Here is a 144179-nt window from a genome sequence, read left to right on the forward strand (position 1 = left end):
CAAAATACCAGAACAGAAAATGTGAAAAAATGCAAATCACAAATATTAAAGTCTTGTTTGCATCATGAGCATTGAAAATAACAAAGCAGACAATGACGTAATTCTGTATGGCACATATGGGGCAGTAGTGATGGATTTCAACTCAAAAAGGGTGGAAGGCTCATCACCAGTACTAAAATTTAGAAATGTGGCCTGAGAAAAAGGCTGGAAGGGAGATAGAAAATATAAGTAAACTAATCAATAAACAGGGAGAATGCAATTTACTAGAAGGTGGGCATCAAATACATAAACTCAAGACCTTAAGTCCCAGTTCCTCAGTAAAGAAGATGTTAACAAAACTGTGAAGATTACTTGCTGTATTTTCAAGAGCCAATTGGGAAAACAAAGCAAGACATTGTGGTTAAGTATTAAACAGGAGGTAAAATTAAGACATCAGTAGCAGGAGAAAGGGATGAGGAATTATCTGATTTGAGGCCGTATGCTCAGTTGTAAGTCCACGGTAGCGAAGGAATGGTTGTTGTAATGGAATAACCTCAGTGACTGAATCAGGATTGCTAAATTGTGAGTTACAGGGCAGTGATTTTGGTGTGGGTTACCATGCAACAAAATGAGGCCATGCTGGAAAATAGAATAGGTGGGATGGTAGAGCTGCAGTATCATTTTGTCAGAAGGCCATCTCTGAGTGCTTGTAGGATATGCGACAACTGAAAATGGCATACCAAGGTCTAGAGCAATAGAAAAAAATAATTACAAGAACAACCAAACTGTGGACTGTTATCAGAAAACCGAAAATACAATTATAAACCTCCAGGATTTGAGTAAAAGATTTGCCTAATAGAAAATTATAATTGCGACTTAGAACTCAGAAAGACCTCATGAGTTACAATCCAATAAAGACAAGTATGATACACACACAATAACGTGAATAGAAGTGGTGCAGGGAGTTGTTCCTTTTCATAGGTGTCATTTCAAAGAAAGATGGTAATTCTTAACTGCAGAGTAGGCACACATCAAATAATTAGCAGTTGGCACACAGTCAGTAGTAGTAGGGACAGTTGATGTAGGTTACAGAAGAGTGTGCCTGTCGTGTAGCATTGTCAGGAATGTATTGACTGTGTTGCACCGGGGTATCAATTTCAGTTAGGATTTACTTTGGTGATAACACTGCTTTTGTACAGCACATCCATTACATTCCACCTCATGTCAAGTGGTTGTGTTAGTGAATTTGATCCCCAGGGCACATTGGGAACCTTCCTACAAATTCTACTTCAATGGTGGTTAAGTCTTGTTTTCACTTTTTGGCTAGTTTGGCAAATGTAAGTGAAGCCACACAGACATTTGATTTTGTACATAGATTATGGGAATTGCAGATAGAAAAGTGATGTGCACACTAGAATATATAAGACAGAGCTAGGGGAACACTACAATTCTCTCATGTAAATTGGCCCAACATCAGAGATAAGCCAAAGATTTTTAGAACAGTGGTTTTGATTGACTTAACTGGCATGAGCAAGGATCAAATTATATTTTAGGTTGTGTCTTTTAAGGAAGGTGAACATTAGTAAATTCCAATTGTGTCTCCCAACAAATAGAATGTGTCAATACTTCATGACATATTTGGGCACAAATTTGGAGAGAGGGTTAAAGATTTTGTAAAAAGTTAGGTTTTGAATGAGGGAAGTGAAAACCCTTCTTGAGACAGAACCATAATCCCTCTCAGGGTAGACCACAAAAGTCACTAAATTAGCCTGTGCTTAACACTATGGTAGCTTGGCACAGAAGTAGTCAAGTTTAACGTAGAGACACTGTTGAAGTATTTATACAACACACAAACAGTAATAAAGAGAAAACGTAACACAATAAAAATACCACACCAACTTAGAAAAATAGAGTATGTCTTAATAAATTAAATGGACTAGTACAACAAAAATCCAATCAGTAGAACCAGATATATGCAATTTCACATTTTTAGGTTGATATTGCATCTAAAAGTAAAAAGTGTCACTCACGGTTGTCTGGTTGTATTAGACCGGGGGAAAGTCACATGCTTAGGTCAACCAAGATAGAGCATGGGTCAGATACCCAGAAGAGGTTAGCCTGCTGAAAAAGTTACCTTTTTAAAGTCTGGCATGAAGAGTCTAGTTTGCCGTGAATAAGGCCACGAGGAGCAAGGAAAACATTGTAGATGATTGTCACTGTGGCGTGAAGGGCAGGCTTGGTGCCACGGACGGTTGTCGTTGTAGTGGTAAGGTCAAGTCCAGCATGGTCATTGCTGAAGATTCGTGTTGACTGTCACCACGGGCTATTGTTTCTGTAGCATGACTTGCACATCTTGCATTGCCAGTCATAGCTGGTGGCCACTGCAGCATGTGCAGGCCCTGTTGGCTCACAACTAGCATAAATCTTCGCAATTTCAGGGGAGTGCACTTTCATGCCAGCATAGGGTTCAGGATCTGGAGTGGAACCTCTTGGGGAACAGGAATACACTGTGGCAGAGAATAGCAGGGCTCCAGAATGTCCAGTTGCAGGTCAAGACAGGTCCAGTTGTAGCAGGTCAGCTGGACAGTTCCAGGGATGCTTCTGGACCTTGTTGTGTCTCTGTAGCTCAGAACAGGAAGACAGCCAAATGACCATTTGGAATCTCTCAGGTTATCCTGTGGTGAAAGGAGCAGTCACTCTTTCTTCACATAGGACAGGGCAGGCCTCAAGTAGTAGGACAGTCCCTTGAGGAACATGGCAGGATCAAGCAGCATGGCAGTCATCTACGGCACAAGACAGTCCTTCTGTAGCTTGCTGGTCCAGGAGTGTCCTGTAGAATTGGTCTGAGGGTCCAGTATTTATACTTGATGCCATGCTTTGAAGTGAGGGAAACTTCTAGGCTACCCCCGATGTCTGGTTGTATAACATTTCTTCCTTTCCCTGTGCAGACTTCAAGTAGTAGAGGTGACAAAAGGCTGGTATCAAGCTCCATTGTCAGAGTGCTTGAGGGAGCCCTTTAAAATATAAGTGGGACAGGGCACAGCTCAACCCCTACTATCCTGGCAGGATGGCCCATCCTCCCAACATCTAGTCTCTTTATGTCTCACTGTCTGGGAGACATACACAAATGCCTATTGCCAGCTATTCATAGTCATTTGACCCAGGACACAGATTGCAGACACCAAACGGAGAGGAAAGAAACTGCAGACTTTCTAAAAGTGTCATTTTGAGAATTGTGACTTAAAATCTGACTTTGCTATCAAAAGGAATATTAAATTATGATTCTTTTGCAACAGAACATGACATTTATACGCATTCCCAAGCTACAGTTACCACTTATTAAATGTAATAAGGTAACCTAAAGAGGTAGGCCTCACAATAGTAAAAAACACATTTTGGAGTTTTTCACTACCATTACATGCAAACCTAAAACACTTTAGTCGTACCTTTTAAATACAATGCATCCTGCCCTATGTGTTGTTCAGGGCTTACCCATGGGGTGACATACATGTATTAGACAGGGAGGCTTAGGCCTGCTAAAATATTTTTTTTGCCAGATTGAATTGACAGTTTTAAACTGCACACAAGCTGCAATGGTAGGCCCCAGACTTGTTTTATAGGGTTACTTTCATGAGTGAACCTAAAGGTGTTGCAGACCTATTAGTGCCATATAAGTTACAGGCCCTAGGTACATTTAATAAAACTTTAATATTCAGAAAACACAAAGGAAAAAAATATATGTCATACATACATATTTGTAGGCTCAAATTTGACAAGAGAATATCAAGCATAGCTTAAACCTTCATAGCTGGATACTCCACCAGTAACTGATCGAGGGTTCTTGAGAAAGATTAACCAAATGTCATCCAGCTAATTACAGACAATATAGCATATGAACACCAATGCATTATATCTATAGAAACATATGATCTAAATTTGAAATGAAAGGAAAAAGGAGAACAAATGAGCCGGATATTAACAAAAAAGTACACAACATGAGGGGAGTGACATAATAAGGGAGGACTGATACAAAGAGACAAATGGCCATCAGAATAATAAGAGCAAAGTAAAAGATAAATGAATGTCAGAAAGTCAGAAAAGAAGGGAATAGCTATGGAAAGGGGAAGAGGAAGAGGGAAAGAAAACGAGGACCAAAATTAGGTTTAAAATGAGTGCACCCATTGTGGGCATTAGAAACATATTTTAAGAAAATGGCCATTATATCTTAGACATAATGCTGTCAAGGGTGTGCCATAGTGACTGTGAAGGAATAGTACCAATCAGATGTAAATGTTTAAATGAGGCTGTGTTCCTAAATATTGGACAAGATTTATCTGAAATCAAAGTTGCCTTATATTGAAACCATAACTAAATTATCAATCCTTGAAGTTGTTGTTGTACTGTAATTCTACTTTTGAGAGATAAGCCATTGACTTTGGTATCTATGCACATTTTCAGCTCTGACCCTGCAACCCTCTGGACTGAACTCGGCGCCTGAGACCATTTAGTTCTCAGTTGCATTGCTATGAATGTTGGCTGACTGTAGGTTGCTGGTAGCACCATTTGCTTGACCCAAACCTTTTTGAACTGGCACAGGGGCACCCTAATCTTTCAGTTTTTCATATTAAAAGGGGAGCCTGCTAATTATGAGTGGTGTTTTTGGTGTTACTTCAATATTATGAACATTTAAAATGTAGTCTAGTCTTGCATCCAGTAGCATTGACAAATAAGGGTAGAGTTCAGAATTACAACAGCCAATTGATACGTTGCAGCAGCTTATCAGGCCTATCAATTGAGACTAGGAATCAGAGCAGAGTGTATATTCAAGTGCTCAAAAATATTTTCAGAGGACACCCTGACCCATGGCTGAAATAGACCATACAGTTAAGTTATAGTACCTCTGTACATGAACATTGTATTTGTGCTTGGGTTTGTATGCCAACTCCAAAATAGCTAGTGCCTTCTAAATGCTTGAAGAGTCACTAATTTTAAGTGCCATACATGCCTAAATGAAAAAAACATTGCATTTCTTCAGTGTAATTAATTGTTTCATAAAGTAACTGACAGGCCTCACACAAATGCAATGGAGTACTGGTGCACATTGTTCCAAAAGCAGAGTCTTGGCATCAGCTTTAAGATTAGGTACTGGCATGCCCAATGGTCTTTTTGACTATATGTCTATGAAGACAGGCATTGAACTCACCATTAATGATGGCCTTATGCCTCTGTACTAACAATCATGTGTGGCATAATGTCCAACATAGTTTCATTAGATACTGAGACCTCTACATCTGAAGCCCACATATGAGTATTGAACACTCATTTACTAGGGGAAACCCACAGGGACTAGTGGATCATTTACTCCGCCTTTAATCATCAAAATATATATTCCAACAATTAGTTGTCAGTGTTAATATATAATAATATTATGCCAAATACATCTATCACAAATGAAAGACACTCACTTGCATGAAAGTCCAACCAATGAAAATGAGCATTATCCCCCCGAAAATGCATCCCAGGCTAAAGTCCCTACTAGTACAGAAAAGGTTTTAGGGTTTCTGTTGGAGCCGGGCATCATAAAAATGTATCTGGAGCATAACCAAATGTAAAGCCAGAACTCAGCCAAAATAATGTTGGATGTGCGCTAATTGTAACTTGTACAATGTGATCACTATGGCCCTCGTTTCAACCCTAGTGGTCGGGGATCACCAGGGGAAATGTGACGGTAGTACAGCCAACAGGCTGGCGGTACTACTCACCATATTTTGACCGTGGTGAAAATACCAGTAATACCACCGGGACCAGCGGTATACCTCCATGGCGGTCCTGGCGGTCATAATCTGCCAGGGCAGTGCTGCAAGCAGCGCTGCCCTGGGGATTTCGACTCCCTTTACAGGCTGGCGGTAAGGGTATTTGGGGTGCCCCAGGGGGCCCCTGCACTGCCCATGCGCTTGGCATGGGCAGTGCAGGGGCCCCCAGGCTCAACCCTATTGCGCAAACCACTGCCTGAATTCAGTGCAGTGGATTGCGCGTCAGGTGCTGCTGCACCCGCCGCACCGCCACATTGTCGCTGGCTCCATTTGGAGCTGGCTGCAATGTTATGGCCCAGCGAGGATATTCAAACGGGGCCGGCGGGTTCCAGGCCGCAGAGGTGGCCGACCAGCGGTTCAATATTGGCGGGTGAAAAGAGGCCCTCTATGTGTATTCTGATCTTCAATTTATAGTTTCTTGACACAATGGTTCTCAATTATGTATTGGTGTCTAAGTAAGTGTTCATTGTTGAGCAACATTTTGCTTAGAAAGTTGTAAAATGTGGAAGTAACCTTCAAGAATTAAAGAAAGATTTCTCATACCATGTGTTCTGCAAACGTTTGTTTCAACAACGTCTCACGCTCCTGCACATAAATACGTTATTTAATGAGTTGAGAAAGGACATGCAAAACTGGTAGTCTACAGAAACATGTACTTAAAAGAAGTAACTTTATTACATGAAATGTACATCCTCAACCTTGAGGTCCAGTGGTTACTGGTTACATGAATGAATTAATGAATCTTTATAGCCTGATTAATTGAAATCATTACAACATATTAAAATAATAAAAGTGAAAAATATAAAATAAACAGCAAAAAATACCCTTCCGATGCCAAAACTGATGCCTAATCATAGCACCTTCTATGTTTGTACAGTGAAATACTATAAAGCCCAGAAAGTTGTCCCAACCTAGGGTCCCCAAATGTTAAACACAAGCTGTTACACAGATACAATAATACATAATACAACCTTCTGCGAGCACCAACTAATTTTTCGCCTGTTGAGCCAGACCCGTTTCCAACATTCCCCAGGACCAGCGCAACAGAGTACGCACTAGCCAGGGAACTGCTGTGTATAAGGAGCCTCTCTCATCTAATCATCCAAGGCCATTAAGTGACAGGGAGGGATGACTTGGGAGGCAGGAGTCATCTTGTCAAAGCTGTTTCTTTGAGGGCACCCCTCCCTCCACAGGTACCATTGCTAGTTTGGCTCTTTGCCTGATGTAAGGCTAAACCCAGCTTATGAAAGAATTTTCCAAAACGGGCTTGTTCCATGTGGACCACTGCGGTAAAAATAAGGCATAGGGCATAATTACATGTTCTCACCCCATGTTTCAAGAACAGAGGTTTTAACAGGAGGCGCCGTTCAGACGCCAGGCAAGGGCAGCAGCATACATGATCTACCGATTCAGTGCGGTATTTACACAAAATGCTTTCATGCATGTGCCCTTGTGCAGTTTTCCACTTCCATCGATATTCCAAGGCAGGTAAGGTTGAGAGGCGCATCTGAAAAATTTTCTGGAACACTCGTTCTCCCAGAGGGGCTTTTAGATAGAGCTGGCCTTTGGTGGTTGCATACGATTCATGTAAGCCATCAGCTCCACGGATATCCCTAACTATTAAAATATCTTTGGCTCTTGAAGCTTGCACGCCAAGCTCTTTCAGTTTTTTCTTCGGTGCCGCTTTCGTGATGTCACGGTCTGAAGAGTAGGAAGGGGCCAGATTGAACTGTTCCTCAGCCTTTGTTAGATCAATGGCCAAATTACTTGTTTTATTTTTGAAAATTGCTTTCAAAGCCTCCCTGAGGCTACAATCCTCCTCCTTTCTGACACTTCAATAAAACATTATCATATCCATTTTGCACAACAAGTCCATGCATATTATATCTAGTTCCATGCATATCCCTCCATGCCTTGTTGATCTGGGGATTTTAAGGATCCTTTTGTAGGCTCTCATCTGGGAATTCTCTAGAGTGACTGTCAATTTGCCTGGAAATGCCAAATGGCCGTAAGTAATTGAGGGTAGCAGTTTTGCTCTTATCACCCTCCCTAAGGGCTCGAATTTGGGTGCCTTAAGCCGTTGCTGGAGTTTTGCTAATACGTGGGAGATTTTTACTGCTTTAGAGGTCAATGTCGCTGCCTGGTGTATTGTTCTCCCCGTGTTTGATAGCCAAACACCCAAGTAAGGATATTTATCTTCCAGCTCTATGCTTAGAGGATCGAGTTTCCATCTTCTGTACAAGTTTTTTGACTGCCTGCTGAAAACCAAGACTTTGTTTCTTTCTGCATTTGCTTTTAAAGCATTTCTTTCATTGTAGTCATGCAGTATATTAAGGTCCCTTATTAGCCCCATCTGGGTTTGGGCAAGAAAAACCATGTTGTCCGCATATTGTGTTATGGGGAGCACAAATTGCCCCAGCCTCGGAGGTAACGTATTTCCTCTGAGCATCTCAGCACCCAGGTCAGCTGTGTTTAGATTGAAGAGAGTGGGCACTATGACGCAGCCCTGTTTTAGGCAAAAATCTTTCAAGTCACCCATGATTTTGTGATTTTTATTCTCACCCAGGTGTCCAAGTATAGGGCCATTACTGAGGTTAGCAATTTCCTTGGAATCCCCCAGGATGCTAATTTCTTCCACAGGATGTGCCGCACCATCCCATCGAATACCGCACTATAGTCAATAAAGCATGCAAAAAGCGATGGAGACGTTGGTTTTAGTGCTTGTTGTCCAAGATATGAAAGTGCCAGGACATTCTCCAACGTTGAGGAACTGGGACTAAAACCAGTTTGATAAGGTGGAATTGTACCATTTGCTGAGATCCATTCTTCCAACTCTTGTAATAAAACCCTTGGGTGCGGTTTACCATCTACGTCCAGTAAGGCTATCAGCCTATAATTTTCAGGGCAAGTAATGTCCCCTTTTTTATAGATAGGTTGAAGTATTGAACCCTTCTAAGCCGCCGGAACCACCGAAAAATATAAACAGTCATTAAATAGAGCGGTTAGGGGTAGGTCCCAGTAAGCTTGATCGTCTCTAAAGATGCTTCCTAGCAGGCCATTGGGTCCAGGAGCCCCATCCCGCCTTATTTTGCCAAGGATAGTTTGCACATTTTTAATGGTGATGGGACCCATTGTGTCATCTAATACATCCAGTTCATAGAGACCAGCGCTGTGTGCTTGATCCCCTACATATTTTCTGTCTACCTACAGATTTCCCACATGTCTTTCCCAGTCACTGGCTGAGATCCCGTTAGTGCTTGTTTCGGAGTCATAGAGCAATGTGCTGATGAAATCCCAAAATACTCTACTTTTGGTAGATGGAAGTAATGTTATTAGATGTTTCCAACTTTAATCTTCAACATCCAAATGCTTTTTTATAACCTTTCCGTGCCATCTTCCTTACTGAATCTGAGGCTGGAGTTTTAAGCCTCTTGTGGCACCTTTTTGCCTGCCGATATCTCTTTTTATGCTGGGACCATTCATTGGGTACTAGCTACTTAACCACCCTGTTCTGTTTACACCCAGTTGCACCGGGCTGCACTCTGTTGCAACAGTGAGCTTGAAGTTTTTTTAAGCACCAGCCCCCATTGATCTATTAATTGTCCAACCCCCTGATGAAAAGTTTATTGGACCGTTTGCCTTCTTCCATGCCTCATATTTTATTTTGCAGGCAGCAGACCATTTAATGCGTTTTAAAGTGGGGTCTTCTGCGAGTTGACAACCACTTGCTCTATACAGGTCATGTCTCGTAGCCCCTAGATTGACTTTTATCGGCACTGGGTTATGGTCACTTTCAGGTCTGTAAATTACCTTCTGGATTAGGCGTCGGCTCATGAGTGTTGGACTTAGAAAGATGTAGTCTATTGTGGATATGTCTCTAAAAGTAGGAATACAGGTGCCCACTGCTATAGTACTAAGATCAGTTGTTTTTATGTGATATTCATTAAAAAAAGATTCTAAGGCCAGTCTTACAGGGTCTCGAGAAAGACCCCCTTCCTTACCAAGTTGACGAGTATTAAAGTCCCCTGCCAAAACATACTCATGCCCTGGATGATCATAAACAAACTCTTTCAATAGGGCCAGTGTAGTTTTGGCCATCATCAATTTCTTACCTTGGTGGGATTAATGTATATGTTTATCACTGTAACCGGAGTGTTTTTTTGACATAAGGCTAAGCCGTGTATGTTACTAGTAGATTTCTCCCACATTACTAGTTCATTGGCCAGAAATAGCTTAACATATGTAACAAGGCCTCCGATACGTCCACCAAACAATTATTTTTTTGTATAGGCAGGGGACTGAAATGTTATGAAGCCCTCTATAGCCAGAGGTTCTGCCGACCATGTTTCTTGAAACCACATAATATCTGCCTCATTTGCAAAGGTCTTAAAGTCAACACTGGATAGTAATGAGGCCAGGCCAGCCACGTTCCAGCTAATTGTTTTAATTGGATTAAATTCAAGTTTACTGGAAGTGCATTCAGAACTAAATGCACTTCTTCATATTGGTAGACAGTGCTGCATCCTTGCCCCCTCACAATATCATGACACTCATTTAGCCCATCAGATTGGGCCCTACCTATATTCTTAGGCCCATCCTGCTTGGGTTCACCAGTTTCCTTTTTCAGATGTATCGTTTTGTTCCCCTAAGAATAGTGAATTCATAACCAAGGTTCCTCTCAATACATTGAGATTTTCTCTCGCCAGAGGCAAAGCTTGATTTCCAGCGGATAAGGCTTGTGTGTGCCAATCTCAGACTTTCTTTCTAATTCTTAAACCCCAATTTACTAAAAGGCCTTCATATTCAAAAATTCGGTCAATATTACTTTGTGCAGACCATGTGGTCAATGTTGATTCAATCTCATTAATCCACGCGTGAGTGCTAAAATATACCTCTAATAAATCTTCTGACATTAGGTTTGCAAATGCCAATATATGATGTAATAATCGTAGGATATTTGATCTATTGAGAATATCCCATGACCCCTGAGTAGCATATAATGGGGTAAAAATTATTGTCGCCAGAACCGTGTTTTCTTGATGGATTACAGGCTTTATATTTAATACCCTAGTATATTCATAATCTGATTCTTGACATGTTTGACATCTGTTCTCACTGCTCCAGACCCCCACCTGGCCTGGCCTTAAGCTTCCTGTTGATTGAGACCCCCTTTCAACTGCCCCCATAGAGAAATGGCATATTATTTAACTCTCTATCTAGATTTCCTTCAGTGATGCTGCTCCCACCCTTCGTGCCCAATGAGTAAGGCTCAGGGGTTTAGCTAGGCACCTGTGCTATTTCCGTACTCCTTGTAGATTCTTTTCCCATCACAGGCAGCACCCCTCCAGCTACAGAAGGCCCCTTTGTTAGCCCTGGGACTGAACTTTTAACAGACCTAGCACCTACTGTAGATGGCACTTGACTAAAACCTATGTTTGAGACACCCAACCCAGAGTTGATAGGTGAGGGATTATAAATTTCTTTGTTAGTCAAAACAGCCTTATTGTCATTAGTTTGGAGTTTCGGCTCGATATTAGGTGAAAACTCTTCCCCTGCAGAGCGGGCGCTCAGTGTGGAGGTAACTACTGATCTCTGCATAAGAATGGGGTAAGGTGTCAATGTATTTGCGGGGTTGCTAGTTTCGTTGAGTGTTCTCTTAGTGTGATTCCAGGTAAAGTTTTTTTTGTGGATTTACATGTTTTTTTCAATCTCTTCTTCTGTCTTCTTGACAACAATGGCTGTTGACCATACCCCATGCTCGACTTGTGCAGCTTGTTCAACTCTGTCTTCACAATTTTCGCTTCTAGTCTACTTTTCCCCACAGTAATTGTGGGGGAAAGTTGCAGCACCGTCAGGGGAGGCTCATTTTGAGACTCTTTCGGGACTATCTCCGAAATTAGCTCTTCTAAGCTATTGTTTTCCACAGTGGTAGAGGGGTAAGGTGGAAGCACCATGAGAGGCAAAGCTTTTTGCAGTTGGTCTGCAACTTTCTCCAGATTTGGCAGCTCAAGACTTTTTTTTCCTCACAATAATTACGGGAGATAGCGGGGGGCCGTCAAGGGGAGGTCAATTCTTACATCATGCTCCATACTAGCCAACCCCTCAGGCTTGTATGTGGGGGATTCCCTTTACATGTGTCCTGCTTCTTGCCTCCAAGTAACATACAGTTAGTTGTTTTTTCCTTTTCTGTAGCCCTGTGAATCTACAAAATTAGATTAAACTGGTTAACAGCTCTGGCAGTATTGAGAGTGTATCCAGAATTGCTTCCGTGTGACTCCCATCCTCTCCCTTCCCCGTTGGACAGCACTGGTCCCACCCTTCTAACTTCCCCATCAATGCATTCAGTTTATTATCTATCAGGAGCACATTCTGAGCAATCACATGGATTAGATCTAGTTGAATCTCCATTTTATGGGATTGCCATGTCAACGCCTTGACTGCTGCCAGCAAAGAGTTATTGATGGTGGTTATAATGCAGTCAGTGCTGCCCCCTGCCTCTCGATCCACATTGGGTGCATGATTTCCTTTTATTTTTTCCCCAGGATTTCTTCCGTAATCCTCATCACGTGCTTGTTCGTTGGAGCAAGGGACTTGCAAGCACCACCCTTCCTGAGTCAATGAACTGTGTGAGACCTGCGGGACCCACTCATTGCCCCGTTCACGGGGAGATGCTGTACAAGCAAGTGTCTGTGGTTCTTGAGCCAACCGGGCCGCCGATTGGGGTGGTGCTATATGATGAGTCTCAACAGGTGATTACCATCAGCTATCCCTTGCATGGACATCCAACCCACTGCAAAGCATTCCTGTCATCAGTGATAGGCTCTTTACTTTAGCTTGATGTGTTTGTGGGGTGTTGATATTATTGCCAATGATAGTACCAGGGATATCATACTGCTGATTCTTGTTATGAGTGGCCGTACTGCCTCCTATTGCAGTATCCGCCAACTCTATCAGTTTCCCAATGAGTGAGGCATCCAGGCTGCTGTCTGTGCCTACAATGCCACAGGGCTCATTTTGTACTTGTTCTGGTTGCATTGTCTTACTTCCTGGAACAATCCATAAACCTGGTGTCCCCTTGTGGGAGGTGGATACCTCTGTTTTCCCCGCAATACCTGGGTCATTCCTAGTTCTTCTAAAATAGTTATGTATGTATGATTGATTGACAATTCGAGCCTTTTGCTTCAGGCTTTGGTTTTGAGCATTTCTGGTGCTCCAGGTCAGATCATTGTTGTGCTCCTTGCGGCTGGCCAGATCTGTGGGAGCTACAAGCTCTATGGGATTCGCCGGTACTGGAGACTCCTTCTCCCGCGACATCAGGCCTCTTGGGCATGGACCAGTCGGGCTAGGGGGGTTGTTATGGCACCAGAGATTTTTTGTTGTTGCTTTTTTTCCATATTAAGATTATTACTCGGGCCTAGAACCTTAAGGGGACGTCTTTCCCTGAGTGATTTTCTCTGCTGCTTTGGTTTACTATGATCCTTGTATCTAAGGAAAATTCTATCTGCCAGTTTCCAATTATCACCAAAAGGCCTATGGACCCTCTGTTCTTTCGGGCCCTTGGATTTGACCTCCTTTGACAGTTTTGCCAGCTTCATCTGCAGCATTTGATCTCTTTATACTGATTATGCTGTTTTATGGCTCCGTTTTGTCCTCTGATGTCCTAGCAGGATAGACGCAAGCCAGAATCAGACTAATGCTGCTGAAGGGACGCTTGTTGCTGATGCCTAAGAAAGAGGTAGATGTAATAGAGGTGTAATTGCTTAGCACCACACCACCTCCAGACCTTACGACTGAGCCTGGACCTGATCTAATGTTGACTTAAAGCTCCTGAGGCTAGTCACTAATAGGATGCTGGTGCTGATTATTTTGAACCGTGTAGGAATTCTGGGTGTGATATACAATGCAGTGTGGAGTACTGTTTCTGGCAGTTGCCAACTGAAGTTCAGATGCCACAGGCAAAGAAGTGCTAGGTGCCACCACACCTCCTTGCGCTTTCTGTTGTTCCACCTTGTTTATCGCTGTTTCCTCAGGCCAAGTAGGGGCACAAGCACGCTTACTTCTTTCTTTCCTTTTCCCTTCTCAAGTCTTCAGATACTCTAACTCTCTTGGCTTGAGGAGTTAGGACTATATCTGTGTCCAGTGAGAGTGCAGGCAAGTGATCAGAACCACCAATGGGCAGAGAGTGAGCGCCGCCATACCCCCTACTTCTTGCTGTCGCTATTGCGGTATTTGTTGCCTTCCACCACCTTACTTTATTAGTGCTTCCTCAGTCCAAGGGGGGGCACGAGCATGCTTATTTCACCCTTCCCATGCTCCTGAATACTCTTAGTGCCTTGTTTATCAGGAAGCTGTGGCTGTAGCTGTATACTGGCAAGCACACCTGGGGTACATGAGCGTGCCTGCACCTACTCCCGCCCCAGGACCAGACTCCAGTCTGCCCCTGTCGCTACCACAGCTACTACCTGGACTTGCTTGTTGCCTTCACGGTTTCCATGCAGGTTTGTGGAGATGAAGGTGTGTGGGTTACTATCGCCCCCTCCAAAATTATTGTTGAGGTCGTCGTTGGCTTTCTCCATTGCCGGACCAGGACCAAGTCACCTGTTGACGGAATGTGCTAGCACCCCTGAGTATCCTGGACCAAGGATGGTGAAGGGGGGGGGCACAAGGGGCACTGGAGATCGAAGAGGCCCAAGGCCCAATGCCCAGGTGGCTGTCCGGGCTGAGGGCTGCTGATCACAGACCACTATCCACAAGTCCAGAGAAGGGACCGAGTGCACCCCCCCTGAGGGCCTATGGGCTTTGGTCGAGGTTGTGCCTTGACAGCAGCAGCAGTAATGAGTAAGCAGCAGTGCGCAGCAGCAAGGAAGTTCCGGGCTGCACCAGTCTTCTTCACCAGGCACCTGAGACCTGGCTCCCGACGCCTGACCACCAGCACAAGTGGGAATCCACGGACCAGCACCCGGATTAAAGCAGCAGACACAAATGCGAATTCTGGAACCAGCCCACTCAGTCCCGGCTCTCGAGCAGTAACGCTCCCCCAGTGCCCGGGTGTCAGCCGGGTAGGAGCCGGGTTTATGGTACGGGCCGGGGACTGGGGACCGGGGGCTGGGGGGCGGGTGTATCCGTGTGTAGCCACGGGACATAGCACTTGGCGGCCGCCGGCTACGCGCGTAGTGAGCAAAGTCCCACTTCCAGGTCAGCAGAATGAATGGGCTCCCCGCAGCTGCTCCCAGACCGTTAGAGACCCACCGTCCTTCCTATGGCTGAGTGTTCGCAGCGGCCGTCACTCCCCGGAGATCCCGGAATCCGCACGGTCCTTCCTGGGAGAAGTTGCATGGGTCCTCGGAGCGCCGTGGGTTTCCTTCAGGCGAGCAGTGGCAGATGTGGAGGCCCAGAACTCTCGGCCGCTCCTCTGTGCTGGTCTGGCTGAGGAGGTCTGCGAGCTTCGGGAGGAGGAGGATACTGCACGCACGCACGATTCAATGATGAGATATGTCAGGCCTGGTTAAATGTCTTTATGTCCATTGAACAGCAAAACAGGAATCCATTGTACATTACTCTAAGCCATTATACACCTTCAAAGACACTACTGCTAGTTCTGCAGTCTTATCGAAAGGTTACAGAGGTCCATCACAGGATAGAAGGATTTTTCAGTAGGAATGCTTCAATTATTTCAGCCTTGGTTAAAGAAGTCGAACATTGACATGTGGTTGTTCTCAAAACCAATTGGAAAGAATAGAACGTCATAGTCAGGGCTAGACACCTCATTAGGGGGAAACACTTTTTTTCCCTACCAGAGTTCCACACTTGTCCTATTCTGTATGCTTCTGTGAAAAACCACTGCTTCACAAAGGTAAACTTAAGGTTGTGTAAGTTTATGATTTTGTGCAATTCACAAAACAATTTTAGGAGTAGCATCTTCACGACTGTCTATCTTTTTATGTGCAGTCTTTGCCACGCATGCGGAGATTCCGCAGTCGTAAAGCTCTTTGTGAATTAAAAAAATCAACAACTTACACAAAAGTGTAAGTTTGACTTTGTGAATCAGGCCATACTAGTTTAAAATCGACAGCAAACTGACTTTTCCCTTGCATCAAAACATAGCAGCATCCTGATGTTCCTTTCTGTTCACAGTTTCCATAAGATCTTTTTAGTCCATGACCTGTTTAGAAAATCAGACCAAGATCGCTGCAGTTGTTGTATCCTAGGTAGACTTCTCTACCTGCTGAATATCTGCAACTCATCCAGAAAGTAGCACCAACCGAGCTACTGGAGTATCGTTGCCTGGATATGAGGTTCACACACCAGCACACCGTTAGGCCCTTATAACAGGTCACCTGGAGAATCATTTGCAGGTTCGGGGTCTTGGCTGTAGACAGTTTATTGTGAGAACACTTTCCCCGGTTTTACTGAGTGTATTTATGTACCCTTCAAACACCCTGTGTGTCCTGGCAGTGTGTTGGGGTGATGACTAGCTTTGTCCCAGCCCACCAAGTCACAGATTCCCTGTGCCAGGAAAGAGCCTGCCCTGCCTCCTGACAACCTGCTCACCTCACGATCCACCCCCTGTGACCAACATTTTGCCCTTCCACTACAATTAACCATCTGTTCAGAGAAAGTGGTAAATACAAGCAGAAGATTTCTCATCATCGGGCCTGTTTAGGGATTCTAATGTGCAAATTGACTTGTTTATACTGAATCATGGTGTTTTACTTTCCATGCCCAACAACTCATGATGTAAGAGTTTTTGGTGCAAATATCCTAACTGGAACGGGTAATAACGTGCATGTTATTTCACCCTCCAAACTTCAGCCATTTTGTATTGGGAGCCACTTTTCGCTCCCAATCGAATTCTGAATTCAACAAGTGTTTCGGTCAGTAGCTTTGTGACTGTTTTATTCCATAGAACTCTTTTTATTACTAAAACATCTTACATTGTGATTCCCACCGGAGATCACTTTTTCAGCCAGTATAATCCATAGAAATATCTTTATGATCTGCCAAGCCATGGCTGTCAGATACACCGTTGTGCGTCCTTCATTGGGACTGTACACCTTTACATCAGGCATATCTAAGGTAAAATAAGAATTACCTGACCCATACCAGGACTTCAGCTTAAGCACTTACCTAGTTAATGTTTCAAATGTGTGTTCATTGCATGCAAATCTATCTTATGTGAAAATCCTGAAAATATGAAAGGGGTCCGAACCTTATGGACCTTCATTGGACATCTCTTGTCTGAATGTTTTTCTCATTTTTACTGTTCTCTCTTCATCCTGAGAACCCAGCCAACAGGAAGAGACGTGCAACAGTATAGATGGGTACTCTAGCAAACAATTACAATACAGATACAGTATAAACATGTGGGACAGGGAAACCAAAAGCAACCCCGGCAAAAATGCTCAGACGATTCTCGCTCACTTCATCTCCTTGTGCTATATCTCAATGATGGCTTACTCTCTACCTTCTCCCCTCCTCTGTCTCCTGAAGCATCCCCGTGCCACCTGCAATTACCTTGCGGAGGTGGAGAAAGTGACAGAGCCTCCAGGAGCTTTCCCAGACTTTCAAAGACGGCCTCCAGGGGCCCCAGCCCACCAAGGAAACCCTCACCATTTTCAATCTCATTACAAATGCTGTTAGGTTTTCCGCTACTCCTGTCCACAGCCTATGAACTATATGCAGAACAATAGTACCCTAAACTAATTCCGGAAACAATGGCTGATTCTATTTTGTGAATAGGAGCAACACAACAAAAACCCAGTCTCGTTGGATCACTGTTTTAGGAGGAGGATATCAATTTTGCAGTTATTTTTTCTTTGTGTATTATGCTTTCAGTTTAAAATGTTTTGCATTCTGTGCAAAGAAAATGAGACATCGAAAGGTTGCTGCATGACCGAATTACTTGGAAAGGTTGAAAGGCGTGAACAATAGAGAGGCATTTTATTCATTGCCAAAGCTAAGCCAAGATGTAATGTAAACAACATAACTGGCAGGCTCTTTGGTGCCTATGATTAGACATGTCCCTTGGTGTTTCATTATCCTGCTTCCCATGAGCGTGTCTGGTTCCAGTCAGATCCATTGGCATGGTATAGTAAAAAAGAAGTTCACGTTAGAAAATCACTTTGCATTGCGAGAACGAGACTAGCTGCCAGACTGTACACTTAAGTAGATTCCCCTTCAGCCAATTCCTAAAAGATTCTTTATTAGGTTGCTCAACTACACTAGCTTTCTTAAACAGCATAGTTGTTTATTTTATTTTACGCTGTTGAAAACTTTCTTAAACTCACCAAATAACAATAAGAAACATTAATGTCTTCTCTGAGTATTCCTCAAGAGTGAGAAGACATCGTTTTAGAAGACAATCTTGTAAACTGTGGTTCAAGAGGAACAGGTAATGTTTGTATATTCCTTCTGCATTTTCTAAAACATACTATACTGAATTTATTCAGTTTCATTCCCTACCCCAAGCCCTCTCAGACTCTAAACTACTCTCTGTAGCATCTCTCATCCAGGCCCAAAGAAATATCATCACATCACCTTCATCCTGCTGGAAGTCTGTTGACTCCCACACCATCTTCAAAACCAGCTGCTTCATTTCCAAAGCCATCATGACCAGCACCCATATTTATCTTGCAGACAAGCTCACCATCTCTGGAGATTCAGGAAAATATTCAAGACAAGTGGCAAGCCACAGAAAGGATGTACATGAATATGCATATATGTATGTGTATATAAATTGTATTTCTATTGCACAAATTTAGCCAAAAGATGTACATGGTCAAAGATAAGCATAATGTCAGTGAGTAATAAGATAGAAAGCTGGGTTGTGTATGAATAATGTGTTGTGATGTAGGGTTCTTTGAAGAGGTTAGTCCTCAAATCTTTCCTAAGTTGGAATAGCACTGGGAAGGTTGTGATGGATATAGGGATGGTGTTTCCAGATCCTGCATGCATAAATGGAAAAGGGTGCTGACCTGTTTTTTTTTATTTTATACACTTGTTAGTCTTCAGTGTGATCATGTCGTTGCTGTGGGTGTGCTGTATAGAACAACTTACCTAGTAGAATTAGGGTATTGCATATTACAAGTATTCTACTAAAGCGTGTAAATCAATGTTCATCACATACATCTCTCATCTAGCATCATTCTCTTTGACCTTTGAGTAGTGTTTGATAATGGGGACAAAACTACCTTACCACCCATTCTCATTAACCTTGGTATTACCAGTAGAGAGTCTGTTTTATTCTCTTTTAAGCTTTCTGATCCTTCTTGTTGAATGTCCCGGTGCTTTTATTTAGCCATCATATCTTGATCAGTAAAGATTTCACAAGGTTTAGCCCTGGGTACCCTTTTACTTTCCCATTACACCACTGTCCATGATAAGATCATGTGTATCTATGTTTCTTCTTGTACATATAGGATGTCCTTCCAAGCTACACCTATACTTCCTTGTGGGGCATAAAAATTAAAGACATTTATACTGGGTCTTGTTGACAAGAACTCGGATCATGCTGACCAGCTATCTGTCACAGTGCTTTCCTCATTTAAAGTAGCTCTCAAAGATAAACTCATATTTGAAGAACCACGTTAAAGGCTAATCACATTCCCCCTTTAAAATATAGGCAGCTGTAAACATGCAAATAATATAAATGGCAAATGTTTTTTTTTACATTTTTTCATTCTTATTTCATACCATCCTTCACACCTATCACTTTCCCAAAATGTTACCCACACAACATAGAAACCATTTATTTCAAGATAATAATACCTCTAAAACATAAATACGTTACACAATGTAAGGAATACTCACATGAAAAACAGCCCTTTCAGGTGTAAGTGACCACTCCTCCCCTCCCTCCTAGAACAGATGGCTCGTCAGCAAATGCAGACTACACCCCAGCTCCCTTTGTGTCACTGTCTAGTGTGAGGTGCAACCAGCCCAACTGTCAAACTGACCCAGACAGGGAATCCACAGACAGGCAGAGTCTCAGAAATGGTATAAGCAAGAAAATGCTCACTTTCTAGAAGTGGCATTTTTAAACACACAATCTTAAAATCAACTTTACTAAAAGATGTATTTTTTAAATTGTGAGCTCAGAGACCCCAAACTCCACATGTCCATCCGCTCCCAAAGGGAATCTACACTTTAATCAGGTTAAACAGTAGCCCCCATGTTAACCTGTGAGAGGGCCAGGCCTTGCAACAGTGAAAAACAAAATTAGCAATATTTCAATGTCAGGATATATAAAACACATTACTATATGTCCTACCTTAACCATACACTGCACCCTGACCCTGGGGCTACCTAGGGCCTACCTTAGGGGTGCCTTACAAGAAAGAAAAGGGAACGGTTAGGCCTGGCAAGTGGGTACACTTGCCAAGTCGAATCTACAGTTAAAAATGCACACACAGACACTGCAGTGGCAGGTCTGAGACATGATTACAGATCTACTTATGTGGGTGGCACAAGCAGTGTAGCAGGCCCACTAGGAGCATTTGATTTACAGGCCCAGGGCACCTCTAGTGCACTGTACTAGGGACTAAATAATAAATCAAATATGCCAATCATGGATAAACCAATTACATACATTTTTGTAAAGGAGCACTTGCACTTTAGCACTGGTTAGCAGTGGTAAAGTGCCCAGAGTAACAAAAACAGCAACATCAGAGTCCAGAACGCATCAGCAACGTGGGAAACAGAGACAAAAGGTTAAGGGAGACCACGTCATGGATGAAAAGTCTAACAACGGCCATGGTGAATGCATGGAAACCCATGTCAAATATTTCTTGGAGCTCACTGAGCATGGGAGAATATGCTAGCCATGGGTAGCCATCTTCCATGGGGTACTCACCCATTTTATGATGGACACTGGTTGATAGCACAGTTGGCTATATTTGTTTCAACAAAACTGAAGTGGCAACACAATGTGAGCAATGAAAGGGAGAAGGGGAGGGGAAGGATATTTAAAATCTAAAATGTACCATAATGTAAGATTCAGATTCAGATTCAGATTTGTTTATTGCGCTATTACTTAATATCCTTACAAAAGAATAAAAACCTTATTATATTATAATTAAAAAACACTGTGGCGGAAGTGGCCTGGTCAACATAATTGTTCATTCAATTAAAACAGGGGTAGTGATCCTTTCCAATTAAAACCAAATATTATACAAATAAAATCATTAGTTAGGGGGCACTCAATGTGAGAGTTCTGTTCCTGAGCTCTCCCCTGGTGAAATTTGGGGGCTCATCAATGCAATTGCCACTTTCATAAACCCGGAGAAGCGGGCTGCTACTTGCAACAATTCTCCTCTCAGGCAGCACCCTAAGGCTTCTTGGCAAGTCCAGATGGATTACACTTTGCATTTCAGGGCATGCTTGGGATGTATTCAGGATGTATTTTCACTTGTTGTGATGTGCCGCCACATTTCCCCCATACAATGTGATCTTGCTTGTATACTTGCTTGCTCCAGTGGGGGAAGGGGCACAAGCATGCACCACTATTTTGAATGAGCCTTCTACCCTTGTCCTATGGGTAGTCTAGGTTCCTTAAGGATTTTTTTTAGCATCAGGAATTTCTCTTTCAAAACCACTCCGGGGTGGTGTGATGGAGCAGGGTGCAGGGGAGGAGGGAGCAGGGAGGGTGCAGGGTGGGGCACTCAGGACACAAGCCACACCCTAACCTAGTAGGGCTGCTTCCGTGAACCTAGTGCTCAGCTATATGCAGGCCCTGCGTCTCTGACCCGCTATAATCTCCAAGTCTGCTTTGCTCCCTGCAATATAAATGTGCAATACTGTAGTATGCGGTGAGCCTTCTCTGCTTCTGCTCTTCCCTCTGCCAACCAGAGCCCAGAGCCCCACTCACCAGCTTCCGGTGTGGAGCAGATCAGGTGCCTCTGCCCCAGAGGCCCACTGGCACGGTGGCCTCCCCCACTACTGCTGCTACATGTGCTGCTTTCCTGGATCCTGTCTTCTGCGTCTTTTTGCAGCCAAGTCCTTGCTCCTTGTGGCACCAATGCCCCGCTGCTCCACTGCTCCTCTTAACGCTCTGCCCTGCCCAGCACAACATCTCTATGTTTCAAAGTTACTGGTGTAATAACCGTCATAATGTAAGAAATATCTGCAGTGGAAGGATACAAGTCAACCAGCAGATCACTGTGAGATTAAAATTATTTTTGGCGAGACAAATAGGGTAGTAAGCTATTGTGCTAAGAGGAGACAACTGATATTGACTACTATGTAATCCAACCATGAGAATGATTCAAAGCCCACTCTCAGTGTACTGGAAACAACAGGTATCACTAAGCGATAGCTACAGCTGTCTGTTGCCAAGACCTAAAAATTTATCAACCTGTCATCATCTGCAGTATGGTATTGTGATGTTATATAAATAACCATCAAATTCATCCCCATATTTATGATAAGTCTGTAATTCCGGAAGACAAATTGCCATCACTATGTTATAAGGACTCAGGTATGCTGCAAGGTGATAAGGAGGACAGACTGCCTTCATATTACTGTGGAAATGATACTCACATCAACACCAACATGAAAACCCTTGAGATAGGGTTTTTCAAGACTCCCAAGTTCTTGTGGTATTGAGCAGCCATTATGGGTGTGGTCAGATGCAGCCTGCTATTTAAACCACACCAAGGCACTGGAAGCTCCTTGTAGTTCAGGTACTCCCCTGTTGTGAGAATCTCCACTTGACTCCGGTCTTCAGCTCCTGGAAGAGTTCATGTGTCTTCTGCTCTAGCCCACCTCAACGCCTGTGTTTCCCCTCCCTAAAAAAAAGAACAAAAAGCCTAAAACAACTGCAATGTCTGTAGCCAAAGGTGGTAACACACAAGTTTGTGCTTGCATTGTACTTTAAAAAAACAATTATCAAAACTCACCTTGAAAGCAATGCACTTGGACTGAACCAGTAATTCTGCAAAGCAAGAAAGAAAACAACAGTTACAATGAGTTGGGCATTACACCTACTACTAATGTAGCTATTGAACATTGCAGAGAACATTGTCAAATAGTAGAGAACAAAGACACTAATACAAAATTAATAACGTGCATGCATAGTAACCTGCTGATTCATCATATATTGAAATGCATGTCACAATAACATTGTATTGCAGTATGAACTAATGTGATAACAAGGTGTTTCTAATCTCAATGTTATAATGTGCTCATGCTATATTGTAACCAGATATGCGAGTAACAAATTGGTTGATGTGCAGCCCGTTGTGCAATTCATTGTTTTTTTTTATTTAACAATTTGTGCCAATCACAATAGGTGTCTCTTAAAACATTGGAATGGGAAATTGCTGTGCAGCCACTTATCATCCAGGGAACATGTACAAGGTACTAATATTCTGAGCTCTCATATCAATGATATGAGTTGCACTAGGATTTTAGTTATACTACCATGGTTTAGTACATACAGGATGTCCATTCTGATGAAACATCACAGGTACCAATGTTTAGTCCCCACTTACCAATGTGGACACCTCCTAACAGGTCTTAGTAAGTGTAGCAAGTGTGCCATATGAAATGTCAGACTGAGATCACAGCCTCACAATAAGTTGACACTCATTGGAAACCTCAGGAATAGTAGGCATGTCCTCAACTTGCCAGACTCTATGTTGCAGAGAGAGATGGATCAAGGGGCATTTGAATGGACAGAGGGCAAAGACCAGGCAACTTACCAACAGGATATTGGGAGTATGGATCTGTAGGGGGCAAGAGACAATCAGCAGGGTATTAAGAGCAGTATAGTGGTACACATATGACACAGTCAATGTGCATCATCACATGGTCCTGTACAAAAGGGATGACATAAGTGGGTAATATGTTCCTATACACAATACAATGTGCACACCTATGTACCAATGTTAAGGACTCTACATCTAGGTGTTCCTAGGAGACATTTAACTTTTTGCACTTACCACATTGTCACAGCATTTTTCACATCATACACTTACCTTGCAGAGGAATGTAAATGAGTGCATTCAGTACCCACCCCCTTGTGGCTGTTGTGCTGCCCTCAAATGCCTATTTAACTCATGGTAGGCCACTGCCAATATGTGGGCCACTAGGGAGGTCAAGATCCAACCAGCACCCCTTCCTCCTTGGGAGGACATCCCCAGCTGGGCTGTAGAGGTCCTATGGGCCCAGAGTCTCAGGTCCTCCCACCGCTTTCTACAGTGGGTGCTCCGCCGGCTGTGGACCCCCAGGGTCCACACTTTCTTGGTGATGGCATGCAGGTCCTCTTTTTCTGATGGGCGGGGACCTGCATGGATGACACAGACAAGAGGAGAAAGTCATGGACACATACACCTTCCCAAAACAAGTATGGTGAACAATCAAGTTAGTAAAAGTGGCCAAGTATACCCTCTTCACACTTCAAACTCTTTTTTAAGTCACCTTCTGCAGTCAACTCATGTGTGAAGTAGATTCAGGCATACAGCCTGCAAACCCCGTACCAGGTTTTGCCTAGAAACATATGACACAACCACAAGTATGTCCTTAAAATGGTACATCTTTACAACTATTTATCACACCAATATTGATGTAAATGCTGTAATGTACATATGTGGATCAAGGTACATACATCACACACTACCTACTATGTATCAGGTTTAACAGTCTTTTTATGCACATGTGCACATAACTGTCTACTCATACATGATAGCTCAATCCTGCACATTTCATCTACATCATCATACTCTCTACCTTCCACGCATTGGTATTGCATTGGACTCACCTGCTCCTGTGGTGCACCATAGAGCTCTTCATAATGGGGTTGGACCTCCTCTACAAGCTTGTCCAACTCTTCTGGAGAGAAGGCTGTGGCCCTATCACCTGCAGGGCATGGCCTGATTGCTCCCAGAGGCAGTACACAGCAGCTCAGGTCATGGAGGTCGACCACACCCACAGATACCACAAAGACTGACACTCCTACATGCAGCACATCCGCCATACCTGCAGTCACCACCCCAACAGACAGTCACCCACCCACCATGGCATCCCCAGCACCTCCACCCCCTCATCCCAAGACACATAAACACCCTCACTCACCCACCCAACAGACACCCAGCATCCACAAGCATACCTCACACAAACATGCACCCAAGACATCCACACCAACTCCTCTTACAACCACTCCCTATTCCTCCACACCCAAACCCTTTTGCTCTGACCATCCTCATGCGTCAAAAAAGCCTTCCTTAAGGAATTTTCCCCTTTCCCTACTCCTCTCCCCCATGAGGCCCGTAAATGTTCTTCTTTCCTCCCCAAGTCCGTCCCTTCCACCTCCAAGGCCTCTCCTGATCCCCTGCAAGTATTCATGCCCCTTCCCCTGCCAAGAAGGCTACCCCTCCCAAAAAAAGCCAAGCCTCCTCTATGCCTAAACCTAAACCCCCCAAGCCACATCCCAAAGTCTCCCCTCCAAAACCTAAGCTCATACCCTCCCCTCCGACACCCTCCTGATAACGCCTGAGGTGCTTGCCTGCCCCCTTGATGCCCCTATCTGTGGAGGTTCCATGGCATGTGTCTGTTTGAAACATTTTGTTGTCATGCTATTGAGTGGTGTTGGTGTTGACATGTGTTGGTTGCTATGCTGTATGGCTTGGTGTGCTTTGACAGTGTGTGTGTACGTGTTTACTGCATGGTATGATAGATATGAGGTACTGTGTGTAATGTGTATTTCTATTGGTAAGTTTTATGGTTGTGTGATTGTGTGCGTTCGTTGCCTGTTGGTTGTAGGTTGTGTTGTATGTGCGATGTGTCCCTGGATAGTGTCTATTGTGAAAGCTTGCCAAAGTATTGACAATGGTGTTGTTGTGGTGGTGTTGTGATGTGTTGTGGTGTTGTGTGTTATTGTGTGTGACTGGGCTTGTGCTGTGATGCAGTGTGCAAGTGTGTGTTTTTGATGTGTGTGTGTCTATGTGTGTTGGCCATAGTTTGTGTATTGTGTATGTGCGTGTGTGTGTGACTGTATGTGATTGTGCGTATCAGTGTGTAGTAGCGTTTGGTTGTCGCCCTCGCACCCCTTTCCCAGTAGTATATTGTGTGAGTATACATACATTGACAATATATAACAGGTAAGTGTTTGTACCTATGGTTGCTGTTGTCATCATCGGCGAAGTTTCCGTAATCTTTGTACGAGCAGGAGCAGCAGGATGACATCTAGTTCAGGTTCCAGGGCGGCTCTGGACAAGTAAGGCTTCCTGAAGGTGAGAGTCGCCTTCTATGCAGTTTGTTCCTGGCTGGGTATCTGTGATGGTGTGACCGCAGCAGAGCCTTGGCGGTGTGCTGCCTCGTAATCTGTCCGTTGAGAACAGGGTATCTACCGGCCTGCCGGTGCCTTCCGTCATCCTTTGCAGTCTGACCGGAGTGGAGGTAAGCGGTACGACTGCCCACATGGAGGTCCTGTAGGGGCCAAATTCGTAATGAGGCCCATAATCTTTGATTGTATTAATTTCCAAGCAAATATATGTTTAAATTCCTAAAATAAAATTATTATACCTCTTTCATATCACAAACAAACACTGGGGGTCATCCCAACCTTGGCGGTAAAAGGCGCTTACCGCCGTGCAGAAGACCGCAAGAACACCGCCGCGGCAAACCGCCACGGTTATTCTGACCCACAACAGGCAAACCGCCAAAATACAGACATCCACAAAAGTCCGCCACACCAAAGGGCAGCGAGAAACTGGCGATGACCAAGCCTCCACCGTCACGCCAACAGAAATACACCCATGCCATCACGACTCACGAATCCATGCGGCGGTCTTTCAACGCGGTATTCTATTGGCGGTACACACCGCTGCGCTCAAAATACACACACTTCTAAAAAACACCGCCACATTGGACAATTACAAATACACACACCTGATACACATACACACACCACTCCCACACACCCATTAAAATATAAAACACACACCCACATCACCCACAAACCTCCACTCCAACAGAATCGTGAACACGCACCGAGAAAAGAGATCCGAGCACCCAGACGCCCATTTTACGGTCACCCAGCAATATTACCACGCACTTCACACAACACAACAATACACATCACCACACAATCCACCCCACACATCACCCACACCACCCCATGGCACCGCAAAGACAACCCAGGTTTTCTGAGGATGAACTCAGGGTCATGGTGGAGGAAATTGTACGGGTAGAGCCACAGCTCTTCGGGACACAGGTGCAGCACACCACCATTGCCAGGAAGATGGAGCTATGGAGCAGAATAGTCGATAGGTTCAACGCTGTGGGACAGCACCCAAGAAATAGGGACGACATCAGGAAGAGGTGGAACGACCTACGGGGGAAGGTGCGTTCAATGGTATCCAGGCACAACATCGCGGTGCAGCGGACTCGCGGCGGACCCCCACCTCCTCCACCAGAATTTACAACATGGGAGGAGCAGGTCTTGGCGATCCTGCATCCTGAGGGCCTCGCAGGAGTATCTGGAGGAATGGACTCTGGTATGTCTCATCTTCACTACTTCATCCCCCCCACCCCACCAGCATGCCAACTCATACCCCCACCCTCACCCCCATCACACCTACTCCTTGCAAATGTCTCACCATCACAACCCACCCATCCCAACCCCAAACCCAGCATGCGACCACAAAGCATGGACACCCATCACCAAAGCATGCCCACTGCACATACCCATCCCCCCCCCAAACCACCGTCACTAAAGCCCCCGCACGGGAATGTCAGCACTGGGGTACACGGGCACCCACCCATTGCACGCTATGGCACACACAGATGCAATAACCATACTTTTATACCCCTGCAGGACCCGAACGCCACGTCACCGCGCAGGAGGGTCCACAAATGTCCACTCCACCCCCAGAAGAGGCCCACAGTGATGACAGCACCTCTGTCGACCTGGATCTAGATGACCAGCCGGGCCCATCGGGGACCTTGGGACAGTCGGTTCCCGTCACCCAGTCACAGGCCTCCACAGACCTTCCCCCCTCTGGAAACACCAGCACAGCACCCACCCAGCGGGCCCATACCTCTGTCCCCAGGACTCGTCAATCAGCGGTGTGTCCACCACTACAGGGCACCAAGGCTAACCCAGCACCCCAACAACAACAGGGACCTGGGGGCAGTGGTAGTGGGCACACGGTCCAGGGGACAGAGGCCCAGGTAAACAGGGGAACTGGGAGGGCTGCTGTGCGACAGGGGGGGACAGGCCCAGGGAACCCACTCTCCACGAAGCCCTCTCCTCCATCATGGGAGCCTACCATCATTCCCAGGAGACGATGGCGACGGTACTGGCCAGGTTTCAGGAGATCCAGCTCCTGCAGTAGGAACAGTATTTGGGCTTCAGGGAGGAACTACGAACCATCAGTTCCACCCTGGGCACCATCGTAGGGGCTCTGAATCAGGTAGTCACCACATTGCGGGACACTGTGGCACCACAAAGGGCCCCTCACACTAGCATGGACCAAGAACTGCCTACCACCTCTGCCGGCGCTAGTGGACAGGAGGCCCCGCCACAGGACCAACAGGCCACCAGCACCCCACCCCCTGCAGAAGGAGAACCACCCCGCAAGCGGGCCCTGAAATCCAGGAAGAAGACAGAGTAAGATGCCAAGACCCCCGCCAGGAAAGGATACCTCCCTGATTGTCATCCCACTATCCCACATTGTCACCCTGTCCATCCTTAAACTGCCCCTGCTCCACTTTCCACAGGCATCTGGACAATGCACCTGTGATATAAGTAGTCTGGACTCTGCCATGGACATTCCTCCACCATCACCCCTCACCGATTTGCAAAAACCCACCAATATAGAGCACTGTAATAAACACAGTTATTGCACAAAACAATCAGGAGTCTGGCTGTGATTTTGAACAAATGTATTAGACATGACCGTGCCAAAATGCTCATTTACATTGTGATGACAAAATACCACTGTCACACAGCTGTAGTCCATGGGGAAACAAAGCAGATGTCACACAGTGGGGCCCACAGCTCTGAAATCGGAAGGGAAAGTCACAACTCAGTTACCATACACTGGGGGAAAAGGTCAGACAGTAGAGAGGTAGTAGTCTTTAAGTAAATGTAATATGCCGGTGTGGATTCTTACCTGTTTGTCATTGAAAATACTGCTGTATCACTGTGTTCCTGTTCTCTATGTCGTCCTCTTCGGCTTCCTCGTCTTCACTCTCCACAGGCTCCACAGCTGCCACAACACCACCATCTGGACCATCCTCCTGCAGAAAAGGCACCTGGCGTCGCAAAGCCAGGTTGTGAAGCATACAGCAGGCCACGATGATCTGGCACACCTTCTTTGGTGAGTAGAATAGGGATCCACCTGTCATATGGAGGCACCTGAACCTGGCCTTCAGGAGGCCAAAGGTTCGCTCGATCACCCTCCTAGTCCGCCCATGTGCCTCATTGTACCGTTCCTCTGCCCTTGTCCTGGGATTCCTCACTGGGGTCAGTAGCCATGACAGGTTGGTGTAACCAGAGTCCCCAATTAGCCACACACGGTGCCTCTGGAGTTGACCCATCACGTAAGGGATGCTGCTATTCCGCATGATGTACGCGTCATGCACTGACCCAGGGAACTTGGCATTAACATGGGAGATGTACTGGTCAGCCAAACACACCATCTGTACATTCATCGAATGATAACTCTTCCTGTTCCTGTACACCTGTTCACTCCTGCTGGGGGGGACCAAAGCAACATGTGTCCCATCAATGGCACCTATGATGTTGGGGATATGTCCAAGGGCATAGAAATCACCCTTCACTGTAGGCAAATCCCCCACCTCAGGGAAAACGATGTAGCTCTGCATGTGTTTCAGCAGGGCAGACAATACTCTGGACAACACCTTGGAAAACATAGGCTGGGACATCCCTGATGCTATGGCCACAGTTGTTTGAAATGACCCACTTGCCAAGAAATGGAGTACTGACAGAACCTGCACTTGAGGGGGGATTCCTGTGGGTTGGCGAATTGGTGACATCAGGTCTGCCTCCAGCTGGGCACACAGTTCCTGAATAGTGGCTCGGTCAAGCCTGTATGTCATTATGACATGTCTTTCCTCCATTGTCGACAGGTCCACCAGTGGTCTGTACACCGGAGGATGCCTCCATTTCCTCGCATGTCCTAGCGGACGGTGCCTATGAAGGACAACAGCGAGCACAGAGTCAATCAACACACAGGTACGTAACCACAGCTTGCACAGAACACAATTCCAAATGCATTGAATGGCTTGTATGAGTGTTGATGCAAGGCCTATGTATGTGTGACGCAGTAGAAAGTAAGCCATGTGGGCCCTTGAAATGGCGGCTGCCTGACCTGTGAAGTGCGACAATGGGATGTGAGGTAAATGCGCTTTTGTGGCACACCGTGGCGGTAGGCGGTCGAAGACCGCGGCGCAAAGCAGCATTGGTTAACATTGAACCCTATGGGTCTCAGGAGCCAATGACGATGTGCGCCGGCGGTCGCGGTACGCACTGCCGCGGTACGCACCGCCGCGGGCGTTACCGCCATTTTCTATCTGCTTAATCACTCAATACCTGATCTTCGACAGGAGAGGACCCACACTGCAAGTGCTGCTGTGACCTCTGTCTGGAAGAGACAATGGCTCATGCGACTGGGGAAAGGGCCCCTGCCTTCACTGCTCAGGAATTGGAGAAACTTGTGGATGGGGTCCTCCCCCAGTATGCGCTACTCTCTGGTCCTCCAGACCAACAGGTAAGTACACTGGGACCATGCTTTGTGGGCAATGCCTGTGTTGAGTGGGGTGGATGAAAGATGGTGGGGAGGGGAGCGATTGAGGCATGCATCAAACGACGGATGAGAGCATGTGCCACATGGCAAGGGTGGGGATGGTGGGCCACTCACATCGAGCATGCAGAAGGTGATGAATTTTTTTCTCCCCCTGTACATGTCACATAGGTCAGCGCCCACCATAAGATCGATATTTGGCGTGCCATCGCCAAGGACGTACAGACCCTGGGGGTCCACCACAGACGGGGCACCCACTGCCGGAAGAGATGGGAGGACATCCGCCGCTGGAGAAGGAAGACGGCGGAGGCTCAGCTGGGAATGGCCTCCCAACGTGGGAGGGGTGCCAGTCGGACTTTGACCCCCCTGATGTCCCGGATCCTGTTGGTGGCCTACCCCGATTTGGATGGGCGCGTGAGGACATCACAGCAGACACAAGGGGGTGAATACACTCTAATCCTGGTGACTTTGCGCGCAGTGGAGGTGTCTGGGTGGCGGACGAGGTCTGTGGGTATCCCTAGGCCAGGGCGATTTCTGTAGGCTAGGCCCCTCCGTAAGGCATGGCCCTGTGCCCCCGCCCCCCACCTCTGTAGGGTGCCAAGTACAGCTATTCATGGCCCTGTGTCATCAATGTGTGCAGCTGTCGCCCATAGGCTTGTAGGCCATGTCCCACGGATTGAGTAGTCGACCCCAAGTGCGCGGAGTAGGGCAGGGGGCTTCTGTGTCTGTCCTGTCTGCCAACGGTGTCGCCAATGCATGCACTCAACATGTCTTTATTTCCCCCCCCCTTTTTTGTGGTCTTCCTGTTCATGTGTGCATTAGCATCATCAGGCGGAGGAGAAGTGGCATCGGAGCACGAGGGAGCTGCATCCCACATGGCCATGGAGGGCCATGCAACGGACTCGGAATTCACCAGTGGGACGGAGGGCGAGGGGAGCTCCACAGCGGGGACTCGTGCAGATATCAGTGACAGCGACTCGTCCTCTGAAGGGAGCTCCCTTGTGGTGGCGGTAACATCTGTGCCCCCCGCAACAACAGGTACAGCCGCCACCCTGCGCACCAGCACCGCCCTCCCAGCAGCCCCTCAGCGTTTGCCCCGTGCCCGCTCACCCAGGAAGGTGGGCATCTCCTTCGCCCCAAGCACCTCAGGCCCTGCCCCAGTCACCCCTGCTGCCCTCAGTGAGTAGGTCATTGACCTCCTGAGGACGCTCACTGTTGGGCAGTCTACCATTTTGAATGCCATCCAGGGTGTCGAAAGAGAGGTGCACCAGAGTAATGCGTACCTGGAGGGCATTCATTCTGGTCAGGCTGCCCTTCAGCGATCGTTCAACACTCTGGCCTCAGCACTGATGGCAGCCATTGTCCCTGTCTCTAGCCTCCCCCCTCCAACTTCCTCCACCCATACCCTATCACCTGTACCTCTGCCTATCCCAGACACACCATCAGACCAGCCTGCACACACCTCAACACCCAAGGGAAGCTCAGCCAGACATAAGCACCACACATCACACAGGCATTCACACAAGCAACATCCACATACAGACATAACAACACCCACTGCCTCCACTGTGTCCCCCTCCTCCTCGTCTCCCTCCTCCCTCCCTGTCACGTCTCCACTCACACCTGCATGCACAACATCTTCAGCCACTACCTCCATCACCAGCACACACACCAGAACCCCCGCACACGTGCAGTCACCACCCCCACTACCATTTACACGTCCCCTGTGTCAACTCCCAGTGTGTCTGTCACCCCCTCTTCCAAGATACACAAACGCAGGCAGCCACCCACCCAACAGCCATCCACCTCACGACAGCCTCCAGCCCAAGCACCTGCACCCAAAGACACCAGACTAAAAACTCCTACAACCACAACCTCTTCCTCCACTCCCATACCCACTACACCTACCCATCCCACTGTTCCTAAAATGCTTTTCCTGTCCAAACTTAACCTATTTCCAACAACTCCCCCACCCCGTCCATGTCATAGGACTCCAGTCAGCACCTCAGCCACCACAAAACCGGGACCTGTCATGACAGTCTGCCATGGGCTGTGGAGTCCCCCACCCTCAAGGGCAGCCAGTTCAGTACGGAGCCAAAGCACGGCCAGCCCACCCCTGGAGAAACATCCGAAGATAGGCAGTGGCCGGCGCGAGAGGGTTAAAACACCAGGGACTAAAACCCCTACCATGGCTCCGGCAGGAAGTGTTGAGCCAGCTGGCACACCACCCAAAGTGGTGAAGGGCCACAGGCGATCAGGGAAGGCTGGGAAGGGCAGCACGCCCGACAAGACGGCCAGCAGCCCAGCTCGCCAGCCCCATCGCAGGTGGGCAGGAGGACACCAACAGGCCCAGTACTGCAGCCCAGGAGGGCCCGTCAGCCTCATCCCAGGTGGGCAGGAGGACACCTACAGGCCCGGTACTGCAGCCCAGAAGGGCCCCGCCAGCCACACGACAGATGGGACAGGAAGGCCCCGCCAGCCACAGCTCAGGTGGCAAATGACCTCCACGCCATGGCCGGAGCCGCTGAACTAGGCCCTTCATCTCAAGCACCACTGAACTGGGCACCGCTGTCTCAAGCACCGCTGAACTGGGCACCGCCGTCTCAAGTACCGCTGAACTGAGCACCGCCGTCTGAAGCACCGCTGAACTGAGCACCGCCGTCTGAAGCACCGCTGAACTGGGCACCGGCGTCTCAAGCACCGCTGAACTGGGCACCGCCGTCTCAAGCACTGCTGAACTGGGCCCTTCATCTCAAGTACCGCTGAACTGGGCACCGCCGTCTCAAGCACCGCTGAACTGGTCACTGCTGTCTCAAGCACCGCTGAACTGGGCACCGGCGTCTCAAGCACCGCTGAACTGGGCACCGGCGTCTCAAGCACCGCTGAACTGGGCCCTTCATCTCAAGCACCGCTGAACTGGGCACCGCCGTCTCAAGCACCGCTGAATTGGGCACCGCCGTCTCAAGCACCGCTGAACTGGGCACCGCCGTCTCAAGCACCGCTGAACTGGGCACCGCCGTCTCAAGCACCGCTGAACTGGGCCCTTCATCTCAAGCACCGCTGAACTGGGCCCTTCATCTCAAGTACCACTGAACTGGGCACCGCCGTCTCAAGCACCGCTGAACTCGGCCCTTCATCTCAAGTACCGCTGAACTGGGCACCGCCGTCTCAAGCACCGCTGAACTGGGCACCGCCGTCTCAAGCACCACTGAACTGGGCAACGCCGCCTCAAGCACCGCTGAACTGGGCCCTTCATCTCAAGTACCACTGAACTGGGCACCGCCGTCTCAAGCACCGCTGAACTGGGCCCTTCATCTCAAGTACCGCTGAACTGGGTACCGCTGTCTCAAGCACCGCTGAACTGGGCACCGGCGTCTCAAGCACCGCTGAACTGGGCACCGGCGTCTCAAGCACCGCTGAACTGGGCCCTTCATCTCAAGCACCGCTGAACTGGGCACCGCCGTCTCAAGCACCGCTGAATTGGGCACCGCCGTCTCAAGCACCGCTGAACTGGGCACCGCCGTCTCAAGCACCGCTGAACTGGGCACCGCCGTCTCAAGCACCGCTGAACTGGGCCCTTCATCTCAAGCACCGCTGAACTGGGCCCTTCATCTCAAGTACCGCTGAACTGGGCACCGCCGTCTCAAGCACCACTGAACTGGGCACCGCCGTCTCAAGCACCGCTGAACTGGGCCCTTCATCTCAAGCACCGCTGAACTGGGCACCGCCGTCTCAAGCACCGCTGAACTGGGCACCGCCGTCTCAAGCACCGCTGAACTGGGCACCGCCATCTCAATCACCGCTGAACTGGGCCCTTCATCTCAAGCACCGCTGAACTGGGCCCTTCATCTCAAGTACCGCTGAACTGGGCACTGCCGTCTCAAGCATCGCGGAACTGGGCCCTTCATCTCAAGTACCGCTGAACTGGGCACCGCCGTCTCAAGCACCGCTGAACTGGGCCCTTCATCTCAAGTACCGCTGGCCCATTAGCGGCAGGGGCAGGCCCGCATCTGTGTCGGGCAGGGCTGCACGAAGCACTCTGGGCACCAGTCCCCCTCCAGAACCAGTGGAGACTGTTATCCACTTGAGAGACTGTGGCTTTGCACTCCCCAGGATGTAACAGTGGGCAACCCACCCACTGTTGAGACTTGTGAGACTGTGGCTTTGCACTCCCCAGGATGATACAGTGGGCAACCCACCCACTGTAGAGACTTGTGAGATTGTGGCTTTGCACTCCCCAGGATGTAACAGTGGGCAACCCACCCACTGTTGAGACTTGTGAGACTGTGGCTTTGCACTCCCCAGGATGATACAGTGGGCAACCCACCCACTGTAGAGACTTGTGAGACTGTGGCTTTGCACTCCCCAGGATGTAACAGTGGGCAACCCACCCACTGTAGAGACTTGTGAGACTGTGGCTTTGCACTCCCCAGGATGTAACAGTGGGCAAGCCACCCACTGTAGAGACTTGTGAGACTGTGGCTTTGCACTCCCCAGGATGGAACAGTGGGCAACCCACCCACTGTAGAGACTTGTGAGACTGTGGCTTTGCACTCCCCAGGATGGAACATCTGGCTGAGGTGCACCCCCTTCCCTTCCCCCTGAGGTGCCTGTGTTTTGCCCATGTGATTTGGGCCCAGTGGTCCACGGACAATGCCTGCTGCAATGATCGGACTTGTACATTTATGTATATAAAAGTATTTGATGTGTTATATATTTTTAAGCCAGTAATACAATATTTTCAAATGTTTAGAATCATTTCCTTTTGTCTTTGCATTCTTCCAGGGGGTTTGAGGGGGGGGGGGGTAACTGTGATGTATTGCTATGCATTGATGTGTGTGTTGTAGTGGGTGAGGGTGGGGGTGGGTGTGTGGCGTATGTGTGTCCCCGTATTTTTTTCCGTCCCCCCTCCCCTGTGTCGTAGGTGCAGTACTCACCGTTGTCTTCTGCGCCGGCGTTCGTGCTCCTAGTAGAGGAGCAGGAAGACTATCGCTGGGAGGATGTGGAGTTCGGGTTCCATGCTGTCCCTCGTGGGGTGTATGGAGGTGAGCGTTTTCCGTTCGAAATGACTGTTCCCGCCGTGTTTTTATCGGCAGGTCTACCGCCCCGGAAAAGGTGGCGGATTGGTAGGTTGTGATAGGGTGGGCGGTACATTGACTCCCGCCTGTCTGTTGGCAGTGACCGCCGCGCTGTTTGTTTGTCCCGCAGTGGCGGGCGATGTGTTGATGTGGCGGTGTTTGTTGGCGGTTCCCGCCAGGGTCGGAATTCCATTTTTTTTACCGCCAGCCATTTTGCGGTTTGGCCGCAGCTTTAACACCGACCGCCAGGGTTGGAATGACCACCACTGTATGCTTTGCAGACAGTGCGCATTTCGCAGGTGCTGTATGCTACAGTATTGGCCTTGGTTCCTAGCACTGTTCCTTCTGGGCATCCCAGTGGGAACAAGTATTACAATGTTCCTGTTGGTCAGCCCAGCGGGAACATTGTAATACTCTCGGGGGCAACGTCACCACCATAAAGTTTAATCTGCCATGGTTTTTAAACCTGGAGGGACTGCTCTCTGCTCCAGCACTATTTACACCAATGCACTGCAGTGCATACCTCTTGGTGCACTTACATATGCAAGTAAGGGCACTGAGGGGTATGACCCACAGTGGATGCCCATTGATGACTTTACATAGGTATTGTTAGACATGACAGCCTTAGGGTGGTCACCCCTAAGTTTTTGCCAGCCTCCATCTACTTTTTGGACACTGTTTTTGCTGGTTTTAGGACTCTGCACACTTTACCACTGCTAACCAGTGCTAAAGTGCATTTGCTCTCTCTCTTTAAACATGATAACATTGGATCATACCCAATTAGATTATTTAATTTACTTGTAAGTCCCTGGTAAAGTGCACTATAGGTGCCCAGGGCCTGTAGATTCAATGCTACTAGTGGGCCTGCAGCACTGATTGAGCCACCCTCCTAAGTAGCCCCTTAACCATGTCTCAGTCCTGCCATTGCAAGGACTGTGTGTGCAGTTTCATTGCCAATGGAACTTGGCATTTAAAAGTACTTGCCAAGCCTGAAATTCCCCTTTATCTACATATAAGTCACCCTTAAGGTAGGCCCTAGGTAACACAGAGGGCAGGGTGCTGTGTAGACAAACGACAGGACATGTACCTGTGTAGTTTACATGTCTTGGTAGTGTAAAGCTCCTAAATTTGTTTTTGCACTACTGTGAGGCCTGCTCCTTTCATAGGCTAACATTAAAGCTACGCTCATATACTGTTTGAGTGGTAGCTGCTGATCTGAAAGGAGTAGGAAGGTCATATTTAGTATGGCCAGAATGGTAATACAAACTCCTGATGACTGGTGAAGTTGGATTTAATATTACTATTTTAGAAATGCCACTTTTAGAAAGTGAGCATTTCTCTGCACTTAAATCCTTCTGTGCCTTACAATCCACGTCTGGGTAGGTTCAGTTAACAGCTCCCTTGTGCATTCACTCAAACTAACTCCAAACACAGGATGCTCAGCCTCACTTGCATACATCTGCATTTTGAATGGGTCTTCCTGAGCTGGGAGGGTGGAGGGCCTGACATTAACATGTCAAAGGACAGTAGCCTGCCCTCACACAAAGGACTGCCACACCCCCTACTGGGACCCTGGCACACAGGATTGAACTGAAAGGGGACCTTGTGCACTTCTAAGCCACTCTTTGAAGTCTCCCCCACTTCAAAAGCACATTTGGGTATTTAAGCAGGGCCTCTGCCCCTACGAATGGAACACTTCCTGGAGAAGAGAACCTGAACCAGAACCTTGAACCTGCCAAGAAGAACTGTCTGGCTGACCAAAAGGACTGACCTGACTGCTTTCTGTGAAAGACTTCTGCCTTGCTGTTGCCCTGCTGCCTTGCTGCTCTATGCCTGTGCTGAGAAGTGCTCTCCAAGGGCTTGAATAGAACTTGCCTCCTGTTCCCTGAAGTCTCAGGAGGAAAAATACTTCATTCCTGCAAGAAGAACTCCCTGTGCAGCGAGAATCAATGCACAGCTTGCAAGAAACGATGCACAGCCTGCATCGCAGTGAGAAAATCACCGCATGCCAAGCCGGAATGAAGCAGCCTGATTTCCTGAAGAGGAGAACGACGCAGCGCCAGGGCTGCGACCGGAAATTTGCCGCACGGCCCACTGGATTGACGCAAAGCCGATCCTGAACGACGCAGCCCAACTTCCTGAGAGGAATTGACGCAACGCCTGCCGTGCGGCAGAAATTTCCACGCATCGCCCACCGGATCGTCGCAGCCCCTGTGACTTCGTCCTGCACGGCCAGAATGTCAACGCATCATCCCTGGGGTGTCCGAAAACCCTGCAACCCAAAGAAGATCCGAGTCTACGCGCCGAAATTCAATGCAAAGCCTGCCCTGCTTGAAAACTCAATGACGCATCGTCTGTGTGCACCGGAAAAATCGACGCACACCTCCCTGTTTCCATGCATCTCCTCCTCTGTGGTCTCTTGCGGAGAATGTGAATGCAAACCAGGTACTTTGTGCTTGCAAGAGACACTTGTTGCTTTTTAAAAGACTAAAGACACTTTATATCATTTTTACAGTGATATCTCAATGTATACTTATTGCATCTTGATTGTTTTGACCTGCTCCTTACCAGATAAATATTATATATTTATCGAAACACTGTGTGGTGTATTTCTGTGGTGTTCTACTGTGTTATTGCATGATTTAGTGCACAAATACTTTACACATTGCCTTTTAAGTTACGCCTGACTGCTCAGTGCAAACCTATCAGAGGGTGGGCACAGGATAATTTGGATTGTGTGTGACTTACCCTGACTAGAGTGAGGGTCCCTGTGAGACAGGGGGTAACCTAACTGCCAACCAAAGACCCCATTTCTAACAGGTTTGTAGAACCGCCAAGCGTTATGCACTGCAGTGGAGTAGATACCCCTCAGTGCCATAATATACTTATGAAAGGACATTGAGTTTTATGCAAGTCACTGCAAAGTATAACCCTCAGCGCTATTACATAAGCATGTAAGGGTGCTGAGTGGTATGGACTGGAGTGGATAGCCCTTGGTGCCCATACAAACTTATGTAAGGGCACCAAGGGGTTACGCACTGCAGATTGCGTTGCCCACTCTCCCCCTTCACAGAATTCCATGGAATCTCTTTGAATTATAATGTAATTCCATAAAGTTTCATGGAATAAAACTCCTCTAATTCCACCCAACCCTAAATCTGACACCTTCAGTGTCCAAAAGATTCTCCAGTTTGGTATATATTGGATTGGGAATTGTCAATCAACACATTTATGTTTAAGTGGGAATAGTAAGTTGGACCTCTTTAGTCCGCAAATCTTTCCTGAAGGTAGTTTATGTTACAGTTGTAATAGTAAATCTGACCTCTTAGTGGCCAAAGAAATTCCCAAAAATGGATTGTATTGGAGTGATGTTTGGTAATGTGTGTTTGTTTGTAATATGAAAGAGGTGTAATAATTTTATTTTAGGGATTTAAACTTATATTTTTGCTTGGAAATCAATACAAAGAAAGATTAAATAATTAAATACCTTTAAGGCCTCATTACGAGTGTGGTGGTCTTCAGACCGCCATACTGGTGGTGCCGGTCAGGACAGCTACACTCGTGGTTGCGGCGGTCCAATTGCCACATTAAAACCTTGGTGGTCAGGCCACTGGGGAACCCCCGGCATCGCCGGGATCCATGATCTCGGCAGCCTGCCAGTGGTGGAGAACATAATCCGCCATGGGAGCACTTCATACAGCGCTGCCCTGCGGATTACCACCTTGTTCTCCACCAGTCTTTTCATGGCGGTAACACTGCCATGAAAAGGCTGGTGGACAATAGGTGCAGGGGGCCCCAGGGGAGCCCTGCACTGCCTATGCACTTGGCATAGGCAGTGCAGGTGCACCCCTGCCCAGCACCGTCGCAATGTCCACTGTCTGATTTACAGACAGTGAATATTGCGAGTGTGCCGGGACACCATCTGGGCTACAGCCAGATTATGAGCCAGAGACAATTCTGTAGCCTGTTTCCCACTTGGCCAGCAGGTGGAGAGTGAGGTTTCCTTCCACCGACCTAGTGTGAAAATGTTAATAACTCCGGCAGGGTGGAACCAAGGTGGTGGCCACCATGTCGGGAGTTTGGTGGACGGGCTTTCCCAAAATGAGGCCCTTCATATGAATATTTTCACATTTTATTTAATGGAATTAGGCTTTATTTGTTAAAACATGTTTTTTGTGGTTGCAAAAATATATAGGGTATATTTATAACTTTTTTGATCTATAGTTTACATATACATTATTAACACAATTAACATAAACATTTTGAAATATAAATTTATTTTTTCTTCTTACATTTGCTTCAGAGAAAAACATGAAGATTACTAACATATCTTTTACATTTTTCTGTTAACTGATTTAGTTTTTGTTCAATATGTTTAAGATTTGTATATATTGTTTAAACAGTTACATTTATATATAATACATAAATACTAGTTTCATCATAATATAAATATTAATAATAGTACATTTTATTTTACATATGTGTTTGTTTTATCTTTCACAATCTTCTAATATTTTCACATATTTTCATATTCATTTATATTGTATTGTTTGTACACTTTTATAATTTTTTATATTCATTTTCTCTGTAATTAGTTTTTTTCTATTTTCACTTGGCATGCATTTTTTCCTAATAACTCTATTTTGTATTAATTTCATATTATTGTTCAGCATTTCTGGATCGAGTCAGTCATGGTTGCCTTTTGCTTGTCAACTTTTGCTTGCTATTTTAACGTAGGGTCCAATTACGAGTTTACCGATTGGACCGCCAGACCACCAAGGCGGCGGTCCCAAAAAGACCACTGCAACAGCAGTCCCCAGACCACCGTATTATAATGTACACAGCCAGAACTGCCACCCTCTGAGCCAAAGTGCTGACCGTCAGTGGCACAGCAGTCTGCTATCTTAGCGGTCCATACTTTGGCACCGTCAATGCCGATTCCGATCCCTGTGCGGCGCTTAGCCAACGGCAGTCAGCCACCATGGTACAAGTTCAGCAAAGCAACAGACAAGTGCCATTGGATGAATTCAAAAAGTACACAGCTAACAATCATGGGCCAAGTGGTCACACCTGAAAATCATACTATAAAACACAACCCTTTATGGACCATGATCGTTTGCATCTCCACTGCAACCAAGATTTGATTTTAGCCAGAGAGATAAGGCACCACTTTTTTTGCTGTTCCTCAAAACCCTTTCAAACACTGTTCTCCATTTACTTTCCATATCACTTTTCTTTTGTCAGTAACTCCCTGCCACCCACTTTAATTTCCCACCATGCAACATTCCAAAAATCCCCATTTCTCAGAGGATGAGTTGAGAGTCATGGTGGGAGAAATCATAGGATTAGAGGCACAATTGTTTGGAGCCCAAGTCCAGTACACTCCTCTCAGTAGGGAAATGGAACTGTGGCAAAGGATCATGGACAGAGTGAATGCTGTAGGCACCACCCTGCTCTCAAAGGAAGACATTAGGAAGAAGTGGAACGACCTAAGGGGCAAGGTGCATTCCCTGACCTCCAGGCAACAGATTGAGGCCAACAAGACTGGTGGTTGCCCTCCCAGGGCCCCATTACAAATCTTTCCCTGGGAGGAGAAGGTCTTAGCCATCCCGCATCCTGAGAGCTTGACAGGAATGCCTGGGGGAGTGGAGTCTGGTAAATAACAGCACAAAAACTGTCACTAAACTGCAATGTCCTGAATGCTCACAGTTCAGCTTTTACCACTGTGTCATTTGTTGACTTTACCAACATTCAATACCAATGACTATCTGAGATGTAAAACTGTCAATGTGTATTGTTGGACCTAACATCACAGCTACCAATGCAATAAGTTGGAAAGGTGCATGTAAGTGTTCAATGTCAAAAAATCTTCCTAGTACTGGTGGTATAGCTCTACAAGTAAATGTATGCTCCAACCTAAATGCAGTCTGGCTACCGTTATGCAATACCCAACATTTGTCGAGTGTTGGAAAGTAGAGGAAATGACCTGACTGCAACTTCCAGGAGGCCCTGTTTCTGTGACTCAAACCACCAGCCCACTGTTAACTTGCCCAAATACACCTGTTTGTTTTCCCTCAAATGAACTTTAATCACCTGGGAGAATACCATTTGTCTTTTGTGTGCAGTAGAGGGAGTGACCTTAATGCAGCTCCCAGGAGGCCCTGTTTCTGTGACTCCAACCACCAGCACAGTGTTTACTTGCCCACATACAACTGTTTGTCATCTCTCAAATTCTCTCCACTCACCTGTGAGTACACCATTTGTCAAGTGTTGGGAAGTAGAGGGAGTGATGTGACTACAACTCCCAGGAGGCCCTGTTTCTGTGACTCCAACCACCAGTCTAGTGTTCACTTGCCCAAATACACCTTTTTGTTTTCTCTCAAATGAAGTTTACTCACCTGCAAGTATACCATTTGTCTAGTGTATGAAGTAGAGGAAATGAGCTGACTGCAACTCTCAGGAGGCCCTGTTTCTGTGACTCTAACTACCAGTCCAGTGTTCACTTGCCCAAATATACCTATTTGTCATCTCTCAAATGAAGTTTACTCACCTGGGAGTATACCATTTGTCTGGACCATTTGTATGGACTGTGAGAAGTAGAGGGAGTGACCTGGCTGCAACTCCCAGGAGGCCTGTTTCTGTGACTCCAACCACCAGCCTAGTGTTCACTTGCCCAAATACACCTGTTTGTGATCTCTCAAATGAAGTTTACTCACCTGGAAGTGAGCAATGACCAGGTCATGCTCAACTCAGAGTCATGTCTGTCTGTCTAGCTCCATCTTAACCTGATATCCCAAGATTAAACTATTGAACACCAGGTATTCCTAAGGCCTTAAGCTACATCAGCAGATTGGTAGCGGCAGCAAACACATTGACACAGCACTGCACACATGATCACTGCATTTACAAGTTGTGTGTTAGCCTGTATCTCACTCAACTGGGCCTCCAAATGGTTAAAGGCACATGTTGCCTCTCCACTGTGTTGGCTTCACTGTTGGTGAGATGTAATTTTCATTCTCTCATCCAAAGTTCAACTGATCAGCACATCTAATGAGCTCCTTGAGTCTAATAGTTTAGGCAAGCTTCACACGTGTCATGTCAAATACTCCAAAAGCCATGATAACATGGCACAATAGGCCAACCTACCACTTAAGAATGTCCAATGTCTCTACTTACTGTAACACTAATCCTTTGGAAGTATATACTGCACTTTAATCAATAATAATGTACTCTATTTCTCAACAAGTCAAGCAGTCACTGCCCCTGGACAGACCTTGACCACTGACCAGACTCCCACTCTACCCCTGCACGAAGTCCTCAGAGATGACAGCACTCCTGGACTTGTGGACGAGGAGGACGGTTTTGGTACACTTGGGCAACACTCAGAGAGCAACAGTGCGTATCACTTTGCCTACAACAACACCTCCCAGCCCTGTTGTGTCAACATCACAGGCAACAACACGCCCCCCCAACCAGTGTACCTAGAACAATTTCAACCATCGTGTTCCCCCCAGTCCTGGATCCTGAGGTGCAACCCAACATTCCTGACAGTGAGGGTCCAGGACCCAGTTGGAGAGGGCACCCTTAGCTGAGGGCACAGGCATGTGGGCTTAGGGTGCGTTTAAGGGATGCTGTGGGCTGGCAGAGTGAGACCACTGGGGCCGCTATTGACCAGGATATCATTGGACATGCCTTGGGGGGTCTATCAGGAGTCCCAAGGCATGATGGGCCAGGTGTTAATTGAACTCCAGGAAACTAAGCAGCTGCAAAGGGACATGATCCAAAAATTGGATGATCACAATTCCAACATGGGAACCCTAACAGGAGTGCTGAGGGACATCCACACAACCCTGAACATGGCTTTTCCATCACCATCCACCTCTTCCTGTGGGCCAACTACCTCAAGTCCAAGTACATCTGTGGCAGCCACAGGAAGGGAGGTCCTGCCAGAGGCACAGTCACCCTCAGTCACCCCTGCAACAGCTGATCCCTACACCCTCGCAAGTGGGGACGTCCATGTAAGAATCCAGGTGGTAAGGATGGCAAGACACCCACCATTGCCAGCAAGAAACATCTTCCTTAATGTCTCCCTTTGTGTGTCATACATACAGTCTGTGGACTGATCCTGAACCATTTTCCGGTTCCAATGGGAGGAGTGCTCTGGACCTTGGACTTCCAGTGGTGTGGCATCTAATCCAATTGTTTCATTCACCATGACTGACCCCTTCTCTTTACATTTTTGTTTCTTTCTATCCCAAAATTACTTTTTCTATTAGCATTGTAACAAATTCACCTGTCACAAACTTATGGTCTGCTGTCTTAAATTTCACATTTAGCTATTTAGCTATGAACCATACAATGAAGGTACAAGCTACTTGTGCAAGCAGGGGTATGTTGCATGTACACAGTGTTCATTTCAGGATTACAAACCAACACATACATACAAGTGCCTTGTTTCAGAAGATATGTCATTACATTGTTTAGCACATAGGCTGTCAAGATGGCAGAAACATAGAAATTCAGACATGACCATATCACACTGCGTAGGGCACCAAATATACTGGTACAGACCCCCCAGCACATTGTAGGAATGGCGATATCAGACATTGTCCCGCTAAATAGGCAAAGGTGGATATGATTGATGTCATCAGCTTGAGCCATATCCACTAGTGCTCAAAAGGAAGCCCACCTTATAGAATGCAACACCCAGATAGATGGTTGTACAACAGTTCCTGATCACAGGGTCTCTATAATCTAGTGCTACTGCATCTGGTGGTATGACTCAATCAAATGTCAGTGGTGTGCCACAGGCACTTTGGTCTACAATGATGAAACACATTAACAGCTACAAACAGTTTAGACAAAAAAGAGTGTTTAGTCAATGTGAAGGGAAACTGACATGAATTTGGCCTACAACATTTTTACTGACAACATGATGACATACATGATGTATCATGGCCACCACACAACAACGAAAAAGTCCCACTGAGTCTTCTGCACTTCCATCCTCTCACTTTGTAAGCTGTTTTGACACAGGTCTTCCACAACCAAAGTCTGTAAAATACATTCCCAGGAACAATCCATGTCCTCATTTTATGTCCCAACAGCATGATATAAATGCCACTGTCACAACTCTGAAGTGCCCAAATAAAGATCTCATGGTAAATGAACCTGAACAAAGAACAAAACAAGGAGTAAAGTTATGAAGTCATACAGTTGACACATGTCACATAGCCAACGTTTGGAGAACAAAGTCAACTAGAAAATTTCACACAAATAAAGCACACAAATAAAACACACAAATAAAGCAACATCATCAAAATGTGAATGTGTCAAAAGCTTCCTCATCAAACACCCTTTGGCAGATTTCACCAGAGCTTCATCTCCCTAACTACTTCCAAAAATATATACCACACATTATAAAAACTACAGTTCATTGTACAGTCAAAGTCCTGGCATCTCAACACATACTTAAACTCATGAGAAGAAGCTGTAGATGAGATCTTGTCGCAAATCAGCTCCTTGCTCTTCACCACTATCATCTTCACTTAGCATGTCAGGATTTCCTGACCTCTGGGATATAAGGGATATTCCTCCATTTGGTGATGTTACGGAGCAAGCATGCAGCATGTAACTGTGATTTGACACACCTTCCCGGGTGAGTAGAGAAGGGCTCCCCTAGTCTTGTCCAGACAGTGAAATCTGGCCTTCAGGAGCCCAGAAGCCTGCTCCACTGCCTGCTGTGTTCTTCCATGGACCTCATTGAAGCAGACTTCCCCGGCATAGCTGGATTCTCCAGCAGTGTCAACAACCAAGGATGGTTTTGATATGCTGAGTCTCCTGTTTTGGAATGAGACATAAGTGCCACACCTCACATTGCACATACAAAATCAGGGCAGATGTGACTTACCAACTAGCCATGCCCTCTCTGGATGTGGTTGTGACATCAGCTGGGCGATGGTGCTGTTCTGTATTGCAAAGGAATCATGAGCTGAACATGGGATCTGAGCGCAGATGTTCGAGATGTGGAGATCTGACAAAAAGACAACTTGTTTCCTGTTGCGATAGACTTGTTCACTGGCCTGCGGTGCTCACCAAGCCAATATGTGTGCCATCAATGTCTCCCACATGTGGGAGGCAACCAAAACCATAGAAGTCAGCTATCGCATTGGCTAAATCCTCAAATCATTGCTGATAGCCCGTCTCTTAACACACCACTGAACATAGGTTGGGACATACCACCAGATATTGCTACTGATTATTGGAAGGACCCTGTAGCCAGGAAGTGTAATACTGCCATGGGTTTCACAATTAGTGGTATACATGGTGGATTTGTGTTTTCAGGCATCAGATCTGGCTCCAACTGATGACATAAATCCACAATAGTTTGCCTATTCAGGTCAACTGTTTGATGAGGTGATATTCTTTCATGGTTTGAAAGCTTGGCAATGGATGGCACACTGGACCTTGTCACCGCCTCCCTCTCCCAGTGTACCCATTTGTGAAATTAAATGAGTTGGAGCATTAGTCACTGTGTTCACACCGAGATACATGATGAATAGGTCATGTGACAAAGCATTACTGACTGGAAAAACATTGCACCCATTAAAGATCAAAACTGTCTACTACTCAAGGCCCAAATTTGACCCCATGGCTATCTATAAATGTGTTTCAACGTGGATTTGGTCATTATCTGCTCCTCACATACATCACCAAAAATACCATAATAGGCGGTGGACAGTGCACTGCCATAATATACATTCTGGGACCAGCAACACAATACATTGGTGATGTGTAGGAAAACCTGTAGAACAAGACTGCTGTACACTGTTTGAGATGATCAGACACATATATTGATATTGTGATCCATTTAACAGGGACAAAAACTGTAGCTCAACCACCAAAATGGTGAATGCCTGACCTAGCTCACTGGACACTAGTAACTGCCTGCAGTGGAAGTTGACGACGCAGTGGGCAGTTTCAACCAGAGTGAATGCAGCCATAGGCTAGCGTTGGTAACCGTGAAGGCCGCGGCCCAATGGCTGTGACCGTTGGAGGTGATGACCATGTATGTGGTGTGCATGTAGCCGGGTTTTGCTAAATCACTCACTTGACTTGTGACACTGTGCCATCAACACATACACCACTTTAGCTGCTGTGTGCCTCCTCTGGGAGCAATGATGGCAGATCAAGCAGGTGAAAGGGCCCCTGCCTTTTCTCTTGAGGAGCTGGAGAGACTCAATGAAGTCAGAATAGTCTCCCAGTTAGAGATCACGTCCGGGTTTTCCCCTTGCACTTTTGATAAACTAACTTTCCATGTCTCATAATTTTTAATGGATAATTTCTACCATCTTATTAACAGCCAATGATTCCCCAGATCCTGTGCTCTGAGATTTTTTGTATTGTCCACGTACTGGTTGTTGTTTGATATTGTCGTGATCTGCGGATGATGATAACTCTTGCATCTAACCTCTGTGAAACCTCTGTATGTGGTGAAATATCGAAGTGTGTTGAAGGTATAGTCCAGGCTTGACTCTGATTTCCTTGATTTATATGTCACGGCCATTGGTGAGTCCTCTGGAAATCTGCAATTGAGGGCCCTCAACCCTAGAGCCTCCATGACTCGTGCAAGGATGTGATCACATTTGTTGATGGTTATACATTGCGATACCTGCAGAGGAATTCCCAGCCTCTGATATTGGACTCCTTCTCCAGTGCTTCTCTGATGATGGTTAGCCATGTTTAGATTAAAATCTCCAATGATGATCGATAGAGTATCATCATATGAAGTTCTTAATGCTAGTAATGTGTTTTCTGTGGCATTGATTAGATTTTGTTCTGGGAAGTGTTGGGATTGATGTAAATGCCTATTACTATGATAGTGGTTAATCTTAATCATATTGGCCCATCATTTATGATAATTGCTAACATATGGACAGAATTACAAACCTAGTTGACTTACATCAAAAGATTCTCACTTACTTGCCAGGTTTCCTGGAAGCAGACGATACCAAAGTTTCACAGGAATGATTGAAGATTTGGATCTTAAGCCAGTTTGCTAGTCCAAGCTATATTATAAGAAATTAACTTTATGGTACTTGGCGTACAGTCAGATAGGCTTTGGCTGATCTGAGGTTTTCCTGGTATTGCTGATTAAAGCACCATCCTTGTGCATTCCATCTGTGTCAGGATTCATGTTGATCAGCTTCTAGCCTGTGAGCCTCCTTGATTTGAGGGTTTACAACCTTGCAGTATCTTTTATTTGGTTGGCCCGAGGCGATGACTATAATGAACACCCTTGGCCTCCTGGCAAAAAACAATGTTGCGCCCCTAGAGGGGTACAGTATTGACCTTTTATCATCAGCCCAATTATTTGTTGTGAAGATATGTCTCCCCATTTCACTGCCCATTTGTGGAATAAACAAATACAGGTATTTCTTTGTATTGATTTACTTCAGACTTGAACAATAATGACTGCATGATCTCCTGGTTATCGAAACAGACTTCTGTGCTCTCATTTAATGTGCTATTTTCTGGGGCTAAGAAAGCTACATATTCTAGGTCTCTGCTCTTTAAATGCTTTAAACTAAGTTGCATATCTTCACTATCTTGCCCCTGTTGAGAACACCCCAGAGTCTCTGCAATCTGTACATTGGACAGAAGATAAGACATTGTTCTCTCTTATCCTGTAAGGTAGATAAATGACTGGATAAATTCTGTTGACCGCTTGATCCATGCACCATGGACATAATCATGGCATCAGTAAAGTTTTTTAGTTCCGCCTCCTTACACCCTGGGTTACTGATTCTTATAGGGTCACCCTGCACATTACAGGGTGAAATTCCACAGGGCCACATGGGCCGTACTGCCTGAGGCGGGGCTTCAACAATGGTTGTGGCTCTCGATTCACCAAGTGCTCTTGTCGGAGGCTTCCAAGGGAAAGGCACCGAAATGATATAGTCTTTGACTTCCTGTCAATAGACACCCCCTGATGAACTCCACTTTAGGCCCAACCCTCTGAATCCGGTTGTCTGTGATGCCTGATCTGAAACCCAGTAATTTTCACAGAGGGGGGATTCCATTATTAGGTTATCTTGCTTGCCCTTGGGGTTTGTCTTCCAATAACACTGTAGCTGATAGCTAAGTCATAGGTGTATTTTTAGTGGCTAATTGGGTAAGGTCTTGCTGTCCTTTTGGCCATTGCTTTGGTTGATGCTCCGTCGAGGTGCTCTGTCACTGTCGTGCCTATGGAAGGGGAAATCCTTATTTCCCTGTCTTGCAGCTTGTTTATTGTCCATGTTTTCAGGTGTTTTTTGTTCTTTCTTGAAAAAGACATTTATAAAGGGTCCTCTTATCAAGTTGTCATCCAAGGTTGAGCTTTCCATTGATGCAAACAATGCCTGTTCAGGGCTTTCCTTATCATATGATGCTTCGTCTGTCTCTTTTCCTTGTTGTTTGTTGTTTACTACGGTCCCTTGCTGCCCGTGTGAAAGAAAGAAAGGAAGAAAGATGGGAAGTTTATATTGGACTCAACTGGTATGCTGCTAAATAGCAGCAGTCAGAAAAGCAAAACACTCCAAAGAAATTTACAACAGCCTTCGCAGGAGATGGAATCTAATAAAGATGGAATGTACCCTGTGGTCACATCAGGAGCGTCCTGCTACCAGGCTCTAAACATAAAGGCTAACTAAGTAATTATAAATTAAAAACAAAAACACTGCCAAGGAGGAATCCAGCTGGATTATATAGGCTGCCTCACTGTCCCACGCTATATGCTGTAGTGAGTGGATTCCAACTGTGAATGACACTACAATAGACCAATGGGTGAAGAGAGGTGCCTGAAAGCCCTTTTGCGTAAGTTTATTATATATGTTTTAGTAAAATAAAAAACACTTTGCTAATTCCAGACCTAAAAAGGGGAAATACCCTTGAGCAAACTAAGGTATGCACTTCTGAAAATTTGTATGGCAGTGTACTGAGCTACAGGAACTTGCAGCGGTCACAGGAAGACAGCAAGCAGTTCACATTACTTAGAGATTCAGCCAAGTGCCCCCTTGATAATTGCAGCCAAGGGCCTTGTGTGCAGATTGATCCAGTGATAGCAAGTTAAGCCCTAACAATTCTGTCATAATTAAGTGATGTACAAACGTGTCACTTAGGTCATTTCGTGGTGCAAGGAGGAAGGTGAGGGGGGAAGTAAGGAAACACTTTTCACAGAGCAAAGAAAGCACAAAACACAAAGGAGCAAGAGTGAAACAGGGGGCAGGTCCTCAAAGGAATGAAAATGTTCAAAACAGAAACAAAACATTCCAAAACCTACTTGGAAAGTTTTGTTTTCAGCACTGTTTTGAAATATGGCAGGTTTTGCATGATTTGAAGATGAGGGCCCTATGCGTTCAACAATTCAATGCCCTGTTCTGTCATACCTCGTTTGTCTGTATTTTGCCTTTTCAATTGCCAACAATGCTTTACAAACCATGGCAATGGCATTGACAATACTTGGGCAATGTGGTTTATGACATGACAATGATGATTTTTTATATCAAGAAAATTTTAATTCTGGGATGGCAATGGTTTCTTCCACATCTCCACTTTACTGTGACAATTGATAAACTGTCATAGCGATATGTTGTTTTTTTATACTACTACAATCAGAACACTAGGGGGCTTATTTACAAACTCCTGTGCACCGCGGGAACATCACTTTTAGTGATGGTCCGGTGGCACACATTGCAGGGCCATATCTACAAGGTCACGTAAAGCCACCCTGCATGACTTTTCATAGCCTTGTTGATATGGACGGAGGCAATGCAGCGTAGGCACTGTGTTGCCTCATCCTGCTACAGGGAGGCATGTCATGGGCATTAAAATGGGTGTTCCTAGGTAACACCCACGGCATTTGGCACATTCCCAGATTTACAAGATTTCATAAACCTGGGAATGCGTCAAAAGACTTTGCCTCCCCAAGGGAGATGTAAGAGAGTTGCAAAAAGGAAAAATACCTTTATTTCTCCTCGTTTTTCCTTTTTCCATGTGTGCTGCATTTTGCATCACACATAGAAAGAGGAAAACAACTCTTGTGATTGGATGTGTGCAGGAAGGTGCCATTTCGTACACAAAAAGAATCATCCCGGCAATGCAGACACACTTGCACCATGATGCAAGGGTACCTGTGTTGGTGCACAGCAGCCCGTTGTGTGCCAGAGCAGGGGAAAAGGACAAGAATGTGCCTATCTCTTAGATCCAGCGCATTCCTGCCCTTTTCTTTTGGTGCAGGGCAGTGCAGCAGGAATCCTTGCAGCACTGCCCTGCACCAAAACCTCTTAAATGAGACCTCAGGTTTTATGTCACAATGTCGAGCACAAAAACATTGAGATAATAATACTGATGATCAATATAGTATTAAGGAATGTATATAGAGGTAATCATAGTTATCATTTTTAAGTCACAGCATATGTACATGCAGTTAGGAATAATAGATACTGTACGACACTCGGTAATTAGTTGTGGAGGATGTGAGTCCTGTGCAAGCAACATGTTTAAAAGTGCCTCTTTACTGAGAACCAAGAGCTTGACTCTCTCAGAGTAGCAAAGTATAACTGTCCAAGGCCTACTCAGGGTAGGTGGGGTGGACTAGTAATCTCCATTCGCTGACAGGCAACATCAACACTTGATACATTACTGTCCAGTCTCTGTTTTTTCTTTAAAAATTGAAAAGTACACACATTAATTAATACTATATATTACATTTACAAATATAAACATTAGGTAGATGAAAATAACTTCAGTGACATTTTCAAAATCCCTGTGAGCTCTGACCCTCATAATCACAATACCCCCCCCCCCAAGTATACCAGTTGCCACATCACAATCTAAGGGGTGTCATAATATGTAAAACAGGCTTATTGGCTTTGTCATGGGATAGCCACATCAGTATATAAAGCCAACCTATTGTCTTTGTCAAGGATTCGCCACACTGAAATATAACTATAAGGTAAGATTATAACAGGTCACCACATTAATAAAACAGTAACCACATGTCAGGATTGATGATAAGAATCCAATGGAATCCATTCATATTTACAAATGCATTCATTATCAATAACACATGGCATTGTTCAGATTTCGCACCAGAGAGCAGGAGAAATATGTAACAAAACTATTGAAAGGCATTATGAGGCACTCCTAGGCCAGGAAACAGGCATATGTAAACAGCAGCTTGTCCTTGGTGCTGCTTCTTGCACACCATCTGTTTGTTTGTTTTTAATTTTAGTTGAGGGGACAGTAAGGGAAGCTAAAAGGCACTGCAGCCCCATCTGCTTCTTGGGAAGGAGCCAACATCCTTTGTATGTCCAGCAGGCAGGAGCAGAACATTTTGTGCCTCCTGCCATGGGGATGGAGGTTTGGAGGAGGACATTTATATACTTTTGGGTCCCTGAGATGGGGGCCTCGGACCCGATTCCAAACACCGCAATAGCCCTCTTCTTTCTACACATCAAGGCCCGTATTTATACTTTTTTAGTGCCGCATTTGCGTCGTTTTTTGACGCAAAAACGGCGCAAACTTGCAAAATACCATTGTATTTTGAAGGTTTGCGCCGCTTTGCATCAAAAAGCGGCGCAAATGCAGCGCTAAAAAAAGTATAAATACGGGCCCAAGTGTTTGGGCTATGGGTGCCCCATGGGCATTTAACATTGGAAGAGGGAGCTCAATGCACCCCCGCCCCCGGGATTTAAAAATATTAACTCTGCACCAAACCCGGACCCTTGCTCACCCCAAGGGTATATTGACAAATTCACTGCTGAGCGCCCAATACTGTTTCCCTTCTGTTTCATTTTTTTAGCCAGTTTTGCAGATCTTGGGCTTGTTTAAGTTAGGATGGAGAAATCTAGCCATAGGAGCATTTTTAGCAGGCCTCATGGTATGTAAGCGATGCAGTTTGCGAGGAGGTGGATTACTGGAGCCTTGCTCCAAGTTTACCCTCTCCTGAGCTCTAGTGGGTCCTCTCTTGCTGGTGGGTGTACATATCATGAAATCCTCTCTAATACCAGCCAGCTAAGCTCCCTCCTGACTAAGCACCCAAGCAACAGAGCCTCCAGGCTGCCTTGCAGAGGACTTGGGGCCAGATGTAGCAAAGGGTTTTTCCCATTCTGTGTCAATGGGAAAATGTGTTCATACATATGGCCCTTGGTGTGGCAGTGGTATCCTGATTTTCTCCCAACCAGCCCAGTGTCTCTACCTAGCTGAGCTGCAGCTGCCTTGTCATAAAAGCCAGATACTGGCAGTAAACACACTCAGAAGAATTTCTATGAAGTTACTGTGAGAGTGTCTCAGGTAGTGAGACTCACCACAGTAAAGGTCCAAACAGCAGGTGATCAAAAGTGAGTAATCCTGGTGGACTAAATGGGCGGAACCCGTTTGCAACTGTTACCTATACACTTACTTTCACAAAATATTGGTATTTGATATTCTGTTTATGATATTTTTGTAGGTCAGTATAAAAACTTAGGCCCTCATTATGACATTGGCAGTAAATCCCACTTACAGCCATGATGACTGCCGCCAACATACCGCTACCCCGGTGGATATCCGTTCACCATATTATGACACACACACACCAATCCATCACAATTCATCCACACACACAATTCTGCCACACCAAAGGTCAGTGATAAACTGGCAGTATCAAAACCCACACCGTTACTCCAACAGAACTATGCCCACAACATTATGACACACGAATCACCACTGCAGACATTCAACAGCAGTAAAACATTGGCGGTACATACCGCCGCACTCAAAGTACACATACTCAAATAAAACAACACCACATTGGACAATTCAAACTACACACACCTGACACCCATACACACATCACACCCACACCACTTTAAAACACACACACACATTACACTCAACCCTTTATGACTACAAATAATTTGTCAGCAGAAAGAGACAGCAAGAGCACTCACACAACCAGAGCCACATACCACCATCCTCTATACACCATCCATATACCTTACATCACACACCCCAACACATCACCCTACACACCCTCACCCACACCACTCACACTACACTCATGGCACCACAATGACACCCCAGATTCTCTGAGGAGGAGCTAAGGGTCATGGTGGAGGAAATCATCTGGGTAGAGACACAGCTATTTGGATCACAGGTGCAGCAGATATCCATTCCTAGGAAGATGGAGCTATGGTGGAGAATCATGGACAGGGTCAACGCCATGGGACAGAACCCCAGAACAAGGGATGACATCAAAAATAGTTGGAACGACCTACGGGGGAAGGTGCGTTCCATTGCAGCAAGTCACTGACTCGCTGTACAAAGGACTGGCGGTGGAACCCCACATCCTCCCCCACCACAAACAACATGGGAGGAGCAAGTCTTGGCAATACTGCATCCTGAAGGCCAGGCAGGAGTAGGAGGAGGACTGGACTCTGGTAAGTCAAATCTCTATTACTATCACCTCCTGACCTGCATGCCATCACATACTCCACCCTTACCCTCATTCCCATCACTCCACCACCTCCCACACACTCCACCATCACAACACCCCACTCATCCCAATGCCAAGCCCAGCAATGCCATAACTATGCATGGACACCACTCACAGACCTGCATGAACACCTATCACTACAGAATGCACACTCGAGACATTCAGCTACCCCACCAAATAACAGCACACACAAGGCAAAGCTGCCAGGGCAATAACAAACATAGAGGGCAACCCACCCATGCACAATATGTCACACACAGAAACAATAACACTGCATTTACATCCCCACAGGTATCCCAGCCAATGTCACTGGAGAAGAGGTGCCAGCAACATCCAGTCCCCCCACAGAAGAGGCCCACAGTGATAACAGCAGCTCCGCTCGTCTGGATCTGAATGACCAACCTGGCCCATCAGGGATCTCCGGACAGTCGGTTACCCAGGCACAGTCTCACACCACCACAGAGCCTCCCCCCTCAGGAAACACCACCACAGCACACACCCAGTGAGCCCATACCTCTGTTCCCAGGACACGTCAATCAGTAGTGTGTCCACCACTACAGGGACCACAGGGCACCCCACAAACCCATGACGATCAGGGACCTGGGGTCAGTGGCAGTGGGAACACGGTTCAGGGGACAGAGGCACAGGACAACAGGGAAGCTGGGAGGACTGCTGTGTGCCAGGGGGAGGACAGGCCCAGGGAACCAACTCTCCAGGAGGCACTCACTGAGATCCTGGAAGCATACCAACATTCCCAGGATACGCTGGGCCAGATCATGGACAAGATGCAGGAGACTATGCGGCTGCAGGAGGGACAGTACCTGGGGAACAGGGAGGACTTGAAGGGCATTAACACCACCGTGGTCCCCATTGCAGGGGTGCTGGCAGACATGGCCAACAGTATGGGGGAGGCAGTGGCACACCAGCAGGCCACTGACACTAGCCAGACTATTGAACAGCCCTCCACCTCCACTGCAGCTACTGGACAGGAGGCCCAGCCACAGGATGAACAGGCCACAAGCACCCCTCCCTCTGCAGAAGGAGAACCACCCGCAAACGTTCCCTGCGATCCAGGCAGAAGCCAGAGCCTATTGCCAAGACCCCGCCAGGAAATAAGACTCTCCTGAATGTCACCCTTGTGTCCCACTCTGTCACCCTGTCCACCTTGAACTGCCGTTGCTCCCCTTCCTATGCCTCCTTGGACAATGCACCTCTGCAACAAATAGACTGGACTTTAACCTGGACTTTCCTCCATCATCACGCCAGCCCATTGCACTTCCCCCTTTTCGTCAGAGCACTGCAATAAACACACTTAGAAAAAATACAAATATGGAGTATGCCAAATGATTTCTAAATGCATTAGTTTAACAAGGTTCTTAAATTTCAATTCAACTGTACAGTAATGATTACATTGGAAAGTCATGTAGTTGCCTGCAGTGAACACACCAGGAGCAATAGTGGGGCACCAACATCTGCAAAAAGAGATGGAAATGGCAATAGGATATCAGAGCCTGCCAGTGAAAATGTCACACATCAAACTGTCAATGAATTGTGAAATAACACTGTCTTACCTGTGTTTCACTGGAAGTATTGACGAATGACAGCACTTCTGTTGTCCTCATCCTCATCTTCGCTGTCCACAGGGTCCACTGCTGCCACACAGCCATCTCCATCCTCCTCTTCCGGCAGAAAAGGCACATGGCATCTCAAGGCAAGGTTGTGCAACATACAGCATGCCACGATGATCTGGCAGACCTTCTTGGGTGAGTAGCACATGGCTCCACCTGTTAGATGGAGGCACCGAACCCTGGCCTTCAGGAGGCCGAATGTAGGTTCAATAATCCTTCTTGTTCGCCCATGTGCCTCATTGTATTGTTCCTCTGCCCTTGTCCTGGGATTCCTCACAGAGGTCAGTAGCCATGAGAGGTTGGGGTAACCAGAGTCACCTGCAAATATCGTGTGGACAACTGGTAGCCACACTCTAACCCTTATGTCCCCCACCATACCCAAACACCAACATCCACAGGGTGGGAATCAGAATCACCTATTAGCCACACCTGTGCCTCTGGAGTTGGGCCATCACATTTGGGATGCTGCTATTCCTCAGGATAAAAGCATCATGCACCGAGCCTGGATAATTAGCATTAACATGGGAGATGTACTAGTCCGCCAAACACACCATCTGCACATTCATAGAGTGATAACTTTTTCGATTTCTGAAGACCTGTTCATTTCGCCGGGGGGGCCAAATGCTATATGTGTCCCATCAATCGCACCAATGATGTTGGGGATATGTCCCATTGCATAGACGTCAGCCTTCACTGTGGTCAAATCCTCCACCTAGGAGAAAACAATGTAGCTGCACATGTGTTTAATCAGGGCAGACAACACACTGGTCAGCACTATTGAGAACATTGGCTGTGACATTTCTCCTGCCAAGCCCACTGTCACTTGGACAGAACCTTTTGCCAGAAAATGGAGCACAGATAGCACTTGCACAAGAGGGGGGATCCCAGTGTGATGACGGATAGCTGATATCAAGTCAGGCTCCAATTGAGCACACAGCTCTGTGATTGTGGCCCTGTCCAGTCTATAGGTCAGTTTAATGTGCCTGTTTTCCATTGTTGCCAAGTCCACCAGGGGTCTGTACAAGGGGGGATGTCTCCATCTCCTAATCATCTGCAGCGGTTGCAATCTATGGGGTAAAATAGTGAGCAGCTGGTCATTATCTGTACAAAGTAACCCCTTCAGTTCAATGCATATTGTGATTGTTTAGGTGAAGTTTGTCCAGATTGTGAAAATGTGAACTGTGATGCAGTTAGGATCCATGGCCTTCTCCCCCTAGAAATGGCGCCTGCCTGTCCAGTATGGAGGCACAGGTGGAAATGAGGTAATTCTGCTAATGTTGTGCGCCGTTGCGGGAGGCAATTGGGAACCGCCGTGCAAATCCTCATTAGTTATAATTGGGCCCTACGGGGTACTGTGGCCAATAGTGATCTACACCAGCGGTGATGGTACGCACCGCAGCGGATGTGACCACCATTTTCTATATGTTCACCTTGGCGGAGTTGGAGCGATTAGTGGATGGGGTCCTACCCCAGTACCGACTGCTATATGGGCCTCCAGACCAACAGGTGAGTACACTGCGAGCACGATGCATGGGGCATGATTGCATGGAGCGCTGTGTTTACCTACCTATTTTCCAAATGATGCCCCTGCAGTGTTCTCTCCGTGTTGTTGCAGGAGTGAAGTGGCGCCTTTGACTTTGTAATGTGGCCCTGTGGCCCACGGACATTGAGGACTGGGCAGCGTCCCTAAATTTGTAAATCTGTATATATTTTTTTATTTGGATGCACGTATTGCTACTATTTTATCTTATTACACTCCTTTTAATCTATAGTAGTTGTCCTTGCATTATTCCTTAGGGGTACAGCGTGTATATGTTAGGTAACTGCTGCTCTATGTGTTTACGGTGTATGGTGTTGAAGTGGTGGTGTTGCAGGTGTGTGTCACTCTCTTTTTCCTCCACCCCTCCCCTGTGTGCTAGACGGCTATTCTCACCGTGGTCGTCTTCGCCGCCGTTGGTGTTCGTAGTGGAGCGCACGTAGAAGAGCATTGGGAAGATATGCAGCTCAGACTCCATGGCGGCGTGGTTCTTCCCAGAGTCTCCACAGGTGAGTTGTTTCCCTTCTGTGCAGTGTTTCCGCCAGGCTTTTGATGTCGTTGGTACCACCCTGGAAAAGGTGGCAGATTGGAGTGTCTTAGTACAGTGGGCGGAACATTGTCTTCCGCCTGGCTGTAGGTGGTCACCGCTGTGGTGCCTGTTGCTTCCGCCCTGGTGGTCGGTGTGTTAAAGTGGCTGTCTGTCTGAGTTGTTTCCGCCATGGTTATAATTTTGCAAAAATTACCGCCAGCCTGTTGGCGGTATTACCGCCACTTTATCACCAACCGCCAGGGCTGCTCGCACTGGTTTTTAGCACTGGGATCTTGTTCCACACTGAGAAATCAGTGAGAATGGCAGCATGCAGCTTGCCGGATGACGCTGCTCAAGTAGATTTTCAACCGGTGTGGCAGATTTCTCAATGCGAATGGGCGAGACCTGCCATGACCATCCGCATTGAAGGACCTCGCTGGGAGGCATTCTAGCACCTGAAAGTTGCCCTTGGGGACACTAATTCTTGCTCGCATGAGTCAACTTAATGTTGGAGAACAGTGCACAGGGAAAAAACTTTGCCATGTTGTGGTGGATAGAGTTTTGCCAGAACTTACCACTCCAAGCGAATTGTGAAGTGGGAATAACTCTGCCATCTGTGCTGGTGGAGGGAACTTTTTCACCTACCTCTAGTTTTAATCAGCGGCCTTTTCTGAAAAGACAGAGGACTAGATGTATCAAAGGATTTTGCAAAATCGCCTTTCACAATGTATGAAAACCATTCGCAGTGCAATTTTAGGTAATTGCAAAAATAGAGATTCCTTGAAATTGCGAGCAGATATTGCAAATCGCACACTGTTATTCGCAAATACCGAATCGCAATTCAATGTATCAAGCTTTCGCAAATACCAATTAGTGGCAAAATGGGTTTTTGCATGTGCAAATTACCACAAATTGAAATCAGGTAGTAAACAGGTGCAACCTATACAAAGAGGCCCGGAATGTATCAGCTCTTTTCAACAATGGCTGCACTTTACATCATGGGGAGGAGGTTGAGGATCCTGGCAGGTTTGAGGAGAGGGAGGAGGAGACAGGAGCGCATGTTTAAAGTGCACATTACCCTATTAAATACAGGCAGAGGAGGAGATTTTCGACAAGTACAGGTTGAACTGAGGTTGAACGCTGCCATAATACTTGACTTGATAGCTGATTTACAACCCCTACTGCAGTGGCACACACACAGAGCCAATGCCATACCAACGCATGTGCAGGTATTATGCTCCCTGCACCTCTTATCCTCAGGAAGCTATCAAGGAGTCATAGCAGCAGCTGGAGGTGTATCACAAAGTGCGCTTTCACCCTTCTTTAAAGCATTCCTAAATGCAATGTTAACCAAAATCCATCTGCACATAAAACTCCCCAATACCCACAGGATTTGCAGAAAACCAAATTTGATTTCCACCAGGAAGCCCAATTGCCACATGTCATTGGCTGCATTGATGGGACACATGTATCCATCTGTCCACCAACTGCCACAGAGTATGTTAATCAGAATAGGAAGAGGACACATTCCATGAACATACAGATCATATGCAATGCCTCCAACTTAATAACGGATCTTGTGGCCAGAAACCCAGGTAGCACACATGATTCCTACATCTTTAGGCACAGTGGAATACACACAAGACTTCTTGCTGGGGAGTTTGGCGAAGGATAACTACTTGGTAATGTAACAGTTAACAATGTCTCAAAACGTCTATGTGATGTCACAGATAACAATAACTCATTTTACTCTCCTGTCATTCTAGGAGACAGTGCATGTGAAGTGCGGTCCTTCACCTTAACACCCTATCTCAAGCCTGCCTCGCCAAGTGAAAGGAGATACAATGCAGCACACAGAAGGACACGTAGCACAATGGAAAGGACCTTCGGCCTGCTGAAGAGTTAGCAGGATGCCTGAAGAAGAGTGGGGGCGCACTGCAATACAGTCAAGAAAACACCTGCAAAATCGTGGCAGCAACGATGAGAGGCATACCAGTGGAACTAACGGAGCCAGAGTCTGATGAGGATGACGATCCCTTGCCACCCCTTCACCCAGCAGACAGAACCAGTGCAGCAAAGGGCAGACAAAAACGTTCTGAGATTACACACAACTATTTCTGATGTAAGTAATGACAACACACATCTACTTTCATTTATTGCTGTAGGAAGCACATTCATTGCCTTGACTTCAGGTAATATATGTGTGAATAGGACACAGGTATACAGAATACATAATCAGATCCCAGTTACAGTGTGGCACTATTGACATCATAGTATCAATGCACTGCTTATGATATGCAAGTCCCCTATACTACTCCACATTACTTTTTATGTCCAAGCACTCCACTTGAATGCTCAGTGGTCTCAGTGGCACCTCTTGTTGCAGATTCAGAGACAGTACTGTGTCTGGAACTGCGACACCTAGAATCTATAACAGGGGCTGTGACACTGCTGAGGCTAGAGAGTTCCTCACTATACCCACCACCCAGTTTGCTGTTTGTAGCCCTCCAGGCTGCTGCATTGTCTCCAATACACTGGTGAATTGCATCATTCCTTGTGCAATCTCCCGACTGTAATGTGCCATCTCCACTTGCATGCCCACAGCACGTTGTGACACCAAAGTAGTTGTGGTAGTGAGATGATTGACAGATCTGCTGAACCCATCAATTGGTGATGGCCCCTACGGTGGGTGACATGCTCCTGCTGCATTACAGTACAGAGTTCCCTAATGGCATTTGTCATCTCCCTTACGTGTTCTGCTGTAGCTTGCTGTCCCTTACGCAGCTTGCTCATGTTGTGATTGAGAGACTCCAACTGCTTCTGCATTGATGCCACGTTGTGATCTATAGACTCCAGCTGTCTGTGCATTGATCCCATGTTGTGATCGATAGACACCAGCTGCCTGTGGATTGATCTCATGTGTTTACATTGCAGGTGCTGCACTTTCAGCATGGATGCCTCAAGGTCAACAGACAGTGATGGGCCCTCACCTTCCTCCCTCCCTCTGTGCACTGTCTGCCTTCTTCTCGACACCTCCTGATGGGACTGACGCGGTAACAGGGACTGCTGTTTGTCTGTGCTTCTAACCTCTGGAGGTGGTGTGGGTACTTCTTCCAGCAATTCATCAAGGGTCCAGGGTAAACTCAGGGAGTATACCCTGCGTCTAGTTGGTTTTCGTACAATGGACTCCCTGGTGTTTGAATCGGTCTGTGGCTGACTTTCATCATTCCCCCCATTTCCACGTTCTGCTGCGCTAGGGCCCGGAACATCGGAAACAACAATGTGCAGCATGTCATTCATGATGTTCACCTTGGATTTGTAATCTCACAGTTACTTTAATGATCAACATTTCCCCTGGCATAGTGTCTCTAATTGTCAGTTGTGTTATTTCTCTGTTTGGTTTTACACTAGCTTGCTATTTATGTAGTAGATGCACTTTAGGGGTACGCACTACCACTCCCACAAGGCATTGTTTTGTTGAATGTAATATGTGGCATGGACTACTTATCACTGTGCAAAGTGCCATTGCAATTTTCAAAGGGGCATTTGTACATGCACATATGGTGATTCTAATCATTACTGTCCTTACCTTTGATGGTGCCGGGTGTGCCTGAGGTGTCAATGTCAGTGACACCACTAACAGCTTCAGGCAGCAGTGTTGACTCCACCATGTCTTCCATGGGGGTGGACGGTGTCTGGATGGGTGGTCCTCCTCCAGTGATCCTTGCCTCCTTCAGTCTGCTTGCTACCCTCTCTTTGGCACGAGATAGCAAGTCATACCAGCGATTGCGTATTTCCTCAATGGAATGCTGTGCAACACCCACTGCAAATATTTTGGTCTGGATGATAGTCCACATTTTCCTCTTTTCACTATCTGGGACCTGTAGTGAGTGTTTGCCAAATAATTGGTCATGGTTTTTGACCACCTCTTCTGTGAGCACCTCCAATTCCTGCTCACTGAATTTCAGTTTACGCGTTCTCTCTCCTTTCTCCTTCCCATTCCTTTCAGTGGTCATAGTTTTTTCTGGTCCTGGCTGACTCTCCTGAGTGCATCCCTGGTGCAGTGCTGGGTCTCTCTGCCTTCTCCTGTGGCTCAGGCTTCTGGAAACAGCATGCACTGACTCATTTCCTGGTTGTGATGTCATCAAGCTGCTCCAGAATACAAAAATCGCAATTTGCAATTTCAATATACCGATTCACTATTTTACCGAATCAATATTTGCTACTCGCTATTTGCGATTGAGAATTTTAAGAAATCACAAAAAATTTGCGATCGTGTTATTTTGTGAATCCCAGTTAGCGATTCAGTAAAAAACGCTATTTGGTATACGCTAATGTGAACCTTGATACATCTGGCCCATAATAGTTTGCACTGCACATTTTATCAGCCCTTCGCATGCATTCCACTTTGTGCCCTGCTCAAGGCTGTCATGTTCCGTACATGATATTCCAACTAGTATTGCCATCCCAGGAGAAAGGGAACCAGTCCTCATTTTATAGACATATTATCATGTCAGGCCTGTTCTTAAACCACAGTAAGATTTGTTATATAAATACCACATAGGCCTAAGTAGGGTAAAGGGCATTCCAGTCATTGCTGTCCTGTGACGTACATTATTTCATTGAAAACTTTGCTGATTCTGGCACTGACTCATCAGTCAACTGGGAGGATTGCCAGCAGACAACAGGCAGACCATTGCTCGCCTTTCAGGTATTGGGTTGTAGTCATTCCAATATATCGGGATAGGAAAAAGGGTTACACCTCTATGCTCTCAGGTTTTAGACATTATGGTGTAGGTAGGAATCTCTAGGGGATCATGCCAAGATGGTGGGGGTGTTTATCTTCTTCATTCTGAAGGTAAAAATGATCACTGTACTATGTTTCAGCTGCCTAATTATCTCAGCCCATGCTTTTTATAATTGGATACAATTGCTTCAATAAATCTATTGAAACTAATTTCACATCTCATTTGCCTTGGCATGAGTGACTTGAAGAAAGGGGTATGCTCTGTTCACCACACTTCCCTAAGGAGTCATAGGGGGTCATTATGACCCTGGCGGAAGGCGGAGAACCGGCGGTAAGAATGCCAACAAGCTGGCGGTCCTACTTTGTGGAATTATGACCATGGCGGTTACGGCCATGGTCATCCGCCGGTTCTCCGTTCCGCCCGCCAGGGCAGAGACGACCGCCGGGCTGGAGACCTAGGTCTCCAGCCCGGCGGCCGTCACTATACCGACGGCTGTATTTGGACCCGGCTTACCGCCGTGGATTTCCAGCGGTTTGAACCGCCATAAAATTCATGGCGGTAAGCACTATCAGTGTCAGGGAATTCCTTCCCTGGCACTGATAGGGGTCTCCCCCACCACCCACCTCCACCCTGACTCCCTCCCCTACACCCACCACCACCCCTGCCACCCCCAAAGGTGGCAGGGCCCCCCTCCCCACCCCGACCCCCAACATCACTTCACCCATACCCACACAACACGCACGCAGGCACCACCTACATACTTACACGCACACACGCCGACATCCATGCCTACATCCACACACACAGTCATACATGCACACCCACATTTAAACATACACGCACACATCCATACAGACATACCCACAGACATACACGTACTCATTCCCATACACACAACACCCCCGCAGGCATACACGCACTCACACACATCCTCTACATACACAAACGCACGCCCCCATGCACCCACACAACACAAAACACCCCCCACTCCCCTCCCCTCACGGACGATCAACTTACCTGGTCCGACGATCCTCCGGGAGGGGACAGGAGCCATGGGGGCTGCTCCGCCGACACCACACCGCCAACAGAACACCGCTGGGCGGTGGTCTGTTGGCGTGGCGGTGGAGGTGGAGCATCCTCCACTTCCCCGCCTCCCGCCAGTATGGCTGTTGGCGGCTCTCCGTCCGTACAAGGACGGAGAGCTGCCAATGGTCATAATAGGCCGAGCGGCAAACCGCCACCACTGGCGGTCTTCCGCATGGCAGTCCCTCAGCGGTCTTTAAAAAAGACCGCCGAGGTCAAAATGACCCCCATAGTGTCATGTTTAGGTTGCTACCAATCACCTTCACCGTCTAGTGCTTGGTGAGGCACTGCCAGCTAGGCAGAAGTCAGGCTGACAGTTTCCAGATGGTATGGGACCGACTCACTTGCCCACAATCAGTGGTGCAACCACCCTAAACTACACAGTCCTATTCTCAAAATAGGAACAGTACCACACCATCAGTTTACCCCCCCCAAAGCATATTTCTATGTTTTGATCTTAGCCAATGTCACTACTGTTTGGCCTGCAGCCTGCTTCCTGAGTCACATGACTAAGTGAAGCAGGCAATTGGTCTTTGTGTGTTCCTCCCAGATGGCCACACAATAGAAGTCCTGAGTGTTGGCAGGAAGGGCGATCCTGACTTTATGAGGGGTTGGAGCTGTCATCTGTCACACTTGTACTTCAAAGACACTACCTCTCCTGACAAGGAGTACGGCTGTTGCTTGAGAAGGGCTCACACCCCCTTCAGCCAACAACCCAATTCCTGACATTAGTACACTATGACCGTGTCAGTATATCCCTACGGGTATTATGACCCACACATAGAAATCTGCCGCTATACAGACACCCACACAATTCTGCCAGCTCAAAGGTCAGTGATAAACTGGCGGTACCAAAACCCACACCGTTACGCCAACAGAAATACACCCACAGCATCATGGCCCACGAATCACCACAGCGGACATTCAACTGCTGTAAACCGTTTGCGGTACATACCGCTGCGCTCAAAATACACACACACTAACAAAACAGCACCACATTGGACAATTCAAACTACACATACTTGACACACATACACACACCACACCCACAACACCATAAAACACACACACACAATACCCACAACCCTTTCCTCCCCAAACATTTTGGCAAGTGAGAGAGAGACAAGCCAGGAGCACCCACTGAATCTGAGCCACAAAACACCATCACCCATACACCATCCAAACACCTCACAGCACACACCCCAACACATCACCCCACACACCCTCACACATACCACTCACACTACACCCATGGCACCACAAAGACACCCCAGGTTCTTTGAGGAGGAGCTAAGGGTCATGATGGAGGAAATCATCCGGGTAGAGCCACAGCTATTCAGATCACAGATGCAGCAGACATCTATTGCAAGGAAGATGGAGCTATGGCGGAGAGTTGTAGACAGGGTCAACTCAGTGGGACGGCACCCAAGAACAAGGGATGACATCAGGAAGAGGTGGAATGACCTATGGGGGAATGTGCGTTCCGTGGCAGCAAGACACCAGGTAGCTGTACAGAAGACTGGCGATGGTCCCCCACCTCCTCCCCCACAACTATCAACATTGGAGGAGAAAGTCTTGGCGATCATGCATCCTGAGGGCCTCGCAGGAGTAGCAGGAGGACTGGACTCTGGTAAGTCAAACCTTTACGACTTTATCCCCCACCCTACCTGCATGCCATCACAAACAACAACCCCTACCCTCACCCTCATCACACCACCACCTCACATATACCCCACCATCACAACCCACCCATCCCAATACCAAGTCCTGCATGCAACAGCAATGCATGGACCCCCATCACAGACCTGCAGGACACCCAGCACCATAGTATGCACACTAGTGACAAGCACTTAGCGAAACCAAGCGCAACTCACACAAGCCAAAGCTGCCTTGCTAATAACAACCATTGAGGGAAACATATCCATGCACAAGATGGCACACGCAGATACAATAACACTGCATTTACATCCCCATAGGACCCCCACTCAACGTCACCGGAGAGGAGGTGCCAGCCACATCCAGTCTCCCCCCCCGAAGAGGCCCACAGTGATGAAAGCGCTCTGCACGCCTGGATCACGATGACCAACCTGGCCCATCAGGGACTTCTGGACAGTCGGTGACAAAGCCACAGTCCCAACCCACCACAGATCCAACCTCCTCAGGAAACACCAACACAGCACCGACCCAGCGGGCCCATCCCTCTGTCCCCAGAACACCTCAATCAGCAGTGTGTACAGCACTACAGGGACCCCAAGCAATCCCACAAACACAGGATGATCAGGGACCTGGGAACAGTGGTAGTGGGCACACGGTTCAGGGGACAGAGACACAGTCCAACAGGGAAGCTGGAAGGACTGCTGTGCGACAGGGGGAGGACAGGACAGGGAACCAATTCTCCACGAGGCACTTGCAGGGATCCTGGGAGCATACCACCATTCCCAGGAGACCATGGACCAGATACTGGCCAAGCTGCAGGAGATCCTGCGGCTGCATGAGGGACAGTACCTGGGTATCAGGGAGGACCTGAGGGACATCCACACCACCCTGGTCACCATTGCAGGGGTGCTGGCAGACATGGCCAAATCCATGAGGGAGGCAGTGCCACACCAACGGGCTCCTGACACGAACCAAACCGAAGAACAGCCCTCCACCTCCGCCAGTGCTAGTGGATAGGAGGCCCGACACAGGACCAACAGGTCACCAGCACCCCACCCTCTGCAGAACGAGAACCACCCTGCAAACAGTCCCTGTGATCCAGGCAGAAGCCAGAGAACATTGCCAAGACCCCCACCAGGAAATAAGACTCTCTTGATTGTCACCCTTCTGTCCCACTCTGTCACCCTGTCCACCTTGAACTGCCATTGCTTCACTTCCTATGCCCCTTGGACAATGCACCTGTGATACAAATAGACTGGACTCTACCCTGGACTTTTCTCCACCAGCAACCCAGCTCATTTCAATACCCCCTACACTTATTAGCACATAAATAAACAACCTTGGAACAAATTCAAGTATGGAGTCTGTGAATTCTATGACAAATGTATTAGTTTCACAAACTGTAAACATTGAAATTCAAATGTACTGTAATATTTACATAGGTATGACCTGCAGTGGGCAGCAGTAAACACACCACGAGCCAGAGTGGGGCACAGAGATCTGAAACTAGAGATGCCAAAGGAAACAGTAAGTGGCTATAGAAATAGGGAAATCAGGCTGCCATGCCCAATGTCAAACACAAAACTGCAATGGAAGGTGAAGTTACAGTGTCTTACCTGTGTGTCACTGGAAGTACTGTTGAATTAGTGTACTTCTGTTGTCCACATCTTCGTCCTCTGCCTCCTCTTCGTCACAGTCCAGAGGCTCCACCGCTGCCACACAACCATCCCCAGGCTCATCCTCCTGCAGAAAAGGCACCTGGCGTCTCAAGGCCAGGTTGTGCAACATGCAACAAGCAACAATGATCTGGCACACCTTCTTGGGTGAGTAGTAGAGGGATCCACCTGTCTGATGTAGGCACCGGAATCTGGCCTTCAGGAGACCAAAGGTTCTCTCAATGATCCTCCTTGTTTGCCCATGTGCCTCATTGTAACGTTCCTCTGCCCTTGTCTTGGCATTCCTCACTGGGGTCAGTAACCATGAGAGGTTGGTGTAACCAGAGTCACCTGCAAATATTTGAGGGATGCCTGTTAGCCACACACACACACCCTTAGGGCCAAACCCACACCCATATACCTACATCAACTGGGTGGGGACCATGGGCTCACCTATAAGCCACACCCGGTGCCCCTGGAGTTGAGCCATCACATATGGAATGCTGCTATTCCTCAAGATAAAGGCATCATGCACAGAGCCAGGATACTTGGCATTGACATGGCAGATGTACTGGCCCACCAAACACACCATCTGCACATTCAGAGAGTGAAAGCTTTTCCTATTTCTGAACACTTGTTCATTTCTCCGTGGGGGGACAAATGCAATATGTGTACCATCAATGGCACCAATGATGTTGGGGATATGTCCCAGTGCATAAAAGTCAGCCTTCACTGTGACCAAATCCTCCACCTGGGGGAATATGATGTAGCTGCGCATGTGTTTCAGCAGGGCAGATAACACTCTGGTCAGCACGTTGGAGAACATTGGCTGAGACATCCCTGATGCCATGGCCACTGTCACTTTGAAGAAGCCACCTTCCAGGAAATGGAGCACTGACAGGACCTGCACTAGAGGGGGGATACCTGTGGGGTGGCAGATAGCTGAAATCAGGTCTGGCTCCAATTGGGCACACAGGATAGGTCAGGATAATGTGCCTTCCCTCCATTGTCGCCAGGTCCACCAGGGGTCTGTACACGGGGATGTCTGCATCTCCTATTCATCCTCAGCGGTTGAACTCTAGGGTGAAAAACGGTGAGCAGAAGGTCATATTCACACATATGTCAATATTAATATGCATTTCTTCCTTTACAGAAACAGTATGTGAACATGTGAGTCAGTTGATGTGCCAATGTCTGCTGTGATGGAGTTAGGTGCCATGGCCTGTGCCCCCCTGAAATGGCGGCTGCCTGACCTGTGAGGAGAGACAAGTGGAAATGAGGTAATTCCGGTGGCACTGTGCGCCGTTGTGGTCGGCGGTAGACGACCGCCGTGCAAGATCGCATTGGTTATCATTGGACCCTATGGGTTCCAGGATCCAATGGCGATGTACGCTGGCGGTGATGGTACGCACCGCCGCAGATGTAACCGCCATTTTCTATCTGTGCACTCACTTGCTACCTGACCTTCAAAAGGAGAGGACCTACACTGCAAGTGCTGCTGTGACCTGTGTCTAAAAGTGACAATGGCTCGAGTGTCTGGAGAAGGGGCCCCTGCTTTCACGTCCGAGGAGTTGGAGAGACTAGTGGATGGGGTCCTACCCCAGTACACTTTACTCTATGGTCCTCCAGACAAACAGGTGAGTACACTGTGAACATGATGCGTGGGCCATGAATGTATGGATTGCTGTGTGTGTAAGCCCCATGTGGGGGGTCTGAGGTGTCCTGGATCATAGTGCTGCATGTATGGTGGTCAATGTATGTGCGTAAGGGGATGGGAGGGATATGGTGGGCCATGAGTATGACAGTCCGGACAGTATGACCAATCCCTTTTCTGCAGGTCAGCGCCCATCAGAAAAAGGGTATTTGGTGTGCCATCGCCAAGGAGGTGTGGACCTTGGGGGTCTTTGGCAGACGGAGCTCCCACTGCCGAAAAAGGTGGGAGGACCTGCGCCGCTGGGCAAGGAAGACAGCGGAGGCCCAGCTGGGACTGGCCTCCCAGTGAGGAAGGGGTGCCCGTTGTACCCTGACCGCCCTGATGTTCCACATCCTGGCGGTGGCCTATCCGGAGTTGGAAGGGCGCTTGAAGGCATCACAGCAGCCACAAGGGGGTGAGTACAGATTCTGAGTCATGACTTTGCACGCAATAAGGTTTTACCTGGGTGGGGGATGTGGGCTGTGGGTGCACCTAGGCCAGGGCGAACATGGCAGGGTAGGTTCAATGATGGGCAAGCTCTGATGCATTCCAACCCCAATAGTGTTAGTGGGCATCTACTACTGGGCAGGGTCCTGTGGGTTTCAGGTGTGCAGCTAATGGCGTTAGGCATTGTACCCCATTGGCTGGTGACTAGCATTGTAACTGGTAGTGCATAGCCTAGTGCATAGGGCTGTTCCCTGTGTGTTGTGTACGCCAACAGTAGTGTTGTTGCTGCCATTGACCAAGTGTATCCTCCGTCTCTCCCCCCCTTTTTGTTTTGTGACCCTGTCCTTGTGTGCATTAGCATCATCTGGCAGAGGAGCAGAGGCACCGGCGACAGAGGGAGCTGCATCCAACATAGGCTTTGAAGCTGAATCCACCGACGGTGAGGGCACCAGTGGGACGGAGGGCGAGGGGAACACCACGACGGAGACAGGAGGGGACACTACCGAAAGTGACTCCTCCTCCGATGGAAGCTCCCTGGCGGTGGCGGACACCTCTGTGCCCACCCCAAAAATAGGTACAGCTGACACCCCCCGTACCAGCACTGCCCTCTCAGCAGCCCCTCAGCGTGTTTCCCATGCCCGCTCACCCAGGAGGGTGGGCATCTCCTTCACCCCAGGCACCTCAGGTCCTGCCCCATTCAGCCCTGCTGCCCTCAGTGAGGAGGCTATTGGCCTCCTGGGATCCCTCTCTGTTGGGCAGTCAACCATACTAAATGTCATCCAGGGTGTAGCAGGGCATTTGCAACAAACAAATGCTTACCTGGAGGGCATTCATTCTGGCGTGGCGGCCCAAAAGAGAGCATTCCAGGCTCTGGCCTCTGCACTGATGGCGGCCATTGTCCCGGTCTTCAGCCTCCCCCCTTCAACTTCCTCTTCCCAGTCCTAATCCCCTCAACCCCAGCCTATCCCAAGCACACCTTCAGACCAGCAATCACCCAAATCAACACACAGAAGTGGTTCAGGCAAATACAAGCACCACACTTCATCTCACAGGCACTCACACAAGCACCATCCCCTGTCCGCCTACTCCTCGTCATCCACCTCCCTCCCAGTAGCGTCTACACTCACACCTGCATGCACTACATCCTCATCCACTACCTCCATCACAAGCATGCCTATTACTACACGCCCCTCACTGTCAGTCACCACCTACACATCCATGCACACGTCTCCTGTGTCCTCTCAGACTGTGTCTGTGACCCCTCCTCTCAAAGTACACAAACGCAAGCACACACACCCAACAGCCATCAACCTCACAACAGCATCCAGCTCATGCACCTGCACCCAAACACAGCAGACTGACACCCCCTACAACCACTCCCTCTTCCTCCACTTTCAAACCTTCACCCTCTTCCCGCCCCAGTGTCCCTAATAAGCTTTTCCTCGCCATCATTGACCTATTACCTACCCCTCCCACCCCCATCCTTCACCTCGGCCAGGGTGGCCAGAACCCAGCCCAGCACCTCAGCCACCCAGTCCACGGCCACTGTGGTTTCTGCAGCTGTGAGAGGCTCCAAGGAGGCACCCGTCAGCCCAACCAGTGTGCCAGCACCACCTGCCAAGGCCAAGAAGGCCGTCACCTGGCAAGGGAAAGAAGGGGATACCAGCCAGCTAGGGGAAGGAGGCACAACCAGCCAGCAAGAGCAAGACAAAGACTTCAGCTGGCAGAAGCAAGGAGGCACCACCATCTGCCAAGGGCAGGAAGGGGCACAGACACCAGCCATGGCACTTCAGCTGTCCGAGGCTGCAGATGAAGGCCTGGAGGCTACCACCACTGCCTGCATTGCCACCTGCACCGCGGCCAGCACCACCACCTGCACCGCAGCCAGCACCGTCACCTGCCCATCGTCCAGCAGCACCACTGCCAGCAGCAGCAGCCCCAGTGGACAGCTGTCCGAGGCTGCAGGTGAAGGCCTGGAGGCTACCACCACTTCCTGCACCGCCACCTGCACCGCGGCCAGCACCGCGGCCAGCACCGCCACAAGCAGCACCACTGCCAGCAGCAGCAGCCCCATTGTGCAGCCATCCGAGGCTGCAGGTGAAGACCTGGAGGGTACCACCACCACTGCCTGTACCGCCACCTGCAGCACAACTGGCATCCACTGAGCAGCCGTCACTGCTGAAGAGCAGTGTGTAGTGGTGACTACATGGGCTGCAGTGTGTCCTGGACCCTGCAACACCTGTTGGTGTGACACACAGGTAAGAGACTGTGACCTTCCACCATCCGGGATGAAGCACACTGGTCACAGGGCCCCCTCCAGAACCAGTGGAAGAAGCCATCCACTCAGCCCCTCCTTGCCAGTATGAAGCACACTGGGCACAATTCCCCCTTCAGAACCAGTGGAAGAAGCCATCCATTCACCCCCTCCTTGCTAGGATGAAGCACACTGGGCACAAGGCCCCCTCCAAAGCCAGTGGAAGAAGCCATCCACTCACCCCCTCCTTGCCAGGATGAAGCACACTGGGAACAAGGCCCCCTCCAGAACCAGTACAGAAGCCACCCACTAGAGAGACTGTGGTTTTGCACTCCCCCGGACCAAGCAGTGGGCAAAACACCCACTTGAGAGACTGTGGCCTTGCACTCCCCAGGACCAAGGAGTGGGCAAACCGCCCACTTGAGAGACTGTAGCCTTGCACTCCCTAGGACCAAGCAGTGGGCAAACCACCCATTTGAGAGACTAGCTTTGCACTCCCCAGGACCAAGCAGTGGGCAAACCACCCACTTAAGAGACTGTGGCCTTGCACTCCCCAGGACCAAGCAGTGGACCAAGCAGTGGGCAAAGCTCCCACTTGAGAGACTGTGGCTTTGCACTCCCCAGGACCAAGCAGTGGGCATGGAGCCTCCTCCAGGCCAGTGGCGTTATACAATCTTCCGGCTGAGGTGCCCCCCTATCCCCTGTCCCCCTGAGGTGTCTGTGTTTTCGACCTGATGCCCCTGCAGTGTTCTCTCCGTATTGAGGCAGGAGTCAAGTGTGGCCTTGGCCTATGTGTTTTGTCCCAGTGGGCCACGGACGTTTTGGAGTGGGCATTTCCCCTCCTTTTGTATATATTGTTTATATGGTACATACTGTTTATTTCTTTATGAACGTATTTCTCATTTTACTCCATTCCTTTTGTCCTTGCATTATTCCTGAGGGTTACGGGGTATATATGTAATGTTGTTTCATGTGTTTGTGTGTATGGTGTTGGGGGTGAGGGTGGGGGTGGGGGGGTCGTGTTGCGTGTGTGTGTCACTCTCTTTTATCTCCCCCCCTCTCCTGTGTGCTAGGTGCAGTACTCACCGTGGTCGTCTTCACCGGCGTTCATGCTCCTGGTGTATGTGAAAGAAGATCAGCATGGGAAACACCTGCAGTTCGGGCTCCATGGCTTTGTGGTTCTTCCTTGAGTGTCGAGAGGTAAGTCGTTTCCCTTCTGCTTTCTGTTTCCGCCGTGCTTTTGATGGCGTTTGTACCGTCCCGGAAAAGCTGGTGGATGGGAGTGTTGTAATGCAGTGGGCGGTACATTGTCTTCCGCCTGGCTGTTAGCGGTTACCGCCGCAGTGATTGTTGCTACCGTTTTGGCAGTCGGAGTGTTAAAGTGGCTGTTTGTGTTGGCGGTTTCTGCCGTGGTCATGATTCCAATGTTTTACCGCCGGCCTATTGGCGGTATTACTGCTGCTTTATCACCGACCGCCAGGGTTGTAATGAGGGCCTATATTCTCTCGGCATGTGCTGTCCAGGTGCAACAATAACAAAGCCAAACCCATATTCTCAGTCATAGACTTTAAATAGGACAGCCATGAAATCTTAGTACCATGCTCAAAGTTTCTTGGAAGACGACAGTGACCACTACCAACAAAGTCCAGACCGTCATCAACACCTGTCTGAGGAAATCCTCCAAACCCACTGGCCAAACACCATCAACAACAATGACCTATGGTACAGACTTTTCAACACCCTGCACATGAAGACATCATGAAAAGGCACTGCGGCTGCATAGGTCACACCCTCGGCAAGCCCACATCATGCAACACCAAGTAAGCCCTGACCTTGCACCCCCAAGGGAAAATTAAAAGAGAGGCCAAGTAGCACCTGGTTCCAAAGCCTCAAGTCTGACTGCAAGGAGATGGGTTACAGCTGGAGTCAGATTGAAAGAAAAGCCCAGGACAGAGATGGCTGGAGAGTCCTGGTTGATGGTCTATATCCTAGGAGGGGTAGAGGGCATAAGTAAGTAAGTAAGTAAGGGCCATGCTCATTGTTAGAAATGAGGTCTTTGATTGGCAGTCAGGTTACCCTCTGTCCAAGCAAGGACCCTCACTCTAGTCAGGGTAAGTCACACACAATCCAAATCATCCTTTGCCCACCCTCTGGTAGCTTGGCACTGAGCAGTCAGGCTTAATTTGAAGGCAATGTGTAAAGTATTTGTGCAATAAATCATACAATAACACCATATAGCACCGCAAAAATACACCACACAGTGTTTAGAAAAATATATAAGATTTATCTGGATATTTGCAGGTCAAAACGATCAAAGATGCAGTAAGAAAATGTAAAGATAACTCTGAAAAGTGATATAAAGGGGGTTATTCTAACTTTGGAGGAGGTGTTAATCCGTCCCAAAAGTGACGGAAAAGTGACGGATTTACCACCAGCCGTATTACGAGTCCATTATATCCTATGGAACTCGTAATACGGCTGGTGGTATATCCGTCACTTTACCGTCACTTTTGGGACGGATTAACACTCCTCCAAAGTTAGAATAACCCCCAAAGTCTCTTTCAAGCACAAAGTACCTGGTTTGAGTGAAAAATCTCTGCAAAGGGCGGCAGAGGAGGAGAAGCGTGGAAACAAAGGGGTGTGCGTCGATTTCCGGCGCTCGGTCGTGGATCCTCTTCGGGTTGCGGGGTTTTCAGATGCCCCAGGATCTGTGCGTGGAATCCTGGGCTTGTTGACAAGCTCTGCGTCATTCCGGTGGGCGGTGCAGGGAAATTTCTCCCTCACGGCAGGCGCTGCGCATTATCAAAGATGCAATAAGCAAATGTAAAGATATCACTGAAAAGTGATATAAAGGGGGTCAATCTGACCGCGGCGGACGGCGGTCGCCGCCCGCCACGCGGTTCCCGCCGAAAGACCGCTCTGCGGTCAAAAGACCGCGGCGGTCATTCTGGCTTTCCCACTGGGCTGGCGGGCGACCGCCGAAAGTCCGCCCGCCAGCCCAGCGGGAAACACCCTTCCCACGAGGACTGAGCCGGCGGTGTGGGAAGGTGCGACGGGTGCAGTTGCACCCGTCGCGAATTTCAGTGTCTGCTACGCAGACACTGAAATTCTTTTTGTGGCCCTCTTACGGGGGCCCCTGCGGCACCCCCTACCGCCATCCTGTTCCCGGCGGGAGAACCACCAGGAACTGGATGGCGGTAGGGGGTGTCAGAATCCCCATGGCGGCGGAGGCATGGAGGATTCTCAAGGGCAGCGGAAAGTCGGCGGGACACCGCCAACTTTCCGTTTCTGGCCGCGGCTGAACCGCCGCGGTCAGAATGCCCAGCGGTGCACCGCCAGCCTGTTGGCGGTGCTACCGCCGACCTCCGCCATGGCGGTAATTACCGCCAGGGTCAGAATGACCCCCAAAGTGTCTTAAGTCTTTAAAAAAACAAACAAAGTCTTTTTCAAGCACAAAGTATCTGATTTGAGTGAAAAATCTCCGCAAAGGGCCGCAGAGATGGGGAGAAGCGTGGAAACAAAGGAGTGTGCGTCGATTTCTCGGGCCGCACATGATTGATGCGTCGTTTAGTTTTCACGCCGGGACGGCTGGGTGTTGATTTCTGGCGCTCAGTCGTGGATCCTCTTCGGGTTGCGGGGTTTTCAGACACCCCGGGGTCTGTGTGTGGAATCCTGTGCTTGTGGACAAGCTCTGCGTCGTTCTGGTGGGCGGTGCGGGGAAATTTCTCCCTCACGGTAGGCGCTGCATCGATTTCCCCTCTGGAAGTCGGGCGGCGTCATCCCAGTTCGGCTGTGCGTCGATCTGGTGAGCCGTGCATTGAAGTTCCGGTCGCACCGCAGGCGCCGCGTCGATCTTTTCCCTGCAAAGTCGAGCGTCGTCGTCCCGGTTCGGTGTGTGGTGAATTTTTCACCATGGAACAGGCTGTGCGTCGTTTTTAGCAAGCTGTGCGTCTAATTTTCGCCACACAAGGAGTCCAGTTGCAAGAGAGAAGTCTTTTTGGTCCTGAGACTTCAGGGAACAGGAGGCAAGCTCTATCCAAGCTCTTGGAGAGCACTTCTTCACCACAGCCAGGGAACACAAGGCAGCAGGGCAACAGCAAGGCAGCAGTCCTTCAGAGAAAGCAGTCAGGTGAGTCCTTTGGGCAGCCAGGCAGTTCTTCTTGGCAGGATGCAGGTTCTGGTTACAAGTTTCTTCTCCAGGAAGTGTCTGAGGTGGTAGGGCAGAGGCCCTGTTTTATACCCACATGTGCCTTTGATGTGGGGGAGACTTCAAAGAGTGGCTTAGAAGTGCACCAGGTCCCCTTTCAGTTCAATCCTGTCTGCCAGGGTCCCAGTAGGGGGTGTGGCAGTCCTTTGTGTGAGAGCAGGCCCTCCACCCTCCCAGCCCAGGAAGACCCATTCAAAATGCAGATGTATGCAAGTGAGGCTGAGTACCCTGTGTTTGGGGTGTGTCTGAGTGAATGCACAAGGAGCTGTCAACTAAACCCAGACAGACGTGGATTTTAAGGCACAGAAAGATTTAAGTGCAGAGAAATGCTCACTTTCTAAAAGTGGCATTTCTAAAATAGTAATATTAAATCCAACTTCACCAGTCAGCAGGATTTTGTATTACCATTCTGGCCATACTAAATATGACCTTCCTACTCCTTTCAGATCAGCAGCTACCACTTCTATAATGTATGAGGGCAGCCCCAATGTTAGCCTATGAAGGGAGCAGGCCTCACAGCAGTGTAAAAACAAATTTAGGAGCTTTACACTACCAGGACATGTAAACTACACAGGTACATGTCCTGCCTTTTACCCACTCAGCACCCTGCTCTAGGGGTTACCTAGGGCACACCTTAGGGGTGACTTATATGTAGGAAAAGGGGTGTTTTAGGCTTGGCAAGTACTTTTAAATGCCAAGTTGAAGTGGCAGTGAAACTGCACACAGAGGCCTTGCAATGGCAGGCCTGAGACAAGGTTAAGGGGCTACTTAAGTGGGTGGCACAACCAGTGCTGCAGGCCCACTAGTAGCATTTAATCTACAGGTCCTGGGCACATACAGTGCACATTACTAGTGACTTATAAGTAAATTAAATAGTCCAATTGGGTATGATCCCATGTTACCATGTTTAAAGGGAGAGAGCATATGCACTTTAGCACTGGTTAGCAGTGGTAAAGTGTGCAGAGTCTAAAAACCAGCAAAAACAGTGTCCAAAAAGTGGAGGGAGGCAGGCAAAAAGTTAGGGGTGACCACCCTAAGGCTGTCAGGTCCAACACTCATAGTTTAGGCAGTCAGTGATAATGTTACATTTGAATGTGTTCTGTTGATTAGACCAAACACAAATCCAAAGCATTAGTGAGGCAAGTTAAATTTAATCCTAGGTGTATAAAAGCTTAATTTCTCTGTAACCACAACTCAAAGGGAGTAAAAGGGGACTGTAATAAAACTGATTCCCTTCAATTTGCAGACCATATGTGACTTAAATATGACTTGACACAAAGGAGGTTTTAAATTACAACTCCTCAGGCACCAATTATGATATTTCTGCATACTCCCAAACAAAAGGTATCACGTATTAAATGTAATAAGGTAACCACCCAATGTTATCCAATGGGAGAGGAAGGCCTCAAATTAATTAAAAAGAAATTGTGAGTTTTTTACTATCATGAAATGTAAAACTGAAACATAAATGTCCCACTTTTTTAATACAATGCTTCCTGCCCTAAGGGCTGGTTATGGCCTATCCTAGGGGTGATTTATATGTATTAAAATGGCAGCTTTAGGCTTGGCAAAAGGTTACTTTTCCCATATTGAATTGGCAGTTTAAAAGTGCTTATAAGCTGCAATGGCAGACCTGAGACATGTTTAGAAAGGATACTTAAGTGGGTGGCACAATACGTGTATTAGGCCCACTAGTAGCATTTAATTTACTGGCCCTGGGTGCATGGAACATCACTTCATTGGGGACTTATAAGTGAATTACATGCACCAATTGGGTGTAAGCCAATTTTGCCATGTTTAGTGGAGAGTGTGCACACACCTTAGCACTAATTAGCAGTGGTAAGGTACACAGCGTCCTACAAGCCAACAAAAACAGGTAAAAGAAACAAGAGGTATGAAGGCCCAAAGATTGAGCATGAACCTGTAGAGATGGCTAGGTCCAACAACTAACCAAAACTATGTTATGATAATATTTGATTTTGCTGACTATTGCTGGTGTTGAACCCTATTTAATGTATGTTTCAGGCAACTGGGAAAGATCATTATTTACTTTCAGAGTGGTCTAAATCTTCAATCTTTATTTAATTTCCCTTAGTGCAATATATAGTGCCTCAATTTGTCTATGCCCTCTGATGATCTATCTGATCAGTCCTTGTTGCACTTTGTTTTATTCCACACAAATTATCGTATTATTGCTAAAAGATATGTAATCCTTCTTCTGAAAGAATAAAAGTTTAGAAATTGTAGACCAGCCTTATGTTATCTGTAGCTATTATTGTTGCAGAAGGTCTGTTTAGTGGTTGGTTCTTTTTTTTAAATGTGCTGTGCTTCACAGGAATTCCTTGATTTGTCACTGTTGCATAATGTCATATATGTGATGCTACTTTTATGATTATTTTCATAATCAAATATAGCTATTTATTGATTTAATTGATTTTCACTGGTTCAAATTAGTTGTCCTACCCAACAATTTGAGTAGGTTGGTATGAATTTGTTGGTATTCAAATTGCATCATCTTTACAATCACCCAATCTATGATTGATTATTCTGAGTGCAACAACTCATAAAACTTACATTATAAATAACAATCACAGGCAACACATTCTATCACACCTTAAAGTACCAGTGTGTTAACACTGATCAATACTATTAAGAATAAAAATCCCCAAATCTTTCTTAATTGTACATGCCTAAAAACTCTTTTTAGGTAAGTTATGGAACCATTAAATAAGTTTCACTATAAATATTATTGAATGTTCTCTTATTTCTCCTATGAGGTATTCAGGTTCTCGAATGTAGGGATTCTCAGTAGGACGATGTCCTTGGCCGAAATTTAACAGTTAGACTGTTCTACTGGAGGAGGACCAAGAATGATCTACAGGTGTCTGGTTTCTATGTAGAGTTGCTCAATGGGCCGAAAAATATGGGCTGGCTTGTGGACCAAGCACAGAAAATGTAATTATTATGACTTAAATAATGATTATCTCAAAAAGTAACACCATTTAAAAGCATAAGATAAGGAACCACACATACTTCAACAAATAAATAATAATGCATTCATAGTTGTATCTTTTAGAGTGTTAAGTGTTATATGATGTTTACTCTCAGCTGTAAGAAAATATACAACATTTTTAATAACCTATCTAATTGAATCAAAGGTGAAAAGCATTGCATCTTGTGTGTAAGTTATGGTTTGTATGTCTGTTGTGCGAGTTATGGACTTCGCTCTATCCATAACGTGTAAATTTCAGTGTTTTTTTTGTTGTTTTGAAACTCAAACATAACTCCATTGTAACTGTGTTTTTAACAAATTTCTAAGGTTGAAGGCAATTTACAATGTTTTGTGTAAAGCTGGTACACCTCTCCAACCCTGAGTTCTTTTTATTTTTTTTAAATCAATGTCTATCTCATTTTGTGGGGTAGACCCTCAGACATCTTTTTCTGCAGTGAAGGGTAGACCATTGTGCCCCCATTTTCACATTGTCTAGCATAGCCATAGTCATGTGTGGCACCATATGCCAAGTTGCATGATAATGGATTGAGGGAAGAAGTTCTGCAGAAGAGCAGACATAGAATGGGCTGGATGGTTAAGTTTACTTCAAAGTACATATGATACGTCACACAACTAGCCACTGGGGAGCCAGTTATTTCTTGACTCAACAAAAACTGTTCTTGTTCACGCCTATAGTGGACACAGAATTGAACCAGAGGATACACCATCACTAACAATTCATTATGAATTGCATTCTTCTCTCTGAAAAGCCCTAACATGTACGCAGTTTAACACATCTCACATAGAAGAAATAACCTTATTCAGGCGTAATTTTATTCATGGCCCTGTCACATTGAAATGATGGTTACTAAGGTGGAAAGACTTATGTGTTTATTTGTAGAATCAATAAGGTGTTGTTGCTGAATCATAGCACTTAAAACCACCACTAAAATCAAACACCCTATGTCTATAAATCTGCCTCCTACTTATTTTTGTCTGAAAGGAGCAATATAATGTAGGATCCAACTGATATGTTGTCTTCCATGAGAGGGAACAAAGAGCTCAGCCAAGGATGTGGCCACACCTCATGTCTGACACTCTTCATTTCAACCCTGGGTGCAGGCACCTCATTTGTAAAACCAAGGACCATATTTATACTTTTTTTTGCATACATTTGCGTCATTTTTTGACACAAAAGCGGTGCAAACTTGCAATATACAATTGTATTTTGTAAGTTTGCGCCGTTTTTGTGTCAAAAAGCGGTGCAAATGTGGCACTAAAAAAGTATAAATATGGGCCTAAGTCTTCTGTGCCAGGTCAAATCAAAATTAGAAGTGCAAATCTGTATGCCTGGAGTGAGAAGCACCAGTTATACCACAGGCGAATGGGCTACCCCTTTACCACCTGCAAAATTTCTTCACTGTTTTTCTCACTTTTACTAAAATTGTTAACTTGCATTGATGCGACTGTTGTAAATCTGCTGGTTTATTATCATAGTAATTTGCCAGTAAGAATGCTGACCTATAAGTAATCTCACGTTTTTAAGCTCACTTGACCAAGGCTTATAGAAAACCAGTGCAGGACAATACTTTTAATTATATAATGTACATTCAAATTGATGTACCAATGAATCACATACTCTTTTTTGAACTATGAAAATCTAGGTCTGGGTTCTAGAGGGTAGAAATTTTAGTTAGAACTAATGCAAGACAAGCTCATATGTTATATGTTTGGTTGCATCACAAGTAGTGTTTCTGAATGCAAACATAATTATGGCACAGAAGGTAACTGCTTGAACAGTGATATCCTAGGAGATAAAGGGGGTGATTCTAACCCTGGCGGTCGGTGATAAAGCGGCGGCCAACCCGCCAACAGGCTGGCGGTCCAAAAAATGGAATTCTGACCCTGGCGGGAACCGCCAACACAACCCGCCACATTAACACTCCGCCCGCCACGGCGGTACAGACAAACAGCGCGGCGGTCACCGCCAACAGACAGGCGGCAGACAATGTACCGCCCACAGTATCATAACTCACCAATCCGCCACCTTTTCCGGGGCGGGAGCACCGCCGATAAAAACACAGCAGAAACAGACTACGAACGGGAAAACGCTCACCTCTACGCACTCCACGAGGAAGGAGGACAGCATGGAACCCGAATTAAACATCCTACCTGCTCTCATCTACCTGCTCATCTACCACGAGTACGAACGCCGGCGCAGACGACAACGGTGAGTACTGCACCTACGACACACGGGAGGGGGGAGGAGGAAAGCTTACGGCACACACATATGCGACCCCCACCCCCCCCAAACTATGTACACACCAATGCAGAGCAACAAGTCACAGTGACACCACCCAAACCCCCCTGAAAAATGCAAAGACATAATAAAATTGTGAATAAAAATTTATGTACAAAATAGGCTCTGAAAAGTATTGGTCAACTAGCCAAAAAATCAATATCAAAATAATTCTATATACAGTGCAATGGATAACCGAGGCAATTAGTCCTGCACATCAAAAGAAAATCGAAGTGTCCGTGGGCCAAAGTGTAACAACACAAGGGCAAAGCCCACACAGGAGACCTGAGTCCTTTGGAGAGAACACTGCAGGGGCATCTGATGAAAAAACTACAGGCACCTCAGGGGGAAGGGAAGGGGGGGCACCACAGCCACATGAGTCCACGACGCCAGATCCACGAAGGGGCCACCATGCCTACTGTGCCATCCTGGGGAGAGCAAAGCCACAGTCTCTCAAGTCTCTACAGTAGGTGGGTTGCCCACTGTTCCATCCTGGGGAGTGCAAAGCCACAGTCTCTCAAGTCTCTACAGTTGGTGGGTTGCCCACTGTTCCATCCTGGGGAGTGCAAAGCCACAGTCTCTCAAGTCTCTACAGTTGGTGGGTTGCCCACTGTGCCATCCTGGGGAGTGCAAAGCCACAGTCTCTCAAGTCTCTACGGTTGGTGGGTTGCCCACTGTACCATCCTGGGGAGTGCAAAGCCACCGTCTCTCAAGTCTCTACAGTTGGTGGGTTGCCCACTGTGCCATCCTGGGGAGTGCAAAGCCACAGTCTCTCAAGTCTATACAGTAGGTGGGTTGCCCACTGTTCCATCCTGGGGAGTGCAAAGCCACAGTCCATCAGGTGGATTACAGTCTCCACTGGTCAAGGAGGAGGCATGGTGGGCACAGTGAACCGTTAACAGTGCATGCAGGAAGGGCCCAGCGGAGCGGTGCTTGAGACGGCGGTGCCCAGCGGAGCGGTGCTTGACAGGAAGGGCCCAGCGGAGCGGTGCTTGACAGGAAGGGCCCAGCAGAGCGGTGCTTGAGACGGCGGTGCCCAGCGGAGCGGTGCTTGAGACGGCGGGGCCCAGCGGAGCGGTGATTGAGACGGCGGTGCCCAGCGGAGCGGTGCTTGACAGGAAGGGCCCAGCGGAGCGGTGCTTGACAGGAAGGGCCCAGCGGAGCGGTGATTGAGACGGCGGGGCCCAGCGGAGCGGTGCTTGACAGGAAGGGCCCAGCGGAGCGGTGCTTGACAGGAAGGGCCCAGCGGAGCAGTGCTTGAGACGGCGGTGCACAGCGGAGCGGTGCTTGACAGGAAGGGCCCAGCGGAGCGGTGCTTGAGACGGCGGGGCCCAGCGGAGCGGTGCTTGACAGGAAGGGCCCAGCGGAGCGGTGCTTGACAGGAAGGGCCCAGCAGAGCGGTGCTTGACAGGAAGGGCCCAGCGGAGCGGTGCTTGAGACGGCGGTGCCCAGCAGAGCGGTGCTTGACAGGAAGGGCCCAGCGGAGCGGTGCTTGACAGGAAGGGCCCAGCGGAGCGGTGCTTGAGACGGCGGGGCCCAGCGGAGCGGTGCTTGAGACGGCGGGGCCCAGCGGAGCGGTGCTTGACAGGAAGGGCCCAGCGGAGCGGTGCTTGACAGGAAGGGCCCAGCGGAGCGGTGCTTGAGACGGCGGGGCCCAGCGGAGCGGTGCTTGAGACGGCGGGGCCCAGCGGAGCGGTGCTTGACAGGAAGGGCCCAGCGGAGCGGTGCTTGACAGGAAGGGCCCAGCGGAGCGGTGCTTGACAGGAAGGGCCCAGCGGAGCGGTGCTTGACAGGAAGGACCCAGTGGAGCGGTGCTTGACAGGAAGGGCCCAGCGGAGCGGTGCTTGACAGGAAGGGCCCAGCGGAGCGGTGCTTGAGACGGCGGGGCCCAGCGGAGCGGTGCTTGACAGGAAGGGCCCTGTTCAGCGGTGCTCTTCTGCACGGCGGGGCCCTGTTCAGCGGTGCTCTTCTACACGGCGGGGCCCTGTTCAGCGGTGCTCTTCTGCACGGCGGGGCCCTGTTCAGCGGTGCTCTTCTGCACGGCGGGGCCCTGTTCAGCAGTGCTCTTCTGCACGGCGGGGCCCTCTTCAGCGGTGCTCTTCTGCACGGCGGGGCCCTCTTCAGCGGTGCTCTTCTGCACGGCGGGGCCCTCTTCAGCGGTGCTCTTCTGCACGGCGGGGCCCTGTTCAGCGGTGCTCTTCTGCATGGCGGGGCCCTCTTCAGCGGTGCTCTTCTGCACAGCGGGGCCCTCTTCAGCGGTGCTCGTCCAGTAAGTCAAGGGAGCCAGACCTGGCCTGGACTCCCTGCTCAGTCGCCCACCGACCGTGCTGTTGCTGGACCCTTCGGTGACGGAGTCCTGGGCCCTTTGGTGTCCTCCCTAACACCCGGGATGGGGCTTGTGGGGCCCTCCTGCTCCGCGCTCCTGCTGGCTGACTTCTCCGCCCTGCTGCCCTTTCGCTCCTTAGATGGGGCTCTCGGGCCCTTGCCTCCCCTAGATGTTGTGGCTGGTGAAGTGGGCGAACTTTGCTCCTTGGGGGCAGCCGTGTCAGTCCTCTCACGGCGGCCCTTTAGTTTCCTGGTCCTCTTGCCTGGGGGGGGGCTGGCTGTCCCCTTGCTGCTGATTGAAGTGTCACTGCTGGCAAAGGGTGGACTCCAGAACCCATGCACCACAGTGACACTCAAAGCTGGGCTGGTGGTGGCTGAGGTGCTCTTGGGACTCTTTGCAGATGGAGGGGGTGGGTCATGGGAGGGAAAGAGGTTAAGATTAGCGAGGAAATTTTTTTTAGGACCAAGGTAAAGGGTAGGAGAAGTGGTGATGGGAGTGGAGGAAGAGGATGTGGTTGTAGGAGAGTCAGGTGTGCTGTCTTTGGGTGCAGGTGCTTGTGCTGGAGGCTGTCGTGAGGTGGATGGCTGTTGGGTGGGTGTCTGCCTGCGTTTGTGTGTCTTGGAAGAGGGGGTGACAGACACAGTGGGAGAGGACACAGGGGACGTGTAAATGGTAGTGGGGGTGGTGACTGCACGTGTGCGGACTGTACTGGAGGGTGTGCTGGTGATGGAAGCACTGGCTGATGGTGGTGTGCATGCAGGTGTGAGAGTAGACATCACAGGGAGGGAGGAGGGAGACGAGGAGGAGGGGGACACAGAGGTGGTAGTGACTGTTGGAATGTCTGCATCTGGGTGTTGCTTGTGTGAATGCTTGTGGGTTCTGTGGTGCTTGTGTCTGGATGAGCTGCCCTTGGGTGTTGAGGTGTGTGCAGGCTGGTCTGATGGTGTGGATGGGATAGGCTGAGGAACAGGAGACAGAGACAGGGTGGAGGCAGTCAGAAGCGGGAGGCTGGAAACAGGGACAATGGCTGCCGTCAGTGCTGAGGCCAGAGCATTGAACAATCGTTGATGGGCAGCCTGACTTGAATGAATGCCCTCCAGGTAGGCATTGCTCCGATGCACCTCCCTTTCTACCCCCTGGATGGCATTCAAAAGGGTAGTCTGCCCAACAATGATGGTCCTCAGGAGGTCAATGACCTCCTCACTGAGGGCAGCAGGGGTGACAGGGGCAGGGGCTGAGGTGCCTGGGGCGAAGGAGATGCCCGCCTTCCTGGGCGAGCGGGCACGGAGCGTAGGCTGAGGGGCTGCTGGGAGGGCGGGGCTGGTGCCGCCACCGCTAGGGAGCTCCCATCCGAGGACGTGTCGGTGTCGCTGGTGTCACCACCGGTCCCCGTTGTGGTGCTCCCCTCGCCCTCCGGATCACTGGTGCCCTTGGTGTCTGTTCCTGGGCCCACCGGGGCCTTGTGACTTGCAGCTCCCTCGTGCTCCGATGCCAATTTTCCTCCGCCTGATGATGCTAATGCACACATGCACAAGAAGATGAAGAAGAAGGGTGGGGGGAGAAAAACGAAGACCAGGTTGAGTGCATGCAATGTCAACACCGTTGGCGGAGAGGACAGACACAGGAGCCTCATGCACTAAGCCGCGCATTCGGGGTACACTACTCAGTACTTCTGACTAGGACAACAGGTCTAGAGACGACAAACGCGCACATGTGTGATGCTGGACCATCGATAGCTGTACTTGTCACCCTACAGAGGTGGGGGCCGGGAGCACAGGGCCATGCCTAAAGGAGAGGACTACACTACAGAAAGCGCCCTGGCCTAATGTCACCCACAACCCTCCTCCCCCACCCAGACGCCTCCACTGGGCAGAGAGATAGCAGAATGTGCTGATACTTACCCCCTTGTGTCTGCTGTGATGTCCTCAAGCGCCCATCCAAATCAGGGTAGGCCACCGCCAGGATCCGGGACATCAGGGGGGTCAGGGTACGACTGGCACCCCTCCTAGGTTGGGAGGCCATCCCCAGCAGTGACTCAGCGGTCTTCCTTGTCCCGCGGCGGATGTCCTCCCACCTCTTGCGGCAGTGGGTGCCCCGTCTGACGTGGACCCCCAGGGCCCGGACTTCCTTTGCGATGGCACGCCAAATGTCCACTTTCTGATGGGCGCTGACCTATTTGACATGTACAGGGTGGGAAGGAAAAATTCATAAATTTTCTGCATGTTAGATGTGATTGGGCCCCCTCCCCAACCTTGCCATATGGCACATGCTCTCATCTGTCGTGCGTTGTACTCCTCATTCGCCCCCCACCCCACCAACTTACATCCACCCCACTCCACACAGGCATAGCCCATTCAATGTGCACCCAGTGTACTTACCTGTTGGTCTGGAGGACCGTAGAGTAACGCATACTGGGGGAGGACCCCATCCACAAGTTTCTCCAACTCCTCAGACGTGAAGGCAGGGGCCCTTTCCCCAGTCGCAGCAGCCATTGTCACTTCCAGACTGAGGTCACAGCAGCACTTGCAGTATAGGTCCTCTCCTGTGGATGATCAGGTCTCGAGTGATTAAGCAGATAGAAAATGGCGGTCACGCCCGCGGCGGTGCGTACCGCGGCAGTGCGTACCGCGGCGGTGCGTATCGCGACCGCCGGCGCACCTCGTCATTGGCTCCTGAAACCCATAGGCTTCAATGTTAGCCAATGCGGCTTCGTATAGCGGTCTTCGACCGCCTACCGCCACGGTGTGCCACGCCAGCGCATTCACCTCACATCCCATTGTCCCACTTCACAGGTCAGGCAGCCGCCATTTCAAGGGCCCACATGGCATAATTTGTACTGCGTCACACAGGCCTAGGCCTTGCATTGCCACACATACACGCCTTTCAATACATAGATAATCGTGTGCTCGGCATGCTGTGGTGAACGTACCTGTGATTTGCTTGACTCTGTGCTCCATGTTGTACTTCCTAGGCACCGTCCGCTGGGACTTGCGAGGAGAAGGATGAATCCTCGCGTGTACCGACCTCTGGTGGACCTGTCGACAATGGAAGAACGCCATATCATACTACGATACCGACTTGACCGAGCCACTATACATGAACTGTGTGCCCAGCTGGAGCCAGCCCTGATGTCCCCATCCGCCAACCTACAGGAATTCCCCCTCTAGTGCAGGTTCTGTCAGTCCTCCATTTTTTGGCAAGTGGCTCATTCCAGACAACAGTGGCCATGTCATCTGGAATGTCTCAGCCTATGTTTTCAAAAATTTTGTCTAGAGTGTTGTCTGCCCTGACGAAACACATGCGGAGCTACATTGTATTCCCTGAGGAGGTTGATTTGGCCACTGTGAAGGGTGATTTTTATGCCCTTGGACATATCCCCAACATAATTGGGGCCATTGATGGGACCCATGTGGCTTTAGTACCCCCAAAAGACGATGAGCAGGTGTACAGAAACAGGAAAAGTTACCATTCTCTGAACGTCCAGGTGGTCTGTTTGGCTGACCAGTACATCTCCCATGTGAATGCCAAGTTCCCTAGGTCAGTGCATGATGCGTATGTGATGCGTAATAGCAGCATCCCTTATGTGATGGAACTGCTACAGAGACAACGTGTGTGGCTAATTGGTGACTCTGGTTACTCCAACCTGCCTTGGCTATTGACCCCAGTGAGGAATCCCCGGACCAGGGCAGAGGAACGGTACAATGAGGCCCATGGGCGAACTAGGAGGATCATAGAAAGAACCTTTGGCCTCCTGAAGGCCAGGTTTAGGTGCCTGCATATGACAGGGGGATCCCTGATGTACTCACCAAAGAAGGTGTGCCAGATCATCGTGGCCTGCTGTATGCTTCACAATCTGGCATTGCGATGTCAGGTGCCTTTCCTGCAGGAGGATGGTCCAGATGGTGGTGTTGAAGCAGCTGTGGAGCCTGCGGAGAGTGAAGAGGAGGAAGACGAAGAGGACGACCCAGACAACAGGGACAGAGTTATCCAACAGTATTTTCAGTAGCACACAGGTAAGAATCACCCACGCCATTTAACATTTACTGAAAGCCCCCTGCATCTTTACTTTGTGTATTTCCCCCCAGTTCTTTTAAACTGATGTTTGATTTTCCCTTCCCTTTTCAGTGCTGTATGACCCACTGCGTGACTTCTGCTTGGTTAGCCCATGGACTAATGCTTATTGACATCGGTATGTTGTCATCACAAAAATAACAGAACATTATTGATCAGTAATGTGTTATACATTTGTAAATAATACAGGCTGACTCCTGAATGATTTCAGTGCAATGAGTGATTTATTTTTAGTGCTAGATATTGGTACATGATATTAAAACGGTGATGGGTGAGGGTGGAGTTATGTCCATGGCAGAGCCCAGTTCTCAGTTTCACAGGTGCATTTTCCATATGCCTGTGGAAGGATGGAGCAGGGGCAGTTCAAGGTTGGACAGGGTGACACTGTGGGACAGTGGGATGACATCAGGGGGTATCTTATGCTGGCTGGGGTCTTGGCATCCTACTCTGTCTTCCTGTGAGATCTCAGGTTCCTCTTGCGGGGTGGTTGTTCTTCAGCAGGAGGTGGGGTTCTGGTGGGCCGTCGTTCTGTGGGGGCCTCCTGACCACTAGCGCCGGCGGAGGTGGTAGGCTGTTCCTGGCTAGTGACAGGGGCCCTTTGTGGTGCCACATGGTCCCGCAATGTGGTTTCTATCCGGTTGAGGGCCTGGACTATGGTCCCCATAGCGGTAGCGATGTTCCTGAGTTCATTGCTGAACCCCATGTACCGTTCCTCCTGCTGTGCCTGGATCTCGGTGAACCTGGCCAGTACCGTCGCCATCGTCTCCTGGGAGTGATGGTATGCTCCCATGATGGTGGTGAGGGCCTCTTGGAGAGTGGGTTCCCTGGGCCTGTCCTCCCCCCGCTGTCGCACAGCAGCCCTCCCAGTTGCCCTGTTTTCCCGGGCCTCTGTCCCCTGGACGGTGTGCCCACTACCACTGCCCCCAGGTCCCTGTTGTTGTTGGGGTGTTGGGTCAGCCTGGGTGCCCTGTAGTGGCGGACACACCGCTGATTGACGCGTCCGCGAGACAGAGGCATGGGCCCGCTGGGTGGGAGCTGTGCTGGTGTTCCCAGAGGGGGTTGGGTCTGCTGTGGCCTGTGTCTGTGTGTGGGGAACCGACTTTCCAGAGGTCCCCGATGGTCCGGGCTAGTCATCAGGTTCTAGGTCGACAGAGCTGCTGTCCTCGCTGGGGGCCTGTTCTGGGGGTGGGATGGACAAATCTGGACCCTCCGTGGCGGTGTGTTGCGTTCTGGCCCTGCAGGGGTAAAGGAGTATGGTTATTGTTTCTGTGTGTGCTATGGCGTGCATTTTGAGTGCCCTTCTCCCACAGTGCTGGCATTCCCTTGTGGGAGGTGTTGTGAGGGTGGTGGGGGGGGGTGTATGGGTATGTGCAATGGTCATGCTTTGGTGGTGGCTGTCTATGGTTTGTGTTGGCATTCAGGGGTTGGTGTTGTTTAGGGTGGGTTGTGCTGGTGAGACATTGGCAGGGAGGTTGTGTGCTGGGGGGTTGAGATTGGGGGTGAGGGGGGGGTTGGCATGCTGGTGGTTGGGGGGGTGAAGTAGTTGAGATTCGACTTACCAGAGTCCATTCCTCCGTGTACTCCAGCGAGGCCATCAGGATGCAGGATGTTTACTACCTCTTGCTCCCATGCTGTGAATTGGGGAGGAGTGGGTGGGGGTCCGCCGCCAGTCTTCTGCACAGCGATGTTGTGTCGCGACACTATCGAGCGCACCTTCCCCCGTAGGTCGTTCCATCGCTTTCTGATATCTTCCCGATTTCTGGGATGCTGTTCCACAGCGTTGACCCTGTCTACGATCCTTTGCCATAGCTCAGCCTTCCATGCTATAGTGGTGTGCTGCACCTGTGTGCCGAAGAGCTGGGGCTCAACCCTTATAATTTCCTCCACCATGACCCTGAGTTCTTGGTCCGAGAACCTGGGGTGTCTTTGGGGTGCCATGGGGTGGTGTGGATGAGGTGTGGGGTGGTGTTTGTGGTGATGTGCGTGGTGATATGTGGTGATGTGTGCGTAAATGTGGTGTGGGTGATGAAGTTGGGTTCCTGTGTGTGTTGGGGTTTTCGATTGCTGTGCTCGCTCTCTCTATCTCTATCTCTATCGCCTTCTCTCCGATTTCCAACTAATGGGGGTTTGTGGGTGATGTGGGTGTGTGTTTTATAGTTGATTGGATGTGTGGGAGTGTTGTTTGTATGTGTGTCAGGTGTGTGTATTTCAAATTGTCCAATGTGGCTGTGTTTTGGAGCTGTGTGTGTATTTTGAGCGCAGCGGTGTGTACCGCCAATGGAATACCGCGGTTGAAAGACCGCCGCGTGGATTCGTGGGTCAGAATGGCATGGGCGTGTTTGTGTTGGCGTGACGGTGGAGGTTTGGTCATCTCCAGTTTTCCGCGGCCCGCTGATGAGGCGGCCTTCCTTGGATGTCGGATTTTTGGCGGTTTCACAGTTGGTGGTCAGAATGACCGTGGCGGTTTACCGCGGCCGCGGCGGTAGAATGGCGGACTTCTGACCGGCGCTAAGGGCCTTTTACCGCTGAGGTCAGAATGACCCCCAAAGTGCCAGTGTGCGAGGCACTGTGGGAGAGGAGGGATGAGACAACATAATAAATCATGGAATAGTGCCAAGAGCACCAAAAGAAACACCCTTTTCAGTAACTTCAGTTGAACCTTTGGTGTGCCTGTGGCTAGTATTTGGGGATAAGCTTCCTTTGTTCGTTACAATATTAAACTATCACGATAGGGGATTTTAAGAGAGTAAGGCGCTCACTAATCGTTTAAAAAAAAGTATCCTGTGGACGGTGCTATCCAAGGTTGTTCCCCAAAAACAACCTCCAATTGGGAAGCCCTAAAAGCTATCCCTAAATACAGTATAAAATGGAAGCACTCAAGCCCTCATCTTTTAAGGTAAATGTGTATTAAATCAAAACCACAGAGTCCATTGATCCATTAAGAAGGTCTTCTTCTTCTTTAATCTTTCTTTTAAGCAAACACAGCCAAACAAACACGTGTTTCGTCAGGGTACATATCTCCCCTTGGACTTCATCAAGGCTTCTCTCAGCTGTTAACAATTTATAATATCCAATCAACATAGGCCTTCATTCCAACTTTGGCGGGCGGCGGTAGCCGCCCGCCAGGTGGGAACCGCCAATCGGCCGCCATGCGGCCAAAAGACCGCTGCCGGCATTCCAACATTCCTGCCGGCCCAGCGGGAATGAGGCCGCAACACAGAAGCCGGCTCCGAATGGAGGCAGACAGTGAAAAGCTGGCCGGGGCCCTGTTAGGGGAAACCTGCACTGCCCATGCCAGAGGCCCCAGGGGCCCCAGGACACCCCTTACCGCCAGCCTCTTCCTGGCGGTGAAAACCGCCAGAAACAGGCTGGCGGTAAGGGGGTCAGAATCCCCAGGGCAGCGCTGCTTGCAGCGCTGCCCTTGCGGATTCGCCCAGCCGGGGCAAAAACGGCGGGAAACCGCCAGCCCCGGTTTTCCGACCGCGGCTTTACCGCCGCAGTCAGAATGGGCTTGGAAGCACCGCCAGCCTGTTGGCGGTGCTTCCGTCATTCGTGGCCCTGGCGGTCTTGGACCGCCAGGGTCAGAATGACCCCCTTAATGTTTAAAATAATTAGTAAATCCAAAACATTTTTCAAACTTTCTTATTTACATCTTACACCCAGTGAAATATCAAATAAACTTATATATGGTGGAAATCCAAAGCATACTACGTGATCCTATATAATGGTGATAGTTCTATCTTACCTATAGTACTTGTAACAAGACCTCCATGCACCCATGAGTGGAACTCTAAATCCCAGAGACACCAAAGTGTATGTATTTAGTTAGATTATAACAGATACGTTTGTAGACGTTACCTGATGTATTGGACTTCGTTTTTGTATATGAAGTTTCATCTTAGATTCAATTGTCTGCAAGTGCAACTGAATATAACAAAAGTATAGATTTATATTACTTTATTTCTTGTTTATTTTTTGTTGCTTTTTTAAAGCATGAATTATTAAATATCTCCTATTATAGTACTTACACTGTAATATTGCCATTATTTTTTATGTATTCTATATACCGATATCTCCTTCTTCCTTTTAAAGAAAAGAAAGAAAAAAGCCTTGTTAAGTGATAGCTTAAAGTAAAAATATTTATCGCTTTGGTATATCACAACTATCTCTCTACTCCTCGAATTACCTTAGTTTTCAAAAGCCGTATCTTCCCTTGCATCGTCCTCGTTATGTGTAGAGCGAGCAACAACCTGATATTAGGGCTTGTAACTGACGCGAGTACGCAAACAAGCCGCACTGTGTTCCTTCGTTTTAAAACTTAAGGTCCATCGACATTGAAAACGGACTTAGCTAGGACTCGCGTAATTAATGTTCTCTTTCTCGTGCTAACTACAATAGAAAGAGGACTTCGAATACGACTTCGTGTTCCAATATTCATTTAAAGAGACGTAGCATTACGTAGGTAAAGCGCTCGCCTCATCAAGAGACCTATATTCCGTAAAAACTAAATATCTACAACAAAATAAATCCCCTTTCTTACATAACAATTCATGTTATATAAACTACGTTATATTTAAATGTATTTAGACCTGGTTGTATCATTAACATTAGAGAAAAGTTTATCCTTCGCATTTAAATATGCTCAACTCTGACCATGTATAACCAGGATTCACTTATTCCCATAGCTATACCACTCTAATATCTGTCGTTGAAAAATATCAAGTCAAGTATTTCTCTATCTTGAATATAATTGCAGGACTATTCCTATATAATTCATAGACCTACTAGCGACTGTATCTATCCATTAAGTATAAGATCACAGGCTTGCTCTATTTATGTACATTGTGTATTTTATATTGAGATTACATATAGAATCTTGTAATGTAACGATGATAAAGTAGACAAATATTATGTGTGACTCAGTCAATACAACTGTACCTGAGCTGGATTTCTGATACCTAGGTTACACTCATCCGTGCATGTTTGTCCATATATACATATTATAGCTGTCAATCCCCCCAAAAATATTCAAGTTCATAGTCAGAATGTAGACCATATCCCACTGCAATTAATATGATAATCCAACATGATTCCGTCCTTCTCAAAACAAGTTCTGCCTTACCTCCTCTCGTGTCTAATTTGACATGATCAAATCCAAAAAAATTAAATTCCTTCTGTGTACCTTGGCTATTACAGTCTTTCATGTGTACAGCAATGGGGAATCTGTTGTCATTATGTTTTATGGCTCTCCAATGTTCTCCAATCCTGACTTTCAGTGGGCGGATGGTGCTTCCTATGTAGATGTGATTACACTTGCAAATCAACATGTAAATAACATAGCTCGTATTACAATTTATAAATGTTTGAATAGAATATCTCTTATTGTTAGTCATACCTCCAAAATCTCTTTGTCCTTGGCATGTCCATCTACACATATTACAATTGCTACATTTATAAAAACCTCTGTTCCTGATCCAGCCAACTCCTAGTAATATGTATATTAGGATAACTGGGACATAACAAGTTACTCAGGGTCTTACCTTTACGGTAAACAACCGTTGGTCTCTTTGCTAGGTGCTTCTTAAGAGTAACATCTTGCATTAAAATGTGCCAGTACTTCTTCATACTTTTTAACAGTAATAAAGAACTATCTGTATAGTCTACGATTATCCTCACTTGTTGCCCATGTGATTTTCTTTTTTGTTTGTCTTTAAGTGTACTATCTCGAGTAACATTCCGTATCCTACGCATGGAGAATTCCTTAGTTCGTTAGTTCAATACTGTTCCCTTTACGAACAAATATTATCTTACAAAGTGTTGAAAACCCCTGTTGCTTGTCCGTGGGGAGATTCATTGTAATAAATGCAAGTGCGTAACCACAAATGCATAAAATGTTTATCTATGTCTGCCCAGCCTTGTTGCTCCCATAATGTATAAAACGTGAACACCATCACACGTTGACTCATAGGTGTGTGGACACGCCCTGCTTTGCCTTTCTGGCCATCAGACCCCCTTGATCCCATTATCTAGCCAGTTTGTACCTACAATAGTTCTATTTTGAGTCATCTCTGGCTTGCTGGTCACAATGAGAGAAACAGTATTAGAAAATATTCACCAGTCTAGAGACATTGAAGGTCTTTTTGAATGAACATCTCCCTAGAGCACTGTGGGGCATATTTATACTCTGTTTACACCGAATTTGCGTCGTTTTTTTCGACGCAAATTCGACGCAAAACTAACACCATATTTATACTTTGGCGTTAGACGCGTCTAGCGCCAAAGTTCAAGGAGTTAGCGTCATTTTTTTGCGTGAACACCTTCCTTGCGTTAATGAGATGCAAGGTAGGCGTTCCCGTCTTAAAAAATGACTGCGATGCATATGCGTCGTATTTATACTCCCGGGCAAAAATGACGCCCAGGAGTGGGCGGGACTAAAAAACCTGCATTTGCGCCGGATTTTAGCGCCTGGGTCAGGGCAGGCGTTAAGGGACCTGTGGGCTCAGAATGAGCCCAGAGGTGCCCTCCGAAGCCCCCAGGGACACCCCCTGCCACCCTTGCCCACCCCAGGAGGACACCCAAGGCTGGAGGGACCCATCCCAGGGAAGAAAAGGTAAGTTGTGGTAAGTATTATTTTTATTTTTTTTGTGGCATAGGGGGGCCTGATTTGTGCCCCCCTACATGCCACTATGCCCAATGACCATGCCCAGGGGACAGAAGTCCCCTGGGCATGGCCATTGGGCAAGGGGGCATGACTCCTGTCTTTGCTAAGACAGGAGTCATGTTAATGGCGTCTGGGCGCCAAAAAAAAATGGCGCAAATCGGGTTAAGACGATTTTTTTGCCTCAGCCTGACTTGCCCCATTTTGGGACTTCCAAACGCCATTTTTCCCTACGCCGGCGCTGCCTGGTGTACGTCGTTTTTTTTCACGCACACCTGGCAGCGCCTGTCGGCTAACGCCAGCTAACGCCATTCAATAAATACGGCGCCCGCATGGCGCTTCAGAATGGCGTTAGCCGGCGCTAATTTTTTTGGCGCAAAACTGCGTTAGCGCAGTTTTGCGTCAAAAAGTATAAATATGGCCCTAAACATTTTCGGTGATTCGGTGCGATTGCTCTCCAGCACCTCCGAGTTTTGCTGAAGACTATTTTCAGAAATTATTCTTATACTCCGTTTAACTTTGCTTTTGTTGCCTTTATAACTCTGAGATAATGCATGCATTGCCAAGTTGTTGTGGTTTGGTTGTCAATCTTGAAATTGGTCTGAGTCATAGTTATGGATTTTCGCAATAGACAACGTTTTGTTTCTTTAAGAAAGTTTAAGAAAGTTTGGAAGGTGAGAAAGTCTGACTGTCTGCTCACTGGCTCAGTGCTTCCATCACTGGAATGTCTAGATCGAGGCTGACAATTCCAGCTTTGTGCTTTTCTTGTTATGTGTTTTTATTTTGTCTCCCAATATTACAGAGAACATGTTTTCTAAGAAAAGAGGATCAGTTAAATCACAAGGCATAATGACTGGTATTATCTGCAATACTCACTTGGAAAGGCGATGTTACCTTAGCTTTCCTGTCACTTGCACTTTTGATGTGCTTGATACACTTACTCAGCCAATATCCTTGGATATTCTCGAGCAGAAAATAAATAGTACAATTGCAGGGGACAAGCCTAAATGAACATGCTATTTACAGGCTTAAATTAGATTATATTGTTTCATGCCTGTCAAAACAAACGATACGAAAAAAGATGGATTTACATTGTTGTTCACACTGAGCATCTTGGTATTTAGGTTATTGACTGAGATAAGTAAAATGAAGTACAGGTTACACAAACGGTGATGCAAAATAAGGGGTACTGATAGACGTATAATATATGCATCTGGACAAGCAACCGACCCTCCCAGCTTGTGTAAAGATCCATAGAGGTATATTAAACATAGATCTTGGAAATGTTTTTCTTTGGGACGACTTTATCAATTACCCATTGACTCCTTTTCAGACAGATGGCCTAACAGCTATCCTCACACCAAAAGCACTAAGCACATTGCTTAAGAACAAAGAAATGGCAGACCGATACACACACTGGTTTCTATGAGCCAAGAAGCTTACCTTCTCCCTGAATTCTCATCGTTTACATTTTACAGGTCGTACATGCTCTCTGCTCCCTCACAACGTAATCACAAATTCATCTGATCTGCATCTCAGACAATTCTTCAGTACCATTAGGAATCTCGAATGGGACATTACTTAGAAATCTAACATGTGGACAGTTAATTTAAATGTAGTTCATACACCCGAGATCATACACAGTATCCACTGAAATGTGAATGAGTTACTTGAACATAACAGTGCTCAGGAATTCTATCCGTGCAAAACTTAATCAAAGGGAAAAGGCAGCATTTTCTATCTCGCCTATGCCTTTGGAATACCTCTAAGGCTATAATTGGCATCACATATAACAGATGCTAATCTGGGGTGATGTTTCTGAATACACACATATTTTCAGCAGAATAGCTAGGTTCGACGTAACCAATGATTGATCTATTAATGGTGGAATGTCTATAAAGATTCTAACAAATAAACTGAGAGCTGAGACAGAGACATTTTTCAGTTATAAGGAAAAGATGTAGAGAGCTAACTGTTGACCACAACAAAATTGCCATAGACTGTCTAAAAAAATGCTGATGCCCTTTCTACAGGGACAGTTCCCTTCTCAGCTAAAATGTCCTCTGCCTTCCTAGTAAAATGCTGTATTCCCTTACTTGATACATGCAGGAGATCAAAACTAGGGGGCCTATTTAGGAGCCCCTAGCACCACCGGAGCATCACTTTTAGTGATGTTCCGGTGGCGCTATGCACTGCACTTTACTTACACTTTTTGTGGCTTAACGCCACCTTGTAAATATGCCCCCTTCTCACACAGCACTTTGCATGGAAGGGGCGTGCAATGGGTGTTGCTGTGGGTATGCCACAGCAACACCCTTTGCATTTTGATGCTGCCACAGATTTACGAGTTTTCATAAACCTGTGGCAGAATGAAAATCTAATGCCACCCATGGGTGGCGTTAGAGTGGCACAACAAGGAGAATGCTTTCATTTCACCTCGTTTTTTGCTCTTTCTATGTGTGCTGCATTCTGCAGCATACATAGAAGGAGCAAATCGCCATTAAAGATTGTTTCTCTCCCCCTCAATGCAGCCATTGTTACACTATGGTGCAAGGGTGGTTGCGATGGTGTGCAGCAGCAAACTTTACACCGGCGCAGGGGGAAACACAAGGGTGCACCGTAGTATTGTAAATACGCCACATCCCTGCATTTTGAAAATGATGGTGTATTATGCTGCCAACTTTGGCACAGCAACATGCACCATCATTTTCACTTAAATCTGGCCCTAGGTGTCAGGATTTGTAGAATACAATGTAAAGGAATGGCACTAATAGCAGCCTCAGAACATCACAGAAACCCAACTAGGTAATCTTGACAATCTACAGACTTTAGATAGCATGTTTACAAGGCAAATAGACTAATGTGACTCTAAAATCTGCGGTATGAGTAGCTTACCCCTCACATGGCCAAGGCCCTCACAGGATACATGAACAGAGTGCAGGATATAGAGAAGCAGGAGATCATAGCTTCAGACAGTTAACGCTGAGGAAGTCAAGACTTAAGAGACCAGAGTACACATGTTCAAGGAAAGCCCAAGTATTCTGTGAGGATGGAAGGGAACAAGGGGAACAGGGACCAGGAATAACGGAAAAAACAAAGTTTAGGAACTCAAGTCTGGGTGCTGAACTGATACTGCATTGTTCTGGAAAGCCAGAACGACAAGGCACATTACCAGGCCCCTATCTAGGGCATGGGAGATGCTTATATACTAGCTCTGCCCTGTATAGCCCAAGACATCCGGCTCCTCAAAGTGTGACAACAATAATTCCAATGATAATTTCCATCTTCCAGTTTTTCACTGTCTTCATTCCTGGCCTCTTTTCAATTTATACAAAGATATAAACCCTGTGCAGGGATCAGCTGACTTAGTGCTTTGTGCCCTTGGTTGCCATTGTTTCCTGATATTCCTGACAATATGGCCAATAAGCTTGCACAATAGTTCCCAATAGTTATTAAATAATAGAAAGACTCTTTAGCCCCATCTTTAAATCTGTTAGCAGAGAAAGAAACTTTGAGAAGTTGTTTCAGAGAAGCCTTCACTGCTGTAATAATTAAACTTTGGAATGTCCCCCATTATTGTTGTAAATTAATGTTTATGTGTGGCTGTATGCCAAAATAACAAAAACACTAATATCATCTGCCATAAATGTTGAGGCCTAACATATCACTTCATTGTATGTGTATTGCAAAGTAGTAGCACCAAGAGGGTGATATTTTGTAAACATGTTACTTATACATGGTACCTTTTTGTCAGATGACAATTTGGCTGTGATATACTGGTACAATACCCCATGTGTTCATGAACCAATAGACAACATCCTATTAAGGGTTCTATCTAATCATCATGCACATGTAGTTCAGGAAGTCCTCTTTCCTAACCACAGTCTTGTCTGTCATGAAAAGTGATAGCTAAAGCTGACGACCTTTCCGCTTCACTGTGTATTAGTGACAGGGGCTTACATTTATTACAATGAATCCTCCCCTGGGCAAGCAACATGGATTTGCAACACTTTGTGAGAAAATATTTGTTCATAAAGGGAACAGTATTGAACTAACAAACAAAGGAAGTTTATCACTCAAATACGAGCCACAGGCACAGCAAAGGTTCAACTGCTGTTACTGAAAAGGGTGTTTCCTTTTGGTGCTCTTGGTACTATGCCATGATTTATTATGTTGTCTCATCCCTCCTCCGCTACAGTGCCTCCCGCACTGGCACTTTATCTCCTGGGATATCACTGTTCAAGCAGTTACCTTCAGTGCCATAATTATGTTTGCATTTAGAAACACTACATGTGATGCAATCAAACATATATAACATATGAGCTTGTCTTTTATTAGGTCTAACTTAAATTACTACTCTCTAGAACCTAGACCTAGATTTTCATACTTCAAAAAAAGAGTATGTGATTCATTGTTACATCAATTTGAATGTACATTATATAATTAAACATATTGCCTTGCACCAGTTTTCTATAAACCTTTGTCAAGCGAATTTAAAAATGTGAGATTACTTATATGTCAGCATTCTTACTGTCATATTACAATAATAATAAGCCAGCAGATTTACAACAGTGGCACAAATGCAAGTTAACAATTTCAACACAGTGAAGAAATTAGGCATATGGTATAGGGGTAGCCCATTCGCCTGTGGTATAACTGGTGCTTCTCACTCCAGGCATAAAGATTTGCACTTCTAATTTTGATTTGACCTGGCACCGAAGACTTAATTTTACAAATGATGTGGCTGCACGCAGCTTGAAATGAAGAGTGTCCGACATGAGGTATGGCCACAACCATGTCTGAGCTCCTTGTTTCCTGTCATGTTAGATAACATGTCAGTTGGGTCCTATATTACATTGCTCCTTTCAGACAAAAAGAGGTAGGAGCAGTGCTTACTTTGTGCTTGTTGTTTCTGGTGCAGGGAACCAACACTTATTTTTGAGGGCTGGCACTTATTTTCTGGCTCAGGCATTTACTGTGGGCAAAAGACACATATGGGAAAGACGGAGGAAGAGAAAAACAAAAAAGTGTCACAATGGGAGAAAGCAGAATGCTGCAAGAGTGAGCTGAAGGGACACGTAGTGGCTGTAAATGGACTGAAGAGAACTGAGATGGCTTTAGGATTATGCTGTGTCCGTATTCTGTGTTCGTACATTTAAATGCAGAAGCCCCGTGTTTAAGAGGAGGGCTTTGGGCATCGGCACCTTTTTAGTTACAAATTAAGCACTGGGTAGGAAGCAGACTTATGGACATCTGTTGTTTGATTTTAGTGGTGGTTTTAAGTGTCATAATTGAACAACACCACCTTAATGATTCCACAAATAAGCACATAAGCCTTTTTTACCTTAATGACCATTTCGATGTGTCAGGGCCATGAATGAAATTGTACTTGAATAAGGTTATTTCTTCCAGGTGAGATGTGTTAAACTGCATGCACGTTATGGTTTTTCAGAGAGAAGAATGCAATTGATAATGAATTGTTAGTGATGGTGTATCCCCTGGTTCACTTCTTTGTCCACTATAAGCGTGAACAGGAACAGTTTTTTGTTGAGTCAAGGAATGGCTGGCTCACCAGTGTCTAGTTGTGTGACATATCATATGTACGTTGAAGTAAACTTCACCATCCAGCCCATGCTACGCCTGCTCTTCTGCATAACTCTTACCTCAACCTATTAGCGTGCAACTTGACACATGGTGCCACACATGACTATGGCTATGCTAGACAATGTGCAAATGGGGGAGCGACTGTCTACCCTTTACTGCAGAAAAAGATGTCTGAGGGTCTACCCCGGAAAATGAGATAGATATTGATTTTTAAAGACTCAGGGGATTGAAGAGGTTTAACAGCTTTACACGAAAACATTTCCTTAGAAATTCACTAAAAGCACAGTTACAATGCAGTTATGTTTGTGTTTTAAATTAAAAAAATACTGAAATTCACAAGTTATGGATAGAGCGCACTCAATAACTCGCACAACAGACATGCAAACCATAACTGACACACAAGATGCAATTCAATTAGAGAGGTAATTAAAAATGTTGTATATTTTCTTACAGCTGAGAGTAAACATCATATTACACTTAACAGTCTAAAAGACAAAACTATGGATGCATTATTGTTTATTTGTTGAAGTATGTTTGGTTACCTCCTTATATTATGTTTTTAAATGGTGTTACTTTTTGAGATAATTATTGTTTAAGTCATAATCATTACATTTCCTGTGCTTGGTCCACAAGCCAGCATGTCCTTTTCTGCCCATTGAGCAACTCTACATAGAAACCAGACACAGGTAGATCAGCCATGGTCCTCCTCCAGTAGAACAGTCTAGCTGTTACGTTTCAGCCAATGACATCCTCCTCCTGAGAATCCCCACATTCGACAACATGAATACCTCATAGGCGAAATAAGAGAAACTTTCAAAAATATTCATAGTAAAACTTATTTAATGGTTCCATCACTTACCTAAATGGAGTTTTATGCATGTACAGGGAACAACGATTTGGGGATTTTTATTCTTAATGTTATTGATCAGTGTTAACACACTGGTACTTTAAGGTGTGATAGAATGTGTTGCCTGTGATTTTTATTTATAATGTACGTTTTATGAGTTGTTATACTCAGAATAATCAATTGTAGATTGGCTGATTGTTAAGATGATGCAATATGAATACCAATAAATTCATACCAACATACCCACACTATTGGGCAATTAATTAAAACCAGTGAAATAATGAGTCAATCAATCAAATCAATAAATAGCTATATTTGATTATCAAAATAATCACAAAAGTAACATCACATATATGACATTATGCAACAGTGACAAAGCAAGGAATTCCTGTAAAGCACAGCGCAATTAAAAAAATAACCAACCAGTAAACAGAAGTCCTACAACGATAATATCTTCAGATAACACAGTGCTGGTCTACAATTTCTAAACTTGTATCCTTTCAGGAGAAGGATTACATATCTTTTAGCATTAAACAATAAAATGTGCAGAATAAAACAAAGTTCAACAAGGTCTAATCAGATAGCTCATCACAGGGCGTACACAAATGGCTGCACAATATATTGTACTAAGGGAAATTAAACAAAGATTAAAGATTTAGTCCACTCTGAATCTAGTTAACAAAGAAGTTTTGCAGTTGTCTGAAATATGCATTAAATATGGTTCAACACCAACAATAGTCAGCAAAATCAAATATTATCATAACATAGATTTGGCTAGTTGTTGCAACTAGCCATGTCTACAGGATCATGCCCAAACTTTGGCCCGTATTTATACTTTTTCACGCAAAACTGAGCAAACGCAGTTGTGCTTCAAAAAGTATAGCCCCGGCTTGTGTAATTCCAGAGCGCCAGCCGAGCGCCAAATTTATGGAACCCCGCAAGCCGCCGCAAAGTGTGGGCTACCATAAAAAAAATATGTTAGCCGGGTGGGGGTGGCGGTATGGGAGAAGGGGGTTTTGCACCAAAAGATGATGTTAGGCTGGTTAGAGCCAAAAAAATGCATTTAACCAGCCTAGCGTCATTTTCTGACGCAAAACCATCCATACCACATGACTCCTGTCTTATAAAAGACAGGAGTCACGATCAGCACAGGGGACAAGGGACCCCTGGACATGGCCATTGCACCCTGTGCCATGTAGGATGGCCCATTTCAGGGGCCCCCATGGCACTTTATTTTTTTTTAAAGATACTTACCTCTACTTACCCTATTTACCTGCGATGGGTCAGCCATCCTCCGGTCTCACTCTGGTGGTGGTGGGGGTGTTCCTGGGGCTTGGGGAGGGCACCTGTAGACCCATTCCATGGTGTCTGACCATGGAAATGGGTCTAAAGGTCCCCTAATGCCTGGTCTGACCCAGGCATTAAATATTGGTGCAAAGCAAGCTTTGCACCACTATTTGGCCCTTCCTCCCACCCATGTGTCATTTTAGCCGAGTGGCATCTTATTGACGCAAGGTAGGTTCACACATGTAAAAAATGGTGCAAACTCCAATATGTTGACGTTATACGTGTCTAACATCAAAATATAAATATGGAGTCAAGTTTGTGCCGCATTTGCGCAAAAAAATGATGCAAATGCGACTCAAAAAAAAGTATAAATATGGGCCATTGTGCCTTTACCCCTCTTATTTTTTTAATCTGTTTGTGTTGGCTTGTAGGACTCTGTGTACTTTACCACAGCTAATTAGTGCTAAAGTGCTTACACACTCTCCTCTAAACACAGTAAAATTGGTTTACACCCAACTGGTGCACGTAATCCACTTATAAGTCCCTAGTGAAGTGATACTACATGCACCCAGGGCCTGCAAATTAAATACTACTAGTAGGCCTCTAACACCTATTGTGCCACCCACTTAAGTATCCTTCCTAAATATGTCTCAGGTCCGCCATTGCAGCTTGTAAGCAGATTTAATCTGCCAATTCAACTTGGGAAAATGTAACTTTTGCCAAGCCGAAAGCTGCCTTTTTAATACATACATAATAAATCACCTCTAGGATAGGCCATAACTAGCCCTTAGGGCAGGAAGCATTGTCTTTAAAAAGTTGGACATGTACTTTTAAGTTTTACATTTCATGGTAGTAACAAACTCACTTTTTTTTTGTTTTTACCAATTTGAGGCCTACCTCTCCCATTGGATAACCTTGGGTTACCTCATTACATTTACATTTAATAAGTTATACCTTTTGTTTGGGAGCATGTAGAAATGTTGTGCTTGGTGTATGAGGAGTTGCAATTTAACACCTTCTTTATGTAAAGTCGCATTTAAGTCACACATGGTCTACAAATTGAAGAGAATCAGTTTTATCACAGTCTTCTTTTACTTCCTTTGCGTTGTCCTCATTATTCATGGTCATGGTGAATTTAAGTATTTACACACCTAGGATTAAAAGAAACTTGTCCCACTAATGCTTTGGATTTCTGTTTTGTCTAATCCATGTGCCACCTTCGAATGTAACATTATCACTGACTGCGTAAAATATGAGCGTGGCACTTACTTGCTTACTTAGGCCCTCTGCCCATCTTAGGATATAGGCCTTCAACCAGGACTCTCCAGCCATCTCTGTACTGGGCTTTTCAATCTGACTCCAGGTGTAACCCATCTGCTTGCAGCCAGCCTTGAGGCTCTGGCACCAGGTGTTACTTGGCCTTCCTCTTTTCATTTTCCCTTGAGGGTTCCAGGTCAGGGCTTACTTGGTGTTGTTTGATGCGGGCTTGCAGAAGGTGTGACCTATCCAGCCCCAGTGCCTTTTCATGGTTTCTTCAAGAGCAGGGTGTTGGAAAGTCTACCCCATAGGTCATTTTGCTGATGGTATTTGGCCAGTGGATTTGGAGGATTTCCATAGACAGGTGTTGATGAAGGTCTGGTCTTTGTAGGTGGTGGTCACTGTCGTCCTCCAAGAAACTTTGAGCATGGTACTAGGATTTTATGGCTGTCCTATTTAAAGTTTTTGACTGAGAATATGGGCTTGGCCTTGTTATTTTTGCACCTAGACAGCACGTGTCCAGAGAATATAGGCCCCCATTACAACATTGGCGTTAAATCCCGCTTATCGCCGTGCAGAAGACCGCCAACACACCGCCGTGGCCACGGAATTCCACTACAGCTATTACGACCCACAGCTCGGAATCCGCCAAAATCCAGACACCTACACAAGTCCACCACACCGAAGGTCAGTGATAAACTGGCGATAACAAAACCTCCACCATAACGCCAACAGGAATATGCTCACACTATCACGACCCACAAATCCACGCAGCGGTCTTTCAACCGCGGTAAACCATTGGCGGTACACACCGCCGCGCTCAAAATACACACACATTAACAAAACACACCACATTGGACAAATCGACATACACACACCTGATACACATACACACAGCAGTCCCACACACCCAATCGAATATAAAACACACACCCACATCACCCATAATCCCTTACGACCAGAATTGCGACCGAAGGCCAGAGAGAGACACCACCATCAACAAACTACCATCCACAGGCACTCAACACCATCACCCACACAACATCCACGCACCTCACACAACACACACAAACACATCCCCTCACACATCACAACACACACCACCTCTCACTTCACCCACACCACCCCATGGCACCGCAAAGACATCCCAGGTTTTCTGAGGAGGAGCTCAGGGTCATGGTGGAGAAAATCATCCGGGCAGAGCCACAGCTATTCGGATCACAGGTGCAGCACACCTCCATAGCGAGGAAGATGGAGCTATGGTGCAGAATCATGGACAGGGTCAACGCAGTGGGACAGCATCCAAGAACAGGGGTTGACATCAGGAAGAGGTGGAACGACCTACGGGGGAAGGTGCGTTCCGTGGTCTCAAGACACCACATTGCAGTTCAGAGGACTGGCGGTGGACCCCCACCTCCTCCCCCACAACTAACAACATGGGAGGAGCAGGTTTTGGCTATACTGCATCCTGAGGGCCTCGCAGGAGTAGCTGGAGGAATGAACTCTGGTAAATCAAATATTTAACTACCATATCCCCCACCGTACCTGCATGCCAACACATTCCCCCACCCGTCATCCTCACCCCCATCACTCCAGCTCCTCACATATGTCCTATTATCACAAACCACACGTCCCAACACCAAGCCCTGCATGCAACAACAAAGCATGGACACGGATCACCAAAGCATGTCCACTACACATACCCAAACAGACCCCAAAACAATTATCACACAAGGTCCTACACAAGAATGTAAGCACTGGGGTACAGGGTCACCCACCCATTGCACACTATGGCACACACAGATGCAATAATCATGCCTTTACACCCTTGCAGGACCCCTACCCAACGTCACCGGACTTGTCCACCCCCCCCACAGAAGAGGCCCACAGTGATGACAGCAGCTCTGTCCAACTGGATTTAGATGACCAGCCCGGCCCATCTGGGACCTCTGGACAGTCGATCCCCTGACACAGTCACAGGCCACCACAGAGCCTCCCCCCTCAGGAAACACCAGCACAGCACCCACCCAGCGGGCCTATACCTCTGTCCCCAGGACACGTCAAGCAGCAGTGTGTCCACCACTAAAGGGAACCCAGGCAAACCCACAAACCCAAGAACAGCAGGGACCTGGGGGCAGTGGCAGTGGACACACGGTTCAGGGGACAGAGGCCCAGGAAAACCGGGGAATTAGGAGGTCTGCTGTGCGACAGGGGGAGGACAGGCCCAGGGAACCCACTCTCCACGAGGCCCTCTCCAACATCATGGGAGCGTACCATCATTCCCAAGAGACGATGACAACGGTACTGGCCAAGTTTCAGGAGACCCAGCGGCTGCCGGAGGAACAATTATTTGGGGTTCAGGGAGGAACTCAAGTCCATCAATACCACCCTGGGCACCATTGTAGGGGTGCTGAAGGACCTTGTGAACACCAGGAGGGACACTGTGGCACAACAAGGGGCCCCTGACACTAGCCTGGACGATGAACTGCCCACCACCTCAGCCGGCACTTGTGGACAGAAGGCACCGCCACAGGACCACGACACCAGCATCCCACCCCCTGCAGATGGAGAACCACCGTGCAAGCGGTCCCTGAGATCCAGGACAAAGACAGAGAACAATGCCAAGACCCCCGCCAAGAAATGAGACCACCTTGAATGTCATCCTTCTGTCCCACTTTGTCACCCTGTCCATCCCTAAAACTGCCCTAGCTCCACTTCCTATGCCCCTTTGGACAATGCACCTGTGAGACTAATAACTGGACTCTGCCATGGACATTCCTCCACCATCACCCCTGACCATTTTACAACCCCCTCCACTATTTTGCACTTAAATAAACACCCTTGAATCACAAAACAATCTGGAGTCAGTCTGTGCTTTCACAAATGTGTATTTGCAATAACTGAGGAAAATAGCAATGTCCATTCTATTGTCAACATGCCAATGTCACACAGCTCGAGTTGATGCAGTGACATAGCAGAGATCACACAGTGGGAGCCACATCTGTGAAATCGAAAGGGAAAGTGACAAATCAGGGTCCATACAATGGGTGAAAGTGACAGACAGATGATAGGTCTAAAAATGTTATCATATGTAGGAGGCAGTGATGTCTTCTTACCTGTGTCCCACTGGAAGTATTGCTGGATCACGTTGTTTCTGTTGTCTATGTCCTCTTCTTCTGCCTCCTCTTCTTCACTGTCCACAGGCTCCACAGCTGCCACAAGACCTCCTTCTGGACCATCCTCCTGCAGAAAAGGCACCTGTCGTCGGAAAGCCAAGTACACTGACAATTAAATGTTAAACAATGTAAAAACAAGGAAAGAAAAGAAAAAAAAAAAAATGCTTAAATATATGTAAATAACAGTGTGCACTTGGTATGCATTCAACACATCAAACTCAAAAACCTCGGGCTTGAGTCAATGTCACCTAACAGTGGTAACTTCCCACTGTGCTGCAAGTGATAGCTTATAATCAGTTTATCTGATTTTTATGTCTTAAGGGCCCTTCTTCTAAAATCCTCAAACCGGAACCCAAGATCCTTTCCTTCAACGTCGTGGAGCCGGAAACACTCTCTCCTTCACCGTCGTAGAGCCGGAAAAGCTCTCCGATCCTCCTCCTATCCGTCAATCTGGAGCAGACATGCCATTGTGCTGGACGAAACGAAAAATCCTCGAAACGAGGTGAGTCCGACGGGCTGTACAAGTGGGTTCCACACAGCCAGTCTCATGCGCTGCACAAACAGACGTTGGATACCGCCGCGCTCCACACAGCATGCGCGCGGTGTTCGATAACTGTTTGTTTCTCCCGTCTCACCAAATAAATACCAAATACAGTGCACTCCACGCAGCGCGCACCTGTTATTTTGTCACCGTTGATTTCCTCCACCAACCGATAACAATAGACACCATCCACTGTGTATATTTATTGTAGATTTCACCTGTCTCACGCGCTGCACACATACATTTCAAATATCAGTGCACTCCACGCAGCGCGCACCCGGTCTTCTGTCACCGATGTCTTCTTCCACCACACGATGACAGTGAACACCATCCACGGCTTGGCTCATACCAGTACTTACAAAACATCACAGGGAAACGTAAGACGGGCAAGGTCCTTTCTCTCTTTGAAGTCGCTGAATCTCTACACGATAGTCCATAGAGGTCACACTAATCCTTAGCCGCTCCAACTCCTCAATAATTATTTGGAAGCAATTGATGGGCGCAGTTTTTCTATTGGGAGGAAAAAGGCGATTTTATTGAATGCTTTGGGCAAGGAAGGGCAACACATCTTTAAGTATCTACCGGCGTTGCCTATTCAAGAAGATCAACCTTATGTTGATGTTTATGTTGATGCGCGTAAACGTTTAGAGATTAGATTTGCTAAGGGTAGGAATATTGTGATTAGACGACACAAATTTTATACTCAGCCACAACGTCCTGGTGAGTCGATTGATGATTTTGTCACCAAGTTAAGAGAGATATCGATAAAATATCAATTTGGTCCAATGACAGACGAGATGATACGCGATCAACTTATAGTACAGTGCAACAGTCGTAAGATACAGGAAAGGTTGTGGGCTGCTAAGAATCGGACTTTAAAAGATGCTATAGAGATAGAAGAATCGGAATATTGCATGAGGGTAATGGATAAGAGGGAGGAGAAAATTGGTGTGTCAGTCATTGGACAACACGCGGACTGTGAGGCCTTTAGTAACAAAAGTGGTGCGAGTACATACAGAATCAGTAAAGGTGGTCAAAATGGGAAAGTTCCTGGGAAAACATGCAGTAACTGTGGTAGTTACAATCATAGTACTGGAGCTAGGAATTGTTTCGCAAAGGGAAAGGATTGTAGGAAGTGTAATCAAAAAGGACATTTTGCCAGGATGTGCAGAAGTACCGCAAAGATGAGGATAGCAGTGTTATCCGAAGGATCAGATAATAGTTTGAATGGATGCTTGGACAGGGTATTAATAGTGGAGGATGTATGCAATAGGAAACAAAGACCCACAGCTGAATTTCTTATAAAAGGACAGGCTATTCAGTTAATGGTTGACTCAGGGTCTCTGTATACCATTATACCAAAGGGTTTATTTAAATCCAAGTGGCCAGACGCTAAGCTTTTGCCGAAGGATATCAACCCTGGTGGGTATCAAGGGGAAATTTTTTATATCATAGGCTATATGTTAGCTGATATCACCTTTGGTGACAGGTTTACTCAAGGGAAGGTGTATGTTGCGGAAGCTGGTCCGCTGATCCTCGGGTGGGCTCATCAATTTGATTTGCATATCACTATAAATCCACGTGCCGAGAATCCTGTTATGGTTGTTCAAGAGGTGGCATTAGAAGACATTATCAGGGGTGCAGACTATGGCCCTGATTCTGACCTTGGCGGACGGCGGAGGCCGTCCGCCAAGGTACCGCCGCCAAATGACCGCACCGCGGTCAGAAGACCGCGGCGGCCATTCAAACATTTCCTCTGGGCCGGCGGGCGCTCTCCAAAAGAGCGCCCGCCGGCCCAGAGGAAATGCCCCTGCAACGAGGACGCCGGCTCAGAATTGAGCCGGCGTAGTTGCAGGGGTGCGACGGGTGCAGTTGCACCCGTCGCGTATTTCAGTGTCTGCAAAGCAGACACTGAAATACTTTGCGGGGCCCTCTTACGGGGGCCCCTGCAGTGCCCATGCCATTGGCATGGGCACTGCAGGGGCCCCCAGGGGCCCCGCGGCACCCCCTACCGCCATCCTGTTCATGGCGGGTTTCCCGCCATGAACAGAATGGCGGTAGGGGGTGTCAGAATCCCCATGGCGGCGGAGCGGAGGATTCCCCCGAGCAGCGCCAAAGTCGGCGGGGGACCGCCGACTTTCCGCTTCTGACCGCGGCTGAACCGCTGCGGTCAGAATGCTCGTGGGAGCACCGCCAGACTGTTGGCGGTGCTCCTGTGGTCGGTGGCCCTGGCGGCCACCGGCCGCCAGGGTCAGAATGACCCCCTATGTGTTTCGTGAGGAAATGGGTGAACTTAAGGGGTACGTGCATAAGATTAAATTGAAACATGGGGCGATTCCAGTCCAACATAGAGTAAGAAGAGTACCTGTTTTGGTAAGAGAGGAAGTAAACAAATTACTAAATGACATGTTAGAAAGGGGAATAATTGAGCCTGTGGAGACATCTGAGTGGATTTCTACAGTAGTAATTACACGCAAAGCTGATGGAAAATTGAGATTTTGTGTTGATTTGAGGAGCCTGAATCAATGCGTTGTTGCAGACAATTTTCCACTCCCCAATATCAACGAACTCTTGACTCTATTGAAGGGCGGAAAATTCTTCACGAAACTAGATCTGAAGCATGCATATCATCAGATCAAGTTGCACAATGACTCCAAATCTCTAACTTCATTTATAACCATGGAAGGAACGTTCCGATTTACACGCATGCCGTTTGAACTATGTTCGGCAGCCAGTGTGTTTCAAAGAGTGATGACTGAAGTATTCCATGATATAGATAATGTACTATATTTCCAGGATGATATTTTAATTTTTGGAGATACAGTGGAGAGTCATAACTTCACTTTGAAACAGGTTCTGGATAGAATCTCCAATGCTGGACTGACTTTGAGGAAGGAGAAATGTGTGTTTTTGGTCAGAGAGATAGAATATCTTGGGCATACACTTTCGGGGGAAGGTATCAAGCCTAAAAATAACCTACTAGATTCCATTAAGTTTGCCCCACCACCGCAGGACAAAAATCAATTGAGGTCTTTTTTAGGTATGATAGAGTATTACTCGAAATTCGTGAAGAACTTTGCCTCTAAGACAGAGATTATGAGAATGCTGTTGAGGAAAGGGACAAGATTTGAGTGGTCCAGGGTGCAGCAAGAGTGTTTTGAAGCCATCAAGGAGGAGGTGTGCTGTGCTGGCATTTTGACTCCTTTTGACACTGGTAAAAGATCTGTAATCACGGTGGATGCGATTGCATGTGGGATCGGAGCTGTGTTAGCGCAAATACACCCAACAGGTGAAAAGACCGTTGCGTTTGCTTCGCGTTCTCTTACGGATTCAGAGCGAAATTACTCGGTTATCGAGAGAGAGGCTTTGGCTGCAGCTCGGGGCATGGAATACTTTAGAGTTTACGTATGGGGAACGTGTGTGACGCTACGTTCTGACCACAAACCTTTGTTAAAGATTCTGTCTTCTGGTGGTGCTGGGAAGTGTTCAGCAAGATTGGCTCGACTAGCAGCAAGGTTACAGGAATATATGTATGTTCTTGAGTACATACCAGGGTGGAAGAATGTGCAGGCAGACTGTCTATCAAGGTTACCTTTAGATTGGGAGGTAGTTGATGGAGAGGGTGTGTTGAAGCATGAGAGAGAAGGTGCAGTTGCGAGTGTCTGTGATGTAGTTCATTGGACTCTTGGTGCGGTGAGTGAAGAAGAGTGGGAGCGAGCTTTGACACAGGATGAAGTGTTGAAGGGGGTGGTCAAAATGATAGTGGAAGGAGGAAGGAGAGAAAGCACATTACCCCCAGCTCTTAGGCCATACGGTAAGGTCTTGGACGAGTTGTCCATTTTGGGCAATGGAGTTTTGGTACGGGGAGAAAGGTTGATACCTCCGCTAGGGGTCAGGAAAAGGTTATTTGATATAGCCCATGAAGGTCACTTAGGACAGACAATGTCAAAGAAACGCCTCAGGGCTGAATTTTGGTGGCCAGGCATGGACGATGACGTGGTAAACTGGGTGGAAAGGTGTTCTGAGTGCATAGAGAGTGAGAAAAGGCTGAAGGTGAGCAAACAAACTGTGTGTGGGACCATGCGGGATCCAGGCATAGCTTGGCATACGGTTTGTGGTGATTTTATTGGTCCTATGGCAGGTGTGGGTTACAGTCAGAGATTTGCGTTTGTTCTGGTTGATTTGAATACCAAATGGTTAGTTGTTAAGTTTATGACGGAGGTGACAACAGTTTCTACGATAAAGATTTTATCGGAAATTTTCAGTGAGGAGGGTTTTCCAGACTGTCTCGTCACTGATAATGGTACTCAACTTACCTCAGATCGCATGAAGCAGTTCTTAAACGAGTGTGGTGTAAAACATGCACGCACGTCTCTTTATAATCCCCAGGGAAATAGCACTGTAGAAAGGGCTAATAGGATGGTTAAGGGTGCCATTCAGCTTGCTTTGGCAAATAGACTGAGTGTAGGAAAAGTGGTGAGTGATTTGGTGTGGGCCTATCGCACTACAGCAAACAACACATCAGTACATTCGCCTTTCAAGTTGATGCGAGGCAGGAAGCCTAGTACCAAGCTGACTCCGTTCTGGATTAAAGCTCTTTTAGAAGGTAATGGAGTAGAGTGTGATAGTCAGGAGAGGGAAAGGAATATTGGGAAAAGAATAATTCCCGGTGATTGGGTGAAGATAAAATCGGGAAGGTGTGGTGGAGGATTAAACAAATTTCGAGGGCCATTTCAAGTTAAGCATATCGGCAGGTGGCATGTTGTGTTGGAGAATGGTGAAAAGTGGAATTTTAGGAGAGTGGCTAGATTTGGTGCGCAGGACTCAAAGTTTGGCACACAGAGGGGTGAATGTGAGGGATCAGTTTTGGGTGAGAGTGAAGGAGAAATCTCGGAATACTTGAGTTCCACTAAAGAAGGTGGTTCTAATAAAGAGGTTGAGTGCCCGAGTTCTTCTAATGAGGTTGGGTCTAATCCTATAGCGTTTAATGTGGAAGTAGGTGGATCCAGGGGTGAGACGTCACAGGACATGAAGAAGGGCACTACATGTTGGTCAAGGGTTCTTGTAGAGGACAGTATATCTTCTTCTCAACCATCAGGGGGTAAATCTCCTGACATAAATCCAGGTGGTGATGAGCGTTTGTCTACAAGAGAGCAGAGACTGAGACACCCTCCTTCATACTTGCAAGATTATGTGAGATAACCGCATTTAATGTGGTAGAAGTTGTAAGTGATATTTAATATCGCTATCTGATGTTTATCCAATCTATGTTTTTTTTTGTGTTGTATTTACTGTTGTTATAAATCAAAAAGGGGGAATATATTTTTATGTAAAGAAGGAGGATATGTTATAATGTGTAGCTTAGGTACATTAGAATGCTTGTATGTTGTTATAGGAACGTGGTTCCCTAGGAACGGTGACATTCCACTGGAGGCTGTTATTTTCATCCTGGCTGTGGTGGAGGTCACACTTGTTTCGTGTTAACTAAATAAACACTTAATGAAGATATCCTTGGTGTGGAGTCCCCTTTACAACATCTTCTTACCTGTGTCCCACTAGAAGTATTGCTGGATCACGTTGTTTCTGTTGTCTATGTCCTCTTCTTCTGCCTCCTCTTCTTCACTGTCCACAGGCTCCACAGCTGCCACAAGACCTCCTTCTGGACCATCCTCCTGCAGAAAAGGCACCTGTCGTCGCAAAGCCAAGTTGTACAGCAATCAGCAGGCCACGATGATCTGGCACACCTTCTTTGGTGAGTAGTATAGGGAACCACCTGTCATATGGAGGCACAGGAACCTGGCCTTCAGGAGGCGGAAGATCCTTTCTATCACTCTCCTAGTTCGCCCATGTGCCTCATTGTAGCGTTCCTCTGCCCTTGTCCTGGGATTTCTCATTGGGGTCAGTAGCCATGACAGGTTAGGGTAACCAGAGTCACCTGCAAATGTCGAGGGAAATCTGATAGACACACTCTAACACTTAGGGACAACCCCAGACCCAGACAACTATTCACAGGGTATAGGGTCCTTGTCCTCACCTATTAGCCACAAACGGTGCCTCTGGAGTTGCCCCATCACGTAAGGGATGCTGCTATTCCTCAGAATTTAAGCGCCACGCACTGAGCCAAGAAACTTGCCATTCACATGGGAGATGTACTGGTCGGCAAAACACACCATCTGCACATTCATTGAATGATAGCTCTTCCAGTTTCTGTACACCTGTTCACTCCTGCGGGGGGACCAAGGCCACATGTGTCCCATCAATGGCACCTATGATGTTGGGGATATGTCCCATGGCATAGAAATCACCTTTCACTGTAGGCAAATCCTCCACCTGAGGGAACACGATGTAGCTGCGCATGTGTTTCAGCAGGGCAGATAACACTCTGGACAACATAGGCTGGGACATCCCTGATGCTATGGCCACTGTTGTTTAAAAAGACCCACTTGCCAGGAAATGGAGTACTGACAGGACCTGCACTAGAGGGGGGATTCCTGTGGGATGGCGGATAGCTGACATTAGGTCTGGCTCCAACTCTTCCATTGTCGACAGGTCCACCAGCGGTCTGTACACCGGAGGATGCCGCCATCTCCTCACCTGCCCCAGCAGACGTGCCCTATGGATGAGAACAGCGAGCACAGAGTCAGCCAACACTGAGGTAGTAAAAAAATAATTTTATTGCACACATTTGTCAATATGCTATGTGCCTGTCTCTGTGTATATGCAAGGCCTACATATGTGTGATGCATTAAAAATTAATGCCATGTGGCCCCCTGAAATGGCGGCTGCCTGACCTGTAATGTGGGACAAGGGGATATGAGGTACACCGTCGCGGTAGGCGGTCGAAGACCGCGGCGCAATCCTGCATTGGTTAACATTGGGCCCTATGGGTTCCAGGAGCCAATGACGATGTACGCTGGCGGTGACGGTACGCACCGCCGCGGACGTGACCGCCATTTTCTCTCTGTTCACTTACTTGATACCTGATCTTCGACAGGAGAGGACCTACACTGCAAGTGCTGCTGTGACCTCAGTCTGGAAGCGACGATGGCTCATGTGTCTGAGGAAAGGGCCCCTGCCTTCACATCGGAGGAGTTGGATGAACTAGTGGATGGGGTCCTCCCCGAGTACACGCTACTCTACGGTCCTCCAGACAAACAGGTGAGTACACTGTGAGCATGCTGTATGGGCAATGCCTGTTTGGAGTGGTGTGGATGGAAGATAGGGGGGGGAGATGAGGCCTGCATGATCGGACGTTGAGTGTATGTGCATCAGGGCAAGGGTGGGAACGTGGGACAATGACTGTGACAGTCCGGACGGTAAAGGTTTTACATTTTCCCCTGTACTATTCCTCTAGGTCAGCACCCACCAGAAGAAGGACGTTTGGCGTGCCATTTCCAAGGACGTCCGGACCCTGGGGGTCCACCTCAGACGGAGCACCCACTGCCGTAAAAGATGGGAGGACCTTCGCCGCTGGAGCAAGAAGACGGAGGAAGCACAGCTGGGGATGGGTGCCCGTCTCACCATGACCCCCCTGATGTTCCGGATCCTGGCGGTGGCGTATCCGGAGTTGGATGGGCGCTTGAGGGCATCACAGCAGCCACAAGGGGGTGAGTACACTCTCATTCAGCTGACTCTGCGCGCATTGGAGGTGTCTGGGTAGGGGAGGTGGGCAGTGGGTTCCTCTAGGATAGGGCGAGCTTTGTAGGCAAGGACCCTTTGTGAGGCTGGCTAAGTGGCACCCCATCCCCACCAGTGGTAAGAACCATCTACACCTAGTTAGGCTCCTGTGACTTCCATGTGTGCAGCAATCGGGCATAGGCCATGTACCCCATGTCCCTGTTAATAATTAGGGAACTCTAAGTGTATGGCGTAGTTCAGAGGGCTGCTGTGTCTGTAGTGTCCGCCGACGGTAGCGGTATTGTATACACTGAACATGTCTTTCTTCCACCCCCCTTTTTGTGGTCTCCCTGTTCTTGTGTGCATTAGCATCATCTTGTGTGCATTAGGCGGAGGAGCTGTGCCACCGGAGCAGGAGGGAGCTGCATCCCACATGGCCCTGGAGGGCCAGACAACGGAGTCTGAATTCACCAGTGGGACGGAGGGAGAGGGGAGCTCCACGGTGGGGACAGGAGCTGAGACCAGCAACAACAACTCTTCCTTTGATGGGAGCTCCCTTGGGGTGGCGGGCCCCTCTGTGCCCACCGCATCTACAGGTACAGCCACCACCCCCCCTACCAGCACTGCCCTCCCAGCAGCCCTTCAGCGTGTGTCCCGTGGCCGCTCACCCAGGAGGGTGGACATGTCCTTCGCCCTAGGCACCTCCATCCCTGCCCCAGTCAGCCCTGCTGCCCTCAGTGAGGAGGCTATTGACCTCCTGAGAGCCCTCACTGTTGGGCAGTCTACCATTCTGAATGCTATCCAGGGTGTAGAGAGGCAGTTGCAACAGACAAATGCATACCTGGAGGGCATTCATTCTGGCCAGGCAGCCCACAGCGAGCATTTCAGGCTCTGGCCTCAGCACTGATGGCCATTGTCCCTGTGTACAGCCTCCCTCCTCCAACTTCCTCCACCCAGACCCAATCCCCAGTACCTCAGCCTATCCCAAGCAACCATCAGACCAGCATGCACACACCTCAACACACAAGGGTGGCTCTGGCAAACATAAGCACCACACATCCCACAAGCACTCACACAAGCATCATACCCATGCACACATACCAACATCCACTGCCTCCACTGTGTTCCCCTCCTTCACGTCTCCCTCCTCCCTCCCTGTCACGTTTCCACTCACACCTGTATGCACTACATCTTCAGCCACTACCTCCATCACCAGCACGCCCATCACCACACACCGCTCACGTGCACTCACCAACCCCACTACCATTCACACATCCCCTGTGCCCTCCTCCCAAACTATACAAACGCAGTCACACACCCACCCAACAGCCATCCACCTCACGACAGCCTCCAGCCCATGTTCCTTCACCCAAAGTCAGCATTCGAACACCTCCTACAACCACAACATCTTCCTCCACTCCCGAACCCCCTCCATCTACCCGTCCCAGTGTGTCTAAAAAGCTTTTCCTCTCAAATGTTGACCTCTTCCCTACACCTCCCCCCCGTCTGTCCCCTAGGGCCCGCCTTTCCAGGTCCCAACCCAGCCCCTCAGCCACCACATCACCGGGCACAGTGGTGCCAGCAATATCTGGGTTCTGGAGTGCACCAAGCAACAGGGCTGCCAGTGTCCCAAGGAGCGAGTCCAAGGACATTCCCCCACCTCCAAAACAGAAGAAGTTGCCCACATCCCGGAAGAGAAGGCCAAAACACCTGCCACCAAGGGCTCAGCCAAGACAATAGTTGGGAGTAGCAAGACAGCTGCTCCACCATCCAAGGTGGCGAAGGGCCTGAAAAAGAAAGGCAAGTCAACTTCGCCGCCAACCTGTACGGCGGACAAGACAACCACCTGCACCGCCACATGCACCGCCGGCACGGACACCGCCGCCAGCACCCCAGATACTGAGCCCTTCACCAGCACCGCAGACACTGTTCCCTTCTGCAGCACCGCGGTCAGTGAGCCCGCCACCAGCACTGCCGCTACTCACACCGCCGCCAGACCTGCAGTCTGTGAGCCCGCCACCAGCGCCGTCGCTACTGACACCGCCGCCAGCAGGACAGTCAGTGAGCCAGCCACCAGCATGGCAGTCAGTGAGCCAGCCACCAGCACAGCAGTCAGTGAGCCTGCCACCTGCACCGCTGTCAATGAGGCTGCCACCAGCACCGCTGGCCTAATGACCACCGCAAGCACCGCCGCCCCAATGACTGCCACTACTGACCCCGCCTCAAGCACCGCCAGCGGCCACGCGACATCCTGAGCCAGTGGCACCACAGCAGACATGGCTGCCATCCCCAGTGGTAATTTGTACAAGGCTGGTGGTCAGTTCCAGGGGCCTGGGCACCTTCGATGTTGCCCCACCATCAGTGGAGTGTCACATCCACAACCTCAGTCCTTGGCAGGATGAAGCACTCTGGGCACCATGCCCCCCAGAACCAGTGGAGATTCACATCCACTACCTCAGTCCTTGGCAGGATGAAGCACTCTGGGCACCATGCCCCCTTCAGAACCAGTGGAGATTCACATCCACTACCTCAGTCCTTGGCAGGATGAAGCACTCTGGGCACCATGCACCCTCAAGAACCAGTGGAGATTCACATCCACTACCTCAGTCCTTGGCAGGATGAAGCACTCTGGGCACAAGGCCCCCTCCAGAACCAGTGGAGAAAGGCATCCACTACCTCAGTCCTTGGCAGGATGAAGCACTCTGGGCACAAGGCCCCCTCCAGAACCAGTGGAGAAAGGCATCCACCTGAGAGACTGTGCCTTTGCACTCCCCAGGATGAAGCAGTGGGCAAACCACCCACTGGAGAGACTTGAGAGACTGCGGCTTTGCACTCCCCAGGATAAAGCAGTGGGCAAACCACCCACTGGAGAGACTTGAGAGACTGCGGCTTTGCACTCCCCAGGATAAAGCAGTGGGCAAACCACCCACTGGAGAGACTTGAGAGACTGTGGCTTTGCACACCCCAGGATAAAGCAATGGGCAAACCACCCACTGGAGAGACTTGAGAGACTGTGGCTTTGCACTCCCCAGGATACATCAATGGGCATGGAGCCCCCTCGTGGTGCTGGCGTCATGCACTCATCCGGCTGAGGTGCCCCCCTTCCCTTCCCCCTGAGGTGCCTGTTTTATTTCGATCTGATGCCCCTGCAGTGTTCTCTCTGTTTCAATCGGGTATCGAGTGTGGGCCTCGCCCATGCATTTTGGGCCCAGTGGACCCCGGACTATATAGGTGCAGTACCTGGACTTAAATTCTTGGTGTACATATTTGTTTATAGTGTATATAATGTTTTGACTAATGGATTTTACATGATTACAATCGTTCAAATCATTTCCTTTTGTCATTGCGTTCTTCCAGGGGGGTTTGGGGAGTGTAAATGTAATGTTTCAGCATGTATTGGTGTGTATGTTGTTGTGGGTGAGGGTGGGGGTGGAGATGTTGTGTGTTGCGTGTGTGTGTCACTCTCTTTTCCCTCCCCCTCCCCTGTGTTGTAGGTGCAGTACTCACCGTGGTCGTCGCCGCCGTCAGTTGTGCTCCTGGTAGAGGAGCAGGAAGACTATCGCAGGGAGTATTTGGAGTTCAGGCTCCATGGCATCCAGGTTCCTGGTGGGATGTGTAGAGGTGAGTGTTTTCCCTTCCAAGTCCTGTTTCCGCTGTGTTTTTGTTCGCATTGAATCCTCCCCGGAAAAGGTGGTGGATTGGCCTGTCATATAATAGTGTGGGCGGTACATTGTCTTCCGCCTGTCTGTTGGCGGTGACCGCCATGCTGTTTGTTTGTACCGCCGTGGCGGTCGGAGTGTTAAAGTGGCTGTCTATGTTGGCGGTTTCCACCATGGTCATGATTCCATTTTTTTACCGCCGGCCTGTTGGCAGTTTTACCGCCGCTTTACCACCGACCGACAGGGTTGTAATCAGGGCCATAGTGTACTATTGTCAGGAATTGGATTGTTTGAAGGGGGTGTGAGCCCTTCTCAAGCAAGAGCCATACTTCTTATCAGGAGAGGCAGTGTCTTTGAAGTACATGTGTGACAGATCACAGCTCCACTCCCTCATCAAGTCAGGATCACCCTTCCCGCCAACACTCAGGACTTCTATTTTGTGAGGAACACACAAGGGCCAATTGCTAACTACATTTAGTCATGTGAATCAGGAAGCAGGTTGCAGGCTGAAGGCCATAGGCTAGTGACGTTGGCTAAGATCAACACATAGAAATATGCTTTGGGGAGGTAAACTGATGGTGTGATACGGTTGCTATTTTGAGAATTGGACTGCGTAGTTTAGGGATGCAGCACCACTGATTGTGGGCAGCCGAGTCGGTCCCACACCATCTGGAAACTGTCAGGTTGACTTCTGGATAGCTTGCAGTGCCTCACCAAGCTCTAGATGGTGAAGGTGATTGGTGGCAACCTAAACATGACACTGTGACTCCTTAGGGAAGTTGTGATGAACAGGGCATATCCCTTTCTACAAGTTACAGAAAGACTCACACATGCCAAGGCAAATGAGGGGATGTGAAATAAGTTTCAATATATTCATTAAAACAATTGCATCAAAATCTAAAGGAAGCATGGGCTGAGATAATTAGGCAGATGAAACATAGTCCCATGATAATTTTTACCATCAGAGTGAAGAAGATAAACAACCCCACCATCTTGGCATAATCCTAAAGCCCAGAGACTCCTACCTACACCCTAACGTCTAAAACCTGAGAGCATAGAGGCGGTAATCTTTTTGCCTATTCCGGTCTATGGGAAGGACCTCAACCCCATACCTGAAAGGCGAGCAGGAGTCCATCTGTTGTCTGCTGGCAATCCTCCCGATTCGCTGACGAGTCAGTGCCAGAATCAACGAAGTTATCAATGAAATTATGTACATCACAGGACGGACATGAGTTGAATGGCCTTTGCCCTCCTTAGACCTATGTGGTGCTTATAAAACACATCTTACAGTGGTCCAAGAACAGGCCTGACATGATAGTATGTCTAAAAAATTTGAGCTGTCTCCCTTACTCCTAGAATGGCAACACTAGCTAGAATATCATGTATCGAACATAACAGCCTTGAGCAGGTCACAAAGTGAAATGCTTGTGAAGGGCTGATAAAATGTGCAACATAAATAAGTATGTCTTCTCAGAAAAGGCAGTTGATTAAAATATAACAACAGTAAGCTAAAAGCTGGCTGTGCTAAAAAATATGAAATGAATAAAGCGTGTCTATGTGTTTAAAAGTACAGGCAATGGCCAAAAGCTAAAATAAGGGTGTTGACACAGAAACTAAGGGGAACCCACAACACTGGTGGGCAGGGAGTTCAGGGAGTTCAGGGAGCCACTGGGTGATCCACCTGAAGCAGTTGATGACCTGGGTTGTAAGAGAACTAGAGGTAGGTGAAAAAGTGCCCTCCACCTGCAAAGATCACCGAGTTTTGTCCACTCCGCCTTTCTCTTGGCGCGCTGAGTTCCAGCAAAACTCTATAAACCACAACCTGCAAAGTTTTTTGTCATGGACTTTTCTCCAACATTAAGTTGACTCATGAAAGCAAGAACTAGTGTCCCCTAGTGCAATTTGCAGGTGCTAGAATGCCTCCTGGCAAGAATCCTCAGCGGGGATAGTCATGGCAGGTTATGACCATACGCATTGAGAAAGCAGTCGCAGCAGTAGAAAATCTACTTGAGCGACAGAAAGAAGTAGTGCCTTCTAGCAAGCTGTGTTCTGCCATTGTCACTGATTTTGCAATGTGGAACAACATCACAGTGCTAAAAACCAGTGCGAGCAGCACAACATGCCCAAATTCCACCCGCTCACTGAACTCTGGGGAATCTCACAGGTTTTTTATGTAACTCTACGGAATTCTGTAAAGTGAAACTCAGTGAGTTGCGCCCAAGCCTAAAGAGAACTTTTAATACAGAACCAGTTCTTAATTTGAGTTAGAAGATCCTAGTGGGGCCCACAGGCACTCATCTCTGGTGGCCTGCACTTTTATTCCCATCAGGCAATGATCAAGAGAAAGAGATGGAGAAAAACACAAGGGAAAAAGAAGGTATAGAAAGATGAAAAACCCATGAGAAAGGGAGAAAGCAGGAACCTGGAAGAGTGATACAAAAGGGCAGAGAGTGTCTGGTAGAGTTTTATAGAGACACTAGGACTTGTGAGCAGAGGTTTGGCACAGCACTCATTCTTTTATGAATTAACCACTGTAGAGAACAAATCCTATTACACAAATGATCAGTAAAGTGGTCCTGAGGATCAAAAGTAGGGGGTTGAATAGGTCACTTTATTACAGATGCTTTACATAGTTGTCCAAAAACGTGGGGGGGCAGGGCCTGTTTTCTTGCACTTTACAGCCAGTTCCATGGTGGAGGAGGGAGGGACATATGTCATTGTGTTGTTAAGAGGCACCAGATGCAAGGACCATAAGATTGGGAACTTAGGGAAGAATCCTCAACACCCAGGGATAGATCAACTAGTACAATACCTTTCATTGAGAACCATCTTTCTGTTAGCTCAATTTCTTTGGTAATGACACCAACAGTGTACTTGAGGGAACAGTCAACCATTGTCCCTCTGGTTTCTTTAGAGGAAGCACTAGTGCTCCCTGCTTTCTTGCACATCCAACCCGTCCTCTTCAGATAACTGACAGGCGCTGATGGACCCACATTTGGGCCAGAAGTGGCCTGCGTGCGTCCTGCTCAACTGCGTTCTGTGCAGCACTGGTCGCTATGGGAGCCAGCATCCTCCTCACACAGCAGAATCGGGGACTTAAAGTCCCTAAAGAAGCAAGAATAACGCTGCTGCTTAATTAATGAGTCATCACAATTAGTTGCTCTTTGAGTAGATTAAAGCAACATTGTCAGTATTTTCAACAATGGTGATCGTGTGCAGATGGCATGTCATGTTTGCACCACATAACCCATCACTGTTTTATTAGGCAGGCGAATTAAACCTACTGAAGCAAAACAGTGACCATATGTTGCATTGTTTGGTCAAATAAATGGTATTTGGGGGTCCAACTATAGATTTTGATTTGAAAGAATTTTCAAATATTGAAAAAGGCATACATGTTTTTCAACCGAGTTCAAGTACTCCCATCAGTACTAAGGGCCTGATTGAAGACCTTTGCGGATGGGGTACTCCGCCACAATAGTGATGGATATCCAATCCACTGAAATATAAATCCTATTATAGCCTATGGGATTTAGATTTCAGGGAATGGGATATCTGTCACCGTAGTGATGGAGGAACCTATGGGTCAAGTTCTAAATCAGGCTCTAAGGTCGCCATTACGACATTGGTGGTCCCACCACGGGAATGTCAATACTCCGGGGAGGATGCCACCGCCATGCCAGTGGCACCCTCACCCTTATTACAATGTTGCCGCCGGGCTGATCAGTGGGAACACTGTAATAGAACATTCCTGCTGGTCAGGCCAGGAGGAAAAGTGGTGCCTCAAGGGAGCCAAGTCCTATACTGTAGCACCGAGAGTGCCGACCAGCACCCTTGGAATGCTCTCTGTCTGCAGAGCAGCTAGTGTGCATTCTGATGGTGCTGGGCTGGGGTGCCCCTGCACTGCCCATGCCAATGGCATGGTCAGTTCAGGGGCTCCCCTCTACCCCCAGCACACCCTTACCACCAGCCTTTCCATGCCTGGCAGACCGCCATGGAAAGGCTGGTGGTGAGGGAAGTTGTAAGCAGCCAGGTGGTGTTGAGTTCAGAGCTGCCCTGGCTGAGTACAACTCTGACTGCCGTTATGCCATCGGGAACCATGTTCCTGGTGGGGATGGCAATCCCCTGCTGGGTCTGCCCGCCAGGGATGTAATTGGGCGGTCGGATCACCTGGAGTGAGCAGTCCTTGGACTGCCACACTAGTAATGAGGCCCTAAGTGTTTTTCAATTTATACAGTCATTATCAGGAAAGATCCTTAGGCAATGTTAGCAATCTTAAAAGAACAAATTCAACTTTCCATGGCTCGAACCAGGAAGCTGAAAATCAGACACCTAACTTTACAGCACACATCTATTGATTGCATTAATTTAGTGCGAAAAACAAATTGAGTCACACTAACAGACACATGATTGGAAGAAATACAGTACATGAATTAGTTTCCTTGGTTAATAGTCAAAACGGGCATGTTTAAGATTTATGTATCTTCCTCAAGAGAAATGAAGCCACATTAAGCCTTAGCATACCTTTTCAAAACTGTCCCACATTGCATCATACAGCCAATCTGTTTCCTCTCACCTTTGTAAAGGGAAATATCTTCCAAATATTCAGATTCTTTGAATAAATGAGCCCAAAGTGCACAATGTTTCTACTATATAGGGTAAAACGTTGTGCAGTTTCAGTGCACTACTGAAGAGGAAGGAATGATATAACACAGTTTCAGGGTTTGCCAAACTACTCAGGAGCAATATTTCTGAAAAATAGAAATGACTTAAGTCATAAGCCATTCTGAGATATGTACCAGTTAAGAAATTGTCTGCCAGATATTTGCTCCCCAAAAGAAGGGGCACCTAGCTAAGACAAGGTACGTATTTAATACAGCTATTTATAAATGTCTATGCCGAGAAATAAATCCAGAATTGATAATTGTATCAGGATATAATGTATGTCATTTTCTCTGTTCCAGTCAAGACATCATCACAACTGTTTTGTGATACAAGCAATACGGTGCTATACTTCTCAAAATGTCAACCCACCAAGTGTGATCACTGATACAAAAGGTCAGAGTTCTTCATTACGACAGGAAACAGCAATACATTTCACAGGATGGTTCAATGCACCTATTGCTCCAGGTGCTAGGACTGGTAGCATATGTGTTGTAGACACACAATCAGGCAGACCTGAAATAATGGAGTTATCTATTTGGTGGTTGTATGTGAAAATAATAAGTTTTTATATTGACCTACAAAGATATCATAAACAGAGTATCAAATACCAATATTTTGTGAAAGTAAGGGTATACGTAACAGTTGCAAATGTGTTCCGCCCATTCAGTCCAACAGGACTTCTCACTTTTGATCACCTGGTGTTTGGACCTTTACTGTGATGAGTCTCACTACCTGAGTCTCGCTTACAATAGCTTCATGGAAATTCTTCTGAGTGTGTTTACTGCCAGTATCTGGCTTTTATGACAAGGGTGCTACAGTGCCGCTAGGTAGAGACACTGCAATAATTGGGGGAAAATCTGGACACCACTGCCACACCAAGTCCTCTGCAAGACAGCCCAAAGGCTCTGTTGCTTCTGGGTGTGGGCAGGAGAGTGGTCTGCTGGCAGGTATTAGAGGGGCTTGCATTATAACTATCCACCCCACCAGCAAGAGAGGACCACCCACTAGCAGTCAAGAGAGGATAAACTTGGAGCAGGGATCCAGTCATCCATCTCCTTACATGCCGACGGGCCTGTTAAAAATGCTGCTATGACTAAAGTGCACCACCCTGACATAAAGAAGCCCGAGATCTTTAAAAGTGGCTAAAAAAATGAAACAGAAGGGAAACAGCATGTGGCGCTCAGCAGTGAATTCTTCAATATACCCCCGGGATGAGCAAGGGTCCAGGGTTGGTGCAGAGTTAATTTATTTAAATCCATGGGGGAGCAGGTGTGCGTTGGTCTCCCTTCTCCAATGCTATATGTCCATGAAGGCACCCATCGCCGAAAGACTCGATGTGTAGAAAGAAGAGGGCTAGTGCGGTGTTTGGAATTGGGTCCCGGGGTCCCATCTCAGTGGCCCAGAAGGATAAAAATGTCCACCTCTAAACTTCCTGCCCCATGGCAGGAGGCACACAGTGTTATGCTCCTGCTTGCTGGAGATACAAAGGATGCCAGCTGCTGTCCAAGAAGCTGTTGGGGCCTCAGTGCATTTGAGCTTGCCTTACTGTCCCCTCATCTAAAATAAAAAATAAAAAAAAAGATGATGTGCACAAAGCCGCACCACGGACAAGCCCCTGTTTGCATATGCCTGTCTCCTGGCCTATGAGTGCCTTATAATGCCTTGCAATGGTTTTGTTACATATTTTTGCCTGCTCTCTGCTTCCAGATCTGAACAGTACCATGCGTTACTATTAATAAATGCATTTGTATATATGAATGGATTCCATTGGATTCTAATCTTCAGTCCTACGTACTTACTGTTTCATTAATGTGATGACCTCTTATTACCTTACCTTAGATTTTAGTGTGGTGATTCCTTGACAAAGACAATAGGTTTGCTTTATATACTGATGTGGCGATCCCATGATGACACCAATAAGCCTGCTTCATATATTATGACACCCCTTAGATTGTGATGTTGCAGCTGGTATACGTGGGGGAGGGTATTGTGATTATGAGGGTCAGAGCTCACAGGGATAAAATGGGATTTGAGAATGTCATTGACGTTATTTTAATCTACCTAATGTATATATTTGTAATATATAGTATTGTGTAATGTGCGTACGTTTCCGTGTTTAAAGAAAAAGCAATGACTGGACAATAACGTATCAAGTGTTGTTGTTGCCTGTCAGCAGATGGATTACTAGTCTACCCCACCTACCCTGAGTAGGCCTTGGACAGTTCTCTTTGCTACTCTGAGAGAGTCAAGTGCTTGGTTCTCAGTAAAGAGGCACTTGCTAACATGGTACTTGCACAGGACTCATATCCTCCACAACTAATAACCCAGTGTCTTCATGTAAATATGCATTTATTATTCATAACTGCATGTACATATGAGGTAAGAATAATAAATCTACGATTACCTCTATATACATTCCTTAATACTATTTTGATCATCATTATTATTAATACTATTATTTTCATAGCACAATGATTTTGTGTTCAATATTGTGACATAAAACCTAGGGTCCCATTTAGGAGGTTTTGGTACAGGGCAGTGCCGCAAGGATTCCTGCTGCGCTGCCCTGCACCAAAAGAAAAGGTACTGGAATGTGCTGTATCTGTGAGATATTGCACATTCCTGTCCTTTTTCCCTGCACTAGTGCACAACAGGCTACCACTGCAGGGAGGATTGTTTTTGTGCAGGAAATGGCACCTTCCTGCACAATACACAATCACAAGAATTGTTTTTCTCTTTCTATGTCTGGTGCAAAATGCAGCACACATAGAAAAAGGAAAAGCGAGGAGAAATAAAGGTATTTCTCCTTGTTGCACCTCTCTTATGCCTCCCCTGTGGAGGTGTAGCCTTGTGACTCATTCTCAGGTTCACAAAATCTTGTAACTCTGGGAATGTGCCAAATGCCATGGGTGTTACCTAGGAACACCCATTTTAATGCCCATGGCATGCCTCCCTATCGCAGGGTGAGGCAACGCAGCACTTACACTGCATTGCTGCAGTCCATATCTACAAAGCTTTGAGAAGCCATGCAGAGTGGCTTTCCGTGACCTTGTAGATATGGTCCTGCAATGTGCATTACCATACCATCACTAAAAGTGTCATTCCAGCAGTGCACATGGGGTTGTAAAGAACCCCCCTAGTGTTCTGATTGTCGTAGTATTAAAAAAAAGAAAACACATTGCTATGACAGTTTCTGAATTGTCTCAATAGGTTAAACACAGTTTCCGTGCCTGAAACCCTAAAGTGGAGGTGTGGAAGGAACCTTTGCCATCCCAGAATTTAAATTTTCTTGATATGAAAAATCATCATTGTCATGTCACAAAGCACATTGCCCAAGTATGTACAGTACCATTGCCATGGATTGTAAAGCATTGTTCACAATTAAAAGGCCAAAATACAGACAAATGTGGTTTGACAGGACTGGGCATTGGATTGTGGAACACATAGGGCCCTCATCTTTGAATCATGCAAAACCTGCCATATTTCAAAACAGTGCAGAAACAAAACGTTCCAAATAGATTTTTGAATGTTGTGTCTGAGAAAACAGAGCTGATTGCAGAGGCCCTCTTATTTTTTGCCCTATTTTTCACTTTTTGCAGGTGTTTTCCTGACTCTGGTGGTACCATGGGTACTGCTAACCAGTCCCAGGATATGTGCTCTGTTTAAAAGAGTATGCAAATTAGGTGAATTATAATTAGCTATTTCAACCCACCTATAAGTCCCTAGTATATGGTATGGAATGTAGGTTTAGGGACCCCAGCATAGGTGGCTCACCCATAGGTGCACTGCAGAGGTGTCTAGGGTCTTTTTAAACGCAAGCCTGCCTTGCTGACTGCTTTTAAAGTAAAGTCATATGCAAATTCAACTTTGAAATTAAAAGTACTTCCAAGGTCATAAACTACCTTATTTTTACATATAAGTCACCCCTAAGGTGTCCCCTAAGTGCCCTGTACTATAAGGATGGAACTTATAAAAATGTTTTATAAGCCCTTGTGAGGTAAAATAGCCAAATTATTTTCCCTCACTGTAGTAAATAGCCTCCATAGACTAAAATGGGCAGATTTTATTTTAATTAACAAGGTCCCCATAAGAGCCAGATAACATGAGTTTGATATCAAATTGATTGTTATAATAAATCCCACAACTTGCCTTTGTTGGATTTAATATAACTAGTTCAGGTAAAGACTTTTACAACTCTACCTGAAGGTTGCCAACTTCATCTCTGTAGTGTCCTTCTCTGATAGGCCAGCCTCTGGCAGCCTGGCCAGGCTGCCTTGATGAGGTGTGAAGTGGCCTGGGCTGAACACAAAGGATGTGCCTGGGGGAGGAGATATGCCTCAGAAGAGGGTGAAAAAGGATGGGGGGAGAGCAGCCAATCGGGTCTACCAAGGCAGAAAGGACATTTTGAGCAGCTCAGGACCGTCCCCATTTCCTGCAACCCCAGACAATTAGGTGCCCTCTTGATTAGATTAGGAGAGGGGTGTATTTAGATTTTTTAGCCACACCAGTGGGTGGGCTCAGCCAGATCTAACCTCCAAAAATCAGTTTCAGCCATGTTGGATTTTTGAAGAATGTTGCTCCCTGGGATTGATGTTTGCCACCCTTTCTAGGAAGTGGCCATCAAGGGGGAAGGGGCCTGCCTGTGATTTGGCAGTCAGCCCCCCCTGCTTTCCACCCCAGGAACAAATATAAATATGGTGGAGCTGCATCCACACATCAGATCCCTACAAGGAACAAGACAAAGAAGAAGAAGGACTGCCCTGCTGGACTCCTGACCTACACCTGGACACTACACTCTGAAGGACTGCATCAGCTGCACACTTGGACTTCACCACTAAAAGGACTTTGCCTGTCTTCTACTGCTTCAGGAATGGACTCCCTGTTTACTACAGGTACAAAGGAGCTGCCTAGAGTCCCCTACATCAAGTCCTGTAAGCACAGCCCAGCTGACCATCGTCCAGTGGCCATTTGAGGATTCTGACCAGGTGCATTCTGGGAATTGTAGTCCCAACTCCCAAGGAGCAACTCAGAGCTTCTGGAACCTTGTATGAAGTTGTGGACACTTCAAGAACCCAAAAAGGACCTCTGGAAGAAGTTCTCAAAGTTTGGAGCAACTCCATAAGTTGAATTTTGGAAGTTGTAGTCCCAGACCCCAAGAGGTAAAGCAGAGCCTCTGAACCCTTGGCTGGTGCTGTGGACCACTTTCTTGAATCAAGAAACACTTATGAAAGTAAATGTGACAGTGTTACCTTGTGGGTGGCCTGAACTCTGGACTTTTCCCCTGTCCATTGTGACCCTTTTTAACCCTTTGAGCGTTAGTTGCTTCTGTGCTTCTATATGCTAGAAAACATAAATTCTTTAAAAATTCATATATCTGGTACCCCTTATCCGATTCTAATCATTTTGGTGTCATTTTAAAAATAAACATATAATCTATTTTTACAAATTGGTGCTGGGTTTTTATTGTGTTTGTGTTTACTTATTTGCTGTTTTGTCATTTTTAAATTCTTAACACTCGTCTCCTAATTTAAGCCTTGTTGCTCGTTGCCAAGCCACCAAGGGTTGAGCTTAATTTAATTTATTGAGACCTAACTGGACCTAAGTGGGGAACAGTGGCCTATTGCTAGGAGTAGGTATTTACCTGCCCTTACCAATAATCCATTTTCCAACATTGTGTCTCTGTTTTGAATAGTTTCATCCCTTTGAAGAACTGTCCCCTGTTTCACTATTGCTCATTTATGCTTTCTTTGCTCTCTGAACCATGTTTCTTTACTTCCTCCCTCACCTTCCTCCTTGCACCATGAAATGGCCTAAGTGACATGTTTGTACATCACTTTATTATGACAGAATTGTTAGTGTTTAACTTGCTATCGCTGGATCAACCTGCACAGAAGGCCCTTGGCTGCAATTAACAAAGGGTGGGCACTGGACTGGATCTCTGAGTAATATGAACTGTTTGCTGTCTTCTTGTGACTGCTGCAAATTGCTGTAGCTCAGTACACTGCCATACAGATTTGCAGAAGTGCATGCATTAGTTTGCTCCAGGGTATTTCCCCTTTTTAGGTCTCGAATTAGCCAAATGTTTTTGATTTTACTAAAATATGCATAATAATCTTACGTAAAAGGGCTTTCAGGCACCTCTCTTCACCTTTTGGTCTGTTGTTTTGTCATTCGCAGTTTGAATCCGCTCACTACAGCATATAACATGGAGCAGTAGGTCATTCTACATAACCCATTGGTTAACTTGACTTTGAGTGACTACACTTTGCTCTTTCACATGGAGCACTTTCACATTAAAGTTAGTTTCCTCCTTGCCAGTGTTTTTGCTTTTACTTTAAAATTACTTAGTGTAGCCTTTATGTTTAGAGCCTGGCCTCAATGTGATAGCAGGACACTCCTGATCTGACCAAAGGGCACATTCCATCTGTATTAGATTCTATCTCATGACCATGCTTTTGTAAATTCCTTTTGAAGTGTTTTGCTTTTCTGACTGCTGCTGTTTAGCAGCATACCCGTTGTGTCCATTTTAAACTATTCTGTATTATTTTATCATCTTTTTACTTCCCTCTTTCTTTCCTTCTTTCCTTCTTTCCTTTTTTCCTGCCTTTTTTCCCTATTATTTCTGCCCTGCCTCCATCCCATCTCTTTCTTCGCTTCTATCTTTCTTATTTTCTTTCTTTCTTTCTTTCTTTCTTTCTTTCTGAAGTATTCAACCAAGAGGAAGGGCTGATTCTGGAGAAAGCTAATGCCCATCTTGCCTCTCCAGAGAAGAGCACTAAACAATCCTCTCTAAGTCCACATCAAACAGTAGGAATATCTCAAACCAGAGGGCCCGCAGTCACAGCAAGACAGGATGGGAACCCCCAAAAAACCTTAACTGCCATAACCAATGCTAAGATTCTTAACACATACAAACTCAATATTCAAATTTCAATTTTTCAAACACTGGCAACTGTCACAATGGTAATAGATAGCAAACTGGATAGGCTAAATTCACTTATCAAGAGAGCACAGGCTCAGGTGGAGGCAGACACTGGAATGGAATTCCAGGCTTGTCAATGCAGACCCATTTTAGATAAGATCATGGAGTTGCCAGGAATCATGTCTTCAGTAGTAGATGAATTGAAACAAGAAATGGAACAGTTAAAACATGGCAGGATCCCAACTTATGGGCACCAAGGGACCGAAGTAAACAACAACCAACAAGGATAAAAGCCAGAAGAAGCATCATATGATAAGGAAAGCCATAAACATGCATTATTTTCATCAATGGAAAGCTCAACCTTGGATGATAACTTGGAAGATGGACCCTTTATACCTATCTTATGAGGAAAGAACAAAAAAAGCCTGACAAAATGGACAGTAAACAAGCTACAAGACAGGGAAATAATGATTACCCCTTCCATAAGCATGTCAGTGACAGAGTACCTCAACGGAGCATCAACCAAAGCAATAGCCAAAAGGAGGGCAAGGCAGAGAATGTTATACCTCACCCCCAATTAGCCACTAAAAATGCACCTATGACGGAGCTGTCAGCTACAGGGTTATCAGAAGACAAACCTCAAGGGCAGCAAGATAACCTAATAATGGAATCTCCCCTCTGTGAAAACTACAGGGTTTCAGATAAGGCATCTCAGACAACTGGATTCAGAGGGTTGGGCCTAAAGTGAGGTGTCTATTAACTGGAAGTCCAAAACACCATCATTCCGGTGCCTTACCACTGGGAGCCTCCGACAAGAGCACTTGGTGAATCAAGAGCCCCAACCACTGTCGAAGCCCAGCCTAAGGCAGTAAGGCCTGTGTGGCCCTGTGGAATTTCACCAGGTAATGTGCAGGGTGACCCTACAATATCAGTAACCCAGGGTCTAAGGAGGTGGAACTTAAAAACTTTACAGATGCCGTGATTACGTCCACGTTGCATGCATCAAGTGGTCAACAGAATTTATCCAGCCATTTATCTACCTTACAGGATAAGAGAGCAAAAAGTCTTATATTACACCCGATTTATAGATTTCAGGGAATCTGGGATGCCCTCAACAGGGATAAGATAGTGAAGGTATGCATCTCATTTCAGGGTTTAGAACATTTAAAGAGCAAAGACCTAGAATACGAGCTTTCTTTGCCCCAGAAAATGCCAAATTAAACAAGAGCATATAGGTCTGTTTCAGTAAACAGGAGATCATGCAGTCAGTATTGTACAAGTCTAGAGTGCTCGAACATGGGCAGATAGAGTGAAAATCAATACAAAGAAATACTTGTCTTTTCTTACTACGCAAATGGGCAATGAAATGGGGAGACATGTCTTCACAACAAATAATTGGGCTGATAATAAAAGATCAGTACTGTACTGTGCCAAGGGTGCAACATTGTTTTTTGCCAGGAGGCCAAGGGAGTTCATAATAGCCATTGCCCCGGGCCACCCAGGGAAAGGATACTGCAACGTTGGAACCCTAAAATCAAGGTGGCTCACAGGCTAGATATAGCTGGAATGCACAGGGATGGTGCTGTAATCAGCAATACCGGGAAACCTCAGATCAGCCAAAGTCCCTCTGACTGTAAGCAAAGTACCACAAAGTCATTTCTTACAATATAGCTTGGATTAGTAAACTGGCTCAAGTTTCAAGCCTGTAATCACTCCTGTGAAGCTTTGATATCATCTGCCTCCAGGAAACCAGACAAGAAAGTGAGAATCCATCATCAGAGTATGTGGAATTTTCCAAGCCCAGCAGAAGAGGCAAAAGCCAAAGATCACCTGAAAGGAAGCTTATCTCCCTCTACAACAGCCAGTAAAAGTATTGATGTGAGTCAACTAGCTTTGTAATTCTGCCCATATGTTAGCAATTATCATTACAAATTGGGCATGAGGATCACAATTAACCACTATCATAGTAACACACATTTACATCAATCCCAATGCAATTGCATATTTCTAGAGGACTCACCAATGGCTGTGACATATAAATCAAGAAAATCAGAGTCAAGTCTGGACTGTATCCTCACCTTCACTTTGATATTTCACCACATGCAGAGCTTTCACATAGAGGTTAGACGCAAGAGTGATCATCATCAGCAGATCACAACAATATCAAACAACAACCAGTACATGAACAACACAAAAAATCTCAGAGCACAGGATCTGGGGAATCATTGGCTGCAAATAAAATGGTCGAAATGATCCATGAAAAATTATGAGACATGGAAAGCTAGTTTATCAACAGTGCAAGGGGAAAAGCCAGACGTGATCTCTAACTGGGAGACTATACTGACTTCACTGAGAAAACAGCGGGCTCCCAACAACAGCAGCCTCCCTTGCCAGGGACTCATAAAAAGCAATGGTACACCCAGGCCTTAAAGCAACAGAGGCAGCAACTTAACAAAGCAGTCAAGAACCTAAAGTTCCAACACTCTGAAAGCACCTACCTCAAGTCTTTTCTGGAAATAAGAAAGAAATACAGGAAGGCCATGTGGGAAACCAAGCAGGCTCACAGGGACCAGGAGTGGGTAAGAATTGTGGAGGCATGCAAGGTAAAAAATAGTAAACCGCTATGGTCCATCATTTATCAATTCAGGTGAGGGTCCGTTTGAGCCTTAGGTAATACAGTGACTGAGGAACAGTGGGTAGAGCATATTTCCTAATTGTGCCAGAATCAGAATGCCAATGAATTATTACTGAATACACTTAGCGGGCAATACCCCTTAAACATTGTGGAACAAACAATTGAAGTGAGTCTACGGTCCTGCAGACGTAGTGGCAACCCTGGCCAAAATGGCCTTCCCACAGCAGTATTAAAAAATGATCAAGCATCCTGGAGTAGTCATCTAGATAAAATGTGCAACACCTCCCTTAAGGAAAATAAAGTTATAGACTCATGGAAAGGGGCAATCTTACACCCCATGTAGAAAAAGGGCCTCATGGGAACCCAGACAGTTACAGCATGATAGCATTGCTTGACATTGATGCAAAAATATTTGCAGACCTATTATTATAGGGCCTGGAAGCCTGGGCCACATAATTAAATCTAACCACGCTTAATCAAACTGTCTTTGACCCAAAATTGAGCACCATTGACAATCTGATAGCCTTGGTTATTTTAGCAGAAAAATACATAAGGAAAAAACTATCCTTATACATGCACTTTGTTGATCTATCCAAAGTATTTGACTCCTCTGACAGGCACCACCTATGGAGAAAGTTAGTGGATTGGAATATCCCGCCAACCATGGTAAAAGGAATACAGATTTATACTCTGAGAACTGGGTCAGGGTTACAATCGGCAGTAGCAACAGGGTAACATATAAAATCCAGATATATAGAGGTATTAAACAAGGTTGTGTGCTGGGCTCTACCTTATTTAACTTATATTTGGCAGACTTGTGCTTGCAATTGGACTCCATTAGCTCCCACCCTCCAAAGTTGGGCCAAAAACTAACAACTTCATTACTATACTCAGCTGATGTTGTCTTATTGTGTATTTCTGGCACATGCTTGCAAAACCTGTAAACTTCTCTTCATCAATATTGCTTATCCAATGAACTGTTAACCTTGAGAAAACTAAGGTAGTCATTTTTAGTAAACAGGTAGTCAAGAAAAAGCAATGGCATTGCCGGGGAAGCCCAGTGAGCAGGAGCGGCAAATATAAATATCTCAGCGTTTGGCTGCAGACTCTCTGGTCCAGTCAACTGCATTTAAACACCTTGAAAGCAAGGATGCTGTCTCAAATCACAGTTTTTCAAGTCCTGGCAACCAAACTGGAAGTTCAACCTGGCAGCCACTGCTTACCGTGATGAGAGCAAAGTACCTTCCAACATTAACATATGGTCTGGAACATTTTCCTGGCAAGTTTGCTAACTTCTTGGACACTGCACAGAGCGAAGTCTTCCTTATTATTTTCCTGTTACCCCAAAGTACTACTCTGGTACAAATTAGACTGGAATTCAGTCTCCAGAAGCAAGAACTGCTGCAAGATGGTGCCTTTCTCAAAGCAAAGCAAAACTCACAAAGAGCCATGATATGAAGCTAACATGACCCCAAACCTAAATTCTCGGTCAGAGAGAATTGAGGAGATGGTTAAACATCTTCAGGAGGAGTAACTTTGGCAAAAAAGCCGACCTCATCAACCTTTTAAGCAAACACTGAACGAACAAATCAAGCAGCTCTCCTGGTTCAATGACAAACCCAAATTCAGACTAGGTAGCCATGCATGGACATCTATCAGTACATACAAGGCTCCATCTGCGTGGTCATATATGGTTGCCTTTCTGAAAAAGCACATAAAAATAAAATGGATCCACAACAGACTTGGGCTGCTCCCTTCACTTGATGCTGTTCCAAAACAGCTTCAATTTTCAAACGTTAATGGATGTAGACTCCACTCACATCCCCGGAAAGATTTCCTACACATAATTTGCATGTGCACATATCTACTACCTTGGCTTAAAATCTACCTTCAAAACATCTTTAACACCAACGGCATTAGATCTTGCAAGCAATCCTGTTTTGCATGAAGGGAGTGATTCCTCAATACATGACATGTTTTTCAAAATTCCTCTTCAAGGCAGACTTTCTGATTAAACAGGCCACAACTCATCAAGTGGGAATCTAGTATGGAGCACAAATACTATTCCTCTTGCACGCTTGACTCCCACTCCCTACTCTCCTACTGGCTCAACAACCTGCCATACGTCAATTGCACTGCACTATAACACTCCATCAATTTTCCAAGCATGCTGGTCTCTATGCCTTCAAGCCAATGAAACAAACGGTTCACCCTTATAATGCAGAACCACCGGTTTTGTGGGGGTTGTGACAGTTCACACTTTCTCACCGTATTTCACCCGCAGCGAAAACTCAGCATTGCAGCACTTTGACTCTGCTGGCTTTTGATAGGACATTCTTCCTGTTAGTTTATCCTGGGGATTTTTAACATTTTTCTTTTGTCCTTTTTCATTATTTTCTTTTTATTCTTATGGTGTAAATTGAAATAAATGGATCGCAAATTCTTTTTTATTTCTCCCTTTGTAGTTGATTGCAATCGTTTTTATTAACCTTGCAAATAAAATAATTAGTTAATCAGCCATGTCAGCCATTGGCTGATTTCACTAGGAGGTATGACATGCAGCCCTTTCACTAGGGACACATACACACACAAAGTAGTTGTCTTTAGTGCCAGGCAGTACTGTGGTAATTTGTGGAATTTTGAGACCAAAAAAACAGTTTTGCCTGTACCAAATGATTTTTTTTATTTTTCAGATTGATGAGGGGCTTGCATATTCCCAAACAATAAAGTTTAGCAAAAACCGAGAAAAACAAAATAGGATTTGCCAGTAGGTTGGCAGCCAGTGCCAGACCTACTGGCTTTGCCAGTGCTTGTTTGATCTTCTAGGCTATGACACCAGCTTCTTGCTCTGATCTCTTACAGTTTAAACCTTCTAAGTGCATGTCCAGGAGCATTTGCTTTATCTTTGTTTTGAAGATCACAATTTCCTGTAGTGGTAAGAGAGTGCTACCTTTTAAAGGTTGAAACTTGAGGTCAGGGGAGCAAGTATACTGACCAGTCAGGCAGGGACACTGGAAGGGGTTGCGTCTGACATGGGCCACTGACATTTCTGGGTTGAATATTTCCATCCATCCAGATTAGAAAAGTGTCTTCTACGCTGCAGCCCACCAGGGAAATGTTGTCGTAAATGCCTGGCCAGTTAAATTCTAGACACACCCTTGTCTTTGCATATGAGTAGGGCGCGGTTGTATTGCACAATATGATTGTTGACTCAGAGCTAAGCAGATTGGCAGGAAAGAGCAGAATTTTCAAACAATCTGACTTGTCATGATCCTCGGTTCACTATAAGTTGTGATTTTAAAGTGGGATTTCAGAGGCACCAAACTTGGGGGTTCCATCTCTTCCCAACAGGAAATCACACTTATAAAATGTACTAAGGTAATCCCAATGTTATCCTATGGGAGAGATAGTCCTTACAGTAGAGAAAAACTAATTTAAGAGTTTTTCACTGCTAGGACATAAAGAGCTTAAATGTATATGTCCTCCTTTTTAAATGCACTGCACCCTGCCCCTGGGCTGGTTAGGACCTACCTTATGGGTGACTTACATGCATTAGAAAGGAATGTTTGAGCCTGGAAAGAGGGATAACTTGCCTGGTCGATATGGCAGTTTAAAACAGAACACACAGGCTCTTCAAAGGCAGGCCTGAGACATGTTTGAAGGGCTACAAAGCAGATAGTACAATCAGTGCTGCAGGCTCAACAGTAGCATTTAATTAACAGGCACTGGGCACACGTAGTGCACTTTACTAGGGACTTATAAGTACATTAAATATGCCAATTCTGGTTAAGCCAATGTTGCCATGTTTTGAGCATAGTGTGCATGCACTTTAGCACCCGTTAGCAGTGGTAAAGTCCCCAGCGTCCTAAAGCCAACAAAAAAGAGGTCAGAAAAAGGAGGAGTAAGGCAAAACGTTTGGGGATGATCCTGCAGGGAGGGCCAGGTCTACCACTCCCCAAGCCAGCACTACCTTTCAGAGGACAGATGGCCAGTCACCTCCACACTCTGCATGATTACTTCTCCAGTCTGTAAACAAGGTGAAAGCTTGGAAGAAGAGCCAAGCTCCCCGCCAGGCCAGCAGTGATGGTTTCCTACAACATGGATATTTTCTCTTTTTTCATCACAGGCCCCCTTAATAGAACAATTATAGCAGCAAACATTGGAAAAACCAATAGACTTTCCCTATGCAAGAATGTTTTGCTTTGAAAATGTCTTTTAGCCATCTTGTAAAGGAGTGTGGCTGTACAGAAGTTAGAAAAAAAGTGCATTGATGCTATACCTTTTAACCATGCTGCACAGCCATGTTGCGGTATGACAGGGCACAGACGGGACCTATTAGCTTTCCCAGTGCTTGTTCAAATTGGAACCTGTTGCTGCATAATTTGTCATTCTGGAGCACTGCAAACAATAAATGTTCTTATTAGCTAACAAAGTGGAACTAATTTTACCTGCATCAGTATGATGAAATCCTGAGATGACGCTGCTGATAATCAAACAGGTGTCCTGCAGGTTAAACATAGGTCCCTCTGCAAGGCAGTATTCTGTCACTGCTAGTGCTGCAAGTTAGGAATGGCCTCTGAACAGGAAATTTAAGGAAAGGCAAAATCATTTGCAGAACATTTCTTGCATAATACTGTTCTTGAATCCTAAGTACCCTGGATTGAGAGCTATAAACTATTTTGATATAGTGAAAGTGTTCAGGAGACCTGTTCAATTGTGCATTACAGCAGTTGCCATTTCTGGTGACGTCAAACTTGTCTTCAAACCTTTCCCCAGACCTGAAAGTAACCCAAGTTAATGCTGCTTTTAATTAAAATTAAATGATTAGGCAGAGCGTGTGGGGCTGCAAGCCCTGTAAAACATTAAGGAAAAAAAGAAAAGTCTGATTTTGAAGTTCTGAATGGCCTTGAGTGGGCCGAGGCACTTCCTTGGTGGGCCTGACCCGTCTGGCCTACACTCTTGAGCCAAGCCTGCTTTGTCACAAAATATTTGAATTAAATTGTCAGAAATACCGTTTGTCATTTAGAGCACAGAGTCATACAGGACATCTTGCGGGAGTAAGGGTTTGTGTTTGGGAAGGGGCTACTCTGCAATCAGAGGAGATGCAGAGAGACACCATCCGGTACTCTAATGTTATTCTTTGGGAGAGGTAGGACTTGCAATATTGAAAAACGAATTTAAGTTGTTTTCACTATCAGGACATGTAAATCTTAAAAGTATATGCCCAAAGTTTTAAGTACATCACACCCTGCCCTATGGGCTATTTAGGGCCTACTTCTGGGGTGACATATGTATTAAAAGAGAAGATTTCAAGTTCAAAAAGATGATTTACGCCTGCAAAAGGTTAATTTTGTCATGTTGAAATGGCAGTTTAAAACTGCACACAAAGGCTGCAGTGACAGGCATGAGACAGGTTTACAAAGCTAATAGCTGGTTGCAACAATCAGTGCTGCAAGACCACTAGTAGCATTTAAATTTCAAGCCCTGGGTACAGATAGTACCACTTTACTAAAGAATTATAAGTAAATTAAATATGCCACCTCATGAGAAATCAATGTTATCATGGTTTAAGAAGTGAACACTCACACCTTAGCACTGGTAAGTAGTGGTAAAATGCACAGAGTCCTGCGCAACAAAAACAAGATCAAGAAAAATATGGGGACGGCAAAAGGTTTGGTGGAAGATCAGCCTAAGGCTGGAAGGTCTAGCAGGAATGTCCAGGGAACATCCAGATATAATTAGCACAAGTATGACTGTGCCCTCCTTACATTTATACTAACAGAGAGGACATTTCAGGGATGATTTGCAAATGAATGTAAGAGTATGTAAAAAAGTAGTCTTGTAGTACTACTTCCCTTACCCAAAAATGCTTTTGTGACAGCCTAAATATTCATGATGCATGTCTTGAAACTTTGTGATATTTTCTGTGAAGATTTAGTTAGCAATAATGCAAGTGTTGTATAGTAGTCTGACAAAGTTCAGTTTCATGAACTGCCATCAGAATTGGGAGCCATTAATATGGGTTTCCTCCCTTAGGGAAATGCTGACCTCAGCGTTGCCTTGGTCTCTGTTTACTTCAAGGGGTCATAAATCTCGATGCACAGAACAACAGACGAGTCTGTTTGTTATGACACGTGCTTAGAAACGTTTGGTTGCCCCTGGTTACAGTGCGAAGGCTGCAATGCAGATTCTACTGCAGAGGAAATATTTTAAAAATGTTGCGAAGGGACGGATCTGTAAAGCATTTGGCACATAGCTCATAGCGCTGACGCGTTCTGGGAGGCGCCGGCGATCTGCCGTAGCCCATAGATAAAGAACCGGCGTTCAGCGAGAGTGGGTGTCTGTCTGTGCACGCCTGCGTTCACCTCACGTTTGTATGGCCGCTGTCTGTGGAAAAGTCTGTGCGTCTGCCCTGTGAAAGCAATAATATGCAGGACACACAAAAAAAAATGTTACATCTTGGTGCCATGTCGTCTTGGCCGAGGGCTGCAGAATGACATCACTACCAGTAACGCACAGAACCTTAAGTGATTTACTGGAAAAGGTAAATGCAAATAAGGCGAAGAAGAAAGGAGGAGAGAGAGCATTTCGGGAGGTGAAAGCCCCTTGTCAATGACGAATGAAAAAGTCCTTTCATTTCCAACTCAGAGCCGCGGGTGCCACGGTCCTTTGGGCCACTACGGCTTATATTGGACCAGTGTCAAAGTGAGCACAAAGGGCAATTGGACAGGGACTTCAGGGGTGCGAATATATTGCACTTTATTGCTTTAAATAGTCAATTGTAGCCGATAGATGGAGGCATTGTAAAAGAAAAGCCGGTGCGGCAAAAACATTAAGGGCCTTATTTATACTTTTTGGTGCAAAACTGCACTAAGGCAGTTTTGCCCCAAAAAGTTTTGCACCGGCTTGCACCATTTTTTAGCACCAGCTGGGCACCATATTTATGGAATGGTGCAAGCCGGTGCAAAGGGTAGGCTAGCTTAAAAAAAAAAATACGTTAGGCAGTTTTGAGTCAAAATAAATGATTCTGACCAGATTAGCATCATTTTTTGACGATAAGTGGCGTATTTATACTCTGTTTGCAATGAATTAGCGTCATTTCTTTTTAACTCTAATTCAGTGCAAAACTAACTCCATATTTATACTTTGGTGCTAGACCCGTCTAGCACCAAATTAATGGAGTTAAAGTCATTTTTTGGAAGTGGAAACCTACCTTGCCTTAATGAGATGCAAGGTAGGCGTTCCCGTGCAAAAAAATGACTCTATGGCCTTAACACCATATTTATACTCCCATGTAAAAATGGTGCAAGGGAGGGAGGAAGGGTCAAAAAATGGGGCAAAGCTTGCTTTGCCCCATTTTTTAAGACCTGGGTCAGGGCAGGTCTTAGGGGACCTGTGGCCCTATTTCCATGGTGGAACACCATGGAATAAGCCCAGAGGTGCCCTCCCTAGGCCCTAGGGGCACCCCCACCCACACTAGAGGGACTGCGAGGATGGGGGACCCCATCCCAGGTAAGTACAGGTAAGTGCATTTTATTTTTGAAAGTGCCATAGGGGGCCCTGAAATGGGCCCCCATAAATGGCACCGGGTGCAATGGCCATGCCCAGGGGACCCCTGTCCTCTGTGCTGGCCACTGGGGTGGTGGGCATGACTCCTGCCTTTCCTAAGGCAGGAGTCATGTGGCATGGTAGGTTTAGCACCATAAAATGACGCTAATCTGGTTAGAGTCATTTATTTTTACTCTATCCTGCCTAAAGCCATTTTTTGGTGCTAAACCCTCTTCTTCTATACTGCCAGCCCCACCCGACTAAAGTCATTTTTTTAAACTCTAGCCTACCCTTTGCACCGGCTTGCACCATTCCATAAATATGGTGCCCGGCTGGTGCACAGAAATGGTGCAAGCCGGTGCTCAACTTTTTGGTGCAAAACTGAGTTAGTGGAGTTTTGCAGCAAAAAGTATAAATAAGGGCCAATATTTTGTAAGTTTGCGCCACTTTTGTGTCATAAAATGACGTTAATGCGGTGCAAAAAAAGTTTAAATCAGGGCCTTGGTGCTAGATGGGTCTAGCACCAAAGTATAAATATGGAGTTAGTTTTGCACCGAATTAGAGTAAAAAAAAATGACACTAATTCGGTGCAAACAGAGTATAAATACGCCGCAGAGTATAAATATGCCCCTAAATATGGTGTTAAGGCCATAGAGTCATTTTTTGCACGGGAACGCCTACCTTGCATCTCATTAAGGCAAAGTAGGACTCCACTTTCAAAAAATGACTTTAACTCCATAAATTTGGTGCTAGAGGGGTCTAGCACCAAAGTATAAATATGGAGTTAGTTTTGCACCGAATTAGAGTAAAAAAAAATGACACTAATTTGGTGCAAACAGAGTATAAATATGCCCCTAAGGCCCATATTTATACTTTTTTAGCGCCGTACTTGTGCCGCTTTTTGACGCAAAATCGGCGCAAACTTACAAAATACAATTGTATTTGTACGTTTGCGCCGATTTTGCCACAAAAAGCGGCACAAATGCGGTGCTAAAAAAGTATAAATATGGGCCTAAATGAGATTGTGGACCTGTATGGGAAACGACACCCTGTAAACATGATTAGTGAAAACACACACAATATTAAAACTGTAAAATCGGTATTTTATTGAATTTGTCTGTTGTACCTTCTATATATGTTCAGGTAACTGAACTTCAGGATACTGAAGGTAAAGAAACCTATCTGCCACAGAAAATGCTATGAGAGGCATGGCCTCTAGAGGGAGTACCTGCATAGATCAGACTCCCGAAAAGAGGGGCCTGTGGGAGACTTGTGTTAGCGTGTCAGTCCTTAATAAGTAAACTTACAAGGGGATGCGTATAGGTCGATGAACCTTTTGACTCGTTTAAGATGTTCTTACCATAGCTCCAGAGCAGAAACACAATGATCAATGCACAATAATCAATAATCATCAGTCAAATCAATAATCAATGGAGTCAGTACATTTCACACACCAAGACCTTTCATCCATGAATAACCACACATTTAATTAAAGTTTAATACGTTTATTTCCCTCTTATTACAACACTAAAGTCATGTAGCTTAATCTCCAAGTCAAATCAAACACATCTAATAATAATTCTTAAACAAAAAGACGTAAGAGACATGATCTAATCAAAGCTTGAATCGAAAGGAATTTCAAAGCATCAGGACAAATCATTAGTAAAACCTATTTCAATATTAATACGACATCCATAGAGTTCAGCAAAATAGTTTGTCAACCATTTGTCCCTGGAATTTGTCAGTCATCATGTGAATAGCTTTAACTAACTCAGATTAGCATCAGCATGTGGGGCTTCATGCAAAAACAATTTAGTACACAAATTAAAAAAACATCTAGCTAAGGAAAACTAATGAGTCAGCGCAGTTGGTACCTAGAAAGAAAAGGCACAAAAATGCAATTCAGTCACATTGTCATATCTACCTATCCACGGTATGGGTCAGCAAGCAGAATCAGTCTTCGTCCTCAGGTCATCAGTCGATCAGCAAAACAGCTGGCTCTCAGTCAGAGAGTATGAGCCAAATGACAGAATCTCAAATCTCTTCTAAGTATATTCTTCTCGACAGAGGTCTGCCTAAAAATCTCCTCAAATTTGAAGAATCTGGTCTCCTCTGTCACGTTGTTATATCAAAGTCACCCAAACTATCCCCTAATTTCCAATTGGTCAATTATTCGTACATTATTACCCTGTCCAGTAATTTTCTTATTCCAAATCTATGAATTCTAATATTTCACACTTCACACGTCTTTGATTGGTCTGCTTTACGATGTTCTCATCATCCGGCTCGTCAGGTATCGAATTTGTAGCATCTTCGTCTCCAGTCAGTGTCTTCATTGTTCAGGTCCTGGTAAAGAACCTCAAACACACATTACACACAGTTGTTACTCTTTTAAGGACGTTGTCTCCTGTTAGTTGGTTCTCATGGAAAGCTTCTGCTAAGCATTTTAACAAGACAATGTGCACTTCACAGTTAGTTCACTCTGTCAGCATTTTCCATTAAATGCTAAGAAGTACAGCTTCTGCATGAGGCCTGGCAAAACTAAGCCAAGACACTCGCTAAGTTAAGGACTACAATTAATGCGCTTAAACATATTTCATAAACCTTAATGTGACAAATTACTACATTAATATATTTTCAATATTGCATGTGGATTAATAATTATTTAGTACAATTCGTGAACACTGATGGCCATTCTTCGAGGTCAGAATTTCAAACATGCACATTATTTTTCTACGTTATTAATTTTCTACATAAGTCATTATTAAAAATACGTAAACACTCATTAATAGTTTCTAAGTAAGACATCTGCTTCAGCACTTGTCATTTGAGGAAGTCTCCCGGGAATCCTGGAACACACAGGGAAGTTTTGTAAGTGGCGGTGAACAAGGGAAAGCACCTTATAAAGACTGTTATACAGAGGAAGTGATATTATCCAGAGGAAATCACATGAGATTTTGATTATCCCCAAAATGTGCCATGAATAAGCAAGAAAGATCTTTCGGAGAGCTGCCAGTCAGACGAGCGGCTTGAGATATCTGGTAGCCAGATGAATAAACCAATGGGACATCAGATCCAGGCCTTGGGATCAATTGTATTTACACTCCACTAATCAGATTAATTTTGCATTAATCTTGTGATGCAAAATTACTCAATTATGGCAGCTTAAGTAAACTGGGGCAAAAATCCTACATCAGGAGCACAGAAGCAACAAGTGGCTGCTGTGGTTCATGTGCCCGTTGCATTTAGCAGAATTTTGTTGGTGTGAAATTCATTGTTGTCCGATGTTGGACACAATAATAAATGTATCACTTAAAAAAATAGAGCTAAATTTTGGATTATGTTTCTCGCTTAAATATGAGTACTTACATGTAATTGTGTGGGAACTAAGCACAATGATGATACAGGCAATTACATGTGTTACGCACACAGCTACTCAGATGCCGGGAAGGCCATAATACAGTTGGTGTTTTGGGAGACACTATTCTTCTACTTGGATTTGCCTTGCTCTCTTGAATACACTTAAGGTTGAATCTAGAGTCTGCAGGACTACTCAGTCCGTCAAGGTAGCAGGAGACATTGTATTTGCCACCCTGAAAGACCACAGTCTGCCAAATTAAGAGATCATTGCTGGCCTATTGGTTATCTCTTTACCATGACAGGAATCACCTGGCCGGTCAAGATACTAAACGCTTAGTAGGCAGTCACCAATGTCTTTGATTAATGTCCACCAAACCTTTACAAACTTTTGTGTTTCAAAAACAGCCGGAGTTTGTTTTTGAAATAAAAAAACACTAATAACCTCCAATCCCAGGGAGTTGTTTTCTGTGTGTATGAGGTTTATATATATGTTTTTTTTCTGTCCCTTACCACCACACTCTTGCCAGGTCAAACCATCAAACAATTGACACTGCTTTACACATTAAACATGCGGCCTACACACACACACCATCAAACACACAAAGCAAGCACAGAAGACCATGCACACACAAACACACATTCCCCCAAACATGCAGCATTACAATATGAGCAGCATCATAAATACACATTGCACTAGCTCACCAGACACTGTTGCACCACCAGCATTATAGTCAGCATCAAACATACACATCCCAGCATTACACATAGTCAGCATCACACATACAATACACATTTACTTACACAGGTATACCAACAAAAACACACCACCACACACTTACCAAACCACAAACACATGATTATGTGAACTACTAAATGTACTGGCACACTCCACACACCACTAGGAATCCTCATTGCACACTGGCATACCAGACATTGATGCACACCCACTTGTACACTATCATACAAACACCATCATGCACATACACCATCCCATACTTGTTGATAGTTTATGGGAAGCTTGCACAGCTGCTACACAAGTCGTACCTGCTGTTTATGGATGAAGAGGTATGCTCTGTATCTGCCTGCACCTTAGCTGTTTGGCTTATCTGAAGAAACCTACCCTT

The sequence above is a fragment of the Pleurodeles waltl genome, chromosome 8 (genome assembly GCF_031143425.1).
Source record: "Pleurodeles waltl isolate 20211129_DDA chromosome 8, aPleWal1.hap1.20221129, whole genome shotgun sequence".
NCBI lineage: Eukaryota > Metazoa > Chordata > Amphibia > Caudata > Salamandridae > Pleurodeles > Pleurodeles waltl.